Source organism: Orcinus orca, chromosome 17 (assembly GCF_937001465.1).
Source record: "Orcinus orca chromosome 17, mOrcOrc1.1, whole genome shotgun sequence".
Classification (NCBI taxonomy): Eukaryota; Metazoa; Chordata; class Mammalia; order Artiodactyla; family Delphinidae; genus Orcinus; species Orcinus orca.
Genome location: NC_064575.1, coordinates 79,540,753 through 79,683,483, shown reverse-complemented (window position 1 = coordinate 79,683,483; position 142,731 = coordinate 79,540,753). Strand labels below are relative to the sequence as shown.

At 50.7% G+C, this 142,731-nt stretch overlaps 1 protein-coding gene and 1 long non-coding RNA gene across 5 annotated transcripts; one reads left to right on the top strand and one right to left on the bottom strand.

Moving 5' to 3' along the window:
- Positions 1-48,425: 48,425 nt before the first annotated feature.
- LOC125961618 (uncharacterized) lies at positions 48,426-49,912 on the bottom strand. Its single transcript, XR_007472519.1, has 2 exons — positions 49,686-49,912; positions 48,426-49,046 (listed from the first exon to the last, which is right to left on the bottom strand). It is a non-coding gene; the product is annotated as an uncharacterized LOC125961618 (long non-coding RNA).
- A 173-nt stretch (positions 49,913-50,085) lies between these two features.
- On the top strand, positions 50,086-138,029 carry ST3GAL1 (ST3 beta-galactoside alpha-2,3-sialyltransferase 1). 4 transcript variants are annotated; one of them, XM_049700325.1, is made up of 9 exons: positions 50,097-50,303; positions 95,170-95,224; positions 115,821-116,291; positions 120,914-121,821; positions 127,624-127,820; positions 128,959-129,138; positions 130,405-130,450; positions 131,570-131,689; positions 133,576-138,029. In XM_049700325.1, exons 4-9 carry the CDS (start codon positions 121,510-121,512, stop codon positions 133,747-133,749), a joined length of 1,029 nt encoding a protein of 342 aa, XP_049556282.1. In that variant the 5' UTR covers positions 50,097-50,303; positions 95,170-95,224; positions 115,821-116,291; positions 120,914-121,509; the 3' UTR covers positions 133,750-138,029. The 4 variants fall into 4 exon arrangements, with proteins under 4 accessions (XP_049556284.1, XP_049556282.1, XP_033275644.1 ...); XM_033419753.2 differs by lacking the exon at positions 115,821-116,291; XM_049700326.1 differs by lacking the exons at positions 50,097-50,303; positions 115,821-116,291 and adding an exon at positions 95,050-95,069.
- Positions 138,030-142,731: the final 4,702 nt, after the last annotated feature.

Below are 142,731 nucleotides of genomic sequence, written 5' to 3'. Positions count from 1 at the left end.
AATGAAGTAATCTTATTTAATTTGGAGACCACAGACGAGTTTCCTATTCTCTCTGAAGACCACTTTCCCCTCTGCGAATGGGGTAAGTAATGCCTGCTTTTGAACCTCATCTCTTTAATGCCAATGACCACCTCTTTGGCTCAGGCCCATTCTCCCTTCTGGATTAAGGCAGCTGCAGCCCATCTTGTTTCCCTACCTCTAAAACCAGCATCACTGCTCTGTCCCCTAGGCCACACCCTTCATTCTCCAAGCTGTTGCTAATGTGTTCCTTCAGCAACGCCATCTGACCACGCCAAGAACCGTTATATTTCTGTTTATAGTAGAAGGGACTCACCTACCTTCAGAAGAAAGGAAGCTTGAGCCAGGCCTAAGGGAGGCAGGGCATCTCTCCACAGCTCATCATCCCTGCTCCTTCTTATTTCTTTCCCCTTCCAGCCACATGGTGCTCTTCTCCCAAACCTTCCTGCTCTTTACATCTCCAGTCTACACATGTGCTCTGCTCTCTTCCCGGATAATTCCTACCTGTTGAAGAGGAATCAGCTTGGAAATATACTCTTCCAGAAAGAATCTGAAAAAAAAAAAAATATATATATATATACATACATACGTATATACATGTATATTTACCTACATATATATAAAACTGAAAAAAAATAAAGGGAGGTAGCCTGACTGCTGCAAGGGGAAATAGAAAGGCAGTAAAGAAAAAAATACATGCATTTATAAAATCAGGTATTGTATGTAATGTAATATATACCTATAAAATACGTAAATTTATAAACTCATTTTAAAAATAAAGGGCACAAAGATGAATAGGCGAAAATAGAGGAGAACTAAATTAAGGCCCTTATTATACTCATAGAAGTTACTATTAACCATTCTTTCTTTTTGTTAAATAATGTACATAGAAGGAGATTTGAATGTCTTATTTCAAAATTACTTACTTTTTTCAAGTAAATTTTAAAGTGAAAAAAAAAAAAAAGAAATCTACTCTTCCAGGAAGTCTCCCCTGACCACCCTAGGTTTTGCTCAGGACCTATCTTCTGTGACTCAAAAGCACTCTGCCCTTACAGGTGTCCAGGTCTCCTGCTACCACTGGATTGTACATCTTTCGAGCTGGCCTGAGCTCACTGGGACAGGCAAGGCCTCTTTCATATCCACATCCCAGTGTTTAATGCAGCACAGTGAGCCCCTAAGTCATGGTTCAGGAAGAAGTGAAAAATACATACCTTGCAAAATGACGCATGCTATAATAGAAATACCCTAAAAGATTGAATATCTCAGAGTCTAAAACTGGAAGCAAACAGCAGAAGCGCTCTGGGAGGATGCTTTTATGATCTCATCACTTCTTTTTTTTGGTAATTACTCTATTGAATGGCTAAATTTGGTAGGGTACAATTACAAAATAGACTGCTTCAGACAGTCTGTCATCTCTCCCGTCCCCACCCCCGAATGATATCTCAGATAGAACCATGAGCTTTAAGGTCACTTTCAAGAATAATTATGGTCCCAGAGTAATATTTAAACTTCCATGCTACACCAATCCAATCAGTCAGGGCCACCCCCTGACTTGGGAAACAGAAGAAATAAATGGAACCGGTGAGTTCTTGGACCCTCCAAGCTATGCGCTCACTCTCTCTGCTGCTTCTACTGACCCTCCAGGTCAGTAGCCAAGAGCAAGGAAGATGCACAGGGAAGCACAGGTCTTTGAACTTAGATGATGCTCTGTGTGTCCCTCTGCCCTCCAGGCATCTAAATGCTGCCTCTGGAACTGGTTCTGCAGAGCCCCTCAAGGGCACTCCCACACTCAGTCAAGCAAGCCCTTCAGCTCCAGACAGACCCCCGCAGCCCCTTTCTTCTGGGTTCCACACGCCTACAGGCGGCTCTCTTGAGTGGGCCCTTCAAGTCCTGCTAACTTCCCCCAGGGAAACCCATCTGTCCTTGCCTTCTGTGCTTCACCCAACACCTCCCCTCCCCTCCTTAATGCTTCAGTCTGTCTTCCACCTTCTAACTTCTCCAGGAGAGAAGCTGTGGCTACTTTGTCTCACGTTGGCCCCAGCACCCTGGGACGTGTCAGGTCCTCTGGGGCTCCCTGCAGCTAGAGCATCACAGGCTTCTGTCCAGAGGGTCAGCTGCCTATCTCTTCTCTTCTGATACGTCCTCCTCCCTGGTCTCCACACAGTGTTCCCTTGGAGCCCAACTCTCTGATCTCCCATCTCCAAAACCTCTCCCCCCATTGACCCTCCCCCGTGAATCTCTAGGTCACTGGACACGTCCTCCCGCCTTCCACCAATGGAGCTTGCATTTCTCTCTAGAACGTGAGGGTCCTGGTCATGCTTTGTCCTCAACTCTGGGGTTTCATCCAAATTCTGAGACAGTAGGGAAAAAGCATCTTTTGTTATTATAAATCACATCTCAATGATATCAGGAAAAAAAGAGATAGGAAATTTATTTTAATGACTGACAAATAATGATGGTGTGTTCTGCTAAGCTAAAAACAATGGTCCGTGATGTCACAGAGGCCCAGTGCCTGTGGTTCCTACAGACAGAAGGATGGGAGCATCCCCACAGGAGCGATGCTGTGAGTGGTCTCATAAGCAGAGGTGGCCCACGTTTGCCGTTTATAAGAACTATTTGGGTAACAATGGCCTAAAAGGTAGAATTGCACTGTGAGCATGCATGGGTGTGTACTTATCTATTTAATGTGCTAAAGAATTTTTCAGCACCAGTGGGCTGCATTGCAGTTAAAAATGCCTAAACTCTAAAAATATTAGCAATTCAGAAAATGCCAGGCGCTGGGCCACAGAGAAGGGAGTCACAATCCTGCCTGAGCCGGGCAGGTAGGAAGGCGATGGGACTTCTAGAGTCAGCAAGAGTTCTTTGAGGGGAGACGGAAGAGCATGCAGGCCCCAAAGCAGCTTGAATCAAGGAAGAGAAAGATAGGAGCACCTGGTGGATGAGGGCATATTTCAAAGTCCCGGGAGATGGGAAAGAGACAGGAACAGCATGTTGTCTGAACCCTCGCTCCATTGAGACCAGGGCTTCTGACATCTTTCCCCATCTGGTCCTTACCACGGCCCCAGGAGGGTATTAACGTCTCTTTTTATTTTTATTTATTTATTTTTTCAGATGAGGAATATGGTTCAGAGAGGCTGATTGACTTATAATGAAAGCCAAGCTGGGAACTGAATCCAGGTTTGGCGGACAGTAAGGCACGTGTGTTTCCTACAGGCAGGGAGGAAAGGCAGTGGAAATTCAGCCGGGCCTCAGGACGACCTGACCTTCCACACAGCGCCCACCTTGCTCGCCAGAGAACAAAACTGCCAACCCCACTGCTGGGAAAGCACAACAGGTGTCAGAGTGGCCTCGCTGGAGAGTGGCCAAGGCTGGCCCTGCGTCCAGACGGGGAGAAACGTGGGTCCCCCAGCTCGGGAACAGGACAGGTGTCTGAGAGGCTCCTTCCTGATAGGACGTCGGGGATCTGAGCCCCACTCCAGGTGTTCCTGTCACCACGAATCACCATCAGATGCTTTGATCCCCAGAAAACTTCAGCAACTTCACAAAATCATCCCCGCGGCCCTGCATCTCCAACCCCGCAGTCATCCTCCCTCTGCTCTGAGAGTGGCCTGCAGCTGAGGGCTTTCTCTCAGGAAAAATCCCTGCTGATTATTGCTGGGACCTGCCTGCCCTTCCAGCCAGGTCAAAGTCAAGGTGAGAGCAGGGCTAGCAGGAAGGGGAGGGCGCCGGGCCCAGAACCTTCAGGTGTTTGCTCGGCCTCCATTCTGTGCCAGCCCCACCCTGGGCAGTCACGGTGCAAGGAGAATGAGATCCACTTCCTCCTCTGGAGGGGCCACTGTCCAGGAGGAGAGATAGACTTTCAAATAAGGAATGGGTCCCCTTGACTGCCCTGTAGGAGAAGGTTCACTCAGCCATTCAGTAATTCTAAGCAGCTCATGAAAAACAAACACACAGGGCTTCCCTGGTGGCTCAGTGGTTGAGAGTCCACCTGCCGATGCAAGGGACACGAGTTCGTGCCCTGGTCCGGGAAGATCCCACTTTCACGGAGCGGCTGGGCCCGTGAGCCGTGGCCGCTGAGCCTGCGCGTCCGGAGCCTGTGCTCTGCAACGGGAGAGGCCACAACAGTGAGAGGCCCACGTACCGCAAAAAAAAAAAAAAAAAAAAAAAACCAAACACACACACACTCTTTTCTACTCTCCCACCTCCCAGAATATGTCTAACAACCCACTGTGACTAATCTACCCAAAGGACTCATCAACTCTGGCTTCTCTAGCCTCAGAGAAGTGGGAAAAAGGACTTCCCTGGCGGTCCAGTGGTTAAGACTTCACGCTTCCACTGCAGGGGGCACAGGTTCGATCCCCGGTCAGGGAGCTAAGATCCCACATGCAACACGGTGTGGCCAAAAAAAAAAAAAAGTGGGAAAAATAATAATAACAACAGTAAAGACAATGGCGACTCCCCAGTGAGATGTTACTCTCAGCCACACATTGCCTCAAGACGCATGGTTCTAACACCATCTGTTCCTTGATGACTCCCCAAGCTTCACTGAAGAGAATTCTGATCTCTACCCTGAACACAGACATCTCCACTGGACTGTCCGACAGGCCTCTCAGACTGGACCCAAATTCCTGATTTCCAGCCCCTCTCCCAGCTGTTTCCTCCCACAGTTGCCCCCATATCAGTTAGTGGTCATTTGATTCTTTTGGGACCTCAGCCCAGAGCCCTGACATCACCCTCCACGTCAAATGGATCAGCCAATGTTGCCTCTATCTACTCCTCCAAATCTACCCTGAAGCCGGTCACTTCTCACCAACCTCCAACACTCACACACTGCCCACTGCATTATTTCAATAGCCACCAAGCTGGTCTCCCTGCTTCTGGCCTGTGCCCCTTCAGTACAGCAGCCAGAGGGACCCTTTTGAAATATATATCAGATGGTGTTACACTTTAAAGCCTCCGCATAACTCCCTATTGGAGTTAAAGCCAAAGTCCTAACAGTCACTAACAGGAGCATCAATGATGTGCTCCTCCCAACGGTACCTGTCTGTCTTCAGCTTTCCTCCTCCCCCTGCACTCCATCTGGTCCCCACAGATGTCAAGACCATGTCTATTTTCCTCACCTGCAGAGAACCTAGCATCGTGCCTGACACCGCAGAGACCTTCAGTAAACACTGGCCAACTAAAGCTCTCTCTCTCTCTCTCTCTCTCTTTCTTTCCCACCAGACCGGGCACAACTCCAGAGCACAAGCTTTGCCTCGTTCCCCTTTGCAGCCTTGTTCACTACCCAGCATGAGCACGTGGCACATCATACGAGAGGCTGTAATTACAGGATTCTTCCTGCCTTGGCTTGAGTGATGTTCCTGGACCACACGGGGTACGGAACCAGACACCAACAGAAGGGTGGGAAAGGCCCACACACAGACACACGGAACTTAAAAGAGGGATGGAGAAAAGCCTATCCTACACTCTGAATTCCTCAGTTGGAAGGTCAAGGTCAGAAAGAAGATAAAAGATCGGTGAAGAAACTTCTTTGGCAAAAGAGCGATGTGAATCCATGAGAATCCATGTCCTTCTGACCTAGGCTGGATGCTACCTACCTCCCACCCACAGCTCCAGAGACAGGGGCTTCCAGGGGATTGAGAGGACCTGCTCCACGCTACCTGCAGTGGGCGCAGGATGAAAGAGGTCTGATTTCTGCCTAAGCCATTAAAGAAGATGCCCAACTGCTCTGGCTGGAGGCCAGGAGTGCGCTGTTCCATTGGAATAGGTCTGCTCGTGTAGCGCTAGAGGGCACATTCATGCATCTTTGGCAGTGACTCTGCTAAAAATGAGCTGGAGTGGGCATCTTAGAACAGCTGTAATCCTTCTCAGTGGAGGGTGGGAAGGACCAGGTCAGTGGGGTACAGGAGAGGGCCAGGGAGAAAGAGTCAGCTTAAAGCGACAGTCGAACCAGAAGGAACAAAGCCACCTTATGACCACGACAGCTCTCTATGACACACCAGAAACCGGCCATGGAAGTAGAAAGAAGAAAAGCCAGGCAGAGAAACGGAACAGAGGCCATCCACACTTCCATCTGCCGCTGCAGGCTTCACCCTGGAACCCACCCAAGGTATGAGAAGGGAGAAGATTTGACACTAAGGCAGTTGAGAGTTTTAATAATTAGGTGGGACTGAGACCACCTGGGGATTTCTAAATCAAGACGCAAAGTGAGGCAAATGTCTGCTTTTCTGGAGCAGAAAACTTATGAGCCCAGCAGAGCTTGCAACCTGGGTCAGAATACAACAACTTCAACTGCTTGATGTTTGAAAGTTGCATCTTGACCATCATTCACACACCTTGCTTATTCCATGTGTAGAAACACACACACACACACACACACACACACACACACACACAGACACACACCCTGAACTCAGCTAGGGATACAGAAATAAATAAGACCTGAACTCTACTCACTTTTTGGAGGTATCAATCACATCCTTAAACTACCTTGTGCTAATTGCCCAGATAAACCTATGTGCAAGGTGCCGTGGGAGCCCAGGGCAGAGAGAGGCGGGGGTCAATACAGCTCCCACTGCAGAGATTCTGTCTCATAAAATGTCCTGAAAAACTCTGAAGCCAAATATTTCTATCTCCATGTCATGAGTGCAGAAAGACCCTGCATCTTAGAGAACATGACAGCCTCATCCACAGGCTTCTCAAGTCTCAGCAGCTGCAAAGGAAGAGGAAACGCAGGATCCTGGACTAGCCGGCTTGCCTCCCACCGCCCCCAGGATACCCAGGAACAAACTCGGGAAACCTAGAAGCTTCAAGTTTGGAATTTTTCCAAGCTCCTGAGGCTGCCTACCAGCTCTGGACGGTTCTGACGGTGGAATGTTCTCCCTGAGCTTAAGCTGAAGACGTGTCTCTCTGTGGTTTCCTGTCCTTTGTCCTGGTTTTCCCAGGTAGCCTCACAAAGTTTCACAAAGCAACTTGGCTCTTTTCCCACATGACGGCCACTAAGAAGCTTGACGACTCCAATTGCAATCCCGTCCCATCACCCCCAGCTGCCTGTCCCTGGATTAAACGGCCCTTGCTCTTCAACTGTTATTTTAAACCATCATTTTGAAGGTCCTGTCACCCTGTCCCCTCTTGTGAACACATTCAGTTGGCCTCTCTAGTGAAGTAAGCTTTCAAATGAGACCTGAAAGAACTGAGTGGCGAAGCGTCCAGGAGGACGGGGAGGCAGGTCCTGAGGCAGCAGAAGCTCATGGGTTTACAGGTCACTGCAGAAGCATGAACCAAGCAGAGTGTAGTGAGAAAGGTGGGACAGGTAGTCAGAGGCTACTCTAAGTACGTCTTATTGGTAGATGAGGACTTGGGATAAAATTACAAGTAATGGGAGTGATGTCATTAGACTTCATTTTTAAAGCCATCACAATGGCTGCAGGATGAGAATGGATTATAGCAGAAGCGAGAGATGACACAGGAGACCCCGAGGAGGTGACCACCGAGGCCTGGGAGCGTTGATTAGCGTGCCCTGGTGGGTAGTTGTAGGTTACAGTCTCTACAGGAAGTTTAATCAGAGGTGAAATCACAGAGATGGGAAAATCTTAACACCAAGGGCTAACACTTCTTTTCGTGCTTACTATGTGCCAGGCACCCTTCTGAGTGTTTTACAGGTTTTTAACTATTTAGTTCTCACGATCAGCCTATGAGATAAGGTTGTTGTAGGGATTAATTTCCCATTTTACAGCTAAGGAAACTGAGCTACAGAGAAGTAATCATAAACTCCAGGGGAAAAAACTGGGGTGTTGCTGGGAGATGTTTGGTTTCCCATCTGCCAACCCCATACTCTTGTGAAGTCCTCCATCTCTGTGCACAAAGCTTCCAGGACGTCCATTTCCATCTGAGGTTAGTGCGGTAGGGTGGGAGGTCAGTGATACTTCCTGGACTGTGACAGTGTCCACCACATATGGCGCCTCAGTGGTCCCAGAACTAACCCCATCAGGTCGGAGTTGAACGTGGGAAAGCCCACTGGACAGAGTCACTTTGTGGAGGGCTTGGGCTGGACCTGCCAGACCACAGGGAGCCGCTGACAATTCCACGGTCCCCTCTGGCCACTGGCAAGGCACTAATAATGCAGATGAAGAGATCTCTGAGACAGAGCTCATCACCGAGTTCCAAATGAGCACACAGCCCCTTGGAGAACTTGTGGGGCTAATTAGTATTAGGAATGGGTTTGGAGGACAAGCTTATGTGCACGTGTTCTTGAAACATTCCCATTGGACACATCCTTGCTTCTGAGTGTTAATTCGAGCTTCTGCACCGCAGCTTGGAATTTAGTGGGAAATAAGTTGACATAGGTTAATTCGGTGGATAAAAGAAACTGTCCCTCCTTGAAGTCTCATCTGCTTCCAGGATTGGGCAGCTGGACAGGTTCCAGGGGCAGCACCTGGAGATCTCAGAGTGCATTCTCCAGACTGAGTAATATCCCCGAGGTGTCTTTCCAATTAGCGGTGTTAGAGTTTCCCTCCCAGGTTAATTGAAGGACAGAGTGGTGAGATGAAGTTTGAAGGTCAGTTCTGGAAGAGCTGTTCTGGCCTTGAGTCGCTCTGAGACCTCAGGGAAGTTACGCAGTCTCTCTGAGCCTCAGGGTCTCCATGTGGGAAATAGGGATGGGAGGAGCAAGATGCCTCGTAGAGTTGGTGCGAGGATCAAAGGGCCAAGGACCCAGGAGGAGATGGGCCCTCGGGAGGGTCTTGTCTCAATGCGCAAAGTGTGGCTCTGTCACTGTCTTCTGGACACACCTGCTTTGGAAATATGCTCCCTCCTGGTTCAAATCTATAGCAGAGTGAGCAGGTGTGTCTCCAGTGACCTGGGGCTGGGTCTCTGTGCTGCAGGGAGACGAGGTCTTCCATCTCTCTGCCAGGGGAGCCACTCCAAGAAGGAAGAACCAGACATCAAGGGGAGAGCCCGTAGGATGCTGGCTAGACTCTGCTCTTTGATTTGGTCCAGCAAAGGCACAGATGACAAATAAAGCCCACCGGTAAACTGTGCCAGGATATTTTTACAGATCATCACATATTGGGATTCTGTAGCAGCCACTGTCAGGGCTCTGCCCACATCCCCCAGGAAAACTTAACCATCTCAAGTCCCCTGGCTCCTAGCATCTTTCCACTCCCAACAGCACCTGTGTCCCTCCATCACTCCCTTGGAGGGCTGCCCCAAGGCAGCTGGAGCCCACTTTGCTGGCCTGCGTAGAGAGCAAAGTGCCTGAGAAGAGTTTGAAGGTGATGGGTGCTGGAGTATCAATACTGCAGCTCCCTGGCCCCTGGGCTGGACAGCTCTAAAGGATGACCTGCACTGTCCCCAGAGTTCTCCTGCAGAGCTGAACCGAAGTCATGCTCTGTGGGACTTTGCTTGGCATCACAGCTTTGCCTGACCTCCTCCCTCCACAGATCCACTTCCCCACAACCATACCAATGTTTTTATGCAAACACTTCCTAATACACCACTTTCACGTGACTTATTCCAAGGTCCGCTTCTGGGGAACACAAACTAAGACAGCATCAAATTCAGATCCTGAGTATTTAGCACTTATTCTGTGCTAGGCACTGACTTAGGAAGGTTTGGGGTTTTGTTTTGTTTTGGGATACATTATCTCATTTAATTGTCACAATTAACTTTGGGGATATTAGAGGTAAAGAAACTGGGACTCAGAGATTTTAAGCCACTTACTCCCAGTTGCACACCTGGCAAATGATGAACTTCTGCACCTGGGAGTCCAGTGCTCTTACATCTGCCTCTTTTACATGATGGTGGGGGCTGGGAACGGGGAGGCAGGAAGGATAAGAAGGTCACCAGGTCTACTGAAACCACATGGCAAAATTTTCATCCGTTCTAGATATTGAAGGGTCCATAGAATATTTTATTTTCAATGAAGATCCTGTCTAAAAAGAGCAACTTGAAAACCATTGCCTTATATCTTCTCTGTGGGATAACTATAAAGATTAAATGAAATAACGTATGTAAAGGGCTTAGCACAGAGCTTGGCACACGGCATATAGCCGACAAATGCCAGCAGACAGGATTACCTATTTATTACCTGCATTCCCAATTTATGTGTGCTTGTTCTATATAAATATGCCACCTATAGTTTAAGAAAACAAATAACATACCTTTTCAGTGGCTGCAAATAGTACTCTCAATGTCTAGTTAGTAGAAATAAATTATAGAAACATACATATATGCATTATTTCTATGTACACATTTAGAGTGCACGGATACAAATGATTTAACGCCAAGCTGTAGGCGTATGGTTTCTGGGATACATCTCCTAGGAAAAGTATGAAAAAGAATGGCTATATGTATACGTATAAATGAATCACTTCTGCTGTACACCTGAAACTAACACAACATTGTAAATCAACTATACTCCAGTATAAAAAAAAATTAAATGTAAAAAATTTAAAACAATTAAAATCTTAGCACAGCAAAAAAAAAAAATTAGTTTGATACTCCCACCCCATCCTTACCTCAACCCTACCCCCAATTCCACCCCCTTTGTCTGCTGTCTATGTATTTGTCAGGAAGTGAAGGGAATTCGGCTGTCCGTGATCAGCTCATCCCAGCCCTTTGCTGCTGGGCATCAGCAGAGAGGACCCACGGACAACTGTCGCTTCCCACGCAGAAGCCAGGTGCAGGCGACCCATGCACCAATCCCATAGCTGCCCTTCCCATTCACTGCAGAGCAAATACTTGGGAAGACCTGCTCTACGTGCCAGGTTCTGTGATAAGCTCTGGGACAGACACAGTGGAGGAACAAAAACAATGATTAAACAGGCATGACCTCTGTCCCCATAGTGAGGTAGAGTCACACTAGTGTATAAGTGTATACTTATTTGTATATTTCTACACGATTATACAAATAAGTGTATATGGCCAACTGTGATCACGCCACTAATGCTGTATAGAAAACTGCATCAGGAATCTGAAAAGACAGAGAAGGTTTCTCTACCGAAGGGAGATGTGAGATGAAATCGACAGGTGTTAGTCAACTAAGTGAGAGAATAGTCAGGTGGGAAAAGTTCCCAAAGCTAAGACTCTAAGATGAACAGAGCACATAGACTTTTCTGGGCAGTGAAAATATTACAAGGGTGGATCCATGACATTATGCATGTTTCAAACTCATAGAATGTACAACACCAAGAGTGAACTCTGGGATAAACTATGGACTTTGGCTAGTTCTGATGTGTCAATGTAAGTTCATCCTCGGTAAAAACCTCATCATTCTGAGTGAGTGATGTTGATAATGGTGGAGGCCATGCATGTGTTGGGCAGGGGGTATATGGGAAATCTCTGTACCCTCCTCTCAATTTTATTGTAAACCTAAAACAGCTTTAAAAAATAAGGTCTATATATTTAGAAAAATCAGTTATCTCTTGTAACTGGATTACTTATTAAGAGAAACCATTCCCTTTGATTGCCAGGGCTGCTCTGCGTGGTCTTAAAGAACTTCATATTGAAGGGCCCAGAGTTTGAGTGTCCTCGCCTGGCTAACAAGAGCTGGGGTGTTGAGATCATTAGCCAGACCTCTGCCCACAGGAGCCCATAGTCTATTGATGGGGATGGATGGTGTTCAACCAGATATTTGCCCACTGGGTGTGCTGGGCACTCTGGCGCCCCCACTGCCCTTGATGATTTCCGACACCATAGCTCTGGCCATACTGCACTCTAACTGTCCTTATTTATTGCTCTTGGAGTGAGAACAGTCGTTCTTGACTATATCTCTATCTCAGTGTCAAGCTCTTTTCAATAAATATTTGTCAGGGAGATTAGGGGCCGTTTGGAGATGGGTAGAGGTTCAAAGGTGAGAGAGAGGATAGACAGATAGAGATGAGCACAGTGCAAGTTGAGTATATTCAGTGTGCCTGGAGAGGTCAGAAAACACATCCTAGAGAAGGGGATATTTGAAAGGGCTCTTACAGATTGAGTAAGAGTTTGCTGACCAGAGAAGGAGAGAAATGGTGATCCAAGCCGAGAGACCAGCGTGTGTAACTGCAGAAGCCTGAATAACAATGACTTCTCTGGGCAAGGGATGTGGGGAATGGCTAGAAATGAAGCTAGGTGGGATGCAGGCCACGGCCAGCTAGGGAAGACATCGGTAACATAAGTATGAAAGCTGGGACTCCAGCCTCCAGCAGCAGGGGCCAAGAAGGATTTACAGGAGGACACTGATGGATGCCAGCAAGCTAATTAGGTTAGCAGGTCCAGGAGTTAATAGGGATAAGTCAGGCCATAATCCCTGAGGCTGAGGACAAACCCAGGCCAGTGGACACTGCCTTTACAGTTGAACAGCTCACAGGTGCTCCCAGAGACAGGCTGGACCAGCCAGCTCCTCTTGCTGTAGGTTTAACAGTTCTCTCTCCCTGCTGCTAGCAGACTAATCCCTAATGTTTATGTGAATCAATTACAATAGAGAGAAATCCCATGGGCGGAGAGGGGTCTTAGAAGTCACCTTCCAGGGCAGTGTTCTACCCGACCGGAGTCTAGAGGCTCATGATTTTGCCAAAAACACACAAAGCGGGTGGCAGAGCAGAGGTTGAAACCCTGTCTCCAGATCTCTACTGCAAGGGTCCTAGAGCTCTTGCACCATTCCCTGTCCCAGCCATCTGTGCTGGGGTTCTTAGAAACAGCTCTTTGGACTTCCTAGGTACAGGGCAGGTGAGGGTGAAGGGCTGGGGCTGCCCCCTCCCCACGAGACAAGGGACAGCTGAGGGTGTTTTCTGCCTCTTTCCCCCAGAGGAATCATTCTGCAAGGAGTAGAGGATGCCCTCACTCTGAGACCTGCTAAGTCTTGAATTAATTTCAAGTTCCTCTGGAGGCTGTTGCTATCCTTGAGCCCCTGCTGGACTAGGCTGGGAACGGGAATGCCCAGGACTGAAAATGGGGCCATGTGCCCATCGAGCCATGGGAAGATGGGAAGGATTCCAAGCCAGGAGCTGCCCATTGCTCTGTTGCTCAAAACAAGACAGCCTCCCCCATCACTTTCTCATTGATCTACGATTTAGGAGACTGAAGCAGCCCCTGAAGCATTAAACAATACCCACTCTCTGACCTCCCCCCCCGTCCAAATATAATTCACCGATGGACACTTAGGCCACGTGGACAAGTATTAATAAATTGCTCCCCCGCTCCCAATTTTCCTTTCATTATGCTTTGAAAAATTAAATCAAATCCAGAATACGAAACAGCTTATTAAAAACAGAGACTCACTCTTTGACTCTGTGTGTTTGAAATAAAAGGTATTTTTTAATCCAAAGGAATTTCTAATTCACTGCAGGGCTCCGTTCGCTGAACTTAACGTTTGAAATGCCACTTCTCTGAACAATGTGGGCTGGGGCCTGGTAGCGAATAAAGCAGCCGTCTCAGCCTGTTCCGCATCGGCTTTTCAAGAAGTAATACACACTTGAAAGACATCAGGCTTTGGAGAAGTCTGCTGAGGTCCCCCAAAAATATCTTAGTTAGATATGTTTAAAAATAGAAGAATATCTAAAGGAAGCTTACCCAGGGGAATGAAATGGGCTAATTTCATTCATTCAACTGTTCATGCAACAAATACTTATTGGGCACCAGCTATGCACCTAACTTTGTTTTAGGTATGGGATGTCTAAATGTGCCTGACTTTGTTTTAGCTATGGAATGTCTAAAAATGACTCATATGTGGCCCTACCCTCAAGGAATGCCCCGACCAGTGAGGATGGGACAGGCCGATAATACAGGACAACACAGCGATGAGGGCCACCAAGGAGAAATATGCAACGCGCAGAGCAAGAGAGGAGAAGGAATGAACACCTCGTCTTCCAGAAGGATCCAGAGAGCATTTTAACTGAAACTAGTCACAACTCTTTCTGCTGCAAGGGGCTTAACTCAACTTGGCTTAAACAAAAGATAGATTTCATTGGCCCGAGTGAACACGTAGAGATTCAGGTAGAGGTAAAGATTCAGGTATGGATGAATCCAGGAGAGTTAACAGAAAGAAGAGCTTCTGTAAAGGCCCTGAGGCAGGTTTCTCTCCATCTCTCAGCTTTGCTTTGCTCACCAAGCTTTCTCCTTGGGCCCGTTTCCCTAAGTAACAGGAAAATGGCCTCCTTTAGCTGGGAGCCCACATGTTGTCAGTTTAGCACCTCCACAGAAGAAAAGAGCCTCTTTCCCTGTAGCCCCTGGGCTGACTCTTACTGGCGTGACCAGGGCCTCGTGCCTCCCTGGGCTTATCCCTGCTTCCAGCGGATAGAAGATGCTGCCTGGGTAGGCAGGCTTGGGTTACCTGCCCATCCCTGGAGTCAGAGGGCTGCATCAGGCCTTTCCAAACTCCATTCATTCCAGAACATTCATTAAGGAACACTGTGAGCTAAGCACTGCTCTGACAGATGAGGATGCATCAGGACAAACAAAAAAAAAGAGAACTCCCTGCCCTCAGTGAGCTTTCAAATAAGAACACATCCGGGCAGATGCATAAGTGCAAATGCTGGAGAGCAAAATAAGCCAAGGAATGGGGGTGCGGTGCCTGCGGGAGGGGCAGCAGTTGCTACATTAAAAAGGTTGTCTGGGCTTCCCTGGTGGCGCAGTGGTTGAGAGTCCGCCTGCCGATGCAGGGGACACGGGTTCGTGCCCCGGTCCAGGAAGATCCCACATGCCGCAGAGCGGCTGGGCCCGTGAGCCATGGCCGCTGAGCCTGCAAGTCCGGAGCCTGTGCTCCGCAACGGGAGAGACCGCAACAGTGAGAGGCCCGCATACCACAAAAAAAAAAAAAAGAAAAAGTTGTCTGGGGAGATCCCCCTCAAGAAAGAGACAACGTTGTACAGAAGCCGAAGTTGCTGAGGACTCAGGTCAGAGGCATTGCAGAGGTGGGAAGAACCTCCCCGAGGCCCTGGGCAGGGATGGACTTGACAGCTCTGAGGGACAGCACATGTCCCCCGGCTTGACCCTATTGAGTGATGGGAAGGAGAGCCCGTCAGAGGAGGGCGGGACGTGAGAGCTGGCGGGGCCTGAGAAACCTCGGTTAGGACCTTGGCTTCTGTGTCGAGGGCAGCGGGAGCGGCAGGGGTAGAGCACGCGCACCAGGTGGTGCCAAAAAGGAAGATAGGGACCCCTTCGATCAGAGAGCGGAGGAGGGATCCCAGGCGAAGAGGACCAGAGACGCCCTACTCAGAGTCCAGGATGGAGTGTGCGTGGACCCGGGGGATGGACCAACCCTGAGAGGCAGAATGGCACGGAGCAAGGACAGACATAAAAGGCACCAGCTGCTGTGTAGGCTAGAATATTCAGAGAAAGAGACTACGTCTGGGTCAGAGCCACCATAAAGAAGGCCCAGGAGAGGGACCTAGGGTGGTCCAGGCTGTGCGCCAGGCCCCAAACTGAACGGTGTGGGTGTTCGAGAGTATCTCTATGGAGACAGCAGAAGCCTCACGGAATCAATCACTCCTCCTAATCTTCCTCCCGGGAAACCTGCAGATATTAAAATGACCACTCAAGGGGAACGGGATTTGATTTCAGGTTTAATTGAAGGGCATTGTGCAAATGCGGAGACTGAGAGAGGGAAAAAAATGTTTCCTGGAGATCGTTTAATTTCCATTTCTTCTTAAAAATATAGCAGACTGCCTATTAAAAATGTTAGATAAAGGATACTGCAAACAACCATTTCTTTTTTTTTTTTTTTTTTTTTTGCGGTACGCGGGCCTCTCACTGTTGTGGCCTCTCCCGTTGCGGAGCACAGGCTCCGGACGCGCAGGCTCAGCGGCCATGGCTCACGGGCCCAGCCGCTCCGCGGCATGTGGGATCCTCCCGGACCGGGACACGAACTCATGTCCCCTGCGTCGGCAGGCGGACGCTCAACCACTGCGCCACCAGGGAAGCCCCAACCATTTCTTTTCCTTCCCGGGAAAGGAGAGATGACATTTGGGATGCCCTTAGCAGACGATAATATTAGCGAACACGGGTGAAGCTCGAAACTTGGCAAAGCGCTGTCCACATGTGCACGTCATGAGCACAGCAGCTGCAGCGAAAATGTAATGGAGTTTCACTCCACATCGAGCGTGGAGGCCTAGAGTCCTAGGAAATCAGTCCCACCTGCAAGACACTTACGCAACTCAGCAAGCACACAGGGAACCCCATCAATGTGCCACATGCTGAACCAAGCTTGGGGGTGACCTGGCTTCTCTTGTGTGCCAGGATGGTCTTAGAGGCCAGAAGACATGGACCCAGACGACCATGACGATGAGTACACTCTCACGTAATAATCTTTCTTGCACTCACAGCACCGCTGTGCAGCAGGAATTAAGCCAGATCTATATGACTTGGGTGCTCTGGTGGCCAGGACTTAGTTCTTGTCTTAAAATTCTGGACCACCCCATAAAGTACCTCCTTCTACCGGCTTTCTCAGCTGCTTCTACTCTTGGGCTAAGAGCTGTGTTTTGCATACACTTAATTCTCAGCATAGCCTACGAAGTAAGTCCTGTTACTATCCCTATGTTCAGATTAGGACACTGAGACTTAGGTTAAGTGAAGTGCTTCAAGGTCACTGCCTAGACTTGACCCCAGGCAGCCTGGCTCAGGAAGCCACACTTAAGCACCCAGCTCTGTGCCGGGCACCTGAGGTCAAGGGTCGAGTGTGAATATGGTGTTACAGTAGAAGATTATTTTTAATCCTCAGTGCAATCCCTGAAAGCTTTTGTCATAGCCCTATTCTTAGATGTGGAGATGGAGACTTGGAGACGCCAAGCCAACCCTGATGTCTGGGCTTCCTCTTAGGAGGTGCCAGAAGTGGGATCTGAACACAGCTCGGCCCCAGTCAATCCACTGAACCTGGGTGCCTCCACAGGACTTGTCTCCTGCTAAAGGTTCATCACAGTACCTCCCGATTCAGCCTGACTTTTCTTCTCTTCCCCTCTGAGAAAACCCAACGGGTACATCCCTGAAGGTTCCAGTGGGGCGGTGCAGGGGGAATTCCGGCCCCCAACTTCCACTGCTGCTCCTTGACTCCCACCAGGACCCCCAGAACCTAAAAGATCCTGGGAGAAATGAGGTCATCAGGATTTCTGCACCTGCACACGCACAACCAGTCTGACCACAGTGCAGCTAAATGGGTCCAGTGGTTAACCAAGGAAATGACAGCTGAAGGGCTATGTGAACAGCCAAGTTAGGGTAAAATCAACAATGGTTTGAACAACCAGTCCGTTCTGTCAGGGCGGGGGACTTTACTGGGGTGAAAAGGTCACTGGACACAGAGCCGGGGCCTCTGGCTCCCACCCTGGCCATGATACTTGTTTGCCCAAGTAACTGGACCCCTGCTTCCCCAGCTGTAACATGGCCATCACCCACCCGGGCGGAGGTCATGAGGCCTCAGTGAGGACAAATAGGGGAAAACGCCTAGCGTTCCATTTGCTCGTAGTGTAGGTTCACTAAACACTCGTTAAATATACTGGTTGTGTCTGGATGTAACGTTAGCTCATGAGGGAACACGTATCAAAGTGGCCGTTATCACTGGATAGGTAAGAGAAGCAGTTAAATGTATTTTTTTCCGTCCTTGACCATCCACGTTTTCGCAGGGGCCTCGTAAAACCAACCTTTGCAGTGGCCTCAGCAGCCTCTGGGGCAGGGGAAAGTGTATGCTGTTGGCTTGTATGTCCTGCTTTGAAATCCACAAAGAAGCTCCGTGGCAGTAACTCCAGAAGCCACCGGAGGATTTTCCACTTCCCAGCGCACTGCTGCTAGGAAGGAGACCCAAAGGCGCCCCAGGCTGAGTGTTGGGAGCTCGGGACCAGGGGAGACAGAAAACTCCCTCTTTCAGTAAGTGGCTGTTTGGCTTTCAAAAGCCACTTTCTCTCCCCTTTGGGTTTCCTCAGTGAGTGGAAGACAGAGGTTAGAAATGTCTCCGCCACAGTAATTAATAAGAAGGGGAAATACTTGCTGGGCTCACAGGAGCCTATCGTGGTCTTAAACATGTAGCATTCACCATCTCCCCTGATCTTTACGACCACCTACAGATTTCGGGAGCTGCCCCATTGTACAGACAAAGAAACCAGCAGGGAGATGAAATAGCAAGCCCACCATCACAGGGAATGAAGTGGCGGAGACCACCCAGGGGGGCTGATCCGACGGGGTCCAATGTCTGAACACTTAAACACCTTCTGGTTCTTTGATTAGGACCATCTCTGGGCGTCAACTCGGACGATATTAGCTGGTGTTTCTCAGGCAAGCTTGAATCGCAGTCTCTGCAACGCTGAGCACAATTTCTTCTACCTTCCAAGACAAACATCAAGCTAACCTTCTGGGAGTTTAATTTCAGTGTTTCCATCCAAGTCAAGAGGAGTCTGGGAGGTCAGGGAGGACACGCCACCACGCCCCTGCTCCCACCTTCTCTCCGTCTCAGAGCACGGCCCCCCATCCTCTACCTACCCAATCAGAGACCCAAGGTCTGCCCCACGCCTCCCTCATTACCCCCAGATCCAATGAGCCCCCCAGTCTTTCCCACTGCCCCTGGGAGGACCCAGCTCCCCACCTCCACTCTCACGGGCTCTTACTGGTGTTCCCTCAGCGACTGCCCTGCCCCTGGTTTGCCCCTATAAACACATGCTCCCCCCTGCCCCGTCTCCAAGTCTCCAAGGTGTTCATTCAGAAACCCGCATTGGATATTACTGTGCCCCCGCGGAAGCCCTCCGCCTGCTCCCCAAAGCCGCAGACTAGGGGGCCAGTTCCCAGGATCCGCCATGATCCGCTGCCCCCTCCATCTCCAGCCTCATCCCACCACCCACCCCACGCAGGGCGATGCTGGGCTGCCCCTCTCTGCAGGCCCTGGGGCTTCCTGCTGCCACCCCTTTTCCTCCTCTTCCCAGAACTCTCTCTCCACCCTGGTCACATGCTCACACTTCTTCATCTGTCAGCTCCTCCCTGACCTTCAGACTCAGCTTGGCATCACCCTCCCCAGGGAGCCTTCTCTGAGCCCTGGGTTGGGAGGCACCTCTGCTGTAGGTGGTGAGGACCTGAGGACCGCAGGTAACGCACCTACCCCATGGTGATGCCCCTGTACCTGCCTGGCTCGCCCACCCGCAGTGACTTTGAATTCAGCATTGCCACTAAGGCTTCTGGCGTGGAGCCCCGGAGTCTGTGCTTTTAGCGAGTGATCCTTGTGGCCTCTGGAAAGCATTGTTCTAACCTTGCTTCCTTTCCTGGTTTAGACCAGGGTTTGGCTGAAAGTTGGCTCTCAGCGATGAGTCGTGAATGGGACTGAATCAAAGTGTTAAATCAGAGTCTCTTGGGGCCCCTACTACTCGGCCCTTCTGCTGTACCAGTTCTTTGCCATTAAAAAGGAGACTGTGTGTCATTCCTCGGGCCCAGTTTTTTCTTTCCAGTACACAGTTCCTGTTGAAGGGGCAGAGAGTGTGTTGGGACACTTTCTGCTGTGCGTTCCTGGTCTTTCTTGTTATTCTTGTTGTTCCAGGAGGTTCCAATGCCCACAAACCCTCCCCTCATAGAATCAAGGACAGCAGCCATAGGGCCTTTGGGTAGCTTTAAAAGGGTGACTCTTTTTAGCGAGTTGATGATTTGAGGAAGGAGAATGCTGCTCTGTGGCCATAGAGATGCCTGTGACTAATTGTCTTTTGACAAGTCTGAAACGGCAAGGTCAAGTGGAAAATATCTCTAGCCAAACTTTTGGTGCCATGAGGAAAAAGAAACAAGCATTTATCAAGGACCCATTCTATGCTGGGTGTGGGTTCTGTGCTTGACACACACTGTTTCATTGAATCCTCTCAAATGCTCCCATTTCAGGCATGAGGAAACTGAGTCTCAGAGAGGAAAACACGTTGCCCAAGACGGTATGGTTGTTACCTAAGAGCAGCAGGGTTCAAGCCTGGTTGCTTAAGGCCTCACGCCTGTGAGCTTTCCACCGATCACATCTGAGCTGGGATGGGGGTCAGGGAACAAGGGTCTAGAGCAGGGTGCAGCCTCCTAACTGTGGAGCCAGGGCCCCCGGGCTACCTCTCTGGACCACAGTTTCTTCCCTTGCCGGTTGGGAGGCTGGATTTCCCGGGTGCTTTCAGGAAAAGAGCCTTGTTCTGGGAACAGGAGCTTGGGGTTTTCTGCTCAGTTTATGGCAGGTCACTTGCCCTCCCTTTCCACCTTCCAGGTGAAGTTTTCTGACGATGTTCCTAGGAAGTCCTGAAGCACCATGGAGGCTATCCTAGGGCTCAAGGTAGTTGAAGGGGGTGGGGTCCTGACCAAGAGGTGAGGTCCTGACGCCACTTTGATGGTTTACAGATGGTGATTACATGTTGGAGCTCTTATGAAGAAAGATCCACGGCTACATATGAAGGAGTGTAGAAGTGAGTAAAAGAATTAATACACACAAAGCCCGACGATTACAAAGTCTCTGTGGCCCCACATCTCTCTCAAGTTCAACAGCGGGTGTTTTATTGACCAGTGGCAAGCTCTACACATGACTGTGGTGTCAAGAGTGGTAATGTCTCCACCCAAAGCCAACACCTCCCACGGATCTGTAGAGCCCAAATGTACCAACATGCAAATTACTATTACTCTGCTTAGTCATCTCATGGGTCATCCACAGGGTGCTTCCCAGTCTGTAAAGCACATTCATCTGCATGGTCGTATTGTGATGTGTTGTCAGTTTTACCAAGATTGTGGTTTCAGGGTTTGGGAAGCTCCATTTTACTGGGCCCACCTTCTCACTGACACCCTCACACCAGCCCCTCTGAGGCTCTGGAAACTTCCATTTGCCCTTAAAGGCCAGCTGGAGTGCCACCATCTCTGGGAAGCCTCACCCCGTCCCTTTGCTGTTCGGCCCTTCTTCCTCTGGGGCCCATCTGACTCTGGCCCTGGTGAAGTATGTTCCAAGTTTTGTTGCTATCTAGCTGTTACTCATCTCCCCTCCGATCACAAAAGCAAATGGTTCAGTTAACACCTAAAAGGATAAAGAATGAAGGATGCATGAATGCATGAACGAATGATTGGACCAATGACTAAATGCATGAGAACCCGGTTTCTTATATTAGTCAACTTCCTCTACCTCCCTGATTCCCTAAGTAAAGTCAGTCCCACCCTCATGCTCACCATACAGCAGGTTTATGAGGGCCTGCTACGTGCCTGGGACCACACCAGGTACAAGGGACACAGCGGTGAACAGGAAAGTCAAGGGTCTCTGCCCTCATGGCGTTTCTACTTTTCAGGTACACAGTCAGAGCACTTCTCAGAGGGAATGCTCTGCCCCGTATTGATGTGTATCTCTCCAAATCTCCGTGGAGATCAGGACTATGTCTTGTTAACCTTCATACCCCCGGCACCCAGCTCAACACCTAGTGAAGGTTAGGTGCTCAGTAAATGTTTGATGGATGAATGTTGAGACCCATCACAAGCCAGGTTCTTTGCTCAATCCTATTTCTGGGTCATATCCAGGACCTAGGACTAAACTGTAAACACATTTCCTAACATTCCAGGAATCTCAAGCAGCACCCTGAGCAATGAATATTTTCATTTTTCAATACTTACACTGTTTATCCTCAAGACAGGGGCATTAATAAATCCCATTCCGTGTGCCTGCACGAGTGTCTGTGTGTGTGTGAAGCTATAGTTTCTGTCACCTGGGACCGTCGTGAAGCCCTTGTGTCATGACATGTGTGATGTGTCTGGTGTGTGGCAGGGGCTCAGAAAATGCCAGCATCCTCCCCTTGGCCATTCTCAGTTATAATAGCAGCAAAGAGCAACCCCTCAGTATCAGCCTCCTGGCTTAGGGCTTAGGGAGTACGAGGTGATTTGGAGAAACTTAAAGCCAAGCTGGAACAACCTTATGGATTAAAATCACCACCCACGCACTGGAACTGATATTGCTTCTACAAGGCAGAGCAGAAGATGAGAAAAAAAAAGAAACACGAAAGAAGATAGTCAAGAATATTAGAACCTCAATGTTCACAGCAGCACTATTGACAATAGCCAAGACATGGAAGCAACCTAAGTGTCCGCTGACAGAGGAATGGATAAAGATGTGGTACGTGTATACAGTGGAGTATACAGTACTCAGCCATGAAAAACAATGAAATAACATGACTTACAGCGACACGGATGGACCTAGAGATTATCGTCATACTAAGTGAAGTAAGTCAGACAGAGAAAGACAAATATCATGTGATATCACTTATATGTGTAATCCAAAAGAAAATGTGACAAATGAACTTATTTACAAAACAGAAAGAGACTCACAGACACAGAAAACAAATTCAAGGTTATCAAAGGGGAAAGTGGGGGAGGGATAAATTAGGAGTTGATTAACAGATACACGCTACTATATATGAAATAGATAACCAACAAGGTCCTACTGTACAGCACAGGGAACTCTATTCAATATCTTATAATAGCCTACAATGGAAAAGATTCTGAAAAAGAATTTATATATATATATAAAATTCACATTTTATATATATTATATAATTTATATTTATATATATAATATATATATATATATATCTGAGTCACTTTGCTGTACACCTGAAACTAACACATTATAAATCAACTATACTTCAATAAACTATAGTTTTTATTTTCTTCTTGCTTTGGCAGGATCGAGTCTGAATTTCCAGCCGCTGCATAACCAACTCCACTTCTTCAGTTTAAAGTGCTGATCTGATTCTGGAAAAGAGTCTCTGCCATTCATCCTTTCATCCCTATTCCTTTATTTAAGTGAGTGTTGGTTAAACATTTACTATGTACTTGGGTAGGGTTGGCAAACTATTTCCACCAAGGGCCGGACAGTAAATATTTTAGGTTTTGCGGTTTACAGGGTCACTGTCACAATTACTCAACTCTGCCACTGCAGCAGGGAAGGAGCTACGCAACCTGTAAGTGAGGCCGCTGTGTGCAATGAAACTTTACATATAAAAACAGGTGGAGGGCCAGATTTGGCCCACGGGTCACCCCTGCACTGGGACCACTAGGTACTGGGGAAGCAGAGGTGATCAGTTCCCCTGGAGAAGTTCACAGAGAATGAAATAGGCAAATGCAGTGCCCTGTGCTCAGGCTTCTAACACAGAAGGTCCTTTGAATAAGATAAAGGAAGCGAGGTAGGCACAGAAGCAGAGAAGGATTGACAGAGGAGAGGACTTTGACTGGGTCTTGAGAGGTAAGTAGGAGTTCACCAGGCAAAGGGCAAAGAATATTACAGGTGGAAGGAACAGCATATGCAGAAGCGTGGCGTCTGGACAGAGTGCTGCGAACTTGGCTCGAGGCCATCATCTCAGCATCCTGTTCCTGCCCTGCCTGCCGTCTACTGTATTCTCTGTACTTTTGGTGTATTCGCTGATCATTTTATTTACCTCACTTGCTTATGGGTGGCCCTACCTCTGGAGTGTGAGTTCTACGAGGGCAGGAATGACCTGCACCATGGGGTGAAGTGTCACCTTTATGTTTTCCCAGCGCCCATGGCTGCTCCCACCACGGCAGTCATCATGTTGGGGACAGTCGTCTGTTCATGGGTCTGCCTCTTCCCTTGCCGTGAGCCACTCAGGGCAAGACCCAGGTCTTCTTATTCCATGTGTGTCTCCCCTGCACCTCGGTCCATGGCTGGGGCTCAGCACATACATGCTGTGGGGAGAATCAATGCAAGTGACTCAGCGTGGTGAAAATGAGGGAGGAGAGGACGCTGGAGGGGGTCAGGACTCAGGTCATGGTGGCCGTGTGTGTCACAGGCAGGGGCTGGGATGTTGACCTGGATGTGCCGAGACACAGGTTACTCCCTTTGCAGAAGGAGTACACGCTCATAAACTGACAGTGTTAATGCAGGTGGCGGAGGCGAGGGCAGGAGGAGCACCAAGGGCAGGGCTACTACACCACCAAGGAGGAAGCTGGGCTGTTTGGGAGCAGTGGGGCGGGGCAGGTAGCCAGAGCGTTGCTGCAACGCCTGAGGGCCTGGAAGAAACTCGTTACTGAAGAACGAGGCTTTAGGAAAACACAAAAGGGACACTTCGTCCCATGTTGTAGGTCATTCTTGTCCCCAGAGCACTCACCTCCGTGTCGCCCTAAACTATGGAGGCAGGCCTGCCCCTTGGGGACCGAGGACTTACAAGCTGTGACGTGCAGCAAGTCACACCACTACTCAGCCCCCGTTTCTCATCTGAAAAACAGAAATACCCATAACACCCCTGTCCTGGCTTGGGCTCCCTGGGAAGCAAACTCTGAGGAAGAGATTTAGGCGCCAGCGGGGCGTTAGGGAGTGGCCCCATCCATCCCGCGGGGAGGAAGAAAGTGGGAGGGGCCGCAAGAGGAGCCGGACTGTGATGCGGTCACAGTGAAGGCTTCCAGGCTCAGGGCTGCATGGTCCTGAGGGGATGAGGACCTCATGGGAGTGGGGCCATTTCTCAGATAGTGAAATGACTCTCTCTGGCTCCACCTTGGGAAAAAAAAATTAAGATCTCCAAGAAAAACCAGGGAAGCTTGAAGATCTCAGTCTTCAATAACGAGTCTGTCACAGGCACTCGTAGCATTACAGCAACCGGAGGACCAATCCAGCCCTCCCATTGAACAGATGGGAAAACTGAGGCCCAGGGAGAAAAATGGCAGAGCTGGGTCAAGGGTACAAGTCTCTCGACTGTCAAATGGGTGTCTTTTCGTGTCAGCCTGCCATGTCAACATGCCTTCTTTTTCTGCCAAGTTTCACTCAAAGGTGGAAACAAGTCAGACTCAATCCAGCAAGGCATCTAAAAGTCCTTAGGATGTGGTCTAGGGACTGAGCTCTCTGGTGTGAATTGGAATAAATCTGCACACAGATTCCAGCTCTATCACTCACGTTGTGTGATCTTGGAGAAGCCACTCACCTTCTGCACCTGTCCTTTCATCTGTAAAATGGGCATGGTGATACCAACCTACCTCAGAGAATTGTTGCAAGAATTTAATAAATACTGTGCGGATGAAGTGCTTGGCCTAGAACCCCACTCACTGGAAGCACCCCAAAATAACAGCTGCTACCATTATTATATGTTTTTGGTGCTGGCCCGGCACTGAGAAGCTTGGGGCAGGTGAATGATCTCTCCCTTCGTGGGACTTATGATAAAGAGCTAAGATTTAGAGTTGGGGATGAATAGTTAAAGGCAAAGGTCAGGGAGGGTGTAATTAAGTGACTTTGTATGAGGCAGTGAGTAACACAGAGCTTATAAGAGAGGAGGAAATGCATAGGGTTGACTTCAGACTGACATGAAATGTACATTTGACATCATTTTATTTCTTATTAGAAATATCTCTTGTAATCATTTGATATTAGATGCATTTTCATCAAAATGTCAAAGCAGTTCAGCAAAGGCAGGCAATCATTCCCCTTTTACAGAATAGAGGACATGGGCCCGGAGAAACCAAGCGACTTGCCCAAAGTCACGCAGTTAGACATACTCAGGACTGTTTTTAATGAAAAAAGAACGTTTATTGGTATTCTTTAGTTCTTCTGATACTTTTTTTCCATTGAGGTGAAATTAACCATTTTATTTAAAGTGTACAATTCCGTGGCATTTGCTACATTCACTGTGTTGTACAAATTCCATGTCTAGGTAGTTCCAAAGCATCTTCATCACCTCAAAATAAAACCTCTTACCTATGAAGCATTTATTCCCTATTTCTTCCTCACCTAGTCCCTGGCAACCACCATTCTGTGTTCTATTGGTCTGATTTACCAATTCGAGATACCTTATATAAATGTAATCATACAATATTTGTCCTTCTGTGACTGGCTCGTTTCAGTTCGCTAATGTTGCCCAGTTTCATCCAACTTGTAGCATGTATCAGAACTTCATTCCTCTTTATGACTGAATAATAGATCTCATTGCATGTATAGACCACAATTGGTTGATCTATTCATCCACTGACGGACATTTGGGTTGTTTCCACCTTTTGACCATTGTGAATAATACTGCTATAAACATTTGTGTGCAAGAATTTGTTCAATTCTTTGGGGTATGTATCTAGGAGTAGAATTTCTGGGTGACATGCTAATTCCATGTTTAACTTTTTGAGGAACCCCCAAACTGTTTTCCACAGTGGCAGAACCACTTTACATTCCCATCAGCATATATATCAGCAGGTTCCAATTTTTCCACATTCACGACGACCCTTGCTATTTTCCTTTTTTACAATTTTTGCGTTCATCCTGGCAGGTGTAAAGTGGTAGCTCGTTGTGGTTTTGATTTGCATTTCCCTAATGCCTAACGACGTGGAGCATCTTTTCCTGTGCTTGCTGGCCATGTGTCTACCTTCTTTCGAGAAATATCTATTCCAATCCCTTGCCCGTTTTCTAATTGAGTTGTTTCTTTGTGTGTGTGTGTGTGTGTGTGTGTGTGTGTGTGTTACATCATAAAAGTCCTTTCTATATTTTGGATACTAGACCCTTATCAGATATATGCTTTGCAAATATTTCCCCCCATTCTGGAGGTTGTACTTTCTCTTGATAATGTCCTTCGATGCACAAAAGTTTTTCATTGTGATGAAGTCCAAGTTCTCTGTTTTCTTCCGTTGCTCATGCTTGTGGTGTCATCAGGGCTGATATTTAAACCTGGGTCCTCTTGCAGAAAATTGAGGTCCCTTCTGTACACCACAGCAGCCTTTGGAGGGGCAGTGAGAGGAACTTACATTGGACGTGAAATGAGCCTGGTCCTGAGGGAGTAGGGGGCTGCCAGTGGGAAAGCTGTGTGAACAGAAAGACTGAGGGGAGGGGAGGGCTCCCTGAGCAGCTTCTGCCCTCTCTGTTGGGCTGAGGGGGTGGCGGGTCCCAGTTCCAGATGCTGGAGGGAGCTGTGCAGCAGGAGGTCCTTGGAAGGGCCCTGCCCAGACAGGAGGGCAAATCTCTAAACAGAACCTTGGGGGCAGGGAACTAGGGGCAGCCATGAGACCACGCGGGGAGGCGGAGACAGCAGAGGAGAGGGGAGAAAGGACAGGAGAGAGGGAGAAGAAGGGGAACATCTGGGCTGGGCAAGGGACAAGAACAAGTGTGGGAAAAGAAAGTGCTTTGCCAAACTCTCAAGCACCAGGTCCGCATTCCACCTGGGAAAATTAGCGAAACAGGGGGACCCCGGGCTCCAGCCTGTGGCCGCCAGGGGTGCCCCGAGGGGGCTTGGAGTGAGGGCTTGCCTTTGAGAATAATTTCAGACCCAGATACATGTACAAACGTGTCGTGTCTTTACACACGTTAGCTCATTGAATCTTCCCGCTAGCTCTATGGAGTAAGTATTTATTTTCTCTACTTTACAAGTAAGGAATCGAAGATGCTGAGAGCCAAAATAACTTGCCAAACGTCACATTACCGACAAGGGACAGACCAAGATTTGGACTCTGATATCCTGATCCCTAGCCTCGGGCTGTTTCTGCTATAACCCAGCTACAGTCAAATCCACAGTGATGCTAAGTAAATCCTAGAGGCCTTTCGGATGCAGAGTGCTGTACACACAGGTGTGGGATGGAGATGCTCGCTACTCAAAGTGTGGTCCGTGGACCAGCGTCTGTATCCCCTGAGAGCTGGTTAGAAATGCAGAATCTCAGAACTGCTGAATCCGAATCTGCATTTTTTTTAACGAGAGCCCTGAGGGGTTTGTATAACAGTTTGGGAAACATTTGTCAATGCCATATCATTTCAGATTTTCAAGAAGAATTTTTACCATTAGAAATAAAGATAATAATAAAAGTAATCATCATACTTAAGCTTAGCCTCCTGAGTCAACCGCTGACCTCCCAAACTTGGAAATATCATTTAACCGGAGAAGATTACAATCTGTTTTGCTTATCAGCCAACAGCTGACCTCAAAGCCTTTGGCAAGACAAGATGTTCTGCTCTCCCAATGAGATCAATAGTACGCTTCTGGTGGTGTATTTATCTAGCTAGCATTTCTGACATATGTTATGTAAAACTGCCCCTCTTCTTTCAGCTGTCTCTGCTTTATCTGAATTTCTGACTTAGCTTGACCCTAGAGCACACTGACGCTTACGCAACAGCACAGTGTTTCTCTTTGGAAGTCCCCTGTGTTCCCACAGTGGCCTTGCCTCCTGCCCTTGCCCTGCAGATAAGACAGCTGTGTCCCACCTGCAATTCTCTGGGCGAATTGGGATCCAACATTGGCTGAGTCCTTACTGCCTTCAATTCTTTGAGAATTTTCTGGACTTGACTGAGGTCCTTTTCAGACCTTCTTTGCCAGCTTTGCTGGGAGTAGGGACTGCTAGGTGAGTAGACACACCTGTCTCAGCGTAAGCGTAGGTCATGCCAAGCAGACTTTTCCTCCGCTCTCCAGGATGGCAGGGGAGAAGTGTAGCTGGTGGGTTAGGACCCAGGATGGGACCCCAGGGGTCAGCTAGGGAAAGCAGAGGTCAGGAGAGAACAGCTTGAAAACCTAGCGCTCTAAGGTCGGACCGAACTGAGACTGCATCCGGTTGTGCTTCTTATTTGCTGGGTGACGCTGGGTAAATGACTTATCCAGGCTGAGCCTCCCAGCTCTTATCTATAAAATGGGATTATGATGTCCACCTTTGGGGGTTAGACTAGATAATATAAATGAAGTACTGGACACCAGGCCTGTCACATACACTCAATAAGAGGGAGTTTGTAATTTGATTATAGAGTAGGTCATTGAGGGACAGAGCTCACCAATGTCACGCATCTTCCAATTCTTAAAACACACACACAGAGACATGTTTTCCTGCGCAAAAGTCAATGAAGAATAACTGAAAAAATTAAAAGTGATATGACTTCTTCAGCTATGTAATACAATAGTGGCCCACAGGCCAAATCCACCCATGGCATATATTTTCTGTGGTCCACAAACAAAAATAAATTTTATATTTTTAAAGAAAATTTTGCTGGTCCTTGATTAGAGAATAGTCCTAAGAACAGCCTCCTGTATCGAGTGCACACCACGTGCACAGTTACCTTCACGGATAGCCCTGGTCAGTCTTCCCAAGAAACCAGCAAGACACCCATCGTTGTCTCATTTTGCCGATGAGAAAACCAAGGCTTAGAAAGCATAAATAATTTGACCAGAGCCACAAAGCTAATGAGTGGCCAAGCCTGGATGGAGTGTCACTGCTCTAAACAAATTACTCTATCGTGGACCTTCTGAATCGATTTGATAAAGAGTTTAAACCAAGAAAGGGAAATCCACGAATGCCCAGAGTCCACGCATCAGCCTGAAGGAGAGGACATGGCTCGTGGGGAGACTCACATCCAAGGCCCCATCAGGGAGTCTACGTCAGCTGAGTCAGGAGTGAAAAAGGTCTGGGTCCTCACAGGAGCAAGGAGCAGGAGAGACCTGGTAGGCTGTCTCACACCTGGGCCGGGCAGGGGGAGTTGGGAGGTTAGGAGAAGACAGTGGGGCATGTGGAGGGGGCTTTGTGGAGTATTTCCTCAACTTGATGTACCTCCACTCAACTATCAGCACCCCACCCAGGTGCTAGGCACATGCCAGGTGCCTGGAGAATGCAAACGTGAGGAAGGCCTGCTTCCTGCCTTGAAGTCACACGAGTGGGTAGAGGAGAACAGACTGCAGACATGAGGTCTGTGTCAACGAGCTGCAGTTCAGGTGCGATGGAGGAAGCGTAGGTGAAGCCCTACTGGGCGAATCAGGAGGAGAGGGACCCACGGACCTGCTCATTGGCATCTGCTTCCCTTCTCTTCCCTTCCTTCCTCCCTCCCTAATATTTTCTGAGCCCAGTGCAGTGATGGATGCCGAGGAAAACACAAAGAAGCAGCAGACCCGTTCTCTGCCCTCACAAGCTCCTGAAATCCTGAGGGGAAAACATGGAGCAGGACTCCAGAGCAGCGTGGTGGAGGTGTGTGCAGGCACCTGGCAAGTGGGAGGAGCCTCCGGGTGGAGTGGTTTCTAAAAGCATGTCAGGCACGGTTGAAAAGACTTTACTAACAAGATTCCATTTAATCTGCATCTCCAAGTAACACAGTCAGAGCAAGGACTCCAAAAAATGCAAATGCACTGAGGCAACAGCAGACTCAGCAGGGCCGCCGCGTACAGTTCCGCAGATCGTGCACTGCGTGAAGGGGATGAGTGAGAGCTGAAATCCAGCCCTCCTTCTTCTGGCCAATTTGTGTGCTCTGGTGCAAGCCTACCCCTGCCCAAAGCAACTGGGGCGTTTCTTCTCACGAAGGGGCCACCCACCCCCACGCTGTGGGGCTGCACCCACCTACCAGGGGCCTCTTTTTCAAATCACGTCGAGACTCCGTATAAGTTAGCAATGTCCCAACTCTGTGACGATTTAGAAGGAGCCAGGCCTGGGTGGGCTTGGAGACGGAGACATTTTCACCTTTAAAGCACAGAGAAAGACAAGACAAATATCGATGCTGAGGTTTTACAGGTGGCGTGTCCCAGGCCCCAGGAGGAAGCCCGACCTGCCCAGGGGCCACACGATTTGTCAGCGGCACAGTTCAGAGTAAAACTGACCCCTGTGTTTGGCAGGCTTCCCTCTACGCCCCGCAGCCTCTGAGACTGTCTCTCAAAATGCAGGAAAGAGGACAAGGAAAGCAGGGGGTCGGGGGCCTTTCCCAGCTTCACCAACCGTGACTGGGCTGCAGGACGGTGCCATGGCTTTATGACTTCTTGGAAAAACTCAAAGTCCCTGTAGTCAGGAGTCGCTCAAAGTCTGCATAAATGGCATCATCTCATTGATAACTATATTGAGCACATGCCCAGTGATAATAATGATAGCAGCAAGAGCAGCAATAAATTGGGGTCGTTTTCTAGTCAACTTCTGTTTTTCGAATATAGTGCTGCATTTCAAAGGTCTTTTGTGTAGAAGCCAGGGGTAACGCACATTGGGTGAAGAGGCATCAGAAGAGAGGTATTTCCATCCAGGATCCCTAGAATGGAGTGCGCTGGGATGCTGGGAATGTCACAGTCTGATGGAGGTGGCGTTTCTGTACACAGGTGCATACAGATGTAAAATGCATTGAGCTTTGCACTGAAGACTCACACGCTCTATGTAAAGTGTATTTCCACCATAGGCAGTTGACATGTCTTGTCTGATTTCATCCTCCATAGGCACAGCTGCGTAGAACTGTCGACGGGTTCACAGGGGAGGAAGCTCAACTCTGCCGCTCACCAATGCAAGCTCAGACAGTCTCCCGGAAATGCTGCTTCTTTACCTGAAAGTGGTTCCTGCTAAATTAGATTATATGGGGTTGTCTGTAAACCCTTGGTCACCACTCCAGCCCTGCTTTGTCTGCACATCACCCTGTTCGAGGTGGATGCCACTGTGCGCTGATGCACTGAACCACAGTAGGCTGTTGGGACATTAGGGTGGATCCCATCTGGACAGCACTCGTGTCCTGCAGTTAGCAAGTCAAAGCTCGTACTGCTTGCCCCACGACAGGCCAGTTAGTCGAGAGACCAGGCATTAGGGCGAGGAATAGCGACTTTATTCGGAAGGCCAGCAGACAGAGAAGATGGTGTCCCAAAGAACCATCTTACCCGAGCTAGAATGCAGGCTTCTTTCATACTGAAAGAGGAGGGGTTGTGGTTGGTTGTTGCAAACTTCTTGGTGCCGGACCCTTTGTTCTTGGGGCTGTCCACCTAGGTCAGGTCACAATGTTCCTATAAACCTCCAACAGGACCAATGTTATTCTCTGTTCTGCAACTTTTTATCTCTATAGGAATGGAAAAGTGGTATCCCTTTAAAGGTCAGAGCCTTGAGAATGGGTGATCCTGTATATTTCAGGCTGTAGGCAACATTCTTAACTTGTAGCCAAGGCAAGAGAATACAAAGGTTAAAGGAAAAGAAACAGATCCCATATGGAGTCGGATTTGTTCTTCCCTATTACACTGTCTTCTCCCTGTGCAGCTGCCTTTTCTTGAAAGCAACTTGAGCACTTAGAAGCGTGCGCAGGGCATGTCCCTCCTGATTGTGTGAAGTGTTCCGTGGCAAACCTCGATTAAGCAGTCATAAAACTATTTAAAAACCCCAGCTGGAAGGATAGGGCAGACCCACTATTTCCATGCTACTTGAAATGAGATTGCTTCCTCTTAATCCTGGAAAATACAGCGTGTATGTAAGTGAGTGTGTGTGAGGGAGAGAGGACAAGAACATGGTAGGCAAGCACCCCAAATTCCCTTTTATCTTGGAGCCTGTGCGCTTCCTTTTTCTGCTGAGCTGTTAGTCTGGGCAAAGGACATGGACAAACGTGTACTCATTAAAAATGCTTCTCACGTGGCTAATCTGTGCGGGGGTTTGGAAGAGCTGGCATGATGAGCCCAGAAATTAGGACAAGGCTGTGCGTTCTCCAAGAGCATCAGGCTCTGCCTCTTCCCACTTCAGACTCTCAGTGGATGTAAATGAAACGTTCGTTGAATTGAATTGAGCAGAGAGAAGCTGATAAATAATCCTTCTCGACTATGTTCCCCTGGAGATCCATCCAGGCACGCACAGGTACAACCACGTCAAATCTCAAGTCACCGAGTCATTATTACTCTCCTATGATGAACCAGAAGCGGCTGTATTCAGTTATTCATTTGTTTATTCAACAGACATTTATCTGTTGAGCTCCTGCATTTGTCAGAAACTGTGCTGGGTGCTGGGGTAGTTACAAAGAGGTAAACCCTTCACCCTCAAATAACTCAGGAAGAGGACACATTCCCTGATAAATGTAACACAGTGTGCTCACTCCCAAGGCTCCTGAAACCTGCAGGAGGCGCATTGTAGCTGGGGGCACGTGGAAGGCATGCAGATAAGTTGCAAACTAATCTCTGTTTAAGTTCAGAAGAGCACAGGGAAGAAAATGGGCATTGGTTAAATTCCATCGTGTTCCTGGCTTTGAACTAGGGGTTTTTACATAGCTTGTCTGGTTGCACTTCATAAGACTCTTGCAAAGGAAAGGGTTTTCCCCTCATTTTGCAGCTATGGACACAGAGTTTTAGAGAGGTGAAGATGATGTGTTCAAGGTCAGAGAACTAGAATGTAGCCGATCAGGGTCTGAAGGGTAATTTTCCTGGCACCACTGAGGGGCATAGAATGGAAAGGGTTGGTGGGTTGGGAGGCTGGCTGGGTAGCCCATCCCGCAAAGAGTTTGCACTTTATCCTACAGACAGCTTTGCTGCTTGGCGGCTCAGGGGCCGGATCTGGGTTGTGGTAAGTGTCAAAAAGCAGCGAGTGGAAGTGTAGAGCATGAAGTCTAGAGCTAGATGTCTGGCGGGTAATGTCAATTCCACCTCACACCAGCTGTGCCATGCGGGGCAGGTGACTCAGCTACTCTGAGCCTCATTTTCCTCATCTGCAAAATAGAGATGGTCACACCACTTCCTCTTTCCCAGGGCTGCTGAGAGGAGTGAATGAGTGGCACATTATCCTGTGAGAAGCAGTGCCCAGAGCAGAGAAGTGCATAATGTGTGTTAACAATTCTGATGAATACACAGCACCTAGCACAGTCTCTGGTACCTAAGTGGTATTTAATAGATGATCATTTTTCTTATCTTGTGTTTTACCAAAATTATCAAATATCTACAATGCTTAATTGATCTGTAGCACAATAAAGAAGGAAGTATTGGTCAGCTACTGATGCCATCTGGAGACAGGGGCACCGTTTATTCATTGAGAATAAACCTTTTCGGACAACTCAGAAGTTAGGGACCTAGGAGAACGCACTTTCTTGACTCGAGATGAGTTTCTGTGTCCCGCTGTGTGGCCGTGATGTGAGGGGCTGCACAGCCATTCACAGATCGCTCATGTATGTAACGGGGGGTCTTTTCCGCGGCTGGCTGGCTTGGAGCTGGTTAAAAGTTTCTTATTCTAGAGTGCTGCTTGAGAAGTACCCCAATTTTACTGCAAAATCTAGATACTTTTCCTTTGGCTCTACCACCAATCCATTGTGTCATCCTGGAGGTGTCCCTTTCCTGTTCATTTGCTTATTTGATCTTCATAATATCTCATTTAGCAAATGGGAAAGTGAAAGGAATGAAGAGACCTGCCTCAAATTACAGAGACAATTAGACTAAGGAGGAAATAGGAATGAGAACCAGAAACTGGGAACTCCTGGCTAGATCTGGATGTCGGGAGAATCCAACAGCTCCACGAGGCAGGGGTATCAGATCCCTTCCACCCCCAGGACGCAGACCAGCTCCCCATAGACCCCTCTGTGCACCCTGGGCCAATTTCCCACCCCAACTCTGCAGGGCTGCAGCCCCTCCCCTCATGACAACCTTCTCCAGGGGTCTCTGCTGCTGCAGAGGTGAGAGATACCTGGAGCCTGGCCAAGACCGCAGCAGTAGCCTGGGAATGTAGGAGAGTGAATGCCCCAGGGAGCAAACCTTTAACCTATGTAAAGTGGGAGCCAATGGACGCGTTCTTCCCCCACCCCCTCCCCTCCCCAACTGTCTGTTTCCTGGTACTTCACAGGCCTCTTAGAGACAGTCCCTCATGAATAAACAATACCAAATGGAGACCAGCTCAGTCATGCACCTTGGGATGCATCCCCCTCCTTCCCTGCCCCCCACCTCCCCCTTTCTCTCTCTCCAGCTTCTTTGGAATTATCTATAGTCAAGTAGTAACGCATAGGCTTTTGCTCAGCCTCTGCTCAGTGGGATTCTCAGAGAAAGTAATTTCACTCTCTTTATTATTAATTAGGATAGATAAAAGGCTGGAGGGAAGGAGGGGGAGAGAGGAGGGGGGAGAGATGGAGAGAAGAGGTGGCATTGACTGTAGATGAATATTGAAGAAGCATGATGAGTATTACAAGAGCTGAGACCAGTACAGTGGTTCAGGTTCAGTGCACAGACTCTAGAGCCAGCTGCCTGGATTACATCCTTCTTTCGTTAATTACAAGCCTGTAATTGGGCGAGTTACTGACCCTTCCATTTCCTCATTTGTAAAGTGTAGATGATAATAATTTCTGCCTCATAGGGTTTCTGTAAATATTAAATGTTCTGATAGTTGTAAAACACCTAGAATAGTGTCCGATACAGTATAAGCATTATGTGTTCATTAAACACGCAAATCAACAAATGCCTCTCCCTTGAACTGGTATGCAGGACTCCAAGGAAGTTAGTGAGTTTCTCTGGGCCACAGTTTCTTTAGCAATAAAATAAAAGGCTTGAGTTACCGTCAAGTATCTGACCAGTTCTGATCCTGGATATTTTAAGGAGAACCCAGGTACTAATGCAAATCCAGCAGGGACGGTCTTCATGATCTTGTATAAATGGTCTTAAGTTTTATGTAAATTTTGCCATAATTAATCCTCACAAGAGGTCTATGAGGTTGCAGTGAGTTCCCTGCATTTTACAGATGAGCAAGAGAAGGCTCAGAGAGGTTAAGTAACTTGTGTGTGGTTACACAGTGAGCTGTGGGGGGAGAATGCACGCTTGGATCTGGTTGACCCAGAAGCCCTACCAAGTGATAATCCTGTTCGAGGGCTGACAAACTGTGACCGTAGAGATCTAAGTTCTGGGGTTAAAGATGTGAAGAGTGGGCTGGTGGCATCTTGGCAATTTGTAGATTACTGACTGGGTGTCCTTCTGCATACCTGATGGCTTATGAGAAAAAGGGGGACAATTGCCCAAAGGTCTGGGGTTGGAGTGTGAGACGAGATGCATTGATCTGTGGGCTGGAGTATAAGGGTCCAGATAAGGAAGGAAGCACACATTTTGAAGGGAAAATACCATTTGGGTGAGAATTCACTTATTTCTCTGTCTGCCAGACACCATGTTGAATCTGGCCCATGGTGGATGCCCAGCACAGGTTTCTGTGGGACTACTTCAAGCTTTCCCAACAAATTTGGTTAGATGAATGCTTGGTTTGGGTTTCTTAAAGTTTTTTTGTTTTTTTTTTGGCAAGATGTCTCTATGTTACTATGAAACACTTCATATTTTATTAAAGGAACGATTGCATAAAATAAATAAGACATGGTTTCTTTTGTCACATTCTTAGAAGAATGGCAGTGGCAGAAATTCAGAGCCCCAGACTTTCTCTGTAGATTTGAAGGGGGACAAGGCTGAGGGGTCATTGGAGGATGGAGGGGTCGGGGGAGTGAGGAAGAGAGACGTGCACCAGTAATAGCATCTCCCTGCTTTGGGTCTCATTTTTGCAGAAGCCCAAACACTTCCCTTCAGTCCAAGCTAATGGCATTTGCTGTGAGTTTATTTTGATATTGTCACAACTGTCCCCAGAGAGTGACATTGACAGGCTTTCTTTTCTTTTTGCCTTGGTAGCACAGCACCAGATTCATTGCTCACAGGTATCAGAATCATTTCATCTTGACACCAAACCCTGGCATCTACAGATTCCAAGAAACATGCCTCTGCTTCTCGAGGAAGCTCAGACAGGTCCTTGCGTTGGGGCGACCAGGACATGACAGACCATCTGTCGGGCGGAGATTACTTTATTTAAGTGCAGGGTGGGCTTGGACTCAGATATGCAGAATGAGCAGTGGATGGATTTATTATTCTATCTAATGCATGATTATTTGAGTACCTTTTTAAGCACTGGAGACCCAGCAGGGAAAAAGGATGATAGTCTCTATTTTCAGAGAGCCTCGTTTAAAAAGGAGATTCAGAAACTGAACCAACTGCTTCCCCCAACAACCGATTTCCAGCAGGGGTGATGCCCTAGCAGCCAAGCACAAGGAAGGGAAGCGTATCAGAGAAGGACAGTGTGGTCTGGGGAAGACCCTGTTCAGTTAATATTCAGGACCACCAGCTCTGGGTCAGGGACTAGGCTGCAGTGGGTACAACATGATGGAGAGACACACACACCCTGCCACAAGGAGGTCACATCTGATGAGTGCAAAATGGGGTTACATGTAAGGTGCATAGAGCAGTAGGGACAGAGATTCAGCGGCATGCCTGGGGAAGTCAGGGGCTGTTTCAGGGAAGACAGAGTGTGATCTGAGGCTTGAAGATGAGTGGTCTGTGCCAGCTGGACAAGACAGCAAGGAAGGAAGGAAATACACACAGATGTGGAGGCACGAGAGAGCGGGGAGTAAATAAGATGTAGCGGGAGTCTGGTACTTATGAAACACAAAAGATGACTGGAAGAGAAGAGAAGAAGCAGAACTGGGAGTGGACAGGTAGCCAAAGGCCGCCCTGGGCCGTCTGCATGCCATGCTGCGGAGCTGTCACCTTTATCCCGTAGATGAGGGGGGCTCAAGGGGGGCTCACAGAAGAACACACCGATGGTTCAGTGGAACATCCAAGTAGTCCTGAGACAGTGGTGGTGGTTTTCTGCTTCCCCTTCTCCATCTCATTCTTATTTTCCTCCTCCTCTCCTTCTAAAGTTGACCCTTGTTGAATACATTGTACAATTACGAGTTTATTCCTCTGTCTTAACCAGACTCTTGTCATCATAGACCCTCCTTGGATATTCGTCCAGAAGTTGAGGTCACTATTCAGTACACGATCCTTATGGCCAGGGTGACAGGTGGGACTGGCGAAGGGAATCAGAGCACACAAACCAAGGAGGAGCCCTTAACACGACTGGGTCCAGTCGGTTTCAGGCAATGTCGCACGGACAGGGCCCCTGTACCTGCAACTGTAGCAGGTACAGGGGCCCAACGGGTCATCCAGGATATCTATTTTGACATTGGGGTTTTTCCAGCCAGAAAATATTTGCTTACAAGGAACATAAATAGTCCATAGTTAAAAAGTAAGGAGCACAAAAGGAATCCAATGGAAAACCGTGGGTTCATTCATATAATTGAAAGGAAAGCTCTGCACCTAGGTAATAATAATAATAAGCATACATTGAGCACCTACTATATGTCAGCTGCCATTCAAGAGCTGTACATGTATTAATTCACTTAATCTTTACAACAATACTAAATACTAAAGAGGACATTAGTATGGTGCTAATTTTATACATTAGGAGACTGAGACTCGGAGAGGTTAAGTAATGAACCCAAAGTCACACAGTGAGGCAGCATCAGAGCCATGATTTGAACACACAAAATCTGGTTTCTGAATCAGGGCTTTTCACGCCTGTGCTAAAAAAACAGGAAGTAGGAAGGTAAAATTGAGTATTCTAGGTAAAAGGAAATAAAGAATGATTGATGTCTTCGGAGAAGTGTCACATGTGACGGGCCTAGCTTGGGATGCCTGCCATCTTGTAACTGAGGAAGGAGAGGGTCCCTTATCCGAAAGGCTCCCCAGACTACTTGGAATAAGGGAGAGTCATTTCTCAAAACAAGCCCAACTCTGGATTCCACATAAGATTTAATTTGAAGCAACAAACAAAGAAACAAACACAAAAGAACTCCACTACTAAAAGAAAAAAGAAATTATCACCGGAGACCTCTTATTTGTATGTGAATAAATAAAAAGTTTTAAAAGTTGAAGCTGTCAGTGTTTATTATTATTATAATTATTATTATCATTATTAGGCAGCTTTTGCATATAGAAAAATATTTAAGGTTGATTTTTAAAATGTATTAATATGAAAAAAATTTAGAAATCCATTTTTTGCCTTAGGACTTTGAATTCAACTTATAATTCTCTTTTAACATAGACTATATTTTAACAGTACTATCAGGGAGTTGCTTATTCAATGTTTAAAGAAACCTAGATAACTTTAAACAATGGACCCAGATAAAACAACTCAATTCATTAAATCTCCTCCAATACTTATACCGATATGATAAGCAAAAGCCTTCCTTAAGTATTCAGGGACCTCCCTGGTGGCACAGTGGTTAAGAATCCACCTGCCAATGCAGGGGACACGGGTTCGAGCCCTGGTCCGGGAAGATCCCACATGTTGCAGAGCAACTAAGCCCACGCACCACAACTACTGAGCCTGCGCTCTAGAGCCTGCAAACCACTACTACTGAGCCCATGTGCCACAACTACTGAAGCCTGCATGCCTAGAGCCCGTGCTCCACAACAAGGGAAGCCACCGCAATGGGAAGCCCGCGCACCACAACGAAGAGTAGCCCCTGCTCGCCGCATCTAAAGAAAGCCCACGCACAGCAACGAAGACCCAACACAGCCAAAAATAATTAATTAATTAATTAATTAATTTACAAAAAGCCTTCCTTAAGTATTCAAAACATCTTAGTGAAGCAATAAACTTAAAACCAAGTTTAAAGACTCTTAGATTCTTCTAAACAATCAAACATGGCAAATTTTCTTTCTTTAAATTTTCCAATAAAAATTGACAAGTCTAAATTAAACTGCTGCTTGGTTACATTTTAAAGTAGCGTCATCAATCTAATCTGTCTCTAATATGTCAAAAATATTTTTTATTACACCACATACTTCAAATACCAAACATGTGCTGATTTTCCCACAAGTATTATTTCTGTGATTTACTTTCCCATCACTCGGTGTATTTCTATGCTTTCCCAGGGTGAAAGCACCAGGAGAATAAACAAGTTGCACCAGGAGAATAAACAAGTTAGCACCAGGAGAATAAACAAGTTGTTTTAACAACATAAGTAAGTACCATCCTAAACTTAGGAGCTTATCAGCCAGAATTTTCGGGCCAGAACCCAGGATCTGAGACGCAAGGACAATTTTTTTCTTCATAACAACTGGCATGTTCAGTCTTTTCTGGTTACTATGGCAACAAGCAACTCCAAGTCCATGCTTTGCACATGGGATTAGGTTCTGCACTCGGGCCCTGGTCAAAATTAAGTGATCTAACCCCTTTTAACCCTGCAGCACAGACTGCTAATTGTCCCCACATAGCCACGTCTTTCAGCATACATTCCCAGGATAAAGACTACATTACCAGCATCCCTTGTAGCTAGGCAGCAGGGAGTGGCCTGGGGGATGAGATGCAAGCAGATATTGGTGTGGGCAATCTGTTGGAGATGGCCTGAAAGGTAAAGGACATGCTCTTATCTCTTTCTAAATGCCTGGAATAAAGATTTGATGGCTGGAGCTGCAGCAGCCAATTTGAAGTAGGAAGTAAGCTTATGGACGGATGGTAGGTGCTCTTGAGGAACAAGATAGATGAAGCCTGCGTCCCTGAAACAATAGAATGCCATATCAGCCTTCCTATCAGGACTTGTAAAAGAGAATTAACTTCTATCTGATTCAGCTACTGTTATTTCAGGTTTTCTGCAGCCCACCCTCATCCTAACTGCTACAGATACTATCATCTGATTTGCATAGATGAGATTCTGAATCTTTCCTCCATCAACAAGATTTTTCACCAGTCAGCTATTTTACCGCCTGATGGAATTCCCCCCTCTCCCATGACTGGCTATGGACCACAGTCCTAAGGCACCCTAATGACTTAAATAATTTTACCAAGTGGGCAGCCCAAATTAGTAGCAGATGTCATGTCTCTTAAAACTGATGCCACAGCTCCCAACACAATCTTAAGGTAGATATAGCTGCCTCCAGAATCATTAAATGCAGATTATTAAGTACAAGAAGCTAATATTAATTTATATTTTATGAGTTTGCAGTTCAAAATATATGTCAACATCAAAATACTTAGTACATTGATACACATCAAAATAGCAATAGCTAAACTTACTCTACACTTTCTATGTGCATGGTGTATTTAATAATTATCTTCTTTAACCTTCCCAACAATCCCAGAGGGTTGATCCTATCGTTATCCTTATTTTAGACACAAGCAAGGTGAAGCTAAATGTTTTGCCCAAGTTCATACATGCAGCTCCACCCCATAAACCACTGAGTTATAGAGGTACTCCAGCCCTTGTGCATTCTCTGATTTGTTTTAATTACCAGAAGAGGGAGGGGAAAAAAAGATGTTTGCAGATTTAGTCTCAAGGAAAGTTAACCTATTAAACTGTCAAAAATACAGAGAAATAATTTCAGGGCCTCTTTTTTTATTTCTCAATAACATATATTGATGCCATCTTCATTCTTTGAAAACATGGAACACTTATATCCCAGATTTGAATATTTAGGCTTGGTTTCAACTGGGAAAAATAACTCACTCTCCTTTGGGGGAAAAAATAGGCAAACTCAAATTTTGAAGGCCACCACTGTGGGCATGTATTTTAAAAAAGGAAGAAGTACAAGGCTTTCTTCCCTCAGAGAGATGCTGCTGGCTTGGCAGAGTCCGGATCCTGGGCAACTCTTAAACTGTGTGACTTTCTATTCTCATTTATAAAACATCTGCAGGAACATTGGCAAGTGTATGCATTAGAAAGATACTTAAATTAATGATGGTCATCATTTATTGAATACTTAGTAAGTATCTGGCAGTGAAACAGTAAATTTTTATATATAATATTTCTCCTTAAAAGGTCTCTGAGAGGCAAGTACACATGCCCATTCTGCAGATGGAAACTAGAAGGCTCAGAAAGTGTGAATCATCTGACAAGCAGCTTCAGCACACGTATCAGAGTCCAGAGCCCCGCCCTGCACCTCTATGCTCGGCTGCTTCCTTTAGCAAGCAGGGCTACATCTCACCCTTCTCGGTCTGTTCTTTCACTCAATTTCCCAGGGTAAGGCGCTGGTTTTTAAATGTCATAAAACCATGATATAGAACCTTTTTGATCCCTAAAGAGCCCCACAATTTCTTTTCAAGAATGACGTGTTAACCTTGGGGTCTTGGACAGCCTTCAAATCCAGGAATTGCCTTCTGCCTGTTTTGATTTTACTCCAAAGTAAAATCATTGAAAAGTATCCTAGAACAAAGGTTTATGGTTGCATGGACTCTTAGAGATCGCCTAAGCCAGTGGTTTCAATCCTGGGAAGGGTTTGCCCAAACGGCAACCCAATGGGAAGCACATGTACGACGGTTTAAACCACCTTTGTCGACTCCCTCTCTTACCCCTTCTTGGGTTTCTCTTTCGAAGTACCTTTCATAATGGTAATCGGTCACTGATTGGGTCATATCCCTAATATCCAGCCCAGGGCCCAGCCTACAGAAAACATTTGCGAAACGGATCAATGCAGACGGAAACTCAACGTGGAACCCCTTAGGTCCCCTACAGCACAGTTTGAGAACATTGCTTTAAATCAGCCTCCTAATTGTACACATGAGAAAACTGATATCAGAAGAAGGAAACTGATGGATCTAGAGACTAATACAAAGTGAAGTAAGTCAGAAAGAGAAAAACAAGTATCGTATATTAACGCATATATGTGGAACCTAGAAAAATGGTACAGATGAACCGGTTTGCAGGGCAGAAGTAGAGACACAGATGTAGAAAACAAACGTATGGACACCAAGGGGAGAAAGCGGCGGGGGGTGGTGGTGTGATGAACTGGGAGATTGGGATTGACGTGTATACACTGATATGTATAAAATAGATAACTAATAAGAACCTGCTGCATAAAAAAATAAATAAAGGGCTTCCCTGGTGGCGCAGTGGTTGAGAGTCCGCCTGCCGATGCACGGGACACGGGTTCGCGCCCCGGTCCGGGAAGATTCCACATGCCGCGGAGCGGCTGGGCCCGTGGGCCATGGCCGCTGAGCCTGCGCGTCCGGAGCCTGTGCTCCGCAGCGGGAGGGGCCGCAGTGGTGAGAGGCCCGCGTACCGCAAAAAAATTAAGTAAATAAAAAAAATAAATTCCCACTGATGCTAGCATGTATGGTATCCACAACCAGGTCGAGTTCCTAAAGCAGCCAACCTCCCCCTCTGCAAGGCCAGGTGGACACATTCTGTTTTCCACTCGTGCAATCAGTTGGCCTGGCCGCCATCTTTGTTCCCTCCACAGGTCTGGAAAACATTATCACACATAGGAAACCTCTTACTAAATTCACCCAAAAGCCATAAGTTATAGCCAACAAAGCCTACCCTTACCAAACATTAATAAAAAAAGCAGTCCTCCGAAATAAAATGGCCTTAAAGATTATTATTGCCTCACAAAGAGACACCTAGGCCATTATCCAAACAAAATAACATATGTTCATACCTGATAAGTCTACCAATATATCATCTTTATTAAATCACAGAGAAACACAAATAAACGCCCTCAATGATCCTATCCCCAGCCTAAAACAAAAGGTTCGGATCATGGGGCACTTCATTAAAAATAAAAACAAAACTGTTACTTATTTTAAAAATCATTATCTTAACTGTGCTTTTCTTTACATGTACCTTTATTACTGCTGTGGTATCTGCTTCCAGTACAGCCAGGCAGCCACCAAACAGTCCAGTTTCATGCCAGCAAAACTCATTGCTGACCGCTCAGCGCATATTACAAAAAAAAAAAAAAAGAAAGGAAACATAAAATTGTAAAATCCGGTCACAGAAAAGAAAATGTTGGAGGAGGTCATCAAGAGGACATGACCTCGGGTTGACCCCTGAGCTGGACCCAGGCAATTGGAGGCTCCTCCCCCTCCCCTGTCCTTGGGATGAACTCTGCCTGTCATGCCCACAGTGGGAGCTGTTTTCAAGGACGCAGCCTTGAGAGAGCATGTGTGGTTGAGACCCTCTGGATGGTGTATGTCACTGAGCCCCTTTAAGGCCTCTCTGTAAACTCAAGATCCTGACTGGCAAGTGCAGAAATCTACTGGTTTTGTTGCCCAAAACAAACTTCGTAAGTTTCCATACTTAATTAAACCTGCCACCTACCAATCTGGTGTGTCTGCCTCTCTCTTTGGTCTCTTCTTGCCTCCACCTATGGGGCTGGTTTCATATTGTTGGTTGCAAACCAACAACCTGTTTGTGATCTCCCTATACCCACTTGTTAGCTTATCACGGTGCTACCCAAACGTGGTGAAATAACCAGCCACCATCAGTCTCCTGCAAATTGTGGGCTCCTTGGGGGCTGGAACTATGTCGTGTCCACCTCCTTGTCCCCAGCACTTGGCACAGTATCTGACACTTAGTAGGTGCTCAATAAATTTGTGTTGGATGAATGAAGGATTGCACCTTTTCTCCAGGACTTTTCCATCTTATTGGAAATGTAGCTTAATACGCAAATAAACTACCAAGCTACAAGGAATAAAAGATTCTAAGAAAGACACAGGATTTCATAAAGGGAAGAGACAAAAGCTACACAGGGGATGACAGTAACGGTTTCATGTGGGGACAGTGAGACAGCAGGGGTCAGGCTAATGGAGAGCCTTCAAGGGCACCGACTGTCCATTTGCAGAGCCTGGTGGTGGGTTTTCTAGGACTGGTGATGTGTGAGACCACAGGTATGACAGGCACGGCAGGACACTCTATTTACCTATTAGTGGGTTTTGTCCCCTTTGTGTTCCTGTTTTCCCCATTTCAAACCAGGCCTTGGATGTTTCTTTGCCTCAAAGACTTTTGCCAAAGGGAAAATTAGAAGTAGGAATTCTTTGAAATCCTGTTTCAATCCATGTACAAAGGAAAAGTGGAGAGGAGCATACTTCTGAGAACACCAGGAGGGAAAGTGACAAAAAGGATCTCTGAGGCTGGAGGTCAGCTGGAGGTCTGCAGAGAGGAGCCACCACTCAAGGGCAGCACCCTAAAGAGGGATGAGCAGGAAGGTCAAGTGTCCCTGGAATTGTGGGTTGAATAGTGTCCTCTAAAATTCACGTTCCCCTGGGAACCTCAGAATGTGATCTTATTTGGAAATAGGGTCTTTGCCCATGTAATTAATTAAATAAATTAAGATGTGGTTATACTGGATTAGGGTGGGCCCCCTAAATCCTGGTGTCCCTACAAGAGGAGAAGATACATACAGACACACACACAGACACACAGAGACTCATACAGACACACAGACACACACACATAGCCATATGAAGATAGACGCAGACATCAAAGTGATGCTTCCGCAAGCCAAGGAAGGCCAAGGACTGCCAGAAGCCACCAGAAGCTGAGAGAGAGACAGGAGACAGATTCTCTCAGAGCTTCCAAAAGGAACCAATCCTGCTGACACCCTGGTTTCAAAGTTCTGGCCTCCTGAACTGTGAGAAAATAAAGTTCTGCTGGTTTGGGCCACCCGGTTTGTTGCAGTGTGTACTGGCAGCCCTAGGAAACGAACACATCCAGGAAGCCTGGACCGCATGACAGGCGTGTTCAGGAGCCATGGTCCTTTATGGGTTGGGCAGGAGGCTGTGCTGATATAGTGAATGCTGCTAAGAAGCAGAGTTCCCTCGTACCAGGCCCTGTGTTAGAACTCTGGACCTTTGCATACCTCAGGGCTTGAAGAGTCCTGTGACGGATATTAGGGAAAGCTTTACCAGCCCAGCAACAGGGAGATCTATGTTGATTTCAAGGACACAGAAACGTGTTCATTTAACCAGAGCTTCTGGGCTGAGTCATGTTTGCTATATAGGGTTCACAAAGAGGAAGAGTGGAAGGAAACGAGTGAGAAACATACATTGGGACCATATCAAGGAAGACCTTAATTGTTAGGCTCGGAAGTTTGGGTTTACTTCCCAAGGCAATGGGAGCCATTGAAGTTTTAAGGGTTGAAAGCTTGGAAGTGACTTGGGGGAATGACTTTCTTGAAGGGGGACTTCAGGAAAATCACTCTGGCTGTAGTGTTATATAGGTTATCAAGTGTCTGGCTACAAGTAACAGAACCATGACCTAAAGTGGCTTAAACAAAATAACTGTATTGACTCATACAAAAGAAAGACTAGAACGTAGGCTTCAGGTACAGTGTGATCTGGGCTCTGGATATACTTAGCTTCAATTTGGCTTCCGGCAGGGGCATAAGATATCTTCCAGAGAAACTGAAATAAAAATACTTCCTTGTTCATATCCAGCTGGAAATAAAGAGTAGCTTCCCAAGGCATACTTTTAAGAACTTCTTTCCTAGAAGACCCAAGTATATTTCTATCTTGTTGATCCAAACAGGGATTAAATCTACTTATTCCTGAGCCAATTTCTGGCAAAGAGATTAGGGGAGTCATGATTGCACAAGAGTAATGAGCTGCCTTAGCTGTTGGAGCTAATATATGTGAGCAGTGTAGTGTATGGCTCTGTTTACTACTGCTGACTCAAATGCCTAGAGATTTTCCAGGTTGGAAGGGGACTGAAGAATCATGGGTCCTACGTTCCCTGTAATGCAAAATCTCCTGTAAAGGTCTCCATCCACGTATTTATTATTGACGTGGGTACATGCTGCCTGAGCAGCCTGTTCACAGTTGGATTGTTGACCTATAACAGAATGAGACCTGTCAGTCAGATTCCTCTCCTGGAAAAACTAAAACTTGGAGCGGATGAACAGTTGCCACGACGTAGAGGGGCTGGGGCTACAAGCATACAGAAAACTTTTAGGGCGACCCCAGGACTTAACAGGGAATGCCTATAAGCGAGGAGAGAGCAGAGAGACAAGGAAGGGAGAGAAAGAGAAAGACAGAGAGGGCCACAGAGACAGGCTGTCATTCTCCTTCTGGGTCCCCACTTTTAGTCAGTCTGTATATCCCTACATCACTTTTTTTTAATCTAAGGAAAGTTGGGCCAGGTTCTCACAGCCTCAAGAACCCAAAGTAAAACACTGCCCAGAACCAAACACCAAGTACCCAGCAGCTCTGAACTCATCTTTGACAAGCAAGGCAGCTCTTTCCTTTTCTGCACCATCACCCAGATGGCATCAGAACCCATTAGGATTGTTCCACTCTGATGAACCAAGAAAGGGGATGGGGAAAGGATGAAATCAATTTCTTTAACCATCATTACTAAGAGCTTTGCTGTTGCTCTGAAGACATTGTGGGGCTGGGTGGGGTGACGGTGAGCATTAAATCAATGTCAGGGCTCCCAGGGAACTCACTGTGCAGACACTCCAGTCATGACTGTTACCGGCTGGCCATGTTGGGAGACACAGTGCGGGTGAGAAGCAGGAACGTTCACAGACACACAATCCTGACACACAGCCCCAGATCCGGGCTCCTGGAAACTGGCGAGGGTATCAGAAGTGCTTTCATAACATGTCATAACTCTGGGAAAGAGGCCTTCTGTGCTACCTGGTAAGAAGTACATTGTAAAAATAAAGGAAGTGGGGCTAGAAAAAGCCTCCCAGGTTAACCCATCAGAGACTGGGAAAAGACGTGTCTGATGTACATCTTTTTATACGGATAAGCTGATGATTTATGCAAGTTTCACCAGAGTTGCTTAATAAGAAATTTCCGTCTCACTGTACAGTCATCTAGGGGAACTGCCAAGAACGCAGGGGGGAAACCGAGAGCCGACTCTGATTCTGGGCTGCAAAGCAGAAGAGCTGGACGGTCTGGGGCCGCTCACTTGCCCCATCTGACCTCCCTCCTGCTAGGATATAATAGGATAGTCTTAATGACGGAAGCATTTTCTATTTTGCAAAGCGCTTTTCTGTACATTATACTATTTGATCCTTGCCACAAACAACATTTCTTTACTAATTCATCCAGGAAGTCTTTATTGAGCATCTAGCATGTAACTGGTATGAGATGGGCGCTGCAGTCAGCCGGGAGCAAAACCCGACGCATTCCCTCCCCACAGCAAGCTGAATCAGATCAGATCAGAAGGCAAACGCCGCCGATTATACAATCAGGAAAATCCACAGGGCGCCGGAGGCAGCTGTCCCCGTGAAGACAGCAAGAGGACCACGCTTACATTTGGATACTTGGACCTGGTTGATGTTCCGAGCCAGGCCCCCAGGTGCTGAGTCTGAGAGGTCCATGTCCGAAGGTTCCCACGGCTGGAAGACGCTGCCGCTGCAGAGAACAGAAGTTGATGTTCCTGGGAACCCTCTCTGCTCCCCTCGTCCCAAACACTAAAGCATTTTGGGGAATGCCAAGTGCGGTGGACGCCCTGACTCACATCTCAGAAAGAGCAAAGCCCACACGATGCTTCCAGGCAGGCCAGAAGGTTCACCTCCACCCCCCTCTAGAACTGAAGCAAAAACCAATACGTTCAGGCAAGAGGTCTCGGGTCACGAAATACCCAAAACTTTTCTCGCAGACTCCCGGAGGGCAGGAAACTTAGACAGGCAGCAGGGCCCGGGTGCAGCTTGGCAGGGTTCCTGCTCCTTGAAGAACTCTTGCAGATCCGCATGCTTTTTGTTTCGGCTTCCCCCCCACCCCACCGCACCTTGCCCTATTCTCTTTATTCCTCTTTTCCTTCCCCTTCTAGTAGGGAATTTTCTCACTCTCTCCTCTGCCCCTTTTAATCGTTATCTCTTCTGCTCTGAATATCTCTTTTTTTCCTTCAACTCCCAGAAGTCTTCTGCATACCACCACCCCATTCTCTAGGGCAGGCCTCCCCCAGCTGTGGGCAGGGAACCTGGTGCCGAAGAAATCCACCATTCACACAACACACTTTTATTGAGCATTTACTATATGCTAAGTAGAGGTTTTAATGTTGGACATACATGAATTCACTTAATCATCACAGCAACCTTGTGAGATGGACAGTATTAAGCCCATTTACACAAATGAAGAAACTGAGGCACAGAGTTAGTAGGCTTAGGGATTCTGAAACTAGCCTAATTTTGTTGCAGGAAGGGGGACCCCTCGCAGGGCCCGAGAGTAGGCTCTTAGTCTAACACCCGGAAATGAACTGTCCGAGGAGACACACGTGCTGACGAAGCAAGAGACTTTATTGGGAAGGGGAACCCGGGTGGAGAGCAGGAGGGTGAGGGAACCCAGGAGGACGGCTCTGCTACATGGCTCGCAGTCTCAGGTTTTATGGTGATCGGGTTAGCTTCCGGATTGCCTCTGGCCAATCATTCTGATTCAGGGTCCTTTCTGGTGGCACGGGCATAGCTCAGCCAAGATGGATTCCAGCGAGGAGGATTCTGGGAGGTTGGTAGGCCATGTGGACTGGCATCTCCTTTAGAACTTTCCCGGATTCCGGTTGTTGGTGGCTTGTTAGTTCTGTGATCCTTACCAGGACCTCCTGTGATAGAATAACTCATGCAAACTGTTACTGTCTTTGCCTGGCCAGGGCTGGTGCTTTCAGTCAGTGTTTCCCCCAACGATTTCACACATCCAGGGAGTGGCAGGTTTGAACCAAGAAGTCGGGTCCAGCTGGTCCTGGTCTGAAGCACACACTACACATTCCTCTGATGAAGAGCTAAGGAGCTCTCTGACTCCACTGAAGAAGGCTGACCTCTCCGACTGGGGCAAGGGAAGCTGAAAGAATTAACTGACCCCGAGGCCAAGCTATGCCTTTTTCCTCTCAGCATTCCTCAGGAAAACTGTGAAAGAGGACAAACCCCAATAAGGGGATAAGAACTGTAAAACCAGATTTTTTGGTAATGCCTCTTAAATCCTGTGTCCTGCACGTACGTAGCCTTAGGACTGGCATTCTGCCATTGAGCAAGACGCCTCCAGCGCGCACACTTCCCTGTAAAGAAGGAAGGGCAAAAACCGCGCAAACCTGACCCTGAAAGGGGGCCCGGTCCTCGAAGCCCCAGCCCCAGGAAACCTTTGGGGTTGGCTCCTGCCTGGGGTCCGGCTGCCCAGAGCTTGACCTGCTCTGGATCACGCTGCAGCCTCCGCATCTGGGAGGAAAAAAACAGCGGCGGGCAGGAGGGCCAGGGCGGGGGCCGGGCCTAGGTGGCGCCTCCGCGGCTCTTATCTGGGCCCCCGCCCGAGCCTCACCGGCTCCCTAGCCCCACTCCTCCCCTCCCTCTCCCTAAATCCCACCGCGAGTCCCGCGCCCTTAGAGGAAGGGGGTGGCTTTGCCCAGCCGCCAGCAGGGGGGGATCGGCCCCTTCTCGCTACCATGCACCCGACTCGGGCTCTTCAGAGCCCGTCCTCTCGCAGGGCGCCGTCACCTCCTCCGCGGGGCTGATCCCCCGGCCCCCCTGGCCTCTCTTCCCCAGCCTTCCCACCCTGAAGGCGGCGGCCCCGGCGCGAAGTGTCGCCGAGACGTCCCCGCAGAGCCCCTCTCGGGGCGGCGATCCGGTCCCCGCGCCCGAGCCGACAGCAGTCCACGTGGCTCGGAGCTCTATATTCGGCTCGCAGGCAGCCCAGAGCGTGCGGAAACCCGACCGCGTCCGGGTGGAGGGAGTGACGCGAGGAGAGCGCCGGGCGGCGAGGGGCGGGCGCTGGGCGGAGGAAGGGGAGGGCCGCGCGCAGGAGAGGCGCCCGCCCGGCTCCGGCGCGCGCCCCGGCTCCTGGCCGCGGCCGGCCCCTCCCCGGCCCGCCCGCCTCCCCCTTCCGTTACACCCGGGGGAAGGTGTTCCCGAGACCGCTCCCATCCTCACCCCGCCTCCCCGCTTCCCTGGCTCCAGCCTCCGCCGGCGGAGCTCCACTATGCCAGACAGTTTCGACACTTTGCAAAGACAAAGACCAGAGGAAGGAGAACGAAGAGGAAGAGGAGGAGAGAGAGGAGAAAGGGGCGATGTGAGCTGGGAACGGGGCGAGTGTTCGGGACACCCCCTTTTGATTCTCCTCCGAATCCCCTCATCCCCCGAAGCCCAGGAAACTTTCGCGTGTCTCCGGCCGCGGTGAGTGAGCGCGCGGAGCCGGGGGTGCGCGGGGGGCTGCATCCACCGGAGTTGGGGTCCGGCAGTTTCGCTTGTGTTCTCCGAGTGGAGGGGCGATTGTCCGCACCCGGGGACAGAAGTGGTGGGGAAGGATCCAGGAGGGTGTGACAGGAGGGTGGAAGTGGGTTGAAGACCTCAGGTGCCGGGAGGGAGGAAGGCAAATGTAGGAAGACCCCTTCCTTAGCAGCGGTGTCGCCGGGGTCTTTGGGAGAGGAAGGAGGTCGCAGAAGAGGGTCGGGCTCAGGGGTTTACAGCCGTTTCAAAAGCAGCTGTTGGGTGCTCAACGGGGAGCCTACACCGGGTCTGGGGCAGCGGTCCCCGGGGTGGCCCCAGTGACATTGCACTCGGCGCCGGGCTGGCATCTCCCCGGTGGGGGCCGCCGAAAGGCGGAGTGGCCAACGGGGTCGCCCTCCGGCGCTTTAGAGCGGAACCAGGGGTGCTGGGGCGCGCGGAGGCCGCCCAGTGATCCGGTCGGGCGGCCGAGGGATGGTATCCGGATGGTGCTTCCAAATCCGCTGCGAGCAGGCGCAGATCGAGGAGGTGGCCATCGCCCCCGGGGACACCGCAGGCCCGCATTGCTCCGGATACGGTGGAGAGGTTGGCACCCGGGACAGGACGGCTGGACGTGGCGTGGTGGACAGGGTGGGCGAAGGGGAGCGTAGCGGGGGTGGTGCCCGTGGCGACTTGAAACTCTGGGTCCGCCCCAGTCCCGGTAGGCGCCGCAGCTGCCGCGAAATAATCTGACAAAAGTTAGCAACTTGTCTGCGTCTCGGGTGTGTGACCCGCGCGGCGTAGGGGCCGCTCCTTGGGAGAGCGCAGGAGCGGTGAGCGGTGCCACCGGGGCATAGCGCCCTGATGGGGGTACAACCTGATTCGGAATCGGGACAGGGGCGCAATTTCTAGCTCCTCCTTTCACTAAGCGAGAGTGTGTTTGAACTTGACCTTGCGGGAGGAAGCGCGGCTGAACTTGACGTGGGGATTGAGGCTGCTCCCCAGCTGGGCGCCTTCGCTGTATCCCGAGGCCTGGTCTCCTGGGAAGGGTGTTGGGATTATCTGGGCTCTGCTCTTCCGCCGGAGACCTGAGTCTCTCCTCCCTCCTACGCGAGGGTCCCAAACCGCACCTTCACGCTCGGGGCTTGGTGGGGTCGCTGGGCGAGCGGACACGTGCCCGCTCAGAAGTCTGCGAGTGGTTGGGGGCTGGGCGGGTTCTGCGTGTCCCACAGAGGGAGACAGCCTTGACCCTGAGGGCAGTGACCTCCTCACTGCGTCGTCGCCGCATCAGGCATCCGCCGGGCTTTCACGTGCCCACGTCCGGGGACCTCTCGCCTCTTCCGGCTCATCCCCCTCCCAGGTCCCACGCCACGCGGATTTGTGCAGAGATGGTTCCCCAGGGAGACAGCGAGCACCCGCTCCCGCTCTGCGGCTGTGTGCCTGTGAGCGCGTGTGTGCGTGTGCGTGTGTGTGTGTGTGTGTGTGTGTGTTGAGGTGGCGGGGGTCGGTACTCGCCAGCGGGGAAAATGAGGTCGGCGGGGAACGAGGTTGTACAGCCATCGCGCCTGGCACACAGTAGGTACGTATGAAGGCTGTCTGAAAAGGCCTCTTCGAGGGAAGGCGCTGGCAGAGGCCGGGACGTCCCTTGCCTCTTTCTCCCCACGTTTACTATTCATTTCGCATCTATCTACCCAGCCCAGCGCTTTTGGCTTCTAGACGTACCTTGCGCACCCACTACGTGCTGGGCTCAGAGATGCGCTCTTCTTAGACGCTGGGGCGAAGCCGCCAGGTTTTCTTTCCCGGGAGCTGCGGGAGAGCGTTCCCGACGTTCGGAAAAGGCAAGGTGCACTGCCCCCTGCCGACTACTCTAGAGATTGCATCTTGGTTCCGAGTCTGGAAGGGGCGCGGAGGCAGGGTGCCTTGGGTCGCGCCCTGCACCTCCGGTTCCTACCCCCAAACACCATGGCCCGGCCTTTTTCTGAAATCCTGCGGTTAGCTGAAAAGACCGACCCGAGAGTTCACCATAACATGCCCCGATCTGGGTGCGGAGTGGGGGTAAAACGGGGTCATTGCTCTTACCTTACCAATACGTTATGCAAGATAAACATTACGTGTAATTGAGTGTGTGTGTATAAGTAGATATACATACGTATGTTCACATACTACATATGTGTATGTATATATTCACATGCCTCGATTTCAAGTTTGGGGGAAAGGAATTTCATCATAAGAAAAATTTATTTTGCTGAATACGTGACCGAATAAGTAGGGGGTCCTTTCCCGACCTTTGAACTATCCCACAGGTGTGGGAATATGCTGCCCCTGTGTTGCGCTAGGCCTGCATTTGCTGTCCAGGTCTGCGCTGGGGCAAGGCCGGGGCCTGGGCCCCAGCAGAGTCTTACCTTCACTTCCCTCCGCTGGCGGGGGGGCTAGCAGCCCCCTGGAGCACTGGGTTTAGAGAAAAAAAAAACCAGGAAGTGTTGCCAGAAGTGATGGCGGAGGAATTTCTCTAAGGGCTGAAGATTACGCTCCTGCAAGCTCTATCAGCAGCCGGAAGCTGGCTCTTAAGCAGCCCCCTGCTGACCTTAAGACTGCTTCCACTTTGGCGGTACAGGCCGGGCACGCCCCGGCTGGGCTCACCAGCACCTGAAGTCCTGAAGTCGGGGACCTGCCTAGTACCGGTCGTCAGAGCCTTCTGGTGCCCCAGCTTTGGTGGGCTGGATCCACCGGTGGGCCGAGTGGCGAGCGTTCCTCGGAGGTCCTGGGGCCTCGCGGGTGCGTGGGACTCTGCGCCAGGTGGGTGTCCCTCTCCTCTCTCCACCACCAGCCCTGGGAACCTCACCTGGAGACAAGCTGTCTGCAGCCCCGTAGGAAGGGGCCCCTTAATCTTCTGGTCAGTTAACTCTGTCTGAATCCGTTGTTGACTCAAAGGCATTATATTTGGACAGGGCTTTTGCCTTGCAGAATCGAAACCTTAACCCTCTCCTAGGTCCCCTCCCATACCACAAAAAGCAGCCAAGAAAGCAAAAAATAAAATCGACCAGTTATCTTGTCCATACACGGCTTCCCAGTGAGTTCTCCGTATGCATCTGAACACACACACCGCGGGCCGGAGGAAGAGCTGGCCTGGTCACAAAGAATTACTCTAGAATAAGGCTTCCATACACTTTGGTCAGTTATGGAACCCTGTGGAACCTCCAGCACTGCCAACCCCCTTGCAGAGCGGAGGATCTGGGCGCTCTCTTCTGCTCAGTTTGGTCCCAGGAACCCAGCCTTGGGCCCCAGCAAGACCCTGCGTTCTAGCCCCAGGGCCAGCACTCAATTATGTGACCACTTAAAACCCAGACTGTTTCAGGCTCTGGGTCTGTGTCACTCTGGGCAATGAGCGGTGTGGAGCTCTGCTGACATTACCTCGGGGGCATTAGGGCCTTTCTTTGCGAAAATAGTGCCCCCCTCCCATGTGCTTTTGCCTCCAGCTCCATCCTCAGAATGCTCCAGGCATCCCTGGCATCACAGACAACCTAGCCCACCCCATGCCAACTGTGTACCCCCTTTCACTCCTGGAGCCTTGAGAAGCCCACCCTCACTTGGCGAAGTTATTCTCCAGCGATTCGCAGCATTGGGTATGGAGACAAGGCCCAGAAGCTTCCGGCTCTGGGGTGACATCTGTAAGGACTCTCCAATGATGCATGTTGCAAATAGGGACCACAGGGACCTCTCCAGGACCTAGGTGGTTCCCACGGTAAGAGCTGAGATGTTCTTAGAAATCATTTTGTTCAACTAACTCTTTCATTTTATGCAAAAATACTGAGGCCCCGTGGAGAGGTCACGGGGACCTGCAGTGACAGAGCTGATCTAGACTGCTGGCTGGTCTCAAACTTTAAATAGATTAGCTGTCTGGGCTCCCCCTTCCCCAAGCCCACTCATTTCCATACACTTATGTCTGTTTTTCATTGTTGGAGACAAATAAATCCTTGGAGATGAAGCTAAATCCGGCCTCTGTACCCTGACACTGAATTAACTCTCGGAGGCAGAGTTTTGGGTGAAGTAGAAAAGAATAGCTTTATTGCTTTGCCAGGCAAAGGGGGCCACAGCGGGCTAATGCCCTCAGAACTATGTGTCCCAACCTGGAGGGGGTAGTGAGAAGTTTTATGGTAATGGTTCAGAGAGGGCGTGATCAGCTGGTGGCCATTCTTCTGACTGGTTGGTGGGGAGGTACGTGGGAGTCGGCATCATCAACCTTCTGGTTCCACCTGGTTGGATTGTTTCGGTTGAACCAACATTTATTAGGAACTTATTGTCTCCCAGGCACCATGCAAGGTGCTAGAACTATAGAGATGGAGGGACATGTGGTCAGTCCTTGTTCCCTCCATCCCCACCCCACCAGAGGTCACGGTGTCGTGGGGAGGTGCATGGGGACATGAAGAGTTACTCCATAGTGGGGGTTTGCACTAGAGCAGAAATACGCACTGGCCGAGGCAGGGTTTCGACAGAGAAGAAAAGGGATTCCTCTACCTGGGGGACCCATGGAAAGATTCATTGAGGAGACAACCCACGGGTACCTTGGGGAATTCTTCCAGGCACAAGTCAGACTGCAGGAGAGCAGCCTGCAGTGTTTTCTTGAATGCACAGAACTGGTATCGAGTCAAAGTGGCGTGTGCCCTGTGTGCGCAAGAATAATAAAGTAAAGTAACAATAACAAGAGGTCTTTTATGCATGGTTCAGCAGAGGGGAGGGAACTGGGGATTTTAGGGGTTCGGTGCTTTGGCCCCCGGTTCCCGTGCTGATCTCCGGTTTGCTTCTGTGGGATTCATCCTTGCTACTCAGCCAGGGTGCAGGTCCCTGGACCCTGCAGTCCTCCAAGGGCTCTGGGCTTCAGAGGGATGGTGTGTAAGAATGCCAGTGGCTGCTTTGGGTTTAAAAAATACAGTTCCATGCTTTCTGTCTAATGCTCGGTTGGAGGAGCTGATTTGGGAGAGTGCAGTGAAATGGCACAGCGGCAGCGTGGGGGCGGAAAGCGCCCAGGTTTTCAGGATCACACCGCCCAGGTCGAGCTGGGTGAGCTCGGGCAAGCCCTGCACCTCCGTTGGCCAAATCTGAGTTGCAGGTGGGCGATTATCCCCCCAGGAAGTGGGCCACTATGAGGATGAAGCAAGGTCATGCGTGAGAGGATATTGCCTGTGGGGCTGGGCTCCCAGAGCCCCCCGGGACCCAGTTAATAACAGTCTGGTTCCAGAGGGTTCTAAGAGGAAGTGCTGCTGGCTGGAGATACTGCCTCGGGACAGAGCGCGTGGGAATAGAAGAGGTGACTGGAGGTGGAACGTTTTGGGAAGCTCATGGAAGAACACTTGAAACCCGAGGCTGGCTTTAATGTTCAGTGGTGGGTAAAAAACCCACCCTGGAGGCAGCGAGGCAGAATAGCTGGGTTGGGGTAATAGCATTCTCTTCTCATTCCTGCAGGTTGCCTAAGCGTTTAAAGTTTTCTTTTTCCCTTGGGCATGACCTGGAGGGTTCCCGGGAGCGGTGGCACCTGGGTTGGGGGAGAGGGATGCTCTGCGCCCGGAGCCTGTCCTGGCTCAGGTAGCCTGGCTGGTCAGCAGGCCGTGTGGCATGTGTCAAAGTTGAAGGCACCTGGAGTGGACTCTGTAGTGTCAACCCAGGGACAAGCGTTAGAGGGACGGCCCTGGTGTCAGGATATTTCCTCCCGTTAGGGGCACCGCTGGCCCAGGGTTCAGAAGTGCCCCACCCGAGTCCTGACCCTATTCTACTTGCTGCCGCCCATGACCTTGGGGACATCATTTGTCGATGGAAAAAAAGGCACAACCTAGAAGTCGAGGTTGATAATTATGGGTTTTTTTGGTGGACTTTCTGAGGAATTCAAGCCGGGGAGACAGCTTCTCAGATCGCGCTGAGGGACTGCCCCAAGTAGGTCAGGGAGGAACCAGGATGTAGAGGGGTTTTTGCCACAAAGACCAGGTAGTTCGAACATCAAAAGATTACCACTAATGAGAGAAAACCAGACATCTCAAGTGAATGAATTTGGCACTTTTCTGTGTATGGGAAGATGCATGTCTGGGCTCATTGAAATCATTCCTTTGATGTGCATCTCAGCTCTCTAGGGCAAGTATCCTGTCCTTTCCCCTCCTGAGTCCCCTCAGGATGTACCTTTAGGGGTGGCTGCAGGGTCTGAGGGTTTGTTGCCATCCTGAGCTCCCTCAGGGGTGACTGGAGTGTCTTGACGGCTGCAGCATCCTTTATTTGCTGATACGGCAGCAGCATTTTTCATCCACACACTTAAGCTCTGAATCTCCATTTCCTCAAGTAGTAGAGGGTGATATAAATCCCCCAAGACAGGATGAGGCTGATGAACAGGCCTTCTTGATTATAAAAGGAGTAACATCTACTTCTTATTAAATGTTCAGTGTGTGCCCAGTGCAGCGGCAAGTATTCTAAACTTCAGATCATTTTGTGTTCCGGTAGAAAGGATGTGCACTTACATTGAGTGGAGAGTTTTAGTAAAGAGTGTTTCACAGAGCTGGGAGCAGTATTTAGGGAAATCAGTAAGGGATGTAGCAGTACCTGGGCCCAGTGACCACGCGCCACCATTCCCTTCCCCCCCAGAGGAGGCAGAGGGAGGGATGGGGGAGAGGAACCAGGAGAGCACGGCAGTAGGAGCTGATCGAAGCTTGTGGAAGAGCCTCCCCCTTCCCCCTGGCGGGGAGGGGACAGGAGGATGCACTCTGCCACCTGGCTCTGTCCTGCCTGCCCCCACAATCCCTGTGTCACCAAGAGACGAGCCCTCCCAGCAGCCAGAGGCCACGGGCCTCCATGTTGGAGCTTCTCAAGGACATGACGGGATGAAGACAGGTCACCTCCGCACTCACAGCCGTTGGCATCTGACCCTGTTTGGACCTCCGTTCGTCTCTTCTGTGTGCTCCACTGGGATCAGGGCCCTCCCCATTTTGCAGACGTACCCAAGGTCACGTGGTCTTGCCCACACCCGGATCTTCCGTGTGCCTGGAATTACCCTCATGGGAAGTAGGTGACTCCGGGGGAAGGAATAAGCCCACATTTCCAGCTGCCTTGAAGCCCCATCACACACCTTCCTCCGCTCACCCTTCGGAGCTCCCACCACCCACCCTTCCCACCTTGAACTGTACAGGTGAGGAAGTTGAAGGTCAGTCAGGTGAGCAGGTCCACATGGGCTTAAGATATGGCCTCTGGCCGTGGTGGGGCCGCCTCCCTGCATCCCGGCCCCTCGGGGCCTTGCTGTCTCTACCTCGCCCCCTTCTCCCTCCATCCACTTGGCTAAGTCTGAGAACAGGGGCAAAAAATCCCATAAACTAAGTCTCAGCATCTCCATTAGATCCTAGAGTCAACTTAGGGAACCAAAACTTTATCATCATAAAAACGCAATACAACACAGCACAACATAACACAACACAGCAGCACATAACAACCACAGCTGCCAGTTACAGTTCATGCAAAGTAAGTGTGGATGAACCTGACCGGAAACAGACTTGGCCGAGAACTAGCTTTTAGCATTATTAGGAAGCCAGAGAGTGCCGCCCCAGGGGAGGCTTAGAGCATCAAGGTGGGGTTCTGCTGGTGAGACTCAGGTAGGCACATAACAGTGGAACCTCCAGAAAGGAGCTGTCAGCCAATAACTCAGACACTTTGCTAGATAATCTCCCTGCTATTTAATTATTTTGCCTGTCAATGATTTTCTTCCAGGGGAGGGAGTCAGCTAGTACATGGAGTTAAAAGTCATAGAACAACTGCATGAATAGAGTTTAGGAGAAAGCTGCAGGCAGTCTTGGAACAGGGAAGCTTGCCTGTACATTTTTGGGGGTAAAGTGATGAACTGTCAGCAAAGAGGTTACTGTGCGTGTTCTGTCCTTGAGAAGGATTTCAAAGACTACAGTTTCACTTGTTGGATTTTCTAGAAAACCCCGAGAGTTCAACCTTGGAGCCTAGCGATAGGTGGTCTCTGGGTTCCCCTGTGCTCAGGGCCTGCCATCAGCACTTCTACTTCCACTGAGCTAAGATGTACACATTCCCTCCTCAGTTAGAGCTGATCATTTCTTGAATACTAGATCCCTAGTCTTTATAACAGCCCTGTAAATCACTGTTTTGTACTTTTTTCCTAACCCATTTTACTGATGTGGAAACAGGCTCACAGAAGTGAAGCCACTTGCCCAAGGTCACATAGCTAGAAAGTGGCAGAGCCAGAATTCATGATGGTTCCATATCTGCCCGAAGCCCAAGATCTCAGGCAGCATATGCTGTGCGATTGCCAGGATCGTCCTGTGTCTCTAGATCAGGGGAACCAGGAAGGGGGGCAGCTGCCCTGGGAGGTGCAGCTATGAAGCACATCATACCAGGTATCTGTTCCCAACCGTAGCCCAAGACGTGCGCCATCCCACCCGACAGGCATGACAGATGGACCCAGGTTCTGTGACATCCTTTTTGGAAGGAGGTTCTAATTTTTCTCCACGTGCTCTTTGCCGAGGCCTGGGGCTCCAGGCCTTTTCCCTGATTCACCCATTTGGGGCTGGTTGGATGGGTTTGTTTAGCCCTGGATAGTCCGGCTGGATTCTCAGATCTCCACAGGATCCCTGCGTTGCTGATTGCAAGCACTCATCCTTTGACTTGTCCACATAAATTGAATTCAGAGAGCCCCACGGTGCCTGGGGATTGAGGAAGGACCGAGCAGGAAGGCTTGGTATAAAGTTTGTCATCGGGGGTGGAAACCTACCCAGGTCCCTAGACAGGTGTCTCTTGGCATCTGCTTCAAGCAAAATGAACAGTAAACGTTGCTGTTGCAACACTGAAAACTTGCCTTTTAATAACATCTTCACAGTGGAGAGAAGTGTTTGTTGTTCCGGTTACTTGAAAACGCTGTTAATCCTACCACCTGGTGGAGAGTCTGATGAATAAAAACTGTTGCTTGGGAAACATGTTAGTTGCCACCAACAAGAATGTTTTAGTGGGGGGTATTCCTGGGTGTTTCTGAAGCGTATCCTTAAATTTTAAACTTCAGTGTTTTGGCCAAAAGGAAATTAAAATGAAAAGGAGAGATTAGAAGGTAGCGTGGCTGTGTACCACACTTGAGGGAAATTTCAAATGAAAAACACACCTTTCAGAATGGTCTGAAGAATTGGTTCCAACATAAGAGCCGCTTCTGTTTTTCTGTCTGTAACCTATGGAAGGGAAGAGACTGAGGTAAGTGAAAATCATTTGTGAACTGCAGGATTATAGAAATGAAACTGATGTCTCTACAATGCCAAACATCCAAACAAGGAGAAAAAAACGTACTGGCCCTGGGGACAGTTTGGAATATCAGAATACCCCTGCATCGTTGGGAACCTGCCCCTGGGATGGAGTAAACGGGTTTTCTCTTTTTCTCTGAACATAAGCTGTAACCGTTATAGGAGAGGTTGGAAGGAAGTTGTGTGTGAGTCAGTTAAATGACAGCAAGTTACAAAGGTTGCACATTTAAAGAGCGTGAAATCAGAAGGAATTGTAAAATCCAAGCATTTGCAAAGATCCTTAGCAGCGCCCTTGTTCAGCCTTCCTCTTCCAGACTTCAGTTATTTATCGACCGAGTCATTCACTGATTCACTCAATAGAAGTACTGGCTCTGCCACTTCCTTGCTGTGTGACCTTCAGTGTGTTTCATAACCTCTCTGTGCCTCCATTGCCTCATCTATAAAATATGGATAATAATAGTACCTACATCTTGGTGGGTACTAAATACTTGGAAAGTGTTTAGAACAGGGCCCTGCAGCGTGCCTACTTTAAAGTGCCTGCTGAGTACATGCTATGATCATCATCTTTCGAGTTAGGAAATCCCTTGCTCAGCTTCCCACTGAAGTTTCCTCACTTCAACTCCACTATGTGGTTATCCCTCCTCTGCTTGAATGCTGCCAGTGATAGCCAGATCACTGCCCCACACAGTGGCCCTCTGACCTCTGGACACCTCTGTGGATTAGAAAGCTCTTTCTCATACAGAGCTTCCAACCATGGAGGACTTCCTGGAGGAGGTGGTAGGGTGGGGGTCTCCGGAGCTGTCTAAATTTAAGGCTGGGAAAGTTGGCTGGGCTTAAGAAGCTATGGTGTGGCCCCTGGACACTAATGGTAGACGAGGTCCACCTGAGACTTTGGACATGACATTTTAGCCATTCCCTGCCTTGTATTTCACTGCTAAGACAGCTCAGACGGAGGCCTGACCCGTGTGATTCCTCAGCCCGTTAGCAGGTAGAGCCAGGGTGAGAAGCCAGCCCTTCGTTCAAGGCTGCCACGGCCGACTTTCACCGCTGGCTTTTCCGCCCGACTTGGGCAGCTCAGGGTTGTCCTAGAGCTTCTGGTGCCCATGTGCACGCCAGAGCAGGGGACACGGCAGCAGGCACGGACCCGGGTGCCGGGACTCCTAGATGACCCCACTGGGCGGGCCCCCTCCTCTAGGGACCCCCATCGTGTCTACACCTCAGCCTCCCAGACCACCCCCTGACCCCCAGTCTCCCTGACCTCCCTCTCAGCAAGTCAGGGTTGGCTTTTGTGAATTCTGCCATCTCTCTGCCCTTGTATCCTTCCTGAGTTTCTGCCCAGGAAATGCTGGACATTCTGGACGCGTTTAACCTTCTAAACAGGGCTTTTCGGTCCTTCTTGTTAACAGTATTTCGACAGTTGAGGACACTGAGGCTCATGGAAGTGGCCCCCCGGGTGGGGACCGGCCCCCTCCAGCCACCCCCGCCCTGCCAGTGTCTGACCTCACGCCACCCACGTTCCTCCCACCCTCCCTTCGCATTGTTCTGAGAATCAGATAAGAGGCTCCTTCACTAAACCCTATGTCGGGGGCTATAAATAGGACACTTAATGGTGGCACTCGGGTCACATCCACCAGGGACAGAATCTGTGTGATGCCAGCATGTCCTCCAGCCCAGGGTTTTCACGGTCAGCACAGGATTCTTCCCTCCCTCCCTGCCTTCCTTCCTTTCCTCCCTCTCACTCTCCCTTCTTTCTTTTTCTTCCTTCCTTCTTTCCCCTCATCCACAAAATCTTGTCCCAAAGTACATAGTTAAGCCTCCTTAATTAGGCCGTGGTTGCCTAGAAGACAAACACATGCGTATTTCACGATTCTTCTCAGTTCTGGCAGACACGGAACAGTGCCCATCAGGAGGCCCCGGGGGAGGCTGCCCAGCCTGTCAGCATCTCCTTCCTCTGAAGGCAAAGTCAGTGTAGCCCACAGGAAGGCCACGAGGGCACCGCTCACCCGGAGGCCAAGGGGGCAGAGGGATCAGCAAGGACCAGGGGGAGGTCAGGGCCACTGTTTGTTAGGTCTGGGGCAAGTGCCTTCTGTGTCCAAGCCACGTCAGTTTCCCCACTAGTGCTCTGGGGACACCACCACCCATCTTTCCGGCTGAGAGCTGAGATAACTCAAGCAGGAGAGGGTTGGGGAGAAAGCCCCAGAGAACAGATGGTCTTCAAGCTGGAAGATGGGTGGGAGCTGCTGACAGTAGCAGTGAGGGTGGGAGAGCCATTGGACGGGAGACCCTGGGGAGCAACCCACAGATGGAGTCGGGGCACCTCCCCAGTTGTGTGGTTGATGGAAGGAGGAAGAGAGGAAAACAAGGTGCCCGCCTGGGGGGTCCTAACCGTCCTGCCTTCCTCCAGTCTTGAGGAGCGATCAAGGTGTCTCTTCCTGCATGCAGAAGGAGATTTCGCCAGACGAGGCACACAGGGATGCTAGAACGTTCTTGAAATTCGTATCTGTCTAAGTGATGCTGAAGAGTCCCCCTGACCCGCTGTCAATTCCACCGCCCACCACATTTATTTAACCGTGGATCGGGTCCTGTTCCAGACCCTTTCCTTGCCGTTACTGCTCACAAAATCCCACTGGCGGGCTTCCCTGGTGGCGCAGTGGTTGAGAATCTGCCTGCCAGTGCAGGGGACACAGGTTCGAGCTCTGGTCTGGGAGGATCCCACATGCCGCGGAGCAGCTAGGCCCGTGAGCCACAACTACTGAGCCTGCGCGTCTGGAGCCTGTGCTCCGCAACAAGAGAGGCCGTGATAGTGAGAGGCCCGCGCACCGCGATGAAGAGCGGTCCCCACTTGCCACAACTAGAGAAAGCCCTCGCACAGAAACGAAGACCCAACACAGCAAAAATAAATAAATTAATTAAAAACAAAAGTACCAATGCCACCGTGGATGTGAGGATTAAATTAGTCAATGCTTTAAAAAAAAAAAAAATCCCACTGGCCCAGGTTCAGAGGAGGAAGCAAGATTCTGAAAACCTCATTAACTGGTACAGAGTGATACAGCTAGTGAACAGGGCAAGCTTGCAGAGAGTGCCTGTCTGCGGGGTGACATTTGATCAGATGGCCGTGGGAGACAGTCCTGTCCCAGAACAAAAAAAAAGAGCAAAAGGTAGGGGAGCGTTTGTCCCCACAGACCTGGACCTGGGATCTCTGGCCCACCAGCAGCAAGAAAGGCAAAATACGTGTGTGGATGGCTACCTCCTTCACACCCAGGGAGCTGTGCTTACGGTCTGCATCACTGATGGAATCACGTAACGTACAACAGGGTGTGCAGAGATGCGTGTGGTGGAAATGTGCATCTGTGTGCGATGGCTGGTGTGTGTGTGTGTTTCTGTAGGGGGTGGCATGTGACCGCTGTCCAATGCTTGCAGAGACCTTGATCAGGTTGAGGGTGTGATTACGGAACTGGGGAGAAGGCATTTCCTCTCTTGCAGTGGGGTTTTCCCCGGGTGAGGGACTTACACACAGAGGCGTTAACGTGAACATGTTTGTACCCCCAGCACCCAGCAGAGTGTATGCAGAATGTGTGGTGGGTAAATGCTAGTGTCATTTGTGCGTCAACAAATATCTCTGAGATCTGTTATGTGCCAGGCACTGTTCTAGGCAGACAAAGACCCAGGGAGTTCACATCCTAGCAAACAGCGGGGAAGGGAAGGGATTGGCCGTGAGCAGGAAAAAATAGCAGGATGGGGGGGCCAGCAGGGGGACCCCGGGGGAGATCACAGTGTAGGTGTGGTGGTCCAGGAAGGTCACTCTGAGTAGATGTTTATGGAACCACGTCCCACTGCTGATAGGAGAGAACAGACGGTGAGGGTGGGGAGAGCAGGGGCTGCCGATCACAGGACAGGCAGAGGACTCACTTACTCTCCTCCAGGGGCTGTGGCCTGCCCCCTGCAGAGCCAGGCCTGTCTTCTCCAGTGCATCCTTTCCAGCCTGAAGAGTCACATGCGTGGGCTCTCTCCCTCAGAACTCAAGCATTTCCTCCCCCCAAATAAATGTTATCAGCTGGACCACAGACAGACCGCAGGCCAAGGCATTCTGCGTAGATAAGAGCACAGCCTGGCAGTCTTTAGATATGAAAATGGACAGCAGTGGAAAGCCTGGTGGAATTTCTGTTGCTGATAACCTTTAAGAAAAGAGCACTAGTTACAGGAGGGTTGTTTTCCTGAAAGAGAGGAGCCATCTTTGAATATCTGAGAGGCTGTCAGGTGAAAAAGGATTAACCCGTTCTGGGCGATTCTGAGGAGGGAATCCAAGTGGAATGAGTGAAATTAACAGATTTCAGTGCACCAAGTGTTTTCCTTCTCATCCCCTCATTCATTCATTCAGCAAACACACCTAGGTGCCCGGCACTGTGCCGACACTGGAGGTGTGACAGAATAAGGTAAGGGCTATGTCTTCAAGATGTTAATAATTTAATGGGAGAAACAGACGGATTAACAAATCAGTGGTATGTCGAGATGCAGTTCCGAGTTCTGTGACGCCTGAAGCTAATACAATTTGGGAGTTCTCTTTAAGAAGAAGAATACAAGTTTAGGAATTTAAAATGCAAGCCCTAGATTAATGGGGAGCCACTGGGGGCCCCTGGTGCTTACCCTTCCTTGGCCTGGCCCGGGCCTCCTCTGGGAGAGGTGAGAGGGCGCGAGGGTTTGTTTCCTGCGAGGCTGGGTGAACCCTTGGCAGAAAGGCTGGCAGTGGGAATTCTGGAGTTCTGGTGGTAGGGCAGCCTCACCTTCTGGGTCCCCCGAACCCTTGTTCTTGGGCTAAAGACACTTTTTCTCTTAGCGCTGCTGCGATTTTCAAAGGTGTTTTCCTTAAAGTTCTGCAGGCTGACCTTGTGATCCCACTTCCGGGACAGTGTTCTGTGGAATCGCCTGGCCTTCAGGAGCATAAGTGCTGGTGGAGTGGCTGTGAGCACTTTACACAGGGCTCACCGGGGCTCATATACTCTCCTGACAGCCCCCAATATTGACACCTTTAACCCTACAGTCACTCTGCATGCCAGCTGCTGACATTCTCCCTGTTTTACTGATGATGGAACCAAGGCACAGAGTGGTTAGGTACCTCACTCACAGATGCACAGCTAATAAGTGGAGGAGCCAGGCTTTCAAGCTACCTAGCCTGCCTCCAGGGCTCTGTGCCCTTGCTGCATTGCCTCTCCAGGGTCCTCGCTGTTTAACTCTTTTCTAGCAACATTCTGGAAACATCCGGAGGGGCCAGCGTGGGAGAGTGGCTATAGTACATCCGTAGAATGGGCTAATAAGTGTTTGATCCGTACAAAGAGTTCTTACCAGCATGCTGAAATGCTTTGATTAGGTGTGAAGGTGGGATACATAAGAAATAACACTGTCAACAGTGTTAGCAGTGCTTGAACGCCCTCTCAGCCTTTGTACCCTCGCCTGGACGGCGGTTATAATGGCTCATTTCGTTCACGCATCCATTCAATAGGTAACTGAGACCCTGTCATGCGCCTGGTACTGGGAATATGGTGGTGACAAACTCAAGCATGGCTTCTGCTCTCCTGTTGATTACTTTTGGTCCAGCTTCTGATCGCACAGTCTGTCTGTGCTTTCTCCCTCTTTGTTGCCCTACGCGTACCTTCCCGAGGCCCTGATTGGCCCCCGGCCCCAGATCCAGCCCTGTCCAACACCTGTTGCCTCATTTGTGAAATGAACCAGGGACCCACAGACCCCCTGGACTTCAGAGTGGCTCTTCACAGCTGTCAGCAGGCATCCCTCACATCATTACCATCTTCTAGAAAAGGTCAGGCTCCTGACAGCTGCAGGGAGTGCCCTCCTCCCTAGATGTTCAAAGATCCAGCCCCGGTGGACAGCCGGGCTGGAAGGGAGGAAGCCAGGGCCCTAGAGTCCAAAGAAGCAGCTTCGGGACAGCTCTGCGATTGCCAGCTGTGCGTCCTTAACCTGCTGAACTTTGTTCTCTTGATAAATGGGGCCAGTCCCACCCACCAGGGGAGATGGGCCCCACGGGGACATGCAAGCTGTAGCAAGTTCAAGGCCCTGGAGTGGGATCCCCCTGGCAGGCACCGGCGTCTGTCCCTCTCCAGCTCTTGGGCAGGCATTTTGCTACTCTGTGGCTCAGATTCCTGGTCTGTAAGAAAGGAGACAGTCACAGTACCCCACCTACGAGGGGCTGTGAGAATTAAATGAGACGATGATTCTAAGAGCTGGGCACGGTGCCTGGCCCATAGCCAATGCTGGATAAGTTACAGCCGTGTTATTATTATTATTACATTAGAGCTGAGCTGCACTGGTGGGACGTGGGTGAGCTGTGAGGGTAGGAGGGAAAGGTGTCCAGCTACAGCAAAGACATCTCTTCCGTGAAAGGATGGACATCCCAGGGGTAGCTGCTGCGAACAGGCCTGGAGGCCTTGACAACACTAGGGTCACAGGAAGAGGGCATCCACCCAATGCATGGAAGTTTACTGCGTCCTTTTAGGAGCCAAACCCATAGACTGAGTCATCCTCAAAAGATTAATTTCTGTTCTAATCAGGCCCAGCTGATAAGCATTTGGGCATTTACAATAGCCTTTGTTCCTGAAGGGTATCCAGTTGTGCCCTTGCAGCCTGCAGTGACCATTTCCCTTATGGCCTCGGGACCTAGTCCAAATTCCATAGCAGGACGGACAAGGCCACTACCACCGGAGACCTGCCCACGTCCCTGGCCTTCTCACTGCTTTCTGGTTCTCGTGGTTCTTACGATTGCAAGATGCACCTCGGCAGAGACCATCAGGGAACTTCGAAAGAAACCCACGGTTTATTGGCCCGGGCCACGCAGGGAGGTGGAGGTGTGCACAGACCTGGGGTTCTGCCTTTACTGGGGCTAAGGTTGGGGGCCTGGTGTTTTGCAGGGTCACTCTTTACTGGCAGATTTAAAACAGAAGAGCGAGAATTAAAGCGTGGGAAGGGAGAAGCAAGGCCACTCAAAAGGTCAGTTATCTAGGCTACCCAGGGCTTTCTAGAAAGAGGAACTTCACGGGTAGGGCTACCTGGCCATTTATTTAGTTGTGTAGCTGTGGCAGTATGTTTATTCGAGATGGGTGCCTTTCAAATATTAGATGCCTCGGCAATTAAAAGCTTAATGTCAGGCACTTACATTACAATCAAAAAAGCTAACTGCCAGGCATTTACACTACAGATGCATAGGTGTGGCTGTAGATACAGACTTAGATACAGACGCATCCTATGTTCTCATCACCCTAAGTAACGTTCGCGCTTAATGAAGTAACTTTCCTGTCTCCAGGACTTGGACTATGCGGTCTGCATCTGCTCTGCTCCTCCACTAAGAACACCCTTCTTTTACTTTCCTGCTTCAATCTTCTCTCCTTCAAAACTCAATTCCAGCATTGTCTCTTCCAGGAGTCCTTCCCCGCTCTGCCCTCTACGTGCCCCAAAACACCGTGTGTGTGTGTGTGTGTGTGTGTGTGTGTGTGTGTGTGTGTGTGTGTGTGTGTGTGTGTGTGTGTGTGTGTGTGGCTGGCTTTCATCCCACTGACCCCACTGCTTGTGGTGCATGGCCTGTGTGCGTGTCTGTTTTCCCTGTTGGCCGGGGAGCTCCATGGGGAACAGGAATGTGTGATTCATCCTTCGTGGGGACTTACTGAGAAGCCACCTGGGCCGGGTGCATCTCTGCATCTTGAGGGCCAAGAATGGGCATTTGAAAGCGGGCATGGTTTGTCCACTTGTCTCAGCCACAGAGAGCCAGCCCCGGCTGTTGGTTTGGTCAACACGATGTCCAGCGAGCTGACCTCTCTGCTGAGCTGGACACAGGCCTGCGCCTCCTTGGGGATCATTTCTCTCTCCTTGGGCCCCCCTCGGGCCTCACTCAGCCTGCCACACTTCCTCTGCCTCCAGCTTTTGGAGAACTGGAGATGGGGGATCCCATGTCTGGAGGCTCATGGCTCTTTAACGTTGGGACTGGCCAGCATCTCTGTGTTGCTCACAGCTCGGCCTGCCTGCTTGCAGAACACCTGCTATTTATAGATCTGCCTGCCTCTGCCGAAGTTAAGCAAGCATGTCCTGCCAGGATAGCCCACTGCCCTTTTGGACCTGGACCAGGAGAAAGAGGAAGAAGGACATGGGAGGGACCCAAAGCCAGCCAGTCTGAAATCCATTTGGCCAGCATGTCCTGTACACTGTGCAGGGAAGAGACACGTCACCATGTGGCTCAATGGCCTTCATGTAAACACTTTGTCACAGGCGCTAAAAATATCCTCATTGCTGGGGGATTGGCCATCAGAAAAAGAGAAGGACGGACGGGAAGGCCTTTGGGGGCAGGGGAGATGGATTTCTTCCTTCTAGTCGTTGGATGTATGGAATTGGCTCCCTGTACCAACCACAGGGAGCCACAGCATGTGGACAGTCGCTTAACTGGGATCTCCTTGAGGGCAGGGGACATCTCCTTCCCCACTGAGTCTCCGGTACCCCAGCCCAGGAGGTGGCACTCAGCGAGTGTTTCTGGAGTTGTCCTGAACAACTGCCATACTGTGTGGCTGTGTAGTGACCCATCAAGTAGCAGTACCACATGACTTATCTGTGTCTGTGACTGCATATTTCTGTGTGATGTGTCAGCGTAGATCATCATCATTATTGTAAACAACGCTGCACTGAACATCTTCCTGCTTTTAGCATTTTCCTTCATTTGGACTATGTCCTTGGGATGAATTCCCAGGAAAGAGGTCTGTGCCACCTATTACCTATTGTGACTTTGTCATGGAACAAAGAGGGGAAGTCAGACGGGGGACAGGAACTGGAAGAGACTTTCTGCTGGGACTGGGAGAAGAACCGGTGCAAAGGCCAGAGGCAGCAGCAGTGGGATCTTGTGAGGGCAAGCGCATGTGCTCTCAGCTGGGTCCAGTGTCTACCCACCTCCCCAGTACACGCACACACAGACACTCACATGCACTCACACACATAGGGAGAGGCATGTTGGCTGTCACAGCACCTGTGGAGTCTTCTGGCGTTAGGTAGATAGCAGTCAGGGATGCTATACATCTTGCAACATGGCCAGTCCTTCCCTGGGCAGGAAGAATAGTCTTCTCCAAATTGCCAAGATGCCCTCTTCAAAAACCCCGAGGGAGGACTTCCCTGGCGGTCCAGTGGTTAGGGCTCTGCGCTTCCACTGCAGGGGGCACAGGTTCAATCCCTGATTGGGGAACTAGGATCATGCCTGCGCGGCACAGCCAAAAACAAACAAAAAAAACCCCCAAAACCCAAGGGAGATTTGGTATCGAGTAGCGTAGCAGCAGTTCTTAAACTTTTTTATTTTCAAGGCCTCTTTACACTCTTAAACATTACTGATGGTCCCAAATAGCTTTTGTGTCTTATATCTTTTAATGTGTATTGTGTTATTAAAATTGAGAAATTCTTTACATATTTATTACTTTAAAAATAACGATAGGGACTTCCCTGCTGGTGCGGTGGTTAATAATCTGCCTGCCAGTGCAGGGGACATGAGTTCGAGCCCTGGTCCGGGAAGATCCCACATGCCGCGGAGCAACTAAGCCCGTGCACCACAACTACTGAGCCTGCGCTCTAGAGCCCGCGAGCCACAACTACTGAGCCTGCGTGCCACAACTACTGAAGTCCGCGCGCCTAGAGCCTGTGCTCTGCAACAAGAGAATCCACCGCAATGAGAAACCCGCGGACTGCAATGGAGAGTAGCACCTGCTCGCCGCAACTTGAGAAAGCCTGCACACAGCAACAAAGACCCAATGCAGCCCCCCCCCAAAAAAAACACAATAGAGAGTGTCGATGAAAAAGGTTCAAATTATCCAGAAGTTGTAATAAATCTAAATACATATAAAAAAACAACAACAAGAAAGATAATAAGTCCATCACATGGTAACATAAGTGTGATGAAAACCAGCTACTTTCCCAAACAAAAAAGAAAATTAGTGAGAAAAGTAGTGTTGTCTTACAGATCTCCTCCATGTCTGTCTTAAAGGGAGTCAGTTGGGTCCTCAGTCGGCTGCTGCCTCAGCCTGTGGTGAAATCCCACGCCACTTGCCTCTGGGAAACCCCTGAGGCTGAAAAAGCAAATGATGTCTTATTATCACTATGAAAATCGATTTGATATCATGGACTCCCTGGAAGGGCTTATTGACCCCCTGGGGTCCCTGGAACATAATTTACAATGCACAAGTACAAGAATATGGCTTTGCAAGCAGGCTGCTGTGGGAGGAGGGGAGGTCATGTCTCAGGCAGAGCCGTATCCATATCCTAGGGATAGAGTCACGTGTATTCACCCACATCCTGCTAAATAAGCTTGGCGGTTCTCATACAGTGAGTTAATGCAAAATTCCACAAACAATGTGAATATTCATTTATTGGACAGTGGTACCAACATCATTTTAAGATGTTAGTATTGTCCAGTACTGTTACCAAGGCAACAGCTCTAAGCCTTCTAATTTCTCAGTATTTTGGGGAAAAACCCACAAAAAGAAGGCAGGTAAACTCAATAATTAACTAGTTTCTAAACAAAATGTTTGCCATTCCAGTGTCAGCAATCTTGTGCTCTGTTCCAATTTAATCATTAGTCTCTACCACGGTTTTCACCCTTTTATTGGTTCGGTGCCCTTGAGCAAAAGCCCAAGAGAGTGAGACTGAAAAAGCTGATGATGTCTTATTATCACTATGAAAATGGTTTTGCTGCCATGGACTCCCTGGAAGGGCTTATTGACCCCCTGGGGTCCCTGGTACATAATTTACAAAGCACAAGTACAAGGTTAAAAGTATGGCTTTGCAAGCAGGCTGCTGTGGGGTGAGGAGAGGTCACATCTCAGGCTCATCTGCATCCAGTTAGGTGACCTTAGGCAAGATACGTAGCTTTTCTGTGCTTCACTTCCATCCCCTATAAAATGGGATAATAGTACCTATTTCTCAGGGTTATTATGAGAATTAAATGAGCTGCTAGGTATGACGCTCTTAGAGAACAGTACCTGGTACTTATTAAATGCTATGTATCCATACATACATATGCACATACATGCTATATGTGTACGCATATGTGTATACATATGTTCTATACGTACGCTATACGCATGTATATGTATACACGTCATACTATATATACACTATATATGCGCATATGTGTATGTATACATATCATACTCTGTACATATACTATATATATACTGAAGCCAATAAGAAACAATTTTAAGTCACTACAGCAGAAGTTACCCATTTCACTTCATTGCTAAGAATCTGAATCTTAAACAGAGCCACATCTTTTTTTTTTTTTTTTTTTTGCGGTACGCGGGCCGCTCACTGTTGTGGCCTCTCCCCTCGCGGAGCACAGGCTCCGGACGTGCAGGCTCAGCGGCCACGGCTCACGGGCCCAGCCGCTCCGCGGCATGTGGGATCTTCCCGGACCAGGGCACGAACCCGCGTCCCCTGCATGGGCAGGCGGACTCTCAACCACTGCGCCACCAGGGAAGCCCGAGCCACATCTTAAGGCGGCATTTCTGTCCCCTCACGCCGGTGGGCTCACTGAGAGACAGTCACAGGGTGCCTCGTAGAGCATGACCATCACGGCGGGACCCCAACGAGAGCTCAGCTGTGGGGTGCAGGGGCTGCGTGTCTGTCCCAGCTCGTGCTCCCTGGAGCCCCGATGAAGGGCTTGGTGACAGCTCCCAACTGCCCTCCTCATTTTTCCTCCCTTTGCTGGTGAAGTGACTGTCTTCATTTAGCCCCTGATTGAGGACATCTTGCCGCTGGGGCAGGAATCAAAGCAGGAGCCCCCCGTGCCTGGCCCCAGGGATTCCCCGGAAACCCCAGGCTGCTCCTGACGGCTCACGGGATGCTCTGTCGGTGGCGTGGTGGCTCACACTGGGAGTGTTTTCCTGAAATGCTTTTTGTCTGGAAGCTCTCAGTGTGAGCTTTACAGAGACATATGCATTCCCTTAGGCTTTGAAAATACACATCGGTTCAAAAAGAAAAAAACGATAAAAGGTCAGTGTGGATTATCCAGCCGCAGCTTTTGAGCGTGTGAAGAAGGAATTGGCAGGGCGGGGGGAGGGAGGTCTCTTAATAAAGCGCTGGGTCTTTCTCTTGCGCCCGCTTTATTCATTGATTCTACTAACAAATATCGATTGGATGCCCCCTTGTTCCAGGCAGGGTGCAGAAAGCTGAGGCTGCCTCAGTCAACTGACTGTGAAATGTACGTCTCGGTGGGGATGACTTCTGATACATGACCAAGTGAGCAGGTGGATCCAGGGATCTGTAGGAAGATGGGAAGTGCTGTGAGAGAGAGCGAGAAGCTAGGACAGGACTTGGGAGTGCTGCCGGTGGAGGTGATGGGCTGGCCACACTGAGAGCAGAAAGGTGAGCAGAGACCTAGAGGCAGTGAGGACCTGATCCAGGTGGGCAGCTGGGGGGACAGCCATGGCCAAGCCCTAGACTGGGAGGAGGGCGCCTGGCGAATCCGTCTAGCCCTGCAGAGTGAGTGAGGTGCCGTAGGTGGTCGGGGGGAAAGGGGAGGGCCGATTGTAGGGGCCGCCTTGACCTTTGGGTGATACTTGTCTCCAAGGGTGACCCTGTGTGTCCTGATGGACTTCAGTGATTTCCTGTGGCTAATTCCCTATGCTCCTCCAATTATTCAGCCTCCCCCCTCCTCTGGGAAACCAGCCCCGAACCCCTGCCTGGGCCTGGAGCCCCTCCTCCGGGCTCCCGTGACAGCCCACATTGGCCCCTAGCCTCGCGTCCTCAACCTCAGACGGAAATTAATCCACCTGCCAGATTAAGACCCATTAGCTGGGTCTTTCAATATTCTATCTGCCAGGTGGGCTGCAGCTGGGCCTGGGTTTCATGACCTCTAACCCTTGTTCAGGAACACCACCCCCAGCCTGTAAGAGACCCTACGGCCTTTCTCAAATTCCAGCTCTCCTGTAGGACCCTTTTCATCTTGTCCCCAAACTGACTGACCTCTGTCCTTCATCAGAACCTGCTCAAATTCTCTCGTGCCCCTCCCAGGCACTCAGCACATTCTGCGTGGCATTTGCCGGTCACATTCCCCCACTAGATGCTAAATTCCACAAGGCAAGGAATGGGATGTGTGTCATCTTTGCTGTGGCTGGAGAGAGCTGGGGATGAGTACCCACCGCTACAAGGTTTGCCCCCGAAGCCTTCAACGCCAGGCTGTGCGGTGCTTCTGCGCACCCTCACCCTGCATGCGCCCATCTACTCGCTCAGTACCTACAGTGACCATGTGTCCTTGCAAGGCTATCCCTCTGCCAGGAGTGTGCTTGCCCTATTTCTCCACCCAGCAGGTCACCTGCCGGCCATTACTAACTCAATGAAAGGGCCACCTCCTCAGGAAACTGTCCCTGTTGACCCCTCCCCTTTAGCGCCGGCCCTTCCCCATCTTGGTGGCTGTTTTCATCTCCCCACAATGGACGAAGAGGCTCTGATGTGCCAGAAGGATTCACGTGGCCCTGCCGTCGGAGCCCTTGCAGTCTAGAACGGGGTAGTGAACTCTTTCTGTAAACGGCCGGAGATAGTAAATATTTGCGTTTTTGTGGGCCAGATCGTCTGTGTTGTGTCTGCTCTGATCTCCCATGGCAGCGCAAAAGCAGCCACAGGCAATACATAAATGAACAGGCGTCATTGTGTCCCAAGAAAACTGCATTTGCCCGAACAGGCGGCCGGCCAGATTGGGCCCACGGGTGGTCATTCGCTGAATCCTGGTCTTAGCCTTGGCTGTAGAGGAAAACAGCTTGACTAGCACATGTATGCATTGTTTGCTAATGCCTTGCGTTCCCCTCGCTGGACAGGGGCTCTCCCTGAGCAGAGAGTGTCTGCACTCAGCACCGCACCCTCAGGGACTGGCACGTGCCTGACACAGGGCTGGCCGCTGGCACGTGGGACCAGTCAGTGAGTGACGGAATGACGTTCCTGCAGGTCCTGAGCCTAGCAATCTGGGCTGGACCCTGCCTCTTCCCTGCCAGCACCAATGCTGAGGAGGGGCTGGGCGTGGGCTCTGGGGCCCCTGGGCAGGAAAGCAAATCCCCTCCTCCAGGTGCACCGTTCCTGCACTGATTTTAATGCGGTGAGGATGGGTGCTATCTGCTCGAGGTGGCCCTGGAAGGATTCCGCTCAGCCCTCCAGACTCCCGACATCCTAGGAATGCCTCCTTCCTGGCCGTAGCCCACAGACTTCTAAGCCACCCGGCCTTAACCACAGAGCTGAGAGCGGGCTGGGGGCACCTGGAACTTCCTGTCTGCTGTTAGTCCCTGAAAAGGAGGCATTGAGGTGCGAGACCCATCTGGAGGCAAGCTGTCCCCTTCCTGCACGGGGACGGTCCCGGGCTCTGCGTGGCCTTGGCTTGAGTCCCGACATGCACTTAGGCAGCGCCTTGTATGCTCCAAGTACGACTCACTCATGTTATTTAATTGTCATAACTGCCTATGCTGGGGATGTTATGATCCTGATGTGTCACAGGGGTTACACCACATGGGGGCGAAGCTGGGATTTGAACCCAGCAATCTGCCACAGAACCTTAGCTCATAACCTCCATGCCAAGCTGACAGGCAGTAGAAAGAACAGAGAGCTTGAGGGAGCCAGAGTGGATCAGACTCACCCACCACCCCAACGCCCTTTCTCCAGCTGGGACACCGTTGCACAGAGAACTGAAGTAGTCTGCCCCCAAGATCACAGAGCATTGGTAGTGGAGGCAAGACTTGAAGCAGGGTTTCGGTTTCCAGTCCAATGTGTTTTATCCACAAGCCCAAACCCCTCCTTTGGCCTGGGACCTGCAGAAAAACAGAGGCGAGCTCTCTCCTCCCACCCAGAGTAATCTAGCCTCTCACCTTGCCCTTTGTTAAAAAGCAGCCCCTTCTCCAGGAGGTGGCAATACAGATGCACACCTTCGTTAACATGGATGGGTTTCTGGGCCCGGAATTAGCCAGATCTGGGCTCAAGAATCAGTACTCTGATGGGCTGGGGCAAATCTCTGACCCTCTGGTTTCTCATCTGGCAACTGGGGCTACAGGCCCCACTTGGCTGAGTTGTTCTGAGAACCAAGTACACTGATGTATCTGGGTGTCCAGCCATCACAGAGCCCACAGCCTTCAGCAAGCATGGCCTCCGGTCCCCCCTTCCTCATTCACTGCCTGCAGTTCCCCCACCCCCTCTGCACCAGGGAACTGCGGGCACCCCTCCCACTGCGCTCAGCTGCAGAACTTCGTGCCATGATTCCTCTTGGACGCTCTGACCTCATCTTGGGCAGTATTGCAAATCAGGAAACCACGCTGGGCTATTTCTACCCCAGGAGCCGGGGCAGCTCACTTTTTTGTTTTTGCCCCGTAATTGCAAGGTTTTACAGTGGTTTCTGTGTTGCCGAAAGTCCCAGTATTCGCTCTGTTTCTCTCTGACACGTAATTGTATCTCAGGAACCCACAGCAATTAGGCCCCTGGCCCCTCGGTGGATGCCTTTTTTTCTGTGGAGACAGATGTCTGGATGAAAAGAAAGATATTAGCTGGTTGAAGCAAACGGTGATTAGACAACCCTTTACTGAAGCCTCTGCATGGATTTGCTGGCTCTGAATGTTTGGGGAGCCTTGAAGTCTTCATCAGCTCTTTCTAGCTTCCTTCCTCTTGATCTAGAACAATCTGTAGGAACCCAGACCCTGGATACTGGCTGGGGAATGAGTGATGGAAGAGGGAACGGCAGAAGGTGAGGGTCTCTGACGCCCAGGGCTGGGGAGTTGTCAGGTCTGCAAAGGTGGGAGAATCTTCAGCTTAGGAGTTTGTCAAAATGTAGGCTGCCTAGGGTCCAGGCCTGCCTTCCAGTGCAAGGCTACCTTTGGGAGAACTAAAGGAAGTGCCAGGGTCCACTTACCTGCAAAACGGTGATGTCAGCTGGAGGTGGCAGTGTTGCCTGGTGGTTAAAGCTCTGTCCTGGGAACACTGCCTGGGTTTGTGTCCTGGTTCTACCACTTACAGGCTGGGTGACCTTGGACAAGTTCTTAACCTCTCTGCGTTTCAGATTTTCATTTGAAAATTTAGGGTGATAATAACTTGCTCAACCTTCATTAAAAACATATATATATATATTTTACCAGTCATAAATATTACCCTGGAAGAGCACTGACCCCAGTGCAGACCTTAGGGAATTCCTGGGAATCCCATGAGAGTTGACTGTGCATTTGACACAGAGCGGGAAAGATGGCTGGTCTCCGTCGATGGCATGACTCTTCTCAGTCTTTACATAAACTCCCGATCCATCCTTGCAGGGCCCCGTTGAGGTAGGTGCTAGTTTTAACATCACAATCTCTGCTTTACAGAGAAAGGAGAAGAAGGCACAGAGAGGTTAAGAGACTTGCCCAGGGGTGCCCAGCAAAGATTTGGCAGAGCCAGATTCAGACTCAGGCCACTTGGCCCCAGAGTCTATGTGCTTAACCACTAGGCTTTCCTGCCTCTCAGCGTGGAGGGAGCAACAGCTGCGCACAGGCGGCGTGGTTGTTGCCCTGTGACACGTGCTGTGACAGAGGCGCGCCCAGGGGCAGGGCGGGCCTGTCTGTCCTTTGGCTTATGTGGGCCTGGACCTCTCAGTCTCCGCCTCTGTGGTGTTCGGAGGACTGAGCAACACCCCCAGGAAGGGCTGTGCCCCACCCTCCTCAGGAGGCCGGGCAGCACCCCTCTGGTCTGGTCCGAAGGCGGGAGGCCCGTGGAGGAGGTGGGGAGAGACTGAGCAGGGTGAGGGCGGGGCACAGACCCATCTGTTTGGAATTAGACACGAATTGAGCACAGTTGGCCAGAAAGCAGCCACGTGAAGCCAAAAAGCAGAGTTTGGAAATGCTCCGCAAATGTCTCAGCAGAGCTGACCCTCCTCTCGTGATTCTGTCCTGGTCTCGGTCTCTTTACTCCATTGCTCGTTTGCCCAGCATGTTCTCCACGCTGGTCTGGGGATGGAGCTGGGAAGGCCCTTTCCTCGGCCTGGGAGGGTGGAAGGAGGGGGGCAGTGCGCTGGGGCACACCAGGAGGCCAGAGAGGGACCTAACTCCAGGGAGGACAAAAGTGACAAACAACAACAATAATAGTATTGATTATGTGCTTACAGGGTACCAGCGGCTTAGCATTTGACCCCTAGGGTCAGTATTAGGTTTGTTTCCCATTCATGGATGGAACCTGGGCTCCTAGGGGTTAGCTAGCAAGACTCCCACAGAGGCTGAGCGACTCTGCTGGGATTTGAACCCAGGCTTCCAGATGCCATTGCTGGGCTCCTGGGCCAGCTGTGGTGTGGGGTAAAGTCCTCCGGGGGTCAGAGCAGAAGCCTGAGTCCCATGCCTTGCTTTGTCTCTTACCAGCTGTGTGGCCTCGGGCAAGTCGGTTGACCTCTCTGAGCCTCAGACCTTCTGCTGTGGCGTATAATACATGACCCTGTAATACATTTCCACAAGGATAGTGCAAGGAGCTTCGCCCATATTGAGCCAGGGACGGTGCTTTGAAAGGCGAGGAAGGACCTCTCTGCGCTCCAGGGTGAAAGTGAGGCAGTCCCTACAGGCTTTTAGCTGGGGTTGGAGAGGGGAATGGGGGCTGGGTGGGGCCCTAGGGAGCCTCTGAATCCAGGGACAGTGTTCCCAAGCCCTCTTTCCTGGGAGCCAGGTCCACCCTGGCTGGGTCTGCATTCTGACACACCCTTGCTGACATCCTATATTGCTTTCTATTTTTCCTTCTCTTCTTTGCGTCTGAGCTTCTGGGAATGAAATCCCAAATCCTAGGAGGCTTTCTCATTAAACACAGCCTTGGGAGATTGCTAGGTAAAGGTCCTGGTGCTGCGCGTCGGGTGGCTAGAGAACGTTTTGAAGGTACCACCATTTTTTAGGGTTGGGGAGTGTTGGTAGTTTTATTTCACGATCATAAAAGTAGTCATGATCACTGAAGAAAATGCTGAAAAGAGAGAAGAGTGTGAAGATAAAAAATCCTACAGAACCACTTCTCCCAGAAAGTGCCTATCTTAGTATTTTAGAGAATTTCCTTTCACTGTATGTTTTTCGGTTCCTCTATTGTTAAAACTGTCATTCTGATTCTGATATTGTTTCCTTTGTCTTTTAACAATTTAACGGTATAGCAGATGTTTTCTCCTGTTCAAATTCTGCATGAGCATTATTAAAGATGCAGACTTTTCCATGGTATAACAGATAATCGCTCGTACCATGATGCACTTAGTAATTTCCTTACGGTGGAGCGTGTTGGAGCTCTGTGGCATTTTGCTGTTAAAAATAACATGATGGGGCTTCCCTGGTGGCGCAGTGGTTGGGAGTCACCTGCCGATGCAGGGGACACGGGTTCGTGCCCCGGTCCGGGAAGATCCCACATGCCGCAGAGCGGCTAGGCCTGTGAGCCATGGCCTCTGGGCCTGCGCGTCCGGAGCCTGTGCTCCGCAACGGGAGAGGCCACAACAGTGAGAGGCCTGCGTACCGCAAAAAAAAAAAAAAAAAAAAAAATAACATGATAAAGATAAAGAAGATGTGGTGTGTGTGTATGTATATATATATATATACATACACACATATATATATAAAATAACGTGATATTTTATTTATTTATATAAATAAATAAATAAATAAAAATTAATAAATATATAAATAAATAAATAACATAAAGATAAAGATGTGGTATATATATGTATATATATATATACATATATATATACATATATATATATATATATATATATATATATATATATATATATACACACACACACACACACAATGGGATATTACTCGGCCATAAAAAACGAATGAAGTCTTGCCATTTACAGTAATACTTAGAGGGTATTATTTAAATGAAATGAGTCAGACAGAGAAAGACAAATACTGTATGGTTTCACATATATGTGGAATCTAGAAAACAAAACAAACGAACAAATATAGCAAAACAGAAACAGAGTTATAGATACAGAGAACGAACAGGTGGCTGCCACAGGAGAAGGAGGGGAAGAGAGGAAAGAAATAGGTGAGGGAGAGTAAGAGGTAGAAACTTCCAGCTGCAAAATAAATGAGTCACAGGTATGAAATATTCAGTGTGGGGAATACAGTCAGTAACGATAGAATATCTTTGCATGGTGACATATCATAACTAGACTTACTGTGGTGATCATTTGAAATATATGGAAAAAAATCACTAGGTTGTGCACCGGGAACTAACATAGTGCCGTAGGTCAATTACACTTCAAAAATAATCAAACGTACAAACAAACCCATAAAAAAGAGATGAGATTTGTGGTTACCAGAGGGGAAGGTGAGGGAGGGAGAATTGGATGTAGGTGGCCAAAAGGTATAAACTTCCGGTTATAAGATAAGTACTAGGGATGGAACGTACAACACGGTTAATATAATTAACACTGCTGTGTGTTATATATAAAAATTGTTAAGAGACTAAATCCTGAGTTCTCATCACAAAATATTTTCTGTTTCTTTCATTTTGTATCTGCGTGAGAGGATGGATGTTCACGAAACTTATAATCATTTCATGATGTATGCAAGTCAAACCATGATGCTGTACACCTTAAACTTATACAGTGCTGTATGTCAATTCCATCTCAATAAGACTGGAAGAAAAAAAAAAATAACACGATGATAAACCTCTTTGGGCACAAAACTCTGTCCACACATTGAGCCATTTCCGGGAATAGGTCCCTAGAAGGGGACTCCAGGGTGGAAGCTGAGTACTTGTTGAGGCTTTTGATGCCGAACATGAATGTCCTCTTGTTGGAGACTGGTGAGCAAAGCTGTCAGGGACGGTGCCTCTGCTGCAGGGGGCTCATGCTTCTGCTGAAAAAGGATCTGAAACCATGTGTTCCTGACTCAGAGGAAAGGTACCAGATGGACCAGACTCAGTGTCTCTTCTCGATGACTTCGAAGCAGCTCAAGTCCTCAGGAGCTAAATGAAGTTTCACCCGAAGCTGGTACGACTAGGAGCCCTAGGAGAGCAGACGTGGCAGGACACAGAAGCTTTGGTGCTGCTGGCGTAGGGGGCTGCCTCTAGCGAGACGGGGTTCCCTGCAGAGTACACAAAACCGTCCAGCTCCGTGTGCACACTCCCACTCTCTGCACTCTCTGCCCACGCCCCGTCCTCTATTCTCCATCACTGGTCTCTGGACATCTGACGTGTTACGCATTTACTTCTTTGTTGATTCTCTCTTGCGCCTAAAACTTAAGCGCCCTTCATCCATTTTGTTCCCTCTTGACACATTACCTGACATTTAACAGGTGTTTAGTAAATAAATATTGAACGAATGAATGGATGAATGAATGAATGGGGGAAAATGTAAAGATCAGATCAAAGCTCCCCAGAACATGACTGTCAGAGGTAACAGGACCTGAGCACATTGATTTATTGAATTAAATATGCCTGGCATGTGATCCTGGACACTTCCCGGGTTACCCTACAAGGTGGCTCTGTTCTCAGCTCATGTATTTCCCGCCTCCTGCCTCCTTGGCCTTACAACAGAAACATTTCCCCATGTCTTTAAAAATTCTTTGTGAACCAGAATTTATCTTCCTTTAACATACATAAGAACATTCCAAAATTTGCTTGATAGCTTCCTTAACACTTCGGATAGGTGGGAGTGGAATCGCTGGGGCATAGAGGATGCCTATGTGTAACTTGCCCCGGTACTGCCAGGTGGTGTCCTAGGACGGCTGCCGAGTCCACCTTCCTATCAGCAGGGCGTGAGTTCTCACGTCTGCAGCCACCCGCCGACAGTTGGCATCGCAGTGCCTGATGATTTTTGCCAAGCTAATAGGTGTCAAGTGATGTCTCATCCTGTTTTTATTGGCATTTCTCTGATTACTAATGAGGCCCCAGACCTCTGCACCGGCCCAGCCCTCAGCCTGGCCCTTCGTCCACCTCAGGCTTACTCTGTCTTCTGCGTGTCCTTCAGGATTCAGGACAGACTTTTGTCCCCTCAGCAGGCGCTGCTCCCCAGTCTCTCCTCTCTGCTCCCCAGGCTGCCCTTCAGAATAGCAGACTAAGGTTGTGTTTACAAACCCAGTTCTGGAGTCTCAGATCGCTGGGATCAAGGCCTGCTCCAACACCTATAGGCTGTGCAACCTTGACCAAGGGCCTTAACCTCTCTGAGCCTCAGAGTCCTCACCTGCAAACGAGAGGTTAAGGATAGCACCTCCTGAATAAGTACTTGAAATTCATCACTTTGTTATTGCTTTAGTACATATGAGTAATATCTATGCTACTGGGTTACTTAGGTCTGTTTTACCGTCTGTGTAAGCGCTATATAACGTTGTCTACTGTATATCTCTGCCCAATTCCCTGTAGCTTGAAATCGGCCGTAATGGGAATATTTTCATATGGAAACTGACAAACCTATGCGAATCATAGTTTGATTTTTGTTTTGTTGATTGTCTAGGCTTAAGAACGTGATGGAGAAAATGTCAATGTGTGGTGCGTGTTGTAGTTATATTGTGAGTAAAACAAAAAGTTGAGGAAATAAAAAAAGAATAGCACCTCCTGGGAGAGTTTTCTTGAGAAGTAGCTGAGATTATTTATGCAGAGTGTTTGACAAATAGTATGGCCGAGTTCCCGGTAGCTGCTGGGTGTGAAAGCCCGTGCCATCCTGCGTCCTCATTGTCCGTTTGTCAGACTGGCCTCCACAGCCTGGGAGGACTCGCAGTTGAGGCTGCATTTGCTGCTTTTTTTATATTTTCAGCTCCTGACGGTGCTGGGCAAATAGTAAGACCTGGAATGAATCTTGTCAGCCTCTCTGGAGGAGATTTAAGCATCAGATGGTGGGTCTAGATGCTTTTTCAAAGTCGCTTGCAACCCTGAAATTCTGTGATCAGGAACTTATCCAGGAAACAGTTCTCCTGGTGGGGTCCTTTCTCAGGTTCCTAAATGGGGCTTTATTACACACTGCAGGTAATTATAGGAGGCTGCAGTGGCCGCAGGGAGCTCCACATGGCCTGATTGACGGCTGGTAGGTGCGTTCCAGAGGCTATCATCTTTCCGCTGACCCTGGCGTCGGAATCCTAGCAGAGGCAGGGCCTCTCCCTTCAGCCAGGCAGTGGGAGGAAGCCCTGGAGATCTCAGCCTCAAGCTGGGCGGCCCTCCACTCTCTACCCCAGGGTGTGGCAGGGTAGCAGGAGCAGCGGAGACCTTTAGGACCTCCAGTCCAGGAGTCACAGTCCCCTAGGTTCATAGGGACCAGGTGGGTGATATGAACAGATAAAGAGACCTAGGAAGACAATAGGGAATAGTGGGGCCTGCAACAAACTAGAAAACCGACCAGGTTCTGACCAAAGGGGACGGCTGCTGCTCAGCCGTGGGGATTGGGGAATGGGAGCCCAGGGTTCCTGGCTTTCCCCCTTCTTTAGCAAAAGAAGCTTGAGGTCCAGATTTTTATGTAAAGCTTTCTGATTTTTGACAATTATAGCTAATTCAGAGTTTGGTGAATGGCTGTATGGCACAGACAGAATCGGTTTGTAAAACAGCTGTTGCCGTATCTTCTGATTTAGTACAACGTTTGACTGATTGGGAAACTGAGGTTCAGAGTTTGGGAACTTGCCAAATGTTCCTGGGGAGGTAGTGACCCCGAGGGACGTAAAGCGTAGTCCAACATCCCAGTGGTCTCCTAACCCCACCTTTTGCCAAGGCAGGAACCGAAGCCCAGGGAAGGAAAGGGACCAGCTCCAAGTCACACAGCTGGTAATGGCAGAGTCTGGGGTAGGGCCGGGCTTCTGGGCCCTCCTCCATGGGATTGTCCAGCGACTGTGTTGCCAAAAACAACCCTGGAATGGTTTCGGTGAAAGCCTGACCAAGAGTGTGGCACAGGGCAAATTCTGACTTGTCATTCGGCAGGAAACGGTTGGCACGCAGTGGGGCACGAATGCCAGGGCGCCCCCTGCTGGCAGGAGAGCTGTTTGTGCATTTGCTGAACTAACGCTTTCAGCTGTGCGGGTGCAGAGATCAGCTCTGGCCTCTTTGTAAAGGGTCTCTTCGACTGAATGCCTGGAGTCTGACTGCCCTTGAACTGGCATCCTTAGAGTCTGCCTGTGAAGTCTCAGGCAGAGTGGGGGTGTCTTCTCTCGTTTGTGGTCAGACACATGGCTTAGGGAAATGAACCCGAGCTTGGAGTTGAGAGTGAATAGCAGTCCAGTTCACGATGACCCAGCTCTGACACTGGGCTGCCCGTGTTCATCACTGTGGCCCTGCCGCTGTCACAGAGCTATTATGAGAGTGTAATCAAGTGGATGGATCTAAATTGCCAGCGAAAAGGCTAGAGAAACATGAACTACTTTTCCCCTTCTATTCCTTCTCCCCAAAGGGTGGCATTTGAGCTGGGAAAGGAAGGAGGAGAAGGAGTCAGTACAGTCAGCAAGTGCAAAGGCCCGGAGGCAGAATGAACTTGGAGAGTTCAAGCACAGATATTGGGTTAGCAGGATGGGAACAGAGAGGGCAGGGGTGAACACGTGAGGGTGAAGCAGAGAGAGGTGGCCGAGGGCTCCAGGAGTGGGTGTGGGTCTCTGGAGGGAGGGCGAGCTGCCTGCCCTTTCATGATGGGTGTTCTCCCCCAAGGTGCTGGCAAGGAGCTCACTCTCTGAGACAGGCCCTGCTAGTGAGGCCAGGACTGTGGGTGGGGGAACGAGAGGTCCAGAAAATGAAGAGGACTGTGGGGAGGAGGAGGCTGGATCACCCCGAAAAACGTTAAGGAAGGGAGGGTAGGTCATCTGGGCTGTGAGGCGTGAGTAGGGTTGGCTGCGTAGTGAGAGGGAGATGGATTTTGCCAGTAGGGCTTTGGATTGGCGGAGGGGCCCGTGTGGAAATGAGCAGCGTGGCCTCCCTCTCTCTATGAAACTGTGGGCGAGCCGCAGGATTGAAGAGAAGGCCCTGAGCCCTGGACTAGAAAGGCAGGGTCTTAGCAGGCAAACGCACGTGAGGTCTGGACCCCATGTCTCCACCTAGTGCCCCTGGAATTCAGAACCTTGCCCCCGCATTCCTTCCAGCCTCGCTCATGTGCTCAGAGGTCAGGGCCCCAGGAGCGAATCTCACTGCCCGAGAATGCAGAAGCCTGAGGAGTCTCCAGGGACCCCTGTACTCATGTCGTGGTGTTGACCATCCCATGGAGGGCTCGCGGAGGAGAGGGACTCACCAGAAGGAGACTGGGCAGCAGCCGGAAGGGAGGAAAGCGACCAGGTGGCTCTTATACCTCCTGATGCTGCCCCTTCATTCCTCTCCCGCAGCTCGGAGGGCGCATCTACTCTGTGCATCGTGCTCCCAGGGTGATGCTGAGCTAGTGCAGGCAGCGCTGGTCCACTCTGAGCGTGTGTGTGAGCCCGAAACCACAGTGAGTCAACTGTGGGTTGCCTGGGAGTGTGCTGTGCAGGGCAGGAGGGGTCATGCAAAGAGGGAACTAGGGGTCAGGGGTCGGCATCCTTGAGATTCTGATATGTAAGAAATGGCGCCCCTTTGCTGTTTGAATGACTTCGGTTAGTAGTGAAGTTGAAATGTTCTTGATAGTTGATGGGTCACCTGCCTTCCTTTTGTGCTGATTTGCCTTTTATGTCCTTTCCCCTTTAAAAAAAAAAAAATTAGTTCAAGGCATTTGGTCCCATAGGTCAGGGATCAAAAAAAAAAAAAGCCATCTTTTTATATAAAGGGACAGGTAGTAAACATTTTAGGCTTTAAGAGCCATACAGTCTCTGTTACAACTACTCAACTCTCTGCCCTTGGAGCACAAAAGCAGCCATCGACAATACAGAAATGAATGTTCACAATGGTGTTCCAATAAAACTTTATTTATAAAAGCAGGTGGCCAGCCTGCAGGCTGTAGTTTACCAACCCTTGCCTTAGAGAAGTTTACATTTCTTGTGTGTTCAGCCTTTTCCTTGATGTAAATATGGAGTTTTACACTAAGCATGGACCTTCTCCATTCCAAGATAAAATGCAAAAACAAACAAAAAAAAGAAGAAAAAAGTACTCAAAAGTGGTATAAACGGGTGGTTCTGGATGAGGCATCCTGGACGTGCTGGCATCGACCTGCATCTTGGTCAGTCTTAGGTCCCCAGCAGGAGAGGTGGGCGGGGCACTGATGCAGGCAGAGGCAAAGCCAGAGCCTGGGGGCCTGGTGGGATCTCCGAGCAGGGGTGGCTGACGTGGGGACAGTGCTGTCCTCATTCTGTGCTTCTCCCTGACCTTGAAAACTGTGTTCTCAGGGGTTACTGGGCCCGTCATGTCCTGAGAGACCTGTCCAGTCCACCAGCCAGTCCTTGGCAATAGGACCCCAAGTGAGGACCCCCTACTTCCGCAGAAGCCACCAGTCCCTTCCCCACAGTCTGGACCCTTCCATGGACTGGGTTGTCAGCCTGATCTTAAAGAATCATGTGCGACTTTTATACTAAGCGAAAGGAGAGTCCTCCAGCCTTTTCTTCTGGTCCTGTTTAAGATGTCCTCATACCCAGTGCTGTGCCTAAGATACAGATTTCCTGTTAAGAATCTTAATTATTCACTTGAAAACCCAAACTGGTTTGGCAAAGGGCAAATAGGGAGATGCATTTGGTTCTCTGAATTTGAAGAGGCCAAATGGCTTTGTCTTCCTTTCCTCCCAGCTCACTTCCCACCCACCCCTGACTTGGTTAGCCTCAGGACACACTGCAGAAATGAGGCTTGGGACCTGGACTGTCCCTGAGTTGACTCATATCTGGCCTGTGACCTGGGAAAAGCCCTTCTCCTTCTGCAACTTGATGGACTTCCCTTAAGAATGGAAATGATGATATGTCACTGTCAAGGTCTGCAGCTAAGAGGAGGGGAGATACCTTAGGATAGTTTGTCACTGTTGGCGTCAGCTCCGGAGCCCGGCAATCTGGATTCTGGTACCGACTCTACCATCTACTTGCTGTGTGACCTTTGCATGAGTGACTTCACCTCTCTGTGCTAGCCTAAACATGGGGTGACAATAAGGTACCTAATACTAGGCTGTTCGGAAGATTGAATGGCTTTATCCACATAAACTGTTTGAAACAGTGCACATCCAAGTAGTTAGTGAATGTTCTGTTGTCTGTAAAGTGCTGGGCAGATAGTAGGTGCTCATTAAAGACAGTCACGCTTCTGTGTTATTAGACGCTCCAGAACAATTCCATATGTTAATCTTGCACAGGGACTGCAGATCTCATGCGTATCTACGTCTCCATACACTCTTAACGAACGTTCTAAGCCCAGATAACCTTGCTTTTCCGTCCTTAGCAAGCTTCGGCTTGATGAGAATTTTCACAATGTGTTTGTCGATCTTTTAAAACCCCTGAGATGAGTATTTACTGCCAAAATGTACAAGTATATCAGAGGGATTTAATTCAGGCGTTGGATAATAAGGCTGGAGACTTAAAGAGAGAAATGACAAGGATTTCCTTTCTTTGCCCTCTATCTGCTGTGGCAACAAGCACTTCCGTTTATCCCTTAAAGTCTTGTTTGAAAAGGTCAGCGGTTATTTGCGTGAATCACGCGGTGTGAGGACTCAGGAAGGATGCACTGGAGACAGGCGTCCTCAGATTTCTACTCCATGCCCTGTCCTTTCCCCATGATGGACATTTCCCCGTGTCCCCGTGCTGCTCCCAGCTGGGGTGGGCGCCCTGGGCAGAGGAGGACCTGAGTGCAGTCACGTGACTGTCAGTGCTGAAGACCGGTCACCTGTCCTCAGCGTGTGCCCAGCACGTGAGCCGCCTTCAGTCCACTCTGTCACGGTTCTCAGCACTCTTATTTTCCAGAGGAGGACACAGAAGCACCGGATGCTTTCAGCACTGGCTGCAGGTTGCCCAGCAAGCGAGCAGCAGGAAGGACATGCAGCTGCCCCCACTCCAAAAGCCCATCCATGCTCTGCCCTGACTCATCTCTCCAGCAGGTCCTCCCCACGCCTTCCGCCGCCCCTTCATTTGATGTGAGAGGAAATGAAGGATGATGAAATATTTATCAGTCTCGTGTCTGCTGGGCGCCTTCACATGAAAGCCCAGAGAAACACTTTGGAAAGTGGAGGTGATGTTCCAAAGGCCGCTAATTGGCTTACTCACGAGTCTTAATCTCTGGTTTTGAAATATTCGACGTGAAAGACGGGCTCGGCCTGGGGAACCCCAGTGGGACTGGTGTGCCGCTGGTTTCCAAGGACAGAGCTCACCCAGAGGGGGAGACTAGGAAGGGGGTCGTGAAGAGTCTCTTGCCTTTGCTAATTTGCTGGGTGACAAGCCACTGCCCTCCCGGGGCTGCATGATCAGGCCCTGCTTCCCTCTCTGACCCCATCCTGTAAAATTATCCCTTAGCCAGTGTGCTTGCACCGCGCTGGCCTTTGGGCTGGATATGCATAGCTCGTTTCTGCTGTACCACCTTGCACGGACTCTCCCCTCTGCCTGAACTCTGGTCTCCTCGCCCCTGCCTTTGCACGGCCGACTCGTTCAGGAGCTCAGCTTGGAGTTTACCCCAGTGGCACCTTCCTTGTCATCCACTGTCACGCCACCCCCTCGACTTTGCTGCTGAAGTGTTTCCCGTGATCTGCTCTGTTTGATTTGATGCCTAACCTTCCAGAGGAGAAGGCTGTTTCCTTGTTCACCGTGGTGTCACCAGCACCCAGAACAGAGCCCAGCACATTCTGGGCCCCAGTCAGTCTTTGCTAAGTGACCGATGGCTTCTGCTGCTTGATACAAAGCCAAGAGACTGGACCAGACGGTGGTCGGGGAGCCTCCGTACTCTGGAAAAAGCTCTCTGAACTTGAGAGCGAGTGCTTCACTTTGAGGCTTTCTCTTCCTGACGGTCACTGCTCAGACCAGCCTCATGCAGGGGGCCCAATTCCCTCCCTGCAGAGCCCGAGGCAGGGGTTTGGTGCCTGTGGCTTCCAGAAGGTGGTGAGAGAGGCTGGACAGGGCAGGGGGAGGAGAGAGGCTGGGTAAGGAGGTATCTCAGCTGGAGTCAACACTCAGCCTGACCCCACGGGACCCCGGAGCCTACAGGGCACCCACCACAGGGCTGGTTCCATGTGGAGGCAAAGGGGGTCAGCTTCGTGCAGCCCCGATTCCCTTGTCATAGTCTGGGGGCAGCCCAGGGTGGCGGGGGCCAGAGGGGGTCACCTCTTGGGCGAGGCAGCTCCTGTCTGGCCAGGGCAGTCCTCTGGAGGAAGGGGCAGCTGCTAGCAGCAAGAGACACAACAGCTGAGGGGTGTTAGCGGCTCAGAAGAGGCTCTCTGGACTGGACGCCAAGAGCGGCCACTCTCCAGGGACCTGGCGGCCCCTTCCACGTAGCCTGACCCCAGCTGAGGGAATTCAAACCTGCGACCTGCCTTTCCAGGTGAGGTGTCTCTGAGGGTCACTGCGAGTAATCTGCTACCCGAGGAAAGGCCAGCAGCTCCTGGTTACCACCCTCTGCCCCTCCAGGCCACTCAGGTTTCCTGCCTGTCCTCTCGGCCAGCCCAGAGAAGAAAGTAATGGATTTTCCTTTCTTAGTGTGCCTGCTATGCGCCAGGATCTGTTCTAGAAGCTTTAAGTGTGTTATCTCATTTACCTCTCCCACCAACCCCACGAGGTGGGGCTTACAATGCCAGCATCTGCAAGGTGAAAGCCAAGGCTCTTGAGATAAAGTACTTGCCCAGGGCCTCCCAGCTCGAGAGGGACAGTGGCAGAATCCCAGCCATGTCTTCTAGACCACAGCCTGTGACCTTTCCCCTCCCACACTGCCTCCATGAGCTTGGGTGGGCAGAGACGAGGCCTCCCTCTGCCTACAATCTTCTGAGGCTCCCACTTGCCCTCAGGCTAAACCTTTGGGCTTGACTTCCTAGGCCTGTCTGTGTTTGTCACCTTGCTTCCTGTTCATTCGCACCACTCAGTGTTGCCTGCCACCGCCTGCCACTGTAGTGTGAAGGGGAAGTGGCATTTGCTCAATATCTAAATTATTAGTTCCTGTTTAGGGACCCCCCTCAGCAGGCTGGACTGCACACTTTGTATGTGCTGTCTTGCGGAATCCTCATAAGAACCCTTAGGTCAGCCCTGTTTTTCTTGCCTTACAGACAAGGAAAGGGAACTCAGCTGAAATAACTTGCTGAAAGTCTCAGAGCCAGAAATTGCAGAAGCAAGGATTGAACCCAAGCTGGTCCGGCCCCATACCCTGTGCCCTTATGTCTTAGATCAGTGCTCTTCATAGAGCTTTCCCAGTGATGGGAATGGCCCCCATCTGTCCTGTCCAGTCCCTGCTAACCATACGAGGCTATTAAGTGCTTGAAATATGGTTGTCGCAACTGAAGAACTGTATTTTACATTTTATTTCATTTTAATTAAAAATAGCCACGTGTGGCCAGTGGCTGTGAAGAACTGAAAATCTTGAGATGTTATTCTACTTGTAAGCTAACAAATCAGCCTGTTGGGAGATGCTGGCAGAAGACGTGAGCTTCCTGGATCAGACACGAAGGACTGTATTACTCATAGCACACACAGAAGGCAGTCTGAGCTTTAGTTTGTATCATTTACTTGCTTCCCAAGTCCCATGGCTTTGCTTTGTAGATGAGATCCATGATCTTTTATAATGGTCTGCAAGCAAACCTACCCAACTTTATTACTAATAAAAAATAGTCTTTATTATGATACTGGATGGTAAGCAGACCTGGGCTCTGCTCCAGAGAGACACACTACCTCTATCTTCCATTCCCTCTGCATCCTTGAAAAGATAGTCCAGAACAGAAGCTGTCGTTGCTTCTGCCCCAAAGACACATAGACGTGCAGAAGACCCATGAAGAATTGCCTTTCAACAGTGACTGCTCTGCTGGGCAGTGTAACTCTAGACCACTTGCAGGGCCTCCTCTGGGATGTCCCACGTGGGTTTCATCCATCTCTACCCTCCAGAAGCCTATACAGTTGGCTGCAGTTTCCCCATTTTGCAGATGGATAAACTGAGGCACACTCCAGTGATGCTCCCTGAATGTTCAGATCATGGATTCTACCGATTACTCATTATCAGCTCTGCCCCCGGCCCTGTGAAGAAAAACAAAAACACAAAAGTGGGATGTTTGTCCTCCTTGCTCTCTTTCAAAACTTTACCCCACAAGACTCTGGAATTCTTTTTCTCCTCTACCTTGTCTTATTCTCCCCGTCTTTCTAGAACCAGTGCCAGGCTCACCTCTTCCCCGAAGCCCTCCCTGTCTAGCACAGCCTGTGCTCACCTTTCCTGTCTCTTCTCTAACGTACAGCATCCTGTCTCACGTACTCTGGACCAGCAGCTCTGAAGAGCGGATTCTGTACCTTCCCGCACCCACTCTCCCCCTACTGCCAATCGCAAGGCTTGGGGGAAAGCAGACCAACAAACAAAGACCCCAAACCAGATCCAGTGCCCACCAACTCCTCCTTTATGCCCTGCGTTGAGTTCACAGTTGACCACCCCACTTCCCATTCCAGGATCCATGGAGCATGTGAATGAGATCGACTCTCCCTGAAAGACAAGGGAGATGTTTTGAAGTGACTCAGAGAAAAGCTTGTTGAGTTATGTTGAGTTTTGGTAAATCCACCCACAGAGATAGAGAAACTTGACATTTGCCTTCCGAGCCAGCGGAAGGAATGAGCCACGTTTCCTCGTAGAAGAGCAGGAGGCGGAGGAGTGACGCTCATCTCAGGAGACCAAGGTTCTATTCCAAGTTCCGAAGCTAAGTGGCTGTGTGACCCTGGGGAAGACACTCCCCCTTCCCAGGTTCAGTTTCTCATCTGTGAAGTGGAACTGGAGGGGGGAGAAGAGGAGCCAGACCCTCAAAGTGCTTTCCCAGCCTTCTTTCCTGTCCAGGCTTTCTTGACTCTGGGCTGGGGAGAGCCCAGCTTTGCCTTTGCGAGAACCAAGTGCCTCCCGGTTCCTTGCGCAGCCTGCTTCCTGCTGCCTTCTTGAGTGGGACCGGCCCCGCCCCCTCCTGTAGAATGCAGACTTCCACCCGATCGACATGGAGGGAGGCCTTGCTGTAAGGATGTGCTGAAAAGAGGACCACTTGATTCGAATCCAGTCCCGTCCACCTTCCGACTTAATACATCACACCACCATCCCGCTTACCAACCGTACGAGCACCTACTATGTCAGACGCTGTGCTGAGAACTTTCTATCATCTCTCACTGAGTCCCTGCAACAACCCCAGGATCGGGTCGGGGTGGGGGGGGGGGTGCTGTTATTATGCCCATTATGCAGATGAGAAAACAGAGGCTCGGAGAAGTGAAGTGGCTTATCCAAAGCCACAAAGCTGGTGAATGGCAGAGCCTAGGTTGGAAGTCTCCAGACCACCTACTCAGTCCTTCCGAACGGAATGTTTGTTGGAAGGAGTCTGGATAATTGCAAAAGGAACCGTGTATGGTGCTGCCTAACAAAGAGTCCCCGAATCTCAGTGCCGTACAACATATGCTTATTTCCTGTTCACATCACAGGCAGACTGTGCTCAACGGCAGGGTGACTGCGGCTCAGCCGTGTTCCTTGAGTTCTCTCGGTCAGAGGCCCGGGCTGAAGGTGGTCACCGTCTAGGACACGCTGTGCTCACGCCAGAACGGAGCGAGCCACACAATCAAATTTAAACCTTCTGCTTAGAGGTGGCACACAGAGCACGTCTGCTCACACTCTATTGGCCAAAGCAAGGGACATGGCCAAACCCAGCGTTGGTGGAGCAGGGAGTTAGAGTCCCCCACGGTGAGGGGTTGGGGGCAAAGAGAGGGGAACGATGTTTGCATAATACAATTGGCCGTCAACCGTTGGGCTCTGCAGCCAGATGCGTGGGTCTGACTCTACCTCTTAGTAGTTGTGTGGCCTTCAGTATGGTCCGTCACCTCCTTGTGCCTCAACTTCCTCATCTGCAAAATGGGGATGACAGTTATAGCCCTGGATTAGCCTCCAAGGGCCGCCGTGACAGAGTATCACAAACCGGGTGGCTTAGAGGAAAGAAATGTATTTTTTTTGCGCAGTTTTGGAGGCTCAGAGTCCAAGATCAAGGTGCTGCCAGGGTTGGTTTCTGGCGAGGCCTCTCTTTCTGGCCACCTTCTCATGGTGTTCTCACACAGCCTTCCTTCTGTGTGTGCACGTCTTATAAGGACACCCGTCCTGTCAGCTTAGGGTCCCACCTTTATGACCTCACTTAACCTTAATTCCCTCTCTAAAGGCCCTGTCTCCAAATTCAGTCACATTGGAGGTTAGGGCTTTAGCCTATGTATTTGGTGGGGAGATACCACTCAGTGCCTTATTCTGTAGGGCTGTTGTGAATGTGATGGGCCAGGCACTTAGGGCGTCTGGCTTGGGAGCACTGAATAGGTGCCAGGCTGCTGGGAGTACTTGGTGGTAGTTTGTCCCACGTTTGGGGTATTCCCCTGTGTAGATATCTCTCATTCCATTTATCTTTAAATCCTTGGCCTCTGTTCCAATTCCTGGCACACACAAGGTGCTCAGAAAATATATTTTGGGGATCCTACCGTGAAGCCTGAGGCAGCTGACAGGAGCCACCCAGGGTTTGGAGGCCCTGGGCTGTGCTCCTGGCTGTGCTGGGAGCCTGCTGTGTGGACAAGTGATGGTCTCAGGCCAACCAGGATCCCTCACATTAGACAGAGTGGGTTTGTCAGCAAAATCTCAGCAGATTTCTCGTGGCCTTTGTGCTTATACCAAGGTAGTTAGGCAATGTTCAGAGCCAGGGTAGACTCAGAGAGATCCTTTTTTACGACGATGTTGTCATAAACTCCAAGGTGGCCATAATTCTCTAAACTCCCTCCCACAGATACTGCCCCCCGCCAGCAAAGCACCATAATGTGACAGGGCTGGGCATGGATGGACATCAGGAGAACTTATTCTCAGTGCTTTGGGTCGGGGGAAGTTTCTGACACAGAACCACGAGCTTGGAATGACCTCTTGCGGTTCCATGGTGACACTCAAAAACCCCGTGTTCATTTCTCTTTCCTCATTCATGTTACCTTGCCCACTCCTGGCCTTGCTTAGGAAGGACTGTGTCCGAGGATGTTTATTTAGCAGATGGCGCTATTGCCTGGGGATGAAAAGGTTAAAGGACATGGGGACAGCCTGCCTTTCCAAGCCCTCTGCCTGATGTGCTCAGGCCAGCAGTGTCATGGAGAAGAGAGTACCATGTGAAAGTTCTGGGCCTCCTCCCAGCTCATTGCTAATTAATTATTGGCATGATGAATAATTCAGTGTGTGCTGTCTTATCTCAGGCTCAGTTTCCTCATCTGGGAAATGGGAGCAGTGACACTTCTCATGTGATGTGCAGCATCTGGCCAAGAGCAGACGACGATGATGATGATGGTGATGATGATGATGGTGATGGTGATGATGATGATGAGATGATGATGATGATGATATGAGATGATGATGATGATGATGATGATGGTGATGATGATGGTGATGATGACATGATGATGATGATATAATTATGATGATGATATGGTGATGATGACATCATGGTGATGATGATGGTAGTTTGGTCCTTAGAGAGCACTTTCTCCTTGTCACTGTATATACATTGACCTTCTTAATCTTCTCAGCAACCCAAGGAGGTAGGCAGTCTCAATGTTCCTAGTTTACAGATGAGGAAACTGAGGGTAAGTGACTCACTGAAGGAGGCACAGCCAGCAGTGACAGAGCTGGCAGTCTGGCTTCACAGCCCGTGCCCCTTGCCACTGCATGTATGGCCTTGAGGCTCACCTGATGTTAATTATGGACCGTGTCTCCCGTAGCTCCCTGCATGTGGTGGGAGAAGGGGTACAAGCAATACGTGCTGCTTTTTCTGGAAAGTAATTACTTTTAATTAAACTATTTGATGATTTTTAAAAATTCCTCCTTTCTGGATGTATATCCAGAGAAAATTGTAATATTTGAAAAGATACATGCACCCCAAAGTTCATAGCAGCTCTATTGACAATACAAGACACGGAAGCAACCTAAATGTCCATCGACAGGTGAATGGATAAAAAAGATGTTATTTTTACATGTTATTTTTATACACACACACACACACACACACACACACACACACACACACAGTGGAGCATTACTCAGCCATGAAAAAGGATAAAATAATGCCATTTGCAGCAACATGGATGGACTTAGAGATTATCATCACACTAAGTGAAGTAAGTCAGAAAGAGAAAGACAAATATCATATGATATCGCTTACATGCGGAATCTAGAAAAAAAAGATACAAATGAACTTATTTGCAAAACAGAAATAGACCCACAGACCTAGAAAGCAAACTTATGGTTACCAAAAGGGAAGGGGGGAGGGATAAATTAGGAGTTTGGGATTAACATATATGCACTAATATATATATAAAATAGATATCCAACAAGGACCTACTATATAGCACAGGGGACTATACTCAGTATTTTGTAATAATCTATAAGGGAAAAGAAGCTGAAAAAGAATATGTATATATCACTGAATCACTGTGCTGTACACCTGAAACTAACACACACTGTAAATCAGATATACTTCAATAAAAAAACAAAAAAAATCCTCCTTTCCTGTTGTTTCCAAGGAGAGTCAGAGGCAGGTTGGGCACATCCTGGGCAGCGGCTCCCTCCTGCTGGCCGGGGCGGGTGCTATGTGATACTAATGTCCACAGGTCATCCATTATTGACGGGCAGAGGTCAGCCAGCTCAGGTCCACGGTCGCGGGTGTGCTCAGATGAGGGGGAGAGAAAGAGGACCCGGAGGTCTTGACCATTCAGAGGTTTTCATCGCCATCCCCAGGGGCAGGAGCATTTTGCACACCTCGCAGGGGACAAGAGCTAAGACAGCATGTGGCTGAAGCAGCTGCAAGCCCGCAGGCTTATTAATAATAATAATACCATAGCATGTTGTCCTTGTTGTTTACGGAGGGCCCTTCCCCTACTCCACGTTTAGGGAAAAGTGCTAAAATAGCAATGACACCTCCTAATTCTCAGATTCAAGTTCTCTCTCCCTTCGCAAATGCAAAACGTGCAGCTGTTGGCTGCCAGTTAGAATATTCCCGAGTCAGACCCCCTCCCACCCCACATGTGATCTGGGACTTGCCACGAATTCAGTTGCAGGTGCCACCTGCTCCCGTCTGCCCTCTGTCCTCTGGGCAGAGAAGGGCTTCGACCCGACAGACAGGTTTCCAGCCCCTCTCTGACCCCACTGGGCTCCACCTGATGGGCCCCAGTTTCCTCCTCTGTCCTGTCGGAGGCTGGGAGGTTAAACCACATGTGAAGAATCTTAGCTCAGTGTGGGGCACACAGCGGTCTCAGAATCAGAATACGCCCTCCTCCGTCTTCTGTCTAGAGCAGGAAGCGGTCATGGTGATCAGGCGGCACAGAGATTTCATTTACAGCTTGGAGCAGAAAGCCTGCACATTCAGGTCCCCTGACTCCCCGCAGGGCTCTGTAGGTGACCGCTGTTCCCTCCCCACACCGCGGCATGCCTCTTCTCATCAGCAGTCGATATTTACTCTGTGTCTGAGCTGAGTAGAAGGCAGGCGCTCTCGTTAGATCTTCACTCCCTCTCCTTAAGACTGAGTATTTTCTTCTATTTTTCAGATGCAGAAACTGAGGCTCAGAGAGGTTAAGGAACTCCCCAGAGGTCACACAGCCGGTAAGTTGCAGAGCTGGGATTTGAACCCAGCTCTCTTTGATGCCAGAATCTGTACTCTTAATCGCCTTGTTTTCTGTGCCTTAAACCATGCTGAAATGACCGTCCTCCTCCACCCAGGCGTGGGAGGCCTGTGACTTGGTTATTGTCATATTTCTTCCGATGCCTTCTACAGCATCCAGAGCACAGTAGGCTCTCCGTACCTACAGGGTGATTAGAAGGCAGTCCTTTCTAATCTCACGCGGTCGTGCAATGTTCAGGGATAGGGATGTGTGTCTAATCATAGAAGAGTCTTGGTTAACTAAGCGTTTCCCCTTTTTGCCACATTCAGATGCATCAGCAAGTAGCCAACACGTGCAAATAAGAAATGCGTTATAACCCCGTTATAAAGGGCAGATACTCTATGCACAGACTGTATCTATAGACTATTTTGGAGATGAATGGGTCTTTCTTTGTGATTCCAAAAGCAGGACCCTTGACTTGGTGGTGGGAAGGAAGGCAGGGCAGGCGTGGAGGTGGGTCCAGCCTGGAGGCCCCCAGCACCTCCACCCCACATGCAGATAGGCACCCACTGGGTGCTAATGCTCTCCACCAGCCTCTGTCCTGCATCCTCACTGTGGCTCTGACCATATCCACTTTCTCCTCGTCCTGCTGCTTCTCACATCCCCTTTCTTCCATCTCCTCTTTCTCATCCTTGAAACCTTCTGTCTTCCTTTTCAGAAGATTTCCTAGAACTCAGTTTTGAAAAACCTTTGAGAATGAACAAGCCCCATTTAGTAACATGACCACAAATAAACTACCTGATTTGGTCTCCAAAGTCCTCAAAGAAAACCCTGGAGTCGGGGTGGAAGTGAGTGTGTCATTCACAGGCTACTAGAGTGGACAGTGGGTGTGGTCTGTGAAGGGCTTTGGTTTTAAAACCCCCTTAGGGGTGGTGAGGCGGCCCAGCCGCTGGGCCAGGAGTCCCCACCCTTGGATCAACCGGAAAAGCTGAGTTTTAGTAGCTACTTGTTGCCTGGGTGAGATTCAGTTTAAAGAAGATATGAAAACCACAGTCTAACGGCCATTGTCCTTGTCCAGGAGTCCGGAAAGCTGGTTCTAGGTCTGGTTCTGCCACATCACACTGTGTGGACTTTGCCAAGGCCCTCCTCTTCACGGGGCCTCAGTTTGCCCATCTGTACAGTGGGTTATGGACCAAGGCTGACCCTTGGCCGTGGTTTCCCAGCTGGGGCATCGGTGAGCCTTTGATGATGCTCATGCAGATTCCTTGTTGACAGGGAAGAGCCATGGGGGCAGAGGACTGAGAAGGGGGTGGCATTTGATAAAAACCACCCTATCCTCCATGCATACCCTGGTCAGGACAAACCCAGAGCCAGATGCACACGTGGGTTCAGGAATGAGCCTCCCGTGGCCGACAGAGGCCATCCTACTGTTCCAGGGAGGTCAGACGGAGGCTCCAGGATCTTGGGAACCAGACCCGTGGACCCCACAGCGGGGCCAGGCGCCTGCTCATGAGCTGTGTGCTCTGCGTTCTGTTCCTGCCACAGAGGAGCCCAGCAGGCAGGACTCACACCTGCTGGCCACGGCTCTGAGCCCTGTACAGATACACAGTGTGGTTTTGTAGTATTTTTGGTTTTGCTGTTTTTGCAGAAGCCAAAGGAAATCTGTAGGCTGGGCCCTGACTTCCTCTCCCTGAGGATGGCTGATCTGCTCGGGCGGGGACAAGCAGAGCTCAGCTAGGAGAGGAAACCTCAAGACACAAGGTCCAGAGTTCGGAGGGCACCAGCTCTGAGCAGGGTACTGTGGCCGGCCGTTCATGGGCCAGGCTGGTTGAGGTTGTCATTGGAATCATCCCATTCACCATATGAGAACACTGAGGCCCGGAAATGACCAAGTTCCCTCATTTTCACTGTGCGCACACCAGAATGAACCTCTGCTCCCTGAGCTTGGAGCACTTTTCACTCTGCCGTCAGTCCACACATATTTGTTGAGACCCTAACGCTGTTCTCAGCAGGGGGCAACACAGCAGTGAGGGACACAGGTTAAGTTCCTGCCCTCCTGGTGGGGAGGAGACAAAGAAGGAATTCAGTATACAATGGAGTGTCATTTTTCTGATTAAGCTATGAAGGAAAATGCAGCCGAGCAAAGGGATAGTGACAGCGAGACTGTCTTGGGGTGATCAGGGAAGGCCTCTCCTAGGAGGGCAGCTGGGCAGAAGAATGAATGCAGTGAAGGAGCAAGCCCTGTGGTTCCACCTTGAGAACATGTTCTAGGTAGAGGGAGGGGCACGTGCAAAGGCCCTGGGGCAGGGCATGTGCTTATTGTACCTTTGCACTCTTGGATTCTGATTCTCTATGTGCTTGCCTCCCCAGCAACACAGTTCCTAATCATCTCCGTTGTTCCCTCCATCTGTCACCTCCAAGTGTCTAGGGGTGTGGCAGGGAGTAGCAGTTGTGTAGCAAGAAAAATCAAACAGAATTGAATGGGGCAGAGAGAAGGTATATCTCTAACAGGAAACCGCTTGTCTCATTTCTTCATCCTCTTTGCACAGTTCACTCTTGGGTGACATTTGAAATGGTTTCACATTCTTGCTTTGCATTTATTCTCAAAATGTGTGTTTATACCAAGACTGTGGGTTTTCCGTGCACTGTAATGTACCATTTCAGGCCCATGCTTCCAAGCAGGGCAGGAATCTGTGGCAGGAATCTGTATTCCAAAATCACAGAAACAGAGCAAGAAAGTAGGTTGGAGCTGCACTGCTGACCTCAAGCTGAGCGCAGGAGAAGGGGCTCCAGCCCACAGAGCCTGGGGTGGGGAGGGGGGTGTGGCCGTTAGCAGGCTGTGATCTCGGGCGGGCCCGTCCCATCTGGGGCTCCGTCTGCTCTGTATCTGTGTTGGTGCTGATGTAGTCTAGCTCTTGCTGGAGAAGCTCATAGGCCAGGTGGGCCAGAAGGGACATACTTTGGGGGTGAGGGACCCCAGCTTCGAAGCTTGCTGCCACCACGTTCTCATTTACAACTTTGGACAAGTCACATCCTCTCCCCCCCCACCCCGGAGCCTTAGTTTCTGCACCTGGAAAAAAAAAAAAAAAAAAGCAGAAATGTGTGATGCTTCCCGTGAGCCTCTGCGATCCTGAAATGCCACGAGCCTTTGCCTCACAGCAGGCAGTAGTCAGGCCCAGGGACAGAGAGTTTCGGCGGCTTCCCTTCGATTCTGTTGACATGGGGCTCTTGGCAGGGAGGGGCCCAATGAAGGGGACACGACCTTGGCCGTCCTGCCTCAGGCATTCATGTAAAGGGCTTCAAATAGTCCTCACCTCTCCCTGATCTGAGACCTGGGTCTGCAGAGCCAGAAACTCATTTCCGGTAGCAAAGGAATATGTACCTTTCCTCAGGGCCCAAAAGGACTTATTAAGTCTTCTGTGAACTTAATCTCATTCAACTGGAAAAATAATAATCAGAAAGCAGTTCTGCCTGGTTACCATGAGTTCCTTGAAAGTTTCCCATGAGAAAGGGGCAAAAAGCTCATGTACCGTGAGGCTCAACCCTCCCTGCTTCCTCCCCAAGGAGCAGGGAGCCTGGTGGTCGACCAGCAAGCCCATCAGCATCATTGGGCTATCCACCTGTCCATCTGCCCATTAACAGGCCCCCCATGAGGGCCCAGGGCCAAGGGCCCAGCACCAGAGACACAGAACTAAATAAGACACAGTCTGTGCTCTCAAGGGCAGTTCAGGCTCAACCTGACCGTTTTCTACATTTGGTCAAACTCTAGAGACTCCATGACTGAGCTCGCTCTCAAGGTCACAAAAATATAAATGTTCAGAAAACTTTCACTTCTCTACGTTTTCTGTTTTCCACAACGTCTGCCCCAAATTCATTGGCGAAACACGTTCTATGTTTACTAACTAAAGCTAATGTCTCTCTTTGCTTTAATCAAATCAAATTTTCTTCTGGTCTGTTCCATCCAATACATCCCAGTCTCATATGAATTCTGGGGAAAAGGGGAAGAGAGGGAACCAGGGAAATTCGGGGGAAGATGATGCTGGAGACATGAAATTCACCTGCTGGGAGGCGACAGGAGACAGAAAGCCACTCACTCCATCACCAAGGACGTTTGGTTGATAACAGGATACTTTAAGATATGGAAAGTAGAAAAGCATGGGTGTAAGGTCTGGGGTTTGATTTTATTCCACTAACAAGCTAATAAGCTAGCTTGTTAGTGTTTCAGGGATGCTGGCAGAAGACCGGCGAGTCCTGGGTCAGAGAAGAGAGACTGGTATGAGGTGGGAGAGACCCCACTCCTTTCATGCCTCGAGCCTGAGCTCAGGGTGAATTCTTCTAAATTTTAGGGACGATTTTAGCTCAGTCAGTGCTTTCAGAGGCTGAGCTCAGGAAACAGAAGGGAGTGAACGTTCTTGGGACCAATTGCAGGTCATGGCTTGTCAGAAGGCACTTATTCTCTAAACCTGCTTATCTACCGATAAAATAGGAAGGAAATTGGCATCTGGGCATATTGTGGAGGCCTCGTGAATATAAGTTGAATCTGAAGAGCATGTACTTATTATTTGCATTAATATGAGGATGCAAACTCATTCTAATAGTTCAGTCTTCTAGCTTTTAGATGATTCCTTTTTTTAACTGAGATTGAAACTATTTGACGTGCAGCTCTAGTTCACAGCACACACGCAGACACCCATGTAGAATTCACCTGCCAGTATCTTCCTTGATAAAGATGTTGGTCATTCACTGGGAGAGGGAAGGATGTGAAGGTGAAAAGGGTCAGGTTCCCAGAGGGCAAAAGAATAGAGCCAGAGAAAAGAGCTGGGGCAGCCCCTCTTCAGATCATGTTCTTATGGATGAAAAAAATGAATCAATAGTCCATCTAAGAAAGAAATGGAAAATCTTATTCGAGCTAACCTGACGATTATAACCCAGGAGACAGTCTTTTAGAAAGCTCTGAGGACTGTTCCTCCCGTTAAAGATCAGAGCACAGGTATACAAGTTTTTGAGACAAAGGGTTGGACATTAAATGACGTATTATGGGCAGTTTACACAATCCAGGTCTACACGTCCAGAGCAAGTAACGGGTCATGGGTCATCGTGACCCCTTACCAGATTAAGAGGAAAGGTTATCTCCTAAGGAATTGTGGCCCTTTATGAGATTAAGGAGGAATGTTATCTTCCAAGGAGGTCTGGATGCGCGTGCACAGCACACACTAAAGGGAAGGAGGAGGTCCAAATGGGCAAAGAGAACTTTTGTGTTTAAATTTTTCTTGAGTTGCCATAAAATATGAATTTGATTTCATCGTCCCTCACTCCCACCCCGTGCTGTACATCTGGAGAGAGCTGTAGTTACCCCCATGTCCCTCCCTCAAACTCCAGCAGTCCCTGTGTCAACCTGGGATGCCGCCCCGTGGCTGGGCGAGGTCACCTAGCTGGCAAGATAGAAGCTATGGGACTCTCAGGTGGAGACCCTGACTGGTGTCAGGTGTTCCGCCAGACCCTGAGACATGCCTGGACTTGCCACCCTGGCCAGCCTCTGAGACCCCAGGAGAGCAGCCAGCCTCTTCAAAGCCCGCCTCTCACCACAGGCATTTTAGGAGAAGATGAAAGGACGCCTGTGTGTTTTAAAGCAAATTAGGCAGAACGAGAGATTTTGAAAGTGCTGTGTTCCCCAAGTTGGAGGCCCTTTGATGGGCAGCAGGGGACAAACCCTGAAGTCTCCTGCCCGCAGCCCTCGGGAGCTGGGGCAGAACAGCTCCGTCCCTGGGGCACACCTGACCACAAGGGGGGCATTCGCCATCTGGGGGTCAGCGTAGCTCGCTCTTTCCCTCTCTCCTGCTTGACTTGCCTCTTCCATTGCATAGAGGATAAGTAGTGGCTGTGAGTACTTTGCGGGGAGAGGCGGGGGTGGGAATAGTCCTGAGTGGGGTCTAGCTGGCAGGGATGCGCCCGCAGGGGAGATGATGGGCTCCAGCCAGGACTCCAGCTGTGGAAGCAGGTCAGGCTGCAGGGCACTTTGGTGCAGAGCTCAGGCACTTGGGTCCAGATGGCTTGGATCACCTTTTAGTGTCATTCTACAAAATGTACAGCCCTGGGCCAAATGGCTTAACCTCCCTGAGCCTCCATTTTTTCATCTGTAAAATAGGTGTATTAATAGATTCAACAAGTTCGCAGGAATAAAGCTCTTAGACCAGCTCTAAGAGCTGCACTCAGCCCAAAGTCAGGGCACAGGATACGTCTGCTCTTAATCGGATTAATACAGAGGACGGATCAGATAGGCTACTGGCCTGTATGGAGGCCAAAGCTTGTCCTTGTCTCATTCCTTTCCTTCAGGACTCCTAAGGCATGGTCTTTACTGTTTCAGTTTTGCACACAAGGGCTGGGTACGGCTCAGTGTGGTCAGGTGGCTCGTCCAAGGTCACACAGCTAATCAGGCTTTGGAACTGCAGCCCCCATCCTCTTTCCACTTCCCCCACAGGAAATGGATGCTGTCCTGAGTTGTGTCTCCATCCACTGCTTGCCCCGATGGGTGACCGTGAGCAGGTCCTTTAACCTGCCTGAGCCCCTTTGGTCAAATAAATGCTTAAATGATGAGCACTTATGAGCACTTACTAGATAATATTCGTTAGTTACAGATGTGAGAAGGGAGACCGAGGGGCCGGAGCTCCAGCAGCGGGAGAGGGTCATCTGGGTATTGCCCAGAGTCCCTAACATCTCCCAACTGGGAATAAGATACACATACCTGCAGGTCAGGGCCTCCCAGTAGGCACAGTGGCTGCAGTGCAGCTTTGACTCTGGGTTGAATCTCACGCCCATCCCTGGCCATGTGCCCTTGCACAAGTGCCCTCAGCGTTGGCTGTGACAGAGGCAGCATCACCCCCTTATGCCCTGGGAGAAGCACCCAGCTCTGTGCCCGGCGCACAGTTGTCGATGTTAGGGATAGGTCCCCGACACACAGTAGCACAGATTTCTTCAAGACTCTCCAGCTGTGGGTGCAAACGGAGAGATAGCAACCCGGGCATCTCCCTTTCTTCTGTGGCTCCGAGACCTCCTGCCCCCCTTAGCTACGCTGGGCTCTGGGGACATCTGCCACATCCTCCCACCGTGTGCCAGGTCATCCCTGGCCTCTGCTCTTACCCTGCTCGCTGGGATCCTGCTGCCCCAGCCTGGCCCGTGTTCTCTCAAACTTCCTGCCCTAGGCTTTCCCGGGCTTCCTGGTCTCAGCTGCCCTGGAAACTCCCTGGCCCCCATGACACCATCCTCGTGCACCTGCTCCAGGCACCCTTATTCTTGGTCCTCCCACTGGACTGCCGCATCATCCCTTGTCAAGGGGGCAAGGTCTCCCTCCTTTGGTCTCCCTCCTTTCCCAAGTTCCGGGCTCGGGAGGGAGCCCCATGCAGGTGGCTTGGGCCCCGAGTGCTGTGGTGTTGAATGGGCTGAGCTGCCCTTCCTTTCCTCCCGAGTGGGGCTTGGCTGGGGGATGGGGAGGGAAGCTGGGCCCGGGCAGTTTTTGGGTTTTTTTAAGTTTTTTTTTTTTGATGTGGACCATTTTTAAAGTCTTTATTGAATTTGTTACAATATTGTTTCTGTTTTATGTGGTTTTTGCCCACGGGGCATGTGGGATCTTAGCTCCCCGACCAGGGATCGAACCCGCACCCCCTGCATTGGAGGCAAAGTCGTAACCACCGGACCGCCAGGGGGGTCCCCTGGGCTAGGGTAGTTTTATCCCAGCGGCCCCACTGGACACTATGATACCCCTCTCACCCTTGTTTTCCGGGGATGGTTTGTGCCAGACACGTGCTTGTCTGGGGTCCCCGCCCATCCCAGAACACGGGGGGCGGGAGGTGCCGGGCTCCTCCCCACTTTGGCTGCTGGGTTTATCAGGCACTCCGAATCCCCGTTCTGGGCATCACCAGAGATCGACCCCCAACCCCTTCAGGAGCCTTCTGGAAGCCCCTTGTTAATCATTAGAGTGCAAATCTCCCCATGAAGTTAGGGGGCCTGGGAGGAAGTTATCTCTTTAAGAGCAGTCAGGACTCCAGCCATTCACTTCTGCAAAGCTCTTTGGAGTCAGGGGCCAACCCCGGAGGCGGGGCCTGGGGTGGGGATTCAGAGTTCCCAATCGGCTTTCCTTTGTCATGACTTTTGTGCCACCCAAATCAGGGAAACCCCTCTTTCTTCTGGGGACCCATGTCCTCCCGATGTGCTGCCTATACAGGGCAACTCCTTAAATTCCTGACCACGTTACACGCTTTGGATGTTGTGCGGATGTCTTTGGACTCCGAATTGAGCACCCTTCAGTCTACACACATAAGAAGATTTGTGGATTTAAATTCCTTTTGTGCAGCTCACAATAGGAAAATTTATCCAGCTCCTTCTCATATGACCCTAATCCTGATTAATCATGTTTCTTGGGAGCGCTTCTCCAAAGCACCTGCTCTGAAGCACTGCTTGTGCTTCCGGGAACCTCTGCTTTTTCCTCCAGCGCTCCCCAGCAAAGCAGCAGGCAAGAGGTACTAGGGTGAGGGGAGGAGGATTTGCAAGCCCTGGGGAGGGTTCTCCCAGCCTGCCGCACTTCTTGGGTGTGGGGGAAATGGGCAAATGGTCAAGTTAGTGCAGGAGTGGGGAGACAGCCCTCCCAAACAGGCTTCCCAAGGCGCCGAGACGGAGGCAGGGCTGCTCTCCAGACACTAGGGGGCGCTGTGTGCACCCTCTCCAGTCCAGACTCCATATGCTAATTGTGTCACTACTGTCTGCTGCTCACAAAGCATCATTGGCTCCCCATTTCCTTCATCCCAAAGTTCATATTTCTTAAGACTTCCATGACCAGGCCCCTGCCCACCAAAGTCACCCCTAAGAGCACCCTGTTTTCCATAACTGTGCCAATTGCCCCCATCACCGCTGCCTCCACCGTGCACTTTTTGGGAGCTGCCTGGTTTACCCCACCCTCTCCGTTCTCCTCCATCAGTGCTAGAGACCCCCTGTGTTCAAAGCTGGGCTCCATGGCCACCTCCTCCACAGAGGTTGTCTCCCTTCTCCCTTCGGTTATCACCAACACGCCACTCCCGCATCCCTGGGGCCCTTGGCGTTCCCTCCTTGGAAACGCTGGTCCCTCACGAGCAGAAAGTTATATGTACGAGCTGCCGTGCACATGATCCTGGAGCGGCCCAGGCTGGCTTCACCATCTAGCGGTGAGGAGAGGCGTGGCCGGTGTGCTCAGTGAGGTGTTACGGGGTCCTCGCGTGCCCAGGTGAGAAGCCAGGCAGGCTGGCACTGAAGAGCAGGCCTGGGAATCCACCCCAGCCCTCGGTAGTTGTGTGACCCCAGCTCCCTCTCTGTAAGATAACAGTACCTTCCCCACACAACCTGCAACTGTCTCGTTCCCATCCTGGCTGGTCCCTAGGAAGCTACATAGCCTTGAAGGGTACCTTCCCTGGAGATCCTCTGGGTGCCTTGCCAGATGTCCGGCACATAAAGAGTCAGATGCTGACACTGCCAGATGGGCGGATTGCATGGATAAATGGGGAGACGGTGGCAGCTGCCTCATCAATCCAGAGACAGGATGAAGGAGACACTACCAGTGGCCACCAGACCTGGTTAGAGATGTTCTAGGGGCCTTAGTCTGCAGGAAAAACAATGAGGATTCTCTCTGATATCTGGATATTTAACTCCAGCAGAAGTCAGAGAGTTGACAAGTGGGAGAGAGCAGGTGAAACGGTCACAGAGCGGGGCTCAGGAGTGGGTGGGGTTCAAGCTCCAGTCACTGCCCAGAGCGGCCAAGGGCTAAAGGGGCCTTGCCCTGTGATTCCCCTGCGATCCAGTGGGAGGCAGTGTTGGGAGGTGGCTGGTGGGTGTCCCCAGGGAGCCTGGAGGCGGGGCTTGTTAGCACGCCCCCTAGTGGGAACTGGAATGTGGTGAGCCTGGAACTTGAGCGGTGCCCACAGGGAGCCTCCCTGCCCCCAGTTCTCTCCCTGCCCCAGACTCCATGGCATGAGGAGGACAAGCAGGCCTCCCGATGGGTGAGTCCCAGGCAGTGTTGGGAGCAGCATGGTTGGGAGGATTCCAGAAAGTGCAGGAGGAGGGAGGGGAGCCGGGGCACAGGGGGATCCAGCTGGCCTGCGCCAGCTCTTCCTGCACATCCTCTGAGCTGCCAGGGCTGTTCTCAGAGCAGCTTGTTTCTCTGGGGAGAGGAGTGGTGGGGAGGCAGGGCTCCCTGTGGGCCAAACCTCCAGGTGGTACTGCTTGCAGGATGCAGATGGGGAACTCAGAGTGGGCCACCGAGGGCAGGTTAATGCCAGGGTGATTCTCAAGGGCGTGGTCTGGGATAGGGAAACACCAGGACAGTGTGGTCCCTGGGAGTGAAAACATTGGGGTGTTTCTAACCTTGGGGCTGAAGAGGCAAGAGGACAAGGACAGAGACCCCCAAACAGAGCCATTGCGTGGAGAGGGCCGCTTGACAGGAGCCAGCGGCCACCAGGTCCTGGCTGCCCCCCAGGGAGGGGGCCAGGGCCCTAAGCACCTGCCCTCAGCCCCCTTTCTCCCTCCAGTCTCCTTTCTGCGTCCCCATGGCCCAAAGCCCCCAGGGAGCCCGCCAGCGTGGGAACCCGTGCGTGCAGCCCTTGGGCACAGAGCAGGGTGCGAGAGGCGGAGAGACCATCTGGAAGAGAAGTCAGGGTGCCCGGCTCACCTCCCGAGACCCCGGAAGGCCTGGCTGCACACATTCGGCCCTCCCTGGCAGGCAGGGCAGGGACAAGGGGTGGCACTGCAGGAGGTGCTGTGCTGTCATTCCTGGTTTTCCTCCAACTGGTGTGACTTAGGCAAGTCTCGACCTCCCTGAGCCTGATCAGGAGACCCCATGGCTTCAAACCCTGCAGGGGCTTCCCATGGTGCCTGGGATGTGGCTGCAGCCCTTAGGGGCCCGCCAGACCTCGCCTGCCCGCCCCCAGCCCCAGCCTGCATCTTCTTCTCTGGGTTTCCGCTTGACTTGACCTCTCTTTCAGTTCCTTCGGCCTCACCTGCTCTCCTGACAGGCCTTTGCACCTGCAGGTTCCTTTGCCTGGGGACCCTTGCTCTCTGCCTAGTTACCGGCCCATCCTGCAGTCCTCCGGCCACTACCGCTTTCTCGGGATGCCCGCCGGCTCATCCCGTGCTCTATCCCCCATCGCCCTGAAGGAGGCCGTGTCATTTGGTTCTCCATGGGAAACATGTAGGACATGTAGTACAATAGCTGTATGTGTATACGCAGAGACGAATTTTTGGGAATCGGCTCACGCTTTGCGGGTGGGGCTCGCAAAGTCAAGATCTGGATGGCAGACCTGCAGGCCGGAGACAGGCAAGAGCTGATGTCTTGGCCTTAAGTGTGTGAAATCTGTAGGGCAAGCCGGGGGGCTGGAAAGTCAGGCAGGATTTCTGTGTTACTTTGTGTCACGGCCTGTTTGCCTCTCCCTGGCTGGGGCCATCTCTCAGGCCTCACCACACCAGGCCGGGCTTCTGTTGGATGACGTTTTCTGGAGGGACCTGGGTCTGACTGCAGCCAAGGCTGGTCCTTCCTGAGCGGGGCCAGGAGACGGCACAGGAGCTGGCCCAGGACGGGCCGGGGGTGGGGGGGGCCTGGCTGCCAATTTTGTGTGTGACTCAGAGGGTGGGGATGGGCTGGAGGAGCTGACCAGGGAGAAAACAAAACCGGGAAGGGAGGGTTCATATCCGCTGCCTGCCAGGCCCTGAACTGGCCGCACGCAAACCCTGTTCAGTGCTCGGGCTGCCACCATGGAGTGCAGATGGTCACTGGCCCTCTCTCTCAGCTCAGATGTCGCAGGGCTCAGGGCTGGGCCACCACCCGCTGGGCTTTCCCTTGCCCAGAATCCTGGCTCCTTGGGCAAGTCGATTGACAGCTGTGGGCCTCTGTTCCCACCTCTGAAAGAATGGAGCTGGTACCAGTGCCGTGTGACTGTCCAGTACCGTGGTTGAAACAGGGTCGCAAGGAGAGACCCTCCATGAATGGAAGGTGGCCCCCGATAATAGATTAATTCGTGCCCCGTGCGGCCCCCTCAGAGGCAGGGATGGTTCTTAACCCCATTTTCTACGTTAGGCACTCGAAGCTCAGGCAGTGCCTGTAATGCCCCTGGGTTACAAAGGGCTCGGTGCTTTTAGGATTTTCCGGCAGCGTCCCACCCCTGGCTGCAGCAGCTAGACTAACTCCTGACCTCTGACCTCTCCACCTCAACCCCTGATGGCTCCATCTGGGCCCATGACACCCTCTGAGCTCCTGCCCTGGGAGGTGTAGAAACAGCCACGCTAGGGCAGCTGCGTGAATACAGCCGGTTCCTTATAAGGGGCCACGCCCGTCTTGGAGTTGGGAGCCTGGTTCCCCTCTGAGCTCTGGACTTTGCTGTGTGTCATTGGATGAGTCACTTGCCCTTTCTGCGCTCAGCCTCCACAGCTGTTAAATGAAGTGGGGCAGAAATGAGAGGGGGCAGGTGGGAGTGTCAGCTGGCGTTCCCCGCAGGAAACCGCAGGAGGAACGCTAGTAATCAAACCTAATGTTCGGGGAGCAGTCGCTGTGTGCCATGCACAGACCTATGAGCTTTCCCTGCACTGACTCGAGTCTTTCTCGGCCCCACCCTGTGAGCTGGACACTACCTTATCCCCATGTGATGGATGACGCTTCACTGAGGCAGAGGCTTCATGCAAAAGGATTTGGTTCAGGGGATCTGGTGCTTATAAAGTTGTTGGAAAGGTGATGGGCGGCATATTGGTCCTGATGCTGCAGGCTGGGGCCCAGAGGCCAGGAAGCCAGCACAGAATCGGAGGCTGCCCTGCAGACTAGGGGGTAGAGGGAGGCAGAGGGCCTGGGTCCAATGCTCAGGCCACACAGCAGCCTCCGCCCCTGCGGGAGGGAGGACAACCTGCAGTGTTTATCCTTCTCTTATTGGCCGATTCTCAACTGCATCCAGAGCCCTCCGGTCAGCGGAAGCTGGGAAATAGAGTTTTTAGACATCCAGCCCCTGCGGCACAGGGCCGAGAGCACAGAGGGAGGAAAGAATCCCCAGTCCCATAGACACTAACCAGCAGGGGGACCCTGCAAACAGAAGGAATCAGGATGCCCCAAAAGCCCTCACAGGCACACGGATTGATGCGCTGAGAATTAACCCTTTGAAGAGAGAATCTGGGCCATGTGAATTACAGATACCCCTTATGCCTCTAGCCCATTGACTGCTTTGGGACCCCCCTCACTGCAGGTTCTCAGAGGTAGAGCAGAGAGCAATGAAGTACTGGTTGTCCCGTCCCTTGAGGAATGGAAGCAACTAATGAAGCGAGTCGGAATCATAATTTTCGTAATTCCCCCGGTTGGTTCTTTCATGCCTGATTTTGTTTGGTCTTTTATGTAACCCTGTCAGTAGGGCAAGCCAGGGACTCTGTTGGACTTTTTACAAATGAGGAGCCTGAAACTTAGGGAGGGAAGAGAACTGACATTTATAATGTATCCTCTCTGTCCCGAAACCAAGCTGGTCACTTTTGTGCAAATAATTTTTATCCTACAGCAACCCTCCATTTGGGCATTATTATCCCACCTTGTGGATTCAGAAACCGAGTATTAGAGAGAGGCAGTGCTTTGCCCATGAGAACAAAACTGGGAATGGGAAGAGTTGGGATTTGAACCCAGGTATGTCTGGGCCATCTTTTATTCCAACAACCATTGGCCATGACCCACTGGCACAGAACCAGAACAGATGGATTCCTAGTGTCCAGTGACCAGGGGCTGCAGAACAGTGCAGGAAAGATTGTTCTTTTTTTTTTAGTTTATGTTTTATTGGTCACTTGGAGCTCTTTGGAGATTTTTTCTTCCAGGTTTATTGAGATATAATTGACATACAGCACTGTTTAAGGTGTACAGCATAATGATTAGACTTAACATACATCATGAAATGATGAGCACAGTAGGTTTAGTGAACATCCAACATCTCGTATAGGTACAAAATAAAAGAAGTAGGAAAAAATGTTTCTTGTGGTGAAAACGCTTAGGGTTTGCTCTCTTCACAACTTTCCTATGTAACACACAACAGTGTTCATTGTCTTTATTGTGTAGTACATCACATCCCTAGCACGTCTTTATCTTACAACCGGAAGTTTGTACCTTTTGACCTCCTACATCCTGTTCGCACTCCTCCGACCAGAGAGGGTGGGAGGAGTGGGAACTGGTAACCACAACTCTGATCTCTTTTTTTTTTTTTGCGATACATGGGCCTCTCACCGTTGTGGCCTCTCCCGTTGTGGAGCACAGGCTCCGGACGCGCATGCTTAGCGGCCATGGCTCACGGGCCCAGCCGCTCCGTGGCATGTGGAATCTTCCTGGACCGGGGCACGAACCCGTGTCCCCTGAATCGGTAAGCGGACTCTCAACCACTGCGCCACCAGGGAAGCCCACAAATCTGATCTCTTTTTCTGTGAGTTTGTTTGTTCGTTTTGAACTATAATTGACCTACAATACTATGTTAGTTCCTGTTACACAACATAGTGATTCCATATTTCTATACATTTCAAAGAGATCAGCATAATAATTCTAGTTGTGATATGTCACCGTACAAAGATATTACAAAGTTATTGACTGTATTCCCCACACTGTATATTCCCCACACTGTATATTCCCCACACTGTATGTTTTCTCTCCCCTGACTCATTTATTTTGCAACTGGAAGTTTATACCTCTTAATCTGCTTTCCCTATTTCTTCCCCTTCTTCTTTCTTTCCTTCCCTCACTCCCCTACCCTCTGGCAACCACCTGTTTGCTCTCTGTGTCTGTGACTATTTCTGTTTTATGTTTGTTCATTTGTTGTTTTTTAGATTCCACATTGTAATCGATACCATACAGTGTTTGTCTTTCTCTTTCTAACTTCACTAAGCATGATACCCTCCATGTCCATCCATGCTATTGCAAATCTGCTTTATGGCAGAGTTATTTATGCACATCTTCCTTATCCACTCGTCTGTTGATGGGCACTCAGATTGCTTCTGTATCTTGGCTGTCGTAAATTATGCTGCAGTGAACATAGGGCTGCGTATATATTTTGTAATTAATGTTTTTGTTTTCTTTGGATAAATACCCAGAAGTGGAATTGCTGGATCGTACGGTAGTTCTATTTTAAATTTTTTTAGGAATCTCCATATTATTTTCGATAGTGACTGCACCAATTTACATTCTCACTGACAGTGCACAGTGGTTCCCTTTTCTCCACATCCTCACCAACACTTGTTATTTGTGATACTTTTTTTAAAAATGTATTTACTTTAGTTATTTATTTTTGGATGCTTTGGGTCTTCGTTCCTGCGTGGGCTTTCTCTAGTTGCAGTGAGCGGGGGCTACTCATTTGTTGCGGTGCGTGGGCTTCTTACTGCAGTGGCTTGTCTTGTTGCGGAGCACGGGCTCTAGGTGCGCAGGCTTCAGTAGTTGTGGCGTGTGGGCTCAGTAGTTGTGGCGCACGGGCTCTAGAGCGCAGGCTCATTAGTTGTGGCGCATGGGCTTGGTTGCTCCGCGGCATGTGGGGTCCTCCCGGACCAGGGCTCGAACCCGTGTCCCCTGCATTGGCAACTGGATTCCCAACCACTGTGCCCCCAAGGAAGCCCTGTGGTACTTTTTTGATAACAGCTTTTCTGACAAGCATGAGGTGATATCATTGTGGTTTTGATTTGCATTTGCCTGATGACTAGTGATGTTAGGCATCTTTTCATGTGCCTGTCAGCCATCTGTATGTCGTTGGAAGAACATATATTCAGGTCTTCTGCCCATTTTTTAATTGGGTTATATGTTTTTGATGTTGAGTTGTATGAGTTCTTTGTATGTTTTGGATATTAATCCCTTATCAGCTATATCATTTGTAAATATCTTCTCTCATTCAGTAGGCAGCCTTTTTGTTTCGTTGATAATTTCAATTATAGGTCTTTTACCTCCTTAGTTAGATTTATACGTAGGTATTTTATTCTTTTTGAAGTAATTGTGAGATTGTTTTCTTAATTTCTATTTCTGATAGTTTGCTGTTAGTGTATGGATGTGGAACAGATTTCTGTATATTAATTTTGTATCCTGCAACTTTACTGAGTTCATTATGAATTGATTTAGGTTTCTGGAGGTGTCTTTAGACTTTTCTATGTATAGTATCATGTCCTCTGCAAACAGTGAGTTTTACTTCTTCCTTCCTAATAAAGGAATTTTTATTCCTTTTATTATTTTTTTTTCTTTTTCTTGTCTGAGTGCTGTGGTTAAGACCTCCAGTACTATGTTGAATAAAGCTGGTGAGAGTGGGCATCCTTGTATTTTTCCTGATCTTAGAGGAAATGCTTTTATCTTTTCACCATTGAGTATGGTGTTAGCTGTGGGTTTGTCATATATGGTGTTTATTATGTTGAGATATGTTCTCTCTGTACCCACATTGTGGAGAGTCTTTGTCATAAATGGACGTTGAATTTTGTCAAAAGCTTTTTCTGCATCTATTGAGATGATCATGTGATTTGTACTCTTCAGTTTGCTAACGTCATCTATTATATTGATTGATTTGTGGATATTGAACTATCCTTCCATTTTTGGGAGAAATCCCGCTTGATCATGGTATATGTTCTTTTAATGTATTGTTGAATTGTTTACTAATATTTTGTTGAGGATTTTAAAATTAATTTGTTTATTTATTTTCGGCTGTGTTGGGTCTTTGTTGCTGTGTGCGGGCTTTCTCTAGTTGCAGTGAGCGGGGGCTACTCTTCGTTGCGGTGCGCAGGCTCCTCATTGCAGTGGCTTCTCTTGTTGCAGAGCTTGGGCTCTAGGCGTGTGGGCTTCAGTAGTTGTGGCGCGTGGGCTTCATAGTTGTGGCGTGTGCGCTTCAGTAGTTGTGGCGTGTGGGCTTCAGTAGTTGTGGCTCACGGGCTCTAGAGCGCAGGCTCGGTAGTTGTGGCACATGGGCTTAGTTGCTTCGCAGCATGTGGGATCTTCCCAGACCAAGGCTTGAACCCGTGTCCCCTGCATTGGCAGGCGGATTCTTAACCGCTGGGCCACCAGGGAAGTCCCGAGGATTTTTACATCTATGTTCATCAGTGATATTTGGCCTGTAATATTTTTGTGTGTGATATCTTTGTCTGGTTTTGGTATCATGCTGGCCTCATAGAATGAGCTCAGAAGTGTTCCTTCCTCTGCAATATTTTGGTATAGTTTGAGAAGGAAGGGTGTTAACTGTTTTCAGAATGTTTGGTAGAGTTTATCTGTGAAGCAATCTGATCCTGGACTTTTGATTGTTGGGAGGTTTTTGTTTGTTTATTTGTTTTCTTACTGATTCAATTTCATTACTGGTCATTGGTCTCTTCATATTTTATATTTATTCCTGATTTAGTCTTGGGAGATGGAACATTTCTAAGAATTTATCCATTTCTTCTAGGTTGTCTATTTTATTGGTGTATAATTATTCATAGTAATCTCTTACGATCCTTTGTATTTTTGTTGTGTTGGTTGTAACTTCTCCTTTTTCATTTCTGATTTTATTGATTAGATTTCTATTACTATTACAATTTCTTCCTTTATTTTTGTTAAGATTTGTTTTGTGTATTTAGGTGTGCCTATGTGGGTGCATATATATTTACAATTGATATATTTTCTTCTTGGATTGATTCATTGATCATTATGTGATGTCCTTCTTTGTCTCTTGTTACATTCTTTATTTTAAAGATTAGTTTGTCTGACATAAGTATTGCAAACCTGGCTTTCTTTTCATTTCCACTTGCATGGAGTACCTTCTTTCATCCCCTCACTTTCAGTGTGTGTGCCTTTAGATCTGAAGTGAGTCTCTTGTAGGCAGCATATGTATTTGTTATTATTCCTGTTCAGCTTCAGTGATTTCCACAACTCCGTCTTCCAGCGCGCTGATCCTTTCCTCTGTATAATCTAATCTGCAGTTGATTCCTTCTAGTGTTTTTTTTTTTTAATCAGTTATTGTATCTTCATCTCTGTTTGGTTCTTCTTTATATTTTCTATCTCTTTGTTAAAAAACTTCTAAAGGCTTACTTTGTACATCCAATCTTCTCTCAAGTTCTTTGACCATCTTTATGATCATTACCCAGAACTTTTTATCAGGTAGATTGTTTATCTCTGCTTCACTTAGTTCTTCTTCTGGGGTTTTGTCTTGTTCCTTTGTTTGGAATATATTCCTCTGCTGCCTCATTTTGCCTAATGTGCTAATTTTATTTCTATCTGTTTGGTAGGTTGGTTGTTTTTCCTGACCTTGGAAAAGGGGCCATATGGAGGAGACATCCTATGGGTCCTAGCAGCACACTCCCCTCTCATCACCAGAGCTGTATGTTCTAGGAGTGCCCCCTATGTGGGCTGTGTGGGGCTCTCTGTTGTGGCAGGCTGACTACTATGGGTGGCCTGGAAGGTGTGGCTGGCCCCCAGTCTGGGGGATTGCCAGGCCCTGCACTGTATGGAGTGTGCCAGCCACTGGTGGGAGTGGTTGGGTAATGAGGCCCCTAGCCATGGGTCCCTAGGGGACCCCAGGGCTAGTGCTGGCCCACTGGTAGATGGAGCTGGGTTCCAGGGTGAGTGGTTGCAGGTCCGAGGTTCCTGGATCTAGTGTTATCCTGCTGTGGCCAGGGTCAGATCCTGACATGGCTAGCTGCAGGGTCCAGGGTGTCCCAAAGCTGGTGTCAGCCAGCTGGTAAGTGGGGCTGGATCCCAGGGCAGCTAGCTGAGGTGTCTAAAGTGTCTTGGAGCTGGTGTTGGCCTGCCTACTGGTGAGTAGGGCTGGGGCTCGGTAGTGGGTGGGAGGAAGGTACCTGGGTCCGGTGTTGGCCTGCTGGTGGGCTGGGCTGGGGCCCAAGGCCCCCTGGGGCTAGTATCAGCCTGCTGATGTGCAGAGCTGAGTTCCAGGGTCTCTGGCTGCAGGGCCCTGGGGGTCTCAGAGTTAGTGTGTTGGCCTGCTGGTGGGTGGGGCTGTGACCTTGCCCCGTTAGTTGTTTGGCCGGAGGCATCCCAGTGCTGGTGCCCAAAGACTGTTGAGCAGGGCTGGGTCCTGGTGCTAATAAGCTATAGAGAGGATTCCAAAATGGTGCTGCCAGCACCAGCATCCTCGTGGTAGGACAAGCTTCCCAAAAAGGCTGTCTCTAGTGTCTGTGCCCCCAGGGTGAGCTCCAGTTGCCTCCTGCCTCTCTGGGAGCCTCTCCGAGATCAGCATTAGGGTCTGACCCAGGCTCCTTTCAAGTCACTGCTTCCGCCCTGGGTCCCGGAGGGTATGAGGTTTTGTATGTGCCCTTCGAGAGTGGAGGCTCTATTTTCTACAGTCCTCTGACTCTCCCCAAAGCAAGCCCTGCTGGCCTTCGAAGCCAGACGTTTTGAGGGCTCGTCTTCCTGTTTCAGGACCCCCAGGCTGGGGAGGCCAGTGTGGTCTCAGACCTCTCACTCCTTGGGGAGGATCTCTGCAGCTGTAATAACCCTCCCGTTTGTGGGTTGCCTACCTGAGGTCCTGAATATAACGTAAGTCTGCCCCACCTATCCATCTCATTGTGGTTCCTTCTTTATGTCTTTAGTTGTAGAAGATCTTTTCTGCTAGATTCTGGTCTTTCTCATCAATAGTTATTCTGTTGTAATTTTATTCGGCCCATGGGAGGAGGTGGACTTAAGGGCTTCCTACTCCACCATCTTGGCCACTCCCCCAGAGCTGTTCTTCTCTGATGGAAGGTTTGGGGGCCCTTCACCAGTCAGTTCTGATTTCATGCCACCCTGTGCCTTCACGTAAAGCCAGCCAGGACCCCAAAGGCCGGGACGTGGTGGGATCCAGTTTTCCGTGATCAGCAGATTCACAGATGCTAATTCCCCACCACTGCTCCTCACGTTCTCAGGATGGTTGAGGCAGCCAGTCACCTCGCTGTGTGTCCCGAAGCTGCTGTGTGAGGAAGCAGAGTGAAAGCAGATGGGGCTGGGCCTCTTCCGGGACAGGGAAGTGGTGGCAGATGAGAGGCTGCAGCTGCAGCCCTCTGCTTGTTGGTTTGTTTCCTTCCCTCCCACGGTCCACTCACTCAGCTGGTGCAAGGAGCTTTGCCCTGGCACCTCTGGGGACTCTCTGCCCCTGCCCCTTCTCCGGATCCACCAAGCCCTCATCATGTGCAGGGCGCCACGCCAGGCACGCAGAGTGGCAGAGAAAAGATTCCATGCCTTCCACGTCGGGCTGTGGCTGAAGCTTGTGTCAGACCACTTATCCCACCAAGGACTGTAAGAGCTGAGTAAGATAGAAATTCAGCTCTTCGAAGGTTTTAGAGAACAACCAGGCAGCCAGGACTTGAGGGACGAAGACCCCTGGAAGGAGAGAAATGGGCGGGGGTGAGCCTGATGCTTCCTGCCGCCTGCCTGCCCAAGGGATGCACTGGCTCGTGGGAGGCTCCAGAGGACAGACGGAGAGAAGCAGCTCAGTGTCGAGCAGTCCCACGAGGCTGGACATAAAAAATAACAGTAAAGAAATGAAATGAAAGTGTAGTGCGGGACTACCAAGTCAGCTAAAATTAAGGGGCCAAGAACCTAGGGCAACAGAAACCACAGGCAGAGTCATTATTCCTCACCTCTTTTTCCTTTCAAGGCATTTGCCGGAATTTCAGTGGCGTGGGACCAGAGCCTAAGGAAACAAGCTGGAAGCTGAGAGGTTGAGAAGCTAGACTGAGCCTTTGACAATCTCACAGTGTAGGGGAGGCAGGAATTGGAAGTGAGAATGTGCAAGGAAGAGGTCTCTTGGTAGGCCTCCTAGCTTTCCTTTAAGAAGGGCTATGCCCTGTAAGTAAGGGCAAGCCAGAAATAACTAGTCATCAGGAAGACAAAGTGCGGCCCCAATCATCCTGGTCACCAATTGGAACAAGGTAATGTGCCCGTGCTCTACCTAGCTCCAGGAGCAAACAAATTCCTCCCTGAATAAGGACAGCCTTATCCTCAACTGCTACACTTCCAGCACATGCGGTATCCACCGTCGCCAGGAGACAGCCAAATGACCAAAGAGAGATAAGGAGAGAAAATCGACAACAGAAATAGACCCACATCTCCTCCAAATGTCATGAGGGTGAGACGGTCTTTAAATAACTGAATAACTCTGATGGATCATTGGAGGAAGATAGATGACAAGGTGCAGATTTTCACCTGAAAACTAGAACTTATTTTTAAAAATTACTCAGATGGAAATTCTAGAACTGAAAAATACAACTGAAATGAATATAGTATATAATTTAAACAGATTAGACACAGCAGAAGAGAGGATGGACAAGGTAGTATCCATCTCAGGAAGCTGAAAAGATGACAGGTTACAAACCCAAAGAAATGACAAGAAAGGAAATGAAAATGAGAGCAAGTCCTGATGAAGCAGAACACTTAGCTGTGTCTACAGAGGACAGCCCAGGAGGAGGCAGGAGCCTGGAGCAAAGTGCTGGCTTTGCCACCATCTCGCTGTGTGACCTTGGACAAGTCTCTTGCCTTCTCTGAACCTCAGTTTCTCCTCTCAGGGAAATAAGCATGATGGCTCACTTCACCCAGATGACGTGAGGACCCCGTGGAGGACGGTCATGGCAGCTCTATATCAGAAGTGCTGATATTACCGTTCACTCGGTCATCTCACCAACAGTCATAGGGCAGGAGGCTATGCAGAGCTAGGAGGGCATCCCAGCCTTGTTAGAACTACTGTGCAGTTCAGCAGGCATTAAAGAAACATTCACAAACCCATACTGTCCGTTCATTTGGTTTTCCGAGTATTGGAAACAACTCTTCTCTCGGTGGCTGGTAATTGCTGCTCTCTCCTTGTTGGCGGGGTGGGGGGGTATATCTTCATTAGGGACCCTCCTTCGGGGAATCCCTACTTTCTGAGTTCTTGAAAGGACACCAACTTGCGTCAGCTTTTTGCAGTGACCCTGTTAGCCCGTCACATCCACGTCCGCTGTGCCTCTCCCAGAACTCCTGTGTGTGGCCGTGAGATGACTGTCTCTCTGCAGACAGGACAGGGAGCTGTGTCCTCCTCCCCCCTCCCTCTCCTCGTCCTCTTTGTTTTGGCAGGCTTGGCCAGCCTCCGTCCCTGGCCGCACTCTTGGCATGCGGAGATCTGTGGCCCATGGTGTATTGGCCTCAGTTCCACCTCCGGGTGCCAGGGCTGGCGCGCCCCGTGTGTAGCAGGCTGCCTCACATCACAGAGTGCAGAAAGTCACGCATTCCTCCTTTCTTCCCTGGGGCTGGGGGGGAAGGGGAAGGTGGAGGGCTGTTCTTGCTTTTCCACTGCAGTTTTCCAGGGCTTTCAAAAGTGCTAATTGATACCAGCCTGGAAGTGTCTGCTGGTAGGTGGGTTCAGAACAAGCACCCTGGCCTCAGAGATGCAGCTACCAAGACGTCCCAGCTGGATGGGAGGAGGATGTCACAACCTGTACCTCGGCAGCTCAGCCTTGCCCTCTGTCCCAACTCTCACCACACCTTCCCCCGGCCTCCGCCAGCGCTAGTGTAGAACATTAATATCTCTCGTGGAGCTGGGACGTTGTAGGGAACCTAACCTCTCATTCAGAATTTTATTCGATCAACATGGTTCAGTAATCATCTATTTCAGTGAACTTGTCTCTGCCCTTGGCATCAGGATACAGAGTCAATAAGAGCATCATGGGCCCTCCTCATGACAAAGACAGATGTAATGAGACCATGTGAGTCCTCTGCTTAGACCCTCCAGTGGGTCTCCGTGTCCCTCAGAGAAATCATGGCTTCTGAGTCCCGCACACCCTCGAACCCACCCACATACCTGCCACATACATGCTCCTCTCCGATCCAAGGACACCAGCCTCCTTTCTCCCAAAGGCACTGGAGCCTTGCAGATGCCTGAGAAGCTCCCACCTTAGAATCTTTCATGATGGGTCCCCCACCACCCAGCCCAGAGCCTGGCACAGCTCAGGGCCCCAGCAGATATGCAGCGAGTGAATCACGTGAATGGACAGATCTTGCTTGGTTAATAGCCTCGAGAAGTGGGCAGAATCTGTGTTGTCAGCCCCATGTTCCTGTTGAAGGGATGGTTCAGAGAGGTTAGGTAACTTGTTCACAGTCACACAGCAAATGGGTCGTGCAACCTGATGAGAATCAGAATCTTCCGACTCTTAGTCTGTGCTTTCTTGCTCAGGTCTCCACTCGGAGTTGGTGGCTCTTCCCCTTCATTCACCTCTGCATTCCTTCATGCCATGTGTGTTCCCGGTTTCCGGGCCACGACAATGAGTGGGACTGAGTTTCTATCCTCCTGGAGCTCCCAGCTCAGGGAGGAGACAGATTAAGTACACAGCACAGGCAGAGTGGAGCCAGGATGCTGTGGAGGCCAGGAGAGGCCCCTATTCAGGCCGGCAGTGGGCAGGCCTCCCTCCAGGATCAGTGCCAGCTGAGCCCTGAAGAATGAATCAGAGCCAGGTGGGGTGGGGTGGATTTTCCGGACGGCGGGGACGGTCTGGGTAGGTGCCCAGAGGCAGGAGCAACTGTGACCTGTGGGTCAGTCATGTTGCTTCAAGTTAGGGGATTTATTCTCTCAGGCCCCTGAAAAGTCAAGGCATAGGGTGGGCTGCAGGGCTGGATCGACGGGATTCAACACTGTTCGCCTCTTCCAGTGAGCTAGCAAAATGTCCAGTACGACCCTGACCTCGCATCCAAACAGCAAACTGGCCAGAGCAAAAGAATGTTTCTTTGCCCCCCACTGCAAAGAGTCAGGAGTTTCACTCCAGATGAATTAGGCTACAGTCCATCCCTGGACCAATGACTGCGGAAAGAGGGGTGGGAACCCTCTGCCTGCCAAGTTAGATCAGAGCCCGCCCTTGAGGATAAGCAGGTTAATCTAACTCAGATGACAGAGCTGGTGCTTGATGGAGAAGCAGGGGACAGCTGGAAGGGACAGCTCTGGACACCATTAGGTTCTACATACAAGTCACATGGTCACGACAAATAGAAAGTGGAGCAGTAGGCAAATGGAGAGACGTTGCCACCCGGGCTGAGGTGTTGAGGAAGCAGTGGAGGCAACACATCCTGAGCCTTGGCTGCCTCCAGGAAGGCACTGTGGATTTAATCTGATTTTTGAGCTGCCCCTCTTTCTACCAAAAAGGTAAATCAGTCTCCCTTCCACTGTTGCTTTCCTGGAAAAAATATATCCTGCTTGTTGATAGTCTACACGTGGAGGATGGGGAAGGAATTGATCAGACAGATAGAGATAGGGGCACGTTCCAGGCAAGTACCAAAGGGAATCATGTTCAAGTGCAGAGGTGTGACCACAGCTGCACTCTGCAGAAGCCCGGAAAGTCAGTGAGGTGTGGGAACTTGTGTTACAAGTGTTTGAGGAGTCCTGGTTTGCTTTCTTTGATTAAATAACTCCCAGCTTTCTCTGTATCCCTCCAACTATGGTCATCTGGAGCCCAGTTAACAGACAGGGTGTCCCGTCCAGGGCAGACCTCCCGCTCGTGTTTCTGGTACCCTGGCCCCTCCAGGTGCATGGAGTCAGAGGGGTGTGGGTCTGGATTCAGATCCTGCTTCTTACTTTCCCCATGACCTTGGGAAAGTCATTTAATCTCTTTGAATCTCCGTTTCTTCTTAGGACAACCTGGGAAACCCCTATCTAGCTGATGGTATACTTTGTCAATCATCTGAGGAAACAGGTATGTGTGACTGTACCATCCTGTTTGGCTGTTAGTGGCTCGTCCAAGAACATTCATTCGTACATTGAAAACGGAAAATGAAACTTTAGCAGTTACTTAATGAACACCAGAAACTCAGCATTTTTTAAAATTAATTTATTTATTTATTGTTGGCCGCATTGGGTCTTTGTTGCTGCACGCGGGCTTTCTCTAGTTGCGGCGAGTGGGGGCTACTCTTCATTGTGGTGCACGTGCTTCTCATTGTGGTGGCTTCTCTTGCTGTGGAGCACGGGCTCTAGGCGTGTGAGCTTCAGTAGTTGTAGCATGTGGGCTCAGTAGTTGTGGCACGTGGGCTCTAGAGCACAGGCTCAGTAGTTGTGGCACACAGGCTTAGTTGCTCCGCGGCACGTGGGATCTTCCTGGACCAGGGCTTGAACCTGTGTCCCCTGCATTGGCAGGCAGATTCTCATCCACTGCACCGCCAGGGAAGTCCCAGCATATAGCATTTTGTCCTATATAAGTGGAGCTATTACTATCCCATTTTACAGAAGGGAAAATTGAGGGTCAGGAAGGCTGAATAACTTTCCCAAAGCCATACAACTGGTAAACCAGTACTTGAACCTGGGCCAGGTGGAAGCCTGGGCCACCCCCTAAGCATCCCATTTTGGTTGTGGTTGAACTTTAGAATCTGAGAGACAGAGAGTGAAGGAGAGAGAAAGTAGCATGTCCTTGGCAATCTCTGTGTACCTGGCACTGTACGTGCGTTATTAACTCATTTCACAAACTTAGGTCTGATTCGTAAAGGTACTAGGTTCTGGTTGCAGGAAAGATGGGGGGGCCACCTTCCGTGTCTCTTAGCAACCTTGAAGGATAGGCGTTAACATCCCACTGTACACATGCACACACTGAGGCTCAAAAGGGTAAAATATTGTCTGCAGCCACTTGCCACATGGGCTTGACAACAGAACGGAAGACGATGGGAGGAAGTGGAGAGAGAGAAATGGTTTTTATAAAAAAGTAATAGAAGTTCATCCTGTTTTCTTCCTCCTTTTCTGTGCAGATGACAGACAACCCTCAGTGCCTTTGTCAAGTCGGCTGCTTCACCGCCACATCTCTGGTGACAGCATGGGCAAGACCAAGTTCTAATTAAGGATTGTCACACACCGTCATCTCTGGAGGGCGGTAACAAAGACAGCTTGACCCTGTCCTGTACCGCGACCCTTCCTTCGAGGCCCTCACCTCCGAGGGACCCTGGCCTGTCACAAGGATTAATTACCCCTCAACCCCCTTGGATGGGAAAGGAAATCACTGTTATCAAGTTTCAATTAAAGCTTCATCAGGAGACATTATTGGCTGTTTAAGGATTGCTGAGGAAGCAGGCCGCTTTATTTCCTGAAAAGACAAATTATACGCCAGCAGAGGCACCCCGCCACAAGTGGTCCGCTTAGCATTTGAGTGTCGCGGGTGATGTCGGGCACAGCCGGGTGGCCGTTGCCCAGCAGCAGTGGCCATAGGAGGCTTTGAGGCTCCCTGGGGCTCCCCGCCTTGCCTTGCAGTCGATCCTCTGTCTCTGGGATCTTTCGTGGAAGTTCCTCCTCAATTAGGCACGATTTCCTGCAGCCCATCCCTGGGAGGCCCCGCGTCAGGAGAGCAGAAATGGCGACCGCGAGGAAAAGAACTCTCAAAGTGCTCACTTTCCTCACCCTCTTCATCTTCCTCACCTCCTTCTTCCTGAACTACTCCCACACCATGGTGGCCACCGCGTGGTTCCCCAGGCAGATGGTCCTCGAGCTCTCGGACAACTTCAGGAGGCTCATGAATTACCCCCACAGGCCCTGCACCTGCGCCCGCTGCATCGGAGAGCGCAAGGTGTCCTCCTGGTTCGACGAGAGATTCAACCGGTCCCTGCAGCCGCTGCTGACGGCCAAGAACGCGCTCCTGGAGGAAGACACCTACAGCTGGTGGCTGGTGAGAGCCGCGGCTGAGTGTGGGTCTGGGGGTGAGATGTGGGCGGCCCCTGCCTGCCAGACGCTCAGACCCAAGTGTGCACCAGGGGCCCTGCCAGGCGCTTGGCGGTATTCAGAATGCTGGTCATCCGTACGTGCGTTGGTTCATGCATTCAGCCTCTGTTATTGAGGATCTCCTGTATATATTATAAATCAGGGCAGAGGGCTCTGTAGCAGTTCCCTGTGTCTGCCGTAACAGGTGACCGCACGGGTGGTGGCTTACGGCAACAGAAACGCATCCTCTCGCGATTCCGGAGGCAGAAGCCTGAGCTCAAGGTGCAGGTTCCAGGGATTAGGACTTGGGCATATCTGTTTCGAGGCCACTACTTAACCCACTCTGAGTATGGAGAAGCCAAAAAAAAAAAACACCAGATCGTTATTCTCATGGAATTATATCCTGGCAGAGAGAGACAGATAAGAAACAAATAAACAAGATAGACTCAGATAGAAGTGCTCGGAGGAGGATAAAAGGGGTTTGGGAGAAACTCGGGGCAGGGGCCTCTGTAAATGGGCTCGTCGGGAAGGTCTCTGAGCAGCCGGGAACTGAGCTGAGACCCAAAGGCGGAGAGGGCGCCGGCTGCGGGAGGATTTGGGGAAAGTGCCGCTGGTCACGGGGACAGCGAGTGCGAGAGCACTGGGGCAGCATCCGCTTGGTGTGTTGGAGGAGCTGGAGCTGTGTGTGGCCGTGAGCGCGGGCGTCTGGGAGTGGTCAGGACCCACAGCCAGGAGCCTGGGATTTGTTCTAAGTGCAACAGGAAACCACTGTAGAATTTTAACTAGGGGAGGTCCATGATCTGATCTAGTTGTTGAGCGCAAAGTGGATTGAAGGGGAGTGAGAAATATCCATTCATTGAAGACTTATTGAGCATCTATTAGATGCCAAGATACTGAGATGGAAAGAAACAGCCTTGCCTTTTTAGCTTGCAGGGATGGTTGGAGGAGAAGGGAAAGCAGACCAGCACAAGGCAGGGTGATGGGTGATAGGCACGCAGGGTCCCTGGGTTTTGCTCCTGACTTTCTATATTTTATCAAGGGTGATGTTGAGGAAGCTCTTCCTCTCAGATTCTCAGACTGAGGTAGTAATAGTCACCTCACCAGCTTTCTCTATAGCACCGCAAACATTAGGTTTTAACATTTTTATTTATTTTTGCTGTTTTAACGGGCAAGGGAAAATGAATTTGCATTCTTTCAGCACTTATGAAGGCTGAATGTTTTCCCATGTGGCTCTTACCGTTTCATCAAATTGTCCTCCCACGTCCCCACCCCAGCCCTTATGTGCAGTCCTTCTTTGCTGGAGTTTAGCCTCTTGGAAGGGATTTTGCAGGGTAGGAAGGAAGGGGAGAAGGTTCCTCATGAATAGAAATCAACAGAAAGGAGCAGGGCTTTAGAGCTTCTGGGTTCCTTGACAACACACAGACCACATGTTTTGAGTAAAGAATCAGGACACCACATCTGACAAGCGCTCCCGTCCCTCCAGACGGAGACACAGAATATTGAAATAAAAACCACCCTGGGGGCTTCCCTGGTGGCGCAGTGGTTGGGGGTCCGCCTGCCGATGCAGGGGATGCGGGTTCGTGCCCCGGTCCAGGAGGGTCCCACATGCCGCGGAGCGCCTGGGCCCGTGAGCCATGGCCGCTGGGCCTGTGCGTCCGGAGTCTGTGCTCCGCAACGGGAGAGGCCACAACAGTGAGAGGCCCGCGTACCGCAAAAAAAACAAAAACAAACGAACAAAACACCCTGGGAGTTCCAGCAGGCACCGTAGCTCTGCATAAAGGCCCCCAGACAGCCAGGACAATGTCTGACAGATCCAGATTTAGGACCCCAAACACAGAGCCCTGCTTTTAAAGTATGACGTGCCTGGTGGGAAATGCCCTGAAGGATGCTTGGCTGGCCGGGAGCCCACAGAAGGTGATTGATGCCAGGTGTCAGAGGGGCTGGCCCTAGACATGCTGTTCCCCAGACCTATTCGGGGCCCTGGTTTGGAGCAGACCCCTCGTGTCTGCTCCCTCTTCTACTTTGTCTCCGGGATGAGGGGAAGGACTTGACTGAGGTCACTCAGCCATCCATGCAGAGCCAGGCCTGGGACCCGGCCGCCTGCCCCAAGGCACCCTTGCTTTCCCGTCCTCTTGCCCACCGCTGCTCCTCCAGACCCACATGGGAGGGAGGGCAGGCGTGGGGGAATCGGGAAGAAGCCTTCAGGAGCTGGGGGCTGACAGCTCAGGTGCCTTGGGTATCACGAAGTCCCCCATGTCCTGCGGCAGTGGGGTGATGCTGGCTGTCTCAGCCTCTGCCTCCAGGCTCTGCCTTAAGACTTGATGCTTCCAGGGAGCCTCTGACAACAGCAGCAGCCGCTGCCTGAGCGCTGATTGTAGACCAAGAAATACACTGCTTGGAAACTAGGCAGGAAGAGTGAGAGGGGAGAAGGGCGTCTTGGAACTTCTGCCCTTTCTCTCCTGCGTGCATGTCAGCAGCCCTCTGGGACTTCCGTTGTCATTTACAAAAGGCAGAGAAGTCAGAGAGTTCCTTCCCAAGGAAGACGGGCACATAGCGGTACTGACCTGCCTCATCTACCCCAGCTGGTGAGTGGATGCTTTAGGGCTCTAATCCCCAGAAACACAGCTCGATTCCAGCCCGCTGTCCCCGAGTTCTACTCAGCTCTGTACTCACCCCGCGGCCTAGATCTTTCCCTCTCTGGGCCTCAATCTCCGTTCCTGCCAATGAGTGTCCGAAACAGAGCCAAGATTCCTGAAGTGTGAGCCGGTGGGGCAGCGGGATTCCTGGTGATACAGGGGCAGGGCCTTTAAGAGCATCGCATCACGCTCAGGGCGAGGATGTCATTCGGCTTTAATTCTCTTTCCATCTTTGAAGTTGCGAGGATTAAATGTCGCTCCTTGTTTCATGATGTGCCTCTAACACCTGCCCATCTTGGTTCTAGCAAAGGAGGGCGGCTTGCCTGGGCAAGCAACGGGATGGAGCTGGAATCAAATAAAGTGGTTTTGTTTTCATCGTACTGGACACTTTCCTTTTTTTTTTGGACAGATTTTTTTACTTCTGCCAAGTAATTCTTGCTTCCCGCTTGTGGCAGAGATATGAGATTTCCTTTAAAAATAAACTTACTTTTTAAAGTGAATCGTTAAAGAGGGGTAAGTCAGTAGCAGGTGGACGGGACAACGTGATGCTGCACTCCCAGCATGGGTACCCTGCCGGCTGTGAGCCTTCAAACCCCGGGGCCCCTGAGGCAAAGCAGGCACACGTGTCACATAGTAGGTGCTCAGTAAATACTGCCGAGCGCTGGATTAAAGAACGCCGTGTTGCTCCCTTAACCCAGCATGCAGTGGCATGCTCCCCGAGGCGATGACATGCATGGAGGACACTCTCTGGTTCTGAGCGCATCTTCACGTTGTCAGGGCTCTTCCTGGGTGGGGGCCCCCGTGGAGGTCCCTGCCGGGCAGCTTGGCTGTGGTCCTCATTCCCAGGGGTTCTCAGAGTGTGGTCCCTGCACCAGTAGCAGCATCACCTGGGAGCCTGTGAGAAATAGCTCTGTTGCCCAGATGTCACACATTAGCCCAGGTGATTCAGGAGCCTGGAGCTGCCCCAGGAGATCCTATCGGAGCAGGTGTTTAACCTGGATATAATTTTTGTCTTATTGTCATAAAATATACATAACATAATATTTATCGCTGTTTTCTAAGTGTGCAATTCCATGGCATTAAATGCGTTCACGATGCTGGGTTACTATCACCACTACCCGCACCTGGCGCTTCCGTCACCTCCAACAAAAGCCCCTTGTATCCATTAATAACCACCCCCCTCGGCACCCCTTTCATCCCTCAGGCAGCCATTCTACATGCTAGAATTTGGCGATTCTAGTATCTCCTGTAAGGGGAATCGTACAATATGTGTCCTTCTGTGTCCGGCAAATAAGCCGGTGAAATAACACTTAGCATAAGTGTTTTCAAGATCCATCAATTGGGAGCATATATCAGAATGACCCTTTTTTAATAACTGCATGATATTCCAGTGTCTGCACGTTCCATGTTTTGTTTATTCATTCATCCATCGATGGACACTTGGGTTGTTTCCACCTTTTGCCTATTGTGAGTAATGCTGCAATGAACACGAGTGAACAAGTTTGTGCTCATGACCCTGGTTTCAGTTCTTTTTTTTGTTTGTTTTTGTTTTGGCCTCATCTTGCGGTTTGTGGGACCTTAGTTCCCCGACCAGGGATTAAACCTGGGCCCTCAGCGTGGAGTCCAAACCGCTGGACTGCCAGGGAATTCCCTGATTTCCGTTCCTTTTAACACTTAGGAATGGAATTGCCAAGAAGCCACCCAACAGTTTTCCACAGTGGCCGCGCGAGTTTACATTCCCACCAGTGAGGCACGAGTGTTCCAGTGTCCTCACCTACGCTTGCTATTTCCCCTTTTTCTTTTATTGTAACCAGTGATGTTTCTAAGTAGAAGTGTGTCTGCGGTCCTGATGTTGTTGCCTGCGGCTCCCGCAGCATGTGAGTGTCTTAGGCTGGAGGAGATGCTGGGTGGTTTTATCTATTGGACCATCCAGGCCTCCTGGTGTGCCTCTCCTTGGGGATGCTAGTTCCTCCAATGCCAGGTGGGGACCAGATGCCTGGGGATCTCCCTACGCCATCCCCCTGTCACTGACCTCCTAGACAGTGGCCCAAGCAGCTGCTAGCCTCCCCTTTCTCTCCCAGCTCCTCTCCTGTCCCTGGGGCTGCGAGTAACTGGTGGGACTCACCCCACAGCCACCTACCCCTCCCCAAGCTCAGGGACTGGCCTTTCCAAAGGTCAAGGTTCCAGGGCTCTGAGGCAGGGGTGATGTTGTGGGAGAGACTTCAAGGTGGGTTTATAAAAGCCTGGCTTCAAATCCTGCTTTGGATTCGGGACACGTGCTCAACCGACCTGGGCCCCAGAGCATCCTTTCTCGTCTGCCTTTGAAGTGACACAGCCCTGCGGCTTGGTGACACAGGCAGATGCGATGCTTCTTAGGAAATCTCTCTAGGTTTCACTCTGAGGGGGGGAGTAATGTGCATCAGCGAGTGGTCACTGTGCAGCATGGCCGAGCTCCCCCTGAGGCAGTGGAAGGACGTGGGTGTACAGAGAGAGGGCTCAATAGGGAGACCCACGCATCCCACTTTTAGCACTGAGAGTCCTGCTTCTAGGGAAACCCCTGGGCCAACCAGGGGGCTGGTCACCCTCAGGATAAACCCAGTGTTTGTCTCCGCCTGTGGGTCAGAGAGGTCCCAGGGCAGCTGACCTTGGGTGTGGGTGTGAAAACAATTTGTTAAGCAGACATTGGACTCCTTGATGCATCCGGCAAAGGGCTGATTCCTGAGTCTGGCTGGAGCCCGGTGGTCCTGGAGCTGCAGGAGCTGAGAGGCGGGAGGGTGAGGGGAACAGAGGGGAGGGGAGGCGAGCGTGAAGGGTCACCCGACCCTTCTCCCATGTGCTTTACTCATACCAGCCAGTCTCATTGCGTCGAGGCCAGAGCTGTACCTCGCACATAGGTGCTCAATAAACCTTTGTAGAATGAGTGAATGATCTCTTGCCTTCCCATCTCCCTGAGTGGCCCTTGGGCTCCTGGCAGGGGAGGTGGCTGTCTAAGCCGCCTGCATCTCCAGGTGCCCAGCGGAGAGAAGGGGACTCGGGAGGGGCTGGGTCACCAACCACAGGGGGCTCGGGGCCCAGCAGCGGGGGCCTGAGGTAACACATCCAGACTGACTGTGTCCTGCGTCCTCCGCCCACAGAGGCTCCAGCGGGAGAAACAGCCCAGTAACTTGAACGACACCATCAAGGAGCTGTTCCAGGTGGTGCCCGGGAACGTGGACCCCCTGCTGGAGAAGAGTTTGGTGGGCTGCCGGCGCTGTGCCGTCGTGGGCAACTCTGGCAACCTGAGAGAGTCCTGGTACGGGCCTCAGATAGACAGTCACGACTTCGTGCTCAGGTGGGTGCCAGCCCCTCGCCCCCCAGGCCACCCCGCTGCCCCCCAGGCCCCTGGAGCTGCAGGGGCTTCATGGCTCAGCGTCAGGAGGTCAAGACCCCAGTCCGGGTGTGCCCAGCCTTACCTGGGGACCCCGGGCCCCTCACTGCCCCCTCTGGGCCTCAGTTTCCCCATCTGCATTGCAGATGGACCAACAGGACCTCTCTGGATGGAGAGAGGAAACCATACACAGAGGTACCCAGGGGGCTGGGAGATTGGCCTTGAGAGGCCTGGCCAGGGGGCAAGACTAACTTGAGGACTCTTGTTTAATCTTTAAAACCCATCCCTGTCTGGGAGTTCCCTGGCGGTCCAGTGGTTAGGACTCAGCACTCTCACTGCCAGGGGCCGGGATTCCATCCCTGGTCTGGGAACTAAGATCCTACAAGCTGCGCTGCCAAAAAAATAAATAAAATAAAAGCCGTCTCTGTTTTGCCATTTAGGCCATAACGTAACTATATACTTTTAATGTAAAATATGTTTCCCTGACACCAAGTAAAATGGGTATTCCAGGAAGATGCCCCACGTCTCTCCCACGTTTCTTGTCATCCCCACACCAGTCACCCGACCCAGGGGCACCAGTGACTCAGATGAGAAGCGCAGGCACCTTCTAGAACCATCCCCTGTTTCTGTGGTCTCTGACTTTGTCTTTAGACCACTCACCTGGCCTCAGGGAGCCTCAGTGTACCTGGTATCCAGTGGGCATGTCCATGGTGAGGGGGAAAGAGTCAGGTTCAGGGTCAGACAGGCCCTGAGTTCAAGGCTGCCTCTGGGTTACTCTTTGTCCTGGGATCAATTCTTTGCATTCAGATTTCTTTGGCCATAAAAATAGGACCATAAAGTACGTACTGGACACTGTCATCATTAAGGGTCAATGATGTGTGTCACTGGACCAGGACAGAGTAGGCCATCGATGGTGGCGATGGTCAGGCTCACTCGAGATCATAAATGAGAAAAAAGTAGCAAAAGCCTCTGAGCTGTGCCGCAGTTGCCCCCATTTCACAGATGCGGAAGTTGGGGCCCAGCACAGCCTCGCGGAGCTGAAGCCGACCCTCAGAATCGGTGCCGCAGTGCGATGCCTGTCCTCTCTCCCTCCCCCTCCCAGGATGAACAAGGCCCCCACGGCAGGGTTTGAGGCCGACGTGGGCAGCAAGACCACCCACCACCTCGTGTACCCCGAGAGCTTCCGGGAGCTGGCGGAGAACGTCAGCATGGTCCTGGTCCCCTTCAAGACCACCGACCTGCAGTGGGTAATCAGCGCCACCACCACAGGCACCATCTCCCAGTAAGTCCCCTCGGGGCGCCTGGAGGAGGGGCACTGCTTGTCCCGCTGCTGCTCCTTGCTGTGTGAGGGCCGCTGAGCCCCCCGCCACGCTGTTCCTCCCCCGGAACACCCCCCTCCCCAGGCCTCCTCCTGGAGGGCAGAGCCCCAGTCCCCCGGCCGCCTCCAGACCCTCTGGCTCTTCTTGGTACCCCTCCTCCCATCACCCCGATGCACCCGGAGCTCCGGCCTTCCTCTTCCTCGTGACTTCCCGCCCCTCCGAATAGACCTCCCAGCTTTGCTTCCCCAGACACCCTGGAGACCCCTCGGGAGAGGGAGCCCCGCTGGAAAGGACACAGCACGTGTTAGTTCTGACCCCACGCTCATCTCTGGGGTGCTCCCCGTTGATGACAGCCTCCGCCCGCCCCCGCTTCTCAAACCGTCAGAATGGCCCCGGCCGGGCTGGGGGGCGGGCGGGGAGACCGGGCGTGGAGCACGTCGGCTCCGGCTGCCTTGAGCACCGAGGAGCTCACGTCTTCTGATTTGTTCCGGGCACTTGGCACGGGTCTCAGTGAATTCCCACTAGTCCTTCTCATGACCTCCAGCCTCCAGGGAGACCCGGAGGCTTGGCCCCTTCGCAGAGCCAGGCTCGCACCTGCCTGAAGAGAAGTGGCTTAGTGCCCAGATGGCCAAAAGCCTCCTTGTCTGAGGCCTGGTTAGGAAGCCCGAGGGATTTGGGTGCGGGAAGCTGGAGTGGGGGGGCTGTGCTCGGAGGAGGAGGGCAGTGAGGGAAGCGGGCGCAGCCAGGGGAGGAGCTGGACCAGCCAGGGCTCCGCTGCCGGCCCCTCCCTCCTGGTCCCACAAGCTGGAACGTGACTTGTCCCCGAGGTAGATGCAACCCAGGTGGCCAGGCACGTATACCGCCATCTTGGGGGCACGGGAAATCTTGCAGATGAAAAGGGGCCATTGTGGGCCTATCAGCCAGCGTCCCAGCAGCGGGGGATGGGTGTTGTGGGCCCCGCTCCGTGCTGCTTGTGCTGTGTGCACGGCTTGGAGCAATCCCGCTTCTTAAACTTTCTGGGAGAAGGCGGCATAATGCAGCAGCAGGTCCTCGAATGGGCCACGATCGCCCTCTGGTGTCCATAATGGGCCACTGCGAGGAGGTGGGGTCCCTTGGGGAATGAGTGTGCTTTCCCGCTTGCCCCACCTGCGTCTCCAGCTGCCCCTACCAGCTGATGCCCAGGCCGCCAGCCCCCTCCCACATTAACCACCTGCCTTGTCCTCCCGCAGCACCTACGTTCCTGTCCCCACGAAGATCAAGGTGAAAAAGAATAAGGTGAGTCAAGGCTCAGGTGCCTTGTCCTCTGAGCTCAGCCTCGCTTTCAAGGCTCTGCGTGAGGACGGAGATCACCGTCTCCCTGCTCTGCCAGCATCGGGCGGCGGAGAGCCCCTGGGCCCCCGGGCTGCTGGGGCTGGTGGCCCCCCGCTTAGAGAGTGGAGAGACGAACCCTGGAGAGGCTCCCTAAGCCTGGACCCTGGACCTGCAGCACCACCCAGGAGCTTGTCACCAATGCGGATCCTCAGGCCACCGCAGATCTGCTGAATCAGAAACGCTGGATTTTTACAAGCCCCCCAGGGATGCTGGTGCTGTTCGAGAACCACTGCCCTACAGCATGAGCATCTGCAAAGCCAGACCTCGTCACCTGTCTCCATATCTGCATCTTCCCCAGTGGGCCCTGGAATGGGGTTGGCTAAGACGTGGGCAAAGGGCAGAGGGATGAAGGAAATGAAGTGTCCGCCACACCAGACGTTTGCATACACTGTCATGTGTAGATGGAGAGATCAGGTTCAGAGAGGTCAGGTAACTTGCCCAGAGACACACAGCTAGTCACTGTATGGCTGGAGCTGATGTCTTCCCGATGGTGGCTGTGTGACATTGAGCATGTCACTTAGCCTCTCTGAGCCTCGATTTCCTCATCTGTAACATGAGGAGAGGGAGAGCTGGCATGCGGGGTCATTTTACGGACTGGAGATCATTCAGGCCCATGTGAGGCAGACGGGTGGCTCGGTGCCTTCCTGCAGTGTGACAGGAGTGTCCCTGCCCCCAGCTCATGCTCTTCCCTGGAACCTTCTCCTGCAGCCTCATGTCCCACTCCTTGGCTGCATTTGATTGTAATTCAGATGTCACCTTGTCTGCAAGCCTTCCCACCCCAGTGCCTTATCTCCTTTCTCTGCTTTGTCTCTGTAGTCTCATCATTCTTTTCTAGCATCCTCTGTGTCTCAGTGATTTAGGTCACGATCCATCTTCTCCACTAGAACGTTAACCCCCCCACCCCGAGTGCAGGGTTATGAGTTCCAGTCCCAACAGGGTCCCCCGAGGTTACAATAGTGTGTGGCACCTAACACAGGCCTGGTATCCTTCTCCAGACCCCTCACCGTGTCCTCCCTCCCGCAGATCCTGATTTACCACCCAGCCTTCATCAAGTACGTCTTCGACAGCTGGCTGCAGGGCCACGGGCGGTACCCATCCACCGGCATCCTCTCGGTCATCTTCTCACTGCACATCTGTGATGAGGTAGGACCCCCTCCCCCATGCCTGCCTGCCCCCCCCAGGGGGTCGGGGACCGAGGGCTCCTCATTCTGTGTTCTCAAGAGGGGTGGCGAGAGCGCCTGCAGTCAGGCAGACCTCCATCCCCCTCCCGGCCCCGGCATAGCCTGTCTCTTCTAGAAGCTCTGATCCTGTCTCTACAGTGAGGCTTGCACTGTCTCCCGCACGGGAAGTTTAGGTCGCAAGGCAGAGCCTGGCCCAGCAGGTGGAAGCTCAGATCTGATCTGGGGGCAATATAAGCATATCTCGCCCCCAGGAGTATATTATAATCGGGGGAGCTGTACGGGGTTGTGGTTTCGATCTCAGTTGCTCATCAGAATCATCTGTGGAGCTAAATTCCGGCCCCCAGGCCACAGCCCAGCCCACTTCCACCAGAATTCCTGAGGTTGGAAACCCGGCACCCAGGGGTTCCACTGTTCACGGAGGTTGAGAATCAGTGATTTTGCCAACCGTGTGTTTCCGATCATGGATTCGCCTCGCCGTACGCCAGCCTGGGCCTGAGTTTCCATCAATGATCTGGGGTGCTTGCTGCCCGTGGACAGTGAAGCAGGACGGGGACCACAGTGCCCCCTGCTTCTTCCCTGGCCTTGGGTTCAGGCAGGGCACTCCGCTGTCCCTTCTTGTCACGTACAGCCCATCCCCGCCCTCACCCCATCAGGCTCATCAGTGGACATCGCAGGGAGGAGGGGTCGAGGGGGTAGCAAGGCCCACCCACCGTCTCTGCCTCAGTTGTTCTGCCACCATCTTCGCCTGCCCTTCACCCCAGAAACCATACCTGCCTCTCATCTCCCCACCAAGCCCCTACCTCCAGCTGGCTGGTCAAAGAGCCCGTGGGCTTCTGCCTCAGAAATGCCCCTCCCATCCCTTAGCGCATGCTCTGGGGCGGGCCCGTGTCCCTGCTGGCATTTTCAGAAAAGGCTGCACTTGCCACAGAGCTGTCTCCTGCCCCTGGTGGGTCCCCACCCCTGAAAGCTGTCTGCCATGCTGCGGCCCACATAGCTTTCCCTCTCCCTGGAAGCCCCTCCTCCCGTCCCTTTCTGGTTACCTTCTGCTCATTTTCCAAGACCCAGTTCAAGTGTCACTTGCTCGAAAGAGCTCTCTCTGCTCTCGTCGGCCTCCTGCCCCTCCGCCCTTGGTGTTGAGGGAGCCCCAGCGTTAGCCCCTGTCCCCCACGGGGGCCCGGTTGGTGCTTGTTATAATTTAGGAGCGCCAGGGGCTGAGACCTGACTCCTGCATCCCTGATCGCGCCAGCATCCGCCTGAACTCTGACGGATTTAATGCAGCACCTGGCACAGAATAAGTGCTCAGTAAAAGTTTGTCATGCATGGGAAGCACGCCCCCTGCCCCGCCCACCGGACAGTGAGGACCCCCGGACCAGATGGGTATTCGTCCAAGGGAAGGCAGGGATCAGAGCTACCGCCCACCTCACTGTGGTCATCGCTCTTGGCCCCATTTTCCATATGAGGAAAGTGAGGCTCAGAGAAGTGATTCGGGACTTGCAGGATGTATCAGCAAGAGGTAGAGCTGGGATCTGAGGCAGGCTGTTGGGCCTCGAAGCCCTGCTCCTCAAGCCTTGGAGAAGAGGTTGTGCCTCCCCAGAGGTGGACCCAGCACCCGCAGGGCCACCCACAAGCAGTAGCCTCCCACTGTGCGCTCTGGCATTGGACTTGACTTTTTACTCAACTTGCCTTTGCTTCCCCAAGCCTCTGGGAGTTCCAGGCTCCTGGAGAAGGGTTTCTGTGAATCCTTGGAAGTGGTGTTTACAGATGCTGGGGGTGCCTGCAGGCTCTCTTTGTCAGAGGGTCCACCTGCAGCCCTGCTGTCCGGCTCTCACCTGTGCTTTGCCCCGGCAGGTGGACTTGTACGGCTTCGGGGCGGACAGCAAAGGGAACTGGCACCACTATTGGGAGAACAACCCGTCGGCAGGGGCTTTTCGAAAGACTGGGGTGCACGATGGGGACTTTGAGTCCAATGTGACGGCCACCTTGGCATCCATCAACAAAATCCGGATCTTCAAGGGAAGATGACGCTGTGAAGGGCTAAGGACAGATGCACCAGAGCGCATCTCTCCACATCCAGCCCCAGCTTCTCGCCAGAGCCACTGCGCTCTGGGAACTTGGAGGGCCGGCCTCAGGGGTGCGCCCAGGTGCCCCTCGCAGCCTCTTGCACCCCAACATTTGGTAGAATCTACTCAGCAAGGTTGCCGAGCCCTGCCAGGGCTGCAGGGCAAGTCTCAGAACCATTCTGGGGTGGGGAGACCCCTCTCGCTGCTGTTCCGGGCTGGGGAAGGTGGGGAGACTGTGGGGGAGGTCCAATCCGAAGATTCCCACATTCTAAAGAAGAGGATGGTCTCCTGGGGAGGATGCACAGAGACTCTGCTCTGCCGAGGGGTCCAGGGCCAGCGCTCTGATTCTCGCTGTGAAGTTCCTGGGTGAGGACGACCCCCAGGACAGCCATGTGGGGCCTCCCTCACATGGTAGGACCACCACGCCTCCCCTTTCTGCCCAAAGCTCATTTATGGTGGCCAGGAGGGCTCCTCACCCACAGGTCTTCAGAGACTCTAAGTATCCAGATGTCTCCTTCCCCAGCTGCCATTCCCTTGAGTAATCAATCTTTGTGTTTATCATGATGACTGAGAGCAGATCTGACGCCTTCTGTGTGCCTTTGTATTGGGGAGAGAGATGCATGCATTTGGCTGAAATGAGGCAAGAGCCCCAACTTGGGAAAGGGGACCGCAGCAGTGCACTCCCCTTACTCTGTAGCCGGGGACAGTTTTCTAGTTCCCTGAGCCAGCGTCTGAGTTGGAACAAAGCTCAGATGATACGCGGCTCCATCCAGAGGCCCGTCAGCCATGGGGACTTATTTTCACAGACTACTGGATTTGGTGCCCGTAACCTTCCAGAGCTGTGCAGGAGGCCGCCACCAGCCAGCAGTTTCCCCCAGGGGTCTACGCTCTGGGCCAGATCCCTCCTGGTCACCTGTGTGGTGTCCTGGGGGTTGCAGGGTCATCCTAGGAACGTGACCATCAGAGGGGAGAAGTCATACCTCATCCTTCACGTCCCAGCTGCTCGCTCTTCCTTGTCAGCCTTCCTGATTATTTATTGTTTTGTTTTTAAAATTCAACTGACGTCATCTGCACTTTGTGACTCAATTGCTCTCGCTTCGGCTGGTAGCTGGGGTGCGGACGCTCGAAGCCAGTTTTGTAGGAATCCTGAGACTTGGGGTACTGTGGTGTCTAGGGCTTGAGGGCTTGCTGGTGGGCAGATCGTGGGGTGTCAGGTCGGTAGGTTTGTGGGATGCTCTGTGCCTCCTTCTCTCCCAGTCCTACCTTTCTTATTTCTCATTACGGGCTTTAAATTGAGTCTCAGGCTAGGAATTGCCAAACCCAGCGGCACTGTCTTGGGGCCGGGTGGGGAGTAGAGTCGCAGGTGTGAAATGACAGTGATTTTTGCCTCCAGTTGCTGACATTTAATCAAAACAAAACAAACAAACAAAAAAAAACAGCCCATTTTTTTCTGTCAAGAGCATTTCCTAAAAGGCCACTGATACTTTGCGGAGTTGTGACCGTGTCCTGGTCTGGGAAGCCAGGAGGCCGCCTCCGCTGCTCCCTGCAGCCCTCTGGGTAAGCCCTGCCCTCCCCAGCCTCACTTTCTCCCTCTGCAAATGGGGAGAGAGGAATTACAAATGGACCACAGATGGCAACGAGCATTCACAAGCATCCCTAGAAGTCACACACCGCGTTTGTTTTTCCCCTGAGTCCCTGTATATGAGTATTTTCCTGGGGAGAGGTTCCAGTTTTTATTCGATTCTCAAAGATTCAGGATCCAGAAAGTGGTTTTTAAAAGCTAACAAACAAAAACCTGTTCCAGCTTTAAAATTCTGCAAAATTGAAGACCCTCTTGACTGATAAAAGGCTTGTAAATTGCTGTGAGGTCATTATTCCGAGCATAAATCCTCAGAGGCTAGAGCTCATGGGAGTCCTTGACGTGAAGAATTCAGCAAACGTGCTGGTCGGCTGATTAATCCCAGGGACAAACCTTGCAGAAATGGACACTGGCGCAGGGAGCGGTGTGGGCTGACCCCTGAGCTCGCTCTCCCCTTCTCCTGAAAGCCAAGTCTGTTCAGGATGATGGGGTCAGAGAGAGCACTTAGCTTTCCTGGATGTGCTGAGTCAGGTCCCCAGAGCAGACAGGTGTCCACAGCTGAGCTGCGCGCCACCTGGGTTGGCCGCCTGGTCCCCACTCCACCTCTCCTTCCCACCAGGCTGTCCACTGTGAGATGCCTTTCAGCCCTTGGATCCCATTTTACAGATGAGAAAAGCAACGCCAGAGAAGGCAAGTGATTGCAAAAGTGAACCAGTTGTGAAACAGATTTTGAGCCAAAATAGGGTGTTCTTGGCTCCAGAGGTGGGCTTTCCCAGCCAGGCTCATCCAACCCCTCAAAGAACTGTAGTCGGTGTAGGTTTCGGACTACAAGCCTCTCACCGCCGGGCTTCGTTCTCAGGCTGCCCACGGTGGCCCGAGGCAAGCTGTAGCCTCGGCCTTCTCACACCGTCCTTCCAGTGGAGGAGATAGCATCATGCTTTCCCAGAGCTGGGGCAGACATCATCTTGTGGCTTAACAACGGCCGCCTACCCGAATCCAGCCAGCCACTGTGGCCGGGATTAACGCACCATTGCCTTAAACCAGCGGGGCCCATACCGGGGTAAAGGTGGCTGAGAACTGGACAAGAGTGTTTCCCACGGGGATTTGGCCATCGGCTGGAGGACAAGAAGCACCCACACGAGGAAGTTCTTGCATGAACAGTATATGCAGTTGGGCTCCCCGGGGCTCCGGGATCCCAGCCCAGGGCTCTGTCCACTCCGCGGGCAGAGAGCTCCTTGGAGACCAGCCCCGGGCACGAAGCCTGCAGTAACCAGTGCTGAGCCTGAAGCCGAAAGGCGGAACTGATGAGGGAGAAGGATGTTACCAACATCCCAGACATCTGACTCCCCCAGGGAGTGAAGAGGCTGCTTTCTCAGCTGAGCAAAGCAATGTCTGCAGCCACACGACCCCTGGAGCCCCTGCTCTCACCCACCTGTAGGGGAAGAAAGGAGGGTCGGTTTGTAGTGATCTGGGGAAGAGAAGCAAGTTCTTGAATTGATGCCTTTTGAAACCCTGGCTTGACCAGGCATCGTCCAGCAAACCACGAGGGCTGGGCTTAGTGGGAGAAGGCAGACCCAAGGAAATAGGACCTAAAAGAGAGAAGCCAGGTTAGAACGGGGGCAGGCGATTTTTGTTGCGGGGATTGGGGGTGGGTTCGGGGACGTGATGGCATCCCAGGCTCTGCCGTGGCCAGAAGGGCCAGCGAGAGGCCAGTCCTACCTCGACGCAATCTGGCCCTCTGGATCAAAGGTGGGATAGAATCACAGAGAATATTGAGAACTGTGATGTTTGCTTTAACTGTTCTCTTCAAGGCAGCTTGAACCCAAAGGAAAAATGGAAAACTGAAAAGAGCTCACTCTCCCTCTCACGGTTCTGGTCGGAAATGCTTTCTCCAGGGAAGCCAAAGATGGCTGGACTCCAGCCACGTGCCATCAGGGACTGGCAACTGTCCTCGCTCCCCCAGAGTTCGGGGATGTCACTGTGTCCATCGTGGACATCTGGTTTGCAGCAGACGTGGCCTCAGGCCACTGGCTGGTCATCCTCTCCTGGGATCTGGGCTAACAAGTTTTGAGCCCTCCTGGGGGGCAGTCCACGACACCTCTGCAAAAAAAAGAAGAGGGTGTAGGAGGAACAGCGGGCCAGGCAAAGCAGCATCACATAGTCTGTCCTTACCCAAAGCACTGCATTTCCTACAAGCAGCCAGCCTCTGGCCTCCTGTCTCCCTCCCAGACCATCAGAGGTCCGTACTCGTGTTGAACTTGACCCCGTTGCTCAGCTTCTGAACTGCCATTGTCGCCCTCCTGCCCAACGTCCTGGTCCAGACATCAGCTTTAACCTGGGAGCCCTCACAGGGCCCCGGTAGGATGGACATGGGTGCGCCATCACGTTAGCACTTAACTGAATTCATGTCAAAGCCAAAGTTTCCTGAGCACTTTTTCCTCTTTGCAATCTTGTTGGATTGGTTGGTGGTGTTTTAAAATCTGCGTTCTTTGCCCCCCCCTTGCCTGACTCCCAGGTTTTGCAGCTAAGTGTTTGTTCTTCTGAATGAACTTGGCAAGAGTCTGCCTTCCTCAGCCTCTGCTCTGTTTTTTATTTTTAATTTATTGTTGAACATTTCCAATGATCCGAATCAAAGTGAATAAAAAAAGAGCTATTTTATTGTTTGGGTGTGTCTGTCGTTTTTCTGTGAGGGCTGTACCTTGGTGCTATCTCTTGAGGTTTCCGCTCAGGAGATGTTTTCAGTCCTAAAAAGACGCCTCCTGTGTTAGTGTCTGCCCTGAACTAAGTGCCCAGATGTTCAGGACATGGAGAGAGAGCCTCTCCTCAGATGCAACCGTGCCTTCTCCCTGCTGTGTGACTGTGGTAAAGTCGCCCAACCTCTCTGAACCTCAGCTGCCTCATCTGTCCAACGGGGACCACTCTACGGGCCAGCAGAGGGAGTATGAAATCAAGAATAGATGCATCGTAGGAGGCTGGTGGAGACACAAGCCCGCTGCTCCAAGCGTTTGCTGAATGAAATAGGCCAATGTGGGCAGATTAGTGTCCATCCTTCCCAAAGAAGACTCGTCCATGAATGGATGCAAGTCTGATCCAGAGCTGGCACAAACTGCCCAATTTTTAAAATAGATCCAACAGTCCACTACCAGGACTCTGTAAAGCTGGTGTAAATAATACTACTTCCCGATTTGCGTGGCACTTTACAGTTTGCACAACGCCTCCCTGGGCACGATCTTGAACTCTCTCAGGAGCCCTGCAGAGCTGGTGAATGGGGGCAGGCAGTTGAGGGCAGAGGTGAGGTTCAAGCCAAGCCTTCCCTCTCCAGATCTGGGGCTCCCTGTTCTCTGTGGTGACACCTCCCAAGTCACTTGAGAAGTTTGTCTGTGGTGACTTTCTGAAGGCAGCCCCTCCGGGATAGGACGGTGCAGAGATTAACACAGGTGCCCAGGAGTCAGGCTGCCTGGGCTCCTACTTACTAGCTGTGTGAGTGTGAGCGAGTTATTTAACCTCTCTGTGCATATTTCCTTATGGATAAAGTTGGGGTGATGAAGTACCTCCCATATAAGCAGGCGTTGAGGGTTAAATGAGTTCTACCATACCTGGGACCTTCTCTCATCAATGGTTAACAGGCTTCCTGACCCTCCACTCCATCAGAGACCCATCTTACCCCAATTTATTTCTAGTTGGTATCACATTAGAGCTGCAATGTGGACAAGTGGCCATGAGGTGCCGACACATGGACCCCAGCCCCACTGGATGAGCTAGGCCAGGCGGGAACTCTTCACTCCATGGAGACCCCAGCAGGGAAAGGAATCAGCCAGGGCCCTCCACAGGGAGCCCCGAGCATCTAAAGGCATTTCTCTGCGACCCTTCAGGCACCCGCCAGAGACAAGCCAAAGCCAGCCTGCTCTGCACCACCCGACCCTTCCCACAAATGCAGGTCTCCCAGGATTTGGTTTTGGGAACCCTGGGGAAATCCACCCAGCAACACTCCTCAGGCTGCTCCAAACACGCACTTGATTGTTCAACAAAGAGCTAATGGGATAAAAAAAAAAAAAAAAGAACGAAATTTTGTCATTTACTATAACATGGATGGATTTGGAGGGCCTGAGTCTAAGTGAAGTAAGTCAGACAGAAAAACAAATACTGCATGATATCACTTATATGTGGAATCTAAAAGATACAAAAACTAGTAATAACAAAAAAGAAACAGACTCACAGATATAGAGAACAAACCAGTGGTTATGGGCTGGGATGGGGGGTAGCACTGTGGAGGGCACGGGGTGGGAGGAAGGAGGTGCAAACTACTGGGTATAAGATAGACTCAAGGGTGTATTGTACAACATGGGGAATATAGACAATATTTTGTAATAACTGTAAATGGAAAGTAACCTTTAAAACTTGTATAAAAATTGTTTTAAAATTAAAAAAATAATAAGTTAGTTAAATTTTTAAAAATAGATAAAAAACCAACCAAAAAATATTTCTAATTTCTTTTTACTTTCTACCATAAGGATCTTTACACATACACCAAGATTGAAAGGAGAGAGTATATGATCCCAGGTGTTAGATTCAATGATCCTCAGTGTTTTCCACATACGCCCCCTCATTTTTTCTTCTCCTTTCTTTTTCATCATCATTTTTCATGTCCAGCTGTGTTTAGGGATCTGCCTCAGATGTCACTTGGCCCCTGTGCGTGAGTGAGTAGGTCTCTCAGAGCGTGCCTGTCCCATCCGCCTGAGTGTCACCCACCACGTGGAGGTGTCCCCAGGCCCTCTGGTGCCCCGTCCTCCAAATGCCTTTGGAAGGTGGTTTAGTTACACCAGGATTCACAAAAGTCATGTCACCAAAAGTCTGTCCCTTCCTAAGCAAGGAGGTCATGTGAGGTCCAGGATGCTGTGCTTCTAAGTGTCTGAGAAGAAACACCGCCACTGATTCATGGGTCCCTCTGTACCCACTGGGGAAGGGCCAGCTTCTCCTTCGCTTCTGCTTCATTCACTGAGTCAGCACCCACCAAACACCTCCGGGGCTCAGGTACTAACCAGCCCTACTTCATCAGTATCCATCTGTGGGACGATGATGATGATGAATTTTCCCCTCTCCCCCCCCCCACCCTGCACCCAAAGCCCACCACTGGGTCTGTCCAAACTCTGGAGCCCTGAAGAGCCAGACGACGCCCCTTCCACATGTCAGAGTCACAGCTCTTTGGTCATCTTCAGCTGAAGCATCAGATCTTCATGGAATCAGCAAATTCCAGGTAACCTGCTTCTCAGAGATGCTAGGCACCTCGCCACACCTTTTATCTGTGGTCATGTGGAAGGATTCAGAGACTGGTTGCACTCAACTCCAGCCCCACTGCTACGGACTGAATTGTGTCCCCAAAATCCCTATGTTGAAGCCTTCACCCCCAGTGTGATGGTATTTAGAAATGAGGCCTTTGGGAGATGATTAGGTTTAGATGAGGCCCCATAATGGGATTAGTGCCCTTATAAGAAGATAAATAGTGAAAAAAAAAGAAGATCCATAGTGAGAAGGCAGCTCAGCAAAACCAGATCCCAGCTGGGCTCTGGAAAGCACGTCCCTCCCCCAATCTCTCCCCCATCTCTGGATCTCCACGTGGCTCTCTGCTCAGGCTGTCCTGGCTGCTGCAATCAGCGATAGAAAATTCCGTTCAATTGGATGAGATAAGCAAAAGGGAATTGAATATTTTGCTCCAGTTCTAATTCAATTCAAAATTAAATTAGCATTTAATTTTGACCGGTTCCTGAAGCAATCTCGCCATGACCCCAGAGCTCAGGACAGTAAGGTGGGCTTGAGGCCCTAAGGCCCCAGACATTTGGAATCAGAGACCTGGGCCTTGTCAGGCTATGGACCTTGGAGGCCGTGGATCTGGCTGGAAGCCTGCAGGCCAAGGGCACAAGCTGGTAGAAACTCACAGCCCCAATTTGCAGTCTGCCGCGAATGAGGGAAAGCAGGCAGCAAGACGGTGGGTGCCAGTGATAGGGAAAGGCGAGTGTTGCACCCAGATGGTACACGCTGCAAAGGAAGGTTTGGGGAGTGGGCGTGTGTGATGTCCAGAAACGTCAGTGTGGCCAAGGGAGACACGGTCCTCACCTGGACACTGCTGCTGAGAGCTGGACGTGAGTGGCCAGGAGCTGGGGTGGCAGTCGTGTCCGCAGGACCCTCCAGGCACGTCTCACAAGACAGGGCAATGAGCTACCACCCTCTTTTCAGGGCCAGGGATCCCCTGGGTGCCACATGCCCAGCACACTTCCTGGCTTGTGGAAGGCCTCAGCAAAGGGTCCTGAGTGCTATCAATTCAGAACATCCTTTCTCCAGCCCTGGGGAAGCGGTGCTTACCTATAACTTATTACTGTGGTAAGTTGCGTGCCCTGAGGGCACCTTCAGATCCACGTATGTCCAGGCTCAGCTTCCTGTGGGGACCGACCAGTTCTGAGAACTCCTTCCCATCCATATTTTAAAACATTTGGACTGGCTTTCCTGAAACTTCATCCAAAACAGGGAGCTAGAGGTGGTGTGGATTTGTGGCTCGCTGGAAGATTCCTTTCCTTTGTAAGTCCCCCGAGAAGGAGGCTTGAGGCACACACAGGTCCAGGGAGTCAAAGACCTGGATTCAGACATGGGCCTTTTCTGTAAAGTAGGAACATGATTCCTGATCTGCCTGTCTCATGGGAGTGTATGAGAAACTAACGTACGTTACGTACACATACACTTCATTTGCTAAATATGTACTGAGAGCCACTGGGGGCCGGGCAAGACAGGCTCTGCCATCAGAAGGTCACAGCCTTATGGGGGGACAACTGTCACACCAGGAAAAGTGGGAGATTATTAATAATGATGGTAGTTCCCTTTCACACGCTGAGTACTTTGCCTACGTTAATCTCATTTAATCCTGCAGCAATCCGGCCGAGCGGCACTGTTCCTTCTAGAGGAGGATTGAACAAGGAAACTGAGATTCCAGGAGACGAAGTAGCTTGCCAGGGTGGGAGGGGTAGAGCCAGGGCTTCCACAGCAAGATGCTGAGTTCCCCACAAGAGTGTGAGGACAGGGGACTGTCTGCTTTGCTCCAAACTGAAGCACTTGGGAGATGAGCCCTCACAGAGTGGTTGCCCTGCCCTGGGAGCTGCCAAACTTTCACTGTGATCTCGGCCAAGAGCCTGACCAGAACACCTAGAGACAGTGGCCACCAGAGGGTGCAGTGGAATCGCCTTCAGCCGGATTTTCAACACAGAAAGGGTTTGAAAACCACATGAAAACACACACACACCCAGGTCAGAACTTAAAAAGCCTTGGCTATTATCGAGTCCACCACTTCCAGATGAGGAGATTGAGATCTTTGTCTCTCAG

Bases quoted from the DNA above. Each gene is read 5' to 3' on its own strand.
- ST3GAL1 (XM_033419753.2), top strand. From the start codon at position 121,510: ATGGCGACCGCGAGGAAAAGAACTCTCAAAGTGCTCACTTTCCTCACC. The intron at 127,821-128,958 runs GTGGGTGCCAGC...TCCCCCTCCCAG, and splicing joins AGTCACGACTTCGTGCTCAG to GATGAACAAGGCCCCCACGG. The intron at 130,451-131,569 runs GTGAGTCAAGGC...TCCCTCCCGCAG, and splicing joins TCAAGGTGAAAAAGAATAAG to ATCCTGATTTACCACCCAGC.